Source organism: Orcinus orca, chromosome 13, assembly GCF_937001465.1.
Source record: "Orcinus orca chromosome 13, mOrcOrc1.1, whole genome shotgun sequence".
NCBI lineage: Eukaryota > Metazoa > Chordata > Mammalia > Artiodactyla > Delphinidae > Orcinus > Orcinus orca.
This window is the reverse complement of record NC_064571.1, coordinates 33826189-33952463: the sequence shown is the minus strand read 5'-3', so window position 1 is coordinate 33952463 and position 126275 is coordinate 33826189. Positions and strand designations below refer to the sequence as shown.

Genomic DNA, 126275 nt, shown 5'->3' with positions numbered 1-126275 from the left:
AAACTCAACTGGTGCATAATAATCTGACCCACTTTGCTACACTGAATTCAGTCTCCAAAAATAGAAATCATCATATGAAGTATAATTGTGAAACCAAGAACTAAATTTCAAAAAGTTCTCTGATTTAAAACTTTATGAAAATGAGCTAAAACTGTTATTTTTACCATCTAACTGAATATTGATAGTGTGGAAAATTGCTACAAAGGGAAGTTACTAAATTGCAGTTAAACAAAATCATAAAGAAGAAATAAGGGGATTTCAGAAGAACAGAATTTTACAAATCTCTTGAGTGGTTAGTCTAGATATGAAAACCATGGGGCAAAAATTATATCCATATTTGGAAATACCTATTTTTGTGGTCGGCAGATTTCATTATGAATAAAAATGAGTATCTCCCTTACTTAAAGGATTTAAGGCTAAATTCTGCATTGCAAACTGTAACAAGAAATACAAACCTGACAGTGATGTCTTAGTGAGGAAGGAAATGTGTGAGATTTTAGTTCTAAATTAAAGGAGTAACGTATTTTTTTAAAAATGTAATTTAACAGAGGTGACATTTAGAGAAAAGTATTATTGTGCCTTTTCTAGTATATGATCGTTTCCCTGGTTAACCTTGATCTGTTACAGAAGCAATGTGAGCGTAAGAATAAGGTAATATTCCTTTCATGACATTCTTTGACACTTACTGCCAGACAGTAGGCTTAAAATCCAGTTAAAGGTGAGAGAGAAAGGGTTTAAGATTTTTTAAGGTCTGAACACTGAGATCATTACTGTAAAGAAGACACTGCTGGGATGGTGAGGTGGTGAAGCTGGAGCACAGAAAGCACTGGTGGTCATGGAAACCCACCCATTCTAGCTCTGGGATTGTGCGGAAAGGCCGAGAGAAAGAATCAGGAGGGATAGAGGGAGAGTGTTGTGATTGCCCATCTTTGGGTCTTGGTGTGGACAGTGGCAAGACTCAGATAAATTGAAGGGAGAGTGGCTTTTCCTGCTCCCAGTTTGAGATGCTGGAGGAGACTCCTGTGTAGAGACTCCATGCCAATATGGGTGAACCAAAACGTCCAAGAGAGCTGCTGGGCATGGCCAAGACAACAGTAGCTCTAGTTTAGACACCAAGTCTCTCTTGGTTCCATGCTGAGAGCTAGGGGGTTTGTCATCACGCCTGCCATTGGTAGGAGCAGGTTGCCCCACAGCAGATATTGAGGGTGGGAGACCAACTGGCTATGAGACTGTGTGGAAGACCCAGAGGAGACTTTCAGGTCTACAGCCAAGCGATGGCCAAAGGTAGACCTGAGCAGCATGAGACTGCAGAGAAAAGACCATGTATGCAGTAGATGTATGTCAGTAGCAGATGCCAGTAGAAAGCCCTTGGACAGTCCCAGTCAACTATGCATGCTTCAGCAGCCATGAGACCGGACGACAGGAGAACAGATGTCACATGACTTCTTCTGGTGCAAAATCACGTGAATCCCTCTGTCCCCAAGAATCCTTTACCATTTTGAATGACAGTAGGGTAGAAAGCGATGGAAATACAAGGTAATGAGCATTTTTCTCAAAAGTCTGAAATTTAATAATACTTTCTGTTATTGGATTGGTCTAAGGTTTAAACAATGGATTGGATAGTAAATCTTTCCCCTTCTGAAACTCAGAGGTAGGGGTTTGCAAGGAACACAGTTATATCAGCCAAATCAGGGGTCCCCAACCCCTGGGCCACAGATCGGTACTGGTCCGCAGACTGTTAGGACCCAGGCTGCACAGCAGGACGTGAGCGGCGGGTGAGTGAGCGAAGCTTCATCTGCCGCTCCCCATCGCTCCCCATCGCTCAGATTACCCCCTGAACCATCACTCGCATTACCACCTGAACCATTCCCCCCCTAGAAGAAGGTTGGGGACCACTGAGCTAAATAAAGGAAAAACACCATTCTAGGTGTATATAAGTTGTGTAAAACCTGTGGCAGTATTCAGGATAATTACATTTCTATGTTTCATTGTTTGGGTTGGATTTCCACTTCATTTTTCAAATAAAATTTCCAATATTTTACAAATGTGTATGAGATTGTGTGCTTAAGCCACAGCTGAATAAAAACAAAATATGTGTGAGTATGTGTTTCCTCAGTTGACTTTTCTTACGTTCAGTCTGCTTCATTCCTGTATATTGCCGGTTTGGCTCCTGAGGGCTTTTGGGGTTTATAATTTCTGTATATAAAGAAATCAAATGACTCTCCAGGAGCTACTTGACTCTGAAAGGAATTCAAAGGGCGGAGAGTGAAGAAAACCCACACACTAAATTCACACATTGAAAGGTTCTTTTAGTAATTCCCTAAAAAGTGGACACAAATCCAATTAAAATACACAGAAGTAGGCTTGTGAAGAATGGGTTTGCCTGGTTCCATAGGGCTTTGGGGGAAGGTTAAACATGATACGGTTCCTTACAAAAGTAAGCCTGATGTTAAGTTAAGGGGTCCGCCCTCTTCTTTCCTTTCATCCTTCCTTTTTCCATTCTTTCATTCAACACATGTGTGCCTGGCCAGTGCTGGGCACTGGAGATATTATGGGGAGTAAGACAGGCATGTTGGTACCCCATGATACTTAGACATTTGGGAATGAGACAAAGAGAAAGCAAATAGAGACATACATAAAGTAAGTGCAAAGTATACGTAGTATGTCCTCCTCGTGAAGGCAACAGTACGTTGAAATGAGAACTAATGGGCGTTTGGGTGGGAACCCGCTGAGGACATCATGGGCCTGGAAAGCTTTGCTAGGGAATGCTACTTGAGCGGAGACTTGAAAATAAGTGATCAATTTGACGGACACAGTTTGTTCAGGACTTTCTTGGTTTTAAAGCTAAAAGTCCTGCATCCCTGGAATCCCTTTAGACCTGGGCAAACCAGGATGGCTGCTCACCCTGCTTGAAGGATGAGAAAGAGCCCGCTTTACAAAGAGTAGGAAACAAGCACTCCGGGAAGAAGGAATCACAAGTACAAAGGCTCTGCTGTGGGAAAGAGCTTGGCATAGTCAGGGAAGAGTCAGTGCAGGGAGGAAGCTCAAGGAACAAGCTGAGGGGGAAGAGACAGCCAGGGACCAGGTCACCAAGTGGAGGCTCTCGTAAAGAGTACTGATTTATTTGAGGTACAATGGGAAAATAGATACTGACAGGTTTTACTCAGGGAGTGATATGATTTGATACATTAATAAATCACTTTGGCTGCTCTATGAATAGAAGGGGTCAAATTTAGAAGCAAAGTTGGGATGATATGACAGTAGCCCAGGTGAGCAGTGAAGTTGAAGAGAAGGGGACAAATGTGCGATGTATGGAGGCAGAATGGATAGAATTTGCTGTGGGATGTCTCACGGGGTTCTGGCTTGAGCATCTGGTACCTGATTTACTGCTCAAGGGAAAATTGGAGGAAGAAGAGGTATTTTCGGCCTAAATCTCTACCCCATATATTGACTAGCTATATATGTCATAGACCATAGATTTTAGAACATGTAGTTCCTTATAAAGGGCTCTCATTCCAGCATTTCAAATATGCTTTTTACATAAGTAGGAAGTTTAGAGGCACGTGAAGGAGTTCTCGTTCCTGAGTTTCTGGTGTAACCCAGTTAACATTTGTTTTTGGAGAAAAACACTGACTAAGACAGATGATCTGCCGAGCAGAGCCAGAGAGGTAAGCGTAGAGACAGCTAAAAGGAAAAGAGTATTCAACATTTCTGTTTGCGGTGTGGACCTCGCCACAGCTATGTTATTCCTAGACCCATAAATCCTTCCCACCATTATAGCTTGAGAGTTAAAAAAAAGAATAAAAGATTTAAAAATTACTGTGGACACAAGAGAAAACATTTAAAAAGAAAAACATGTGAGCAGAAATTTAAGTTAAAAGAATTTAAAAAAAAAGAACTATAAATAAGAGGTCTGAGCCCAGAATGAATCAGAAAATTAAAGTAATATATTTGGCTGAAATTTTTAAAAAATAAAAAGGAAAGATGAAATTGGACATAACTAAAAGTGAAGCACAAATTAAGGATAAAAATTAGGGCTAAATAAAAAAGAATATAAACAGGATAAAATATACACTATAAAGTCAAAAATACACACGGTAAAAGGTAAAAATTCTAGATCCCAAGATTTAAAAGGGTAAAATCATGACAAAGCTAAAATAAGCTAAATGATAAATACAGAGAACGAAAATAAAAAGGTGACAAAAGACCAAAGGAAGACGTATACAGTATAAAATCGAAATGTTAAAACCTGTTAAAATCTAACTCCAAGTCCCCAAGTATTTGTGGAATGAAGGTCTGGAAAAGTAAGTTCCCGTTACTTAAAAAAAACAACAACAAAGTTGACAAGTGACATGAGTTACTCAGAGTGACTGACTTCTGGGCTGAAGTTACTCCCGTGGGCTGGGGTCTCCAGCAGAGCATCTAGAAGGTCAAGATGGCCTGAATTGTCAGGGTCTGTGATTCCTCAGGTGCCTCTAGTGCCAGCAGCTATTGGTCAACAGCAAGTAATCAGCCGGAAGTGTCACTACGAACTAGTGTTAGTAATATTTGTATTGCCCTAACTCTGCTCCTATTTATTACTGCACAGAAGTGTGCAATATAGAATATACCAGAAGGACAATATTCCTTGAGTATCAGTGAATTGTTAATGACTTTGCAACTCCAGCTACAAAAGAGATATACTGGAGGTTGAGATTGGCGGGAAAGACAGCTCAATCACTTGGAAGTTTTTTTTGTTTTGTTTTTCGGGGGACAGTTTTTCTCTCTCCTCTTTGTGAAACACTCAGCCAACTAAGGTGAAGTTAAAAAAACAAAAAACAAAAACAAAGTATCCTCCTGGGACACAGAATAGTCAAAACAATCTTTAAAAAGAACAAAGTTGGAGGACTCACACTTCCTGGTTTCAATGCTTAGTACAAAGTTACAGTAATCAAGATAAAGCATAAGGATAGATAGATCAGTGGAGAAGAATTGAAAGTCCAGAAATGAACCCATTCTTTTATGGTCATCTGATTTTCAACAAGGATGCCAAGACCACTCAATGGGGAAGAAACAATTTTTTTAACAAATGGCGCCCAGACAACCAGAGAGTGAGGTGCAAAAGAATGAAGTCCCCTAATTCACACTATACAGTTGCCTTGAACAACGAAAGTGTTAGGGGTGCCCCCTCTCCGCACAGCCCAAAATCCACACAAAACTTTATAGTCTGTCCTCTGTATTCCACATCCATGGAGTTGACCAACTTGGATCATGCATTTCTATAGTGCATATTTAGTAAAAAAATTTGAGTGTAAGTGGAGCCTTGCCGTTCAAGCCCATGTTGTTCAAGGGTCAACTGTATCAAGAAATTAACTCGAAATGAAATGTCCAGAATAGGCAAAGCTATAGAGACAGAAAGTAGATTCGTAGTGGTTGAGGCAGAGCAGGAAGTTTGGGGAGATGGGACATGCCTGCTAACCCTCATAGCAGTCCATGAGGTGGACACTTTTGTAATTTTCATTTTATAGATGAAAATCAGAAGTATACACAAATTGCCCACATAGTTAATAGGGGACAGTTGCAGGAATGAAATACCTTCAAGGGTTGTTGGGAGGATACCTTCTCCATAGTAAGCACACACCTTAGGGTAGCTCTAAATATCTATGCATTAAACTTGAGTGGTGACTTTTGTATCACAAATACACTGTGCTTTAAGCAAGGTCAGGAAAGTAGTCATATTGAGTCAAAACTAAGTCATATTGAGACGAAATTCTACATCATACTTGGGCACATTTGCTTTCCCTTTTGAGATGTGGATATTGTATACATAATAAAGTGTGTAATTCAGGAGATGAATTTCAGAACTTACATATGATAGGTGTGTTTTCAAATGGACTCTTGCATGTGAATTTTGATCGCCTTGCTCAGCCCCTCAAGGTCCCTGGCTCGCTCTATCTGCCCGAGTAAGTTTCAAAGGGAAAGAATCAAACATGATTCTAGAAGTGCTTTGACCTCTGGGTGAATTCCTTTTATAGTCTTTTCATATATGGGAGCGGAATTTATTCACAATGTTAGTAAAATGGTGAGAAATTTCTTTACACCTAAAGGCTGTTAAACCATGAATGTTTAATTTTGAGCTCTTAGAGCCAACAACCTCAGAGCTTGCATTCATTACTTCAGTATAATATACTCACTACTACAGCTCAACCTCAAAGAGCTACAGAATCAGTGGAGGCACTGAACTGGAGATTTGGAGAACAAACCCATGGTAAATGAAATAATACCCCTATGGAAAAACATCTACACGGAATAATGGCTTGGACATTTTTTTTTTGACCAAAAAAAAAAGTTGGATTCAAATGTTCTTAATTGTGCCTTTCTAGATTAAGGTAGAAACCCTTTGGATGGTCAGGCCAGGAGTGGAGGATGGTCTAGGATGAGGATTCTCTTCATTGGAGTGTTATGTTTCCTGACATCTTAACTTTCTAGCTGTAGAATCTGTTTGTCATTTTTGGATCGACAAATGTTCTCTTCCAGGAAAGACTCCACTCCACTCTCAGTCCATCCCTGTCACCTGGGATGGGCAGGACTAGTTTTAATTCTGTCATTTGCAACTAAAAGCGTTTGCACAAATTCTGATGTCTGAAATTTTCCAATCAGCAAACAGGGTTGAAATGAGCTCTTTGCTCTCTGACTCAAGTTCTTTGTCTGTCTAGGTTTCAATAGAAACATTGCTCCCTCTGCTGGCAGCCGGTTAGCATTGACCAGCTCTCAAGGATTGTGCGGCAGAAACAGTTTGAGTCAGACCTAGGGTCAGGGTGTCTCTCCTCCATGTAAAAGCTGTTTGATACTATTCAAGTTACTTTGCTTTTATGAGCCTTGATTCTTGCATCTTTAAAATAGTAATGTTAAAAAGACTACCTTTCAAGACTGTTTTATGGGTAAATGGCCACATAAAAGGTACTTAATAAATGAAAGGTATAAGACACTTTTGGAGAAGAAAGCCAGCTTGTTCAGCAAGTTTTTCAAAGTTGTAACATATGATCTTCAATACTGTTGGTTTTCTGGATCTGAGAAAACATACACGTGTTATGTCAACCTAAGAAGCTATCCTGATAGTGTATAGAATATTAACATAACATGTGTAAAGTTCTTAAAAATTCTCAAGTGAGAAATGCATAACTTAAATTATAGATGCCCCAAAGTCCTTTAATAAAATACAGTATGCATTCCTAATGAGAGTATTAGATGAAATAGAAATTAATGGATATTCCCCCAACATGATTATACATATTATATATGTATGACATATATATATATATATATATATATATATATGATAAGAGAGAGAATGTTATGATGGAGAAATACTGGAAGCATTCCTACTGAGGTAAGGAACAATGCAGAGATGTTCACTGTTTAACAACATACTGGATGCATTAGTCAGTGTACTCATTAAAGGGAAAAAATATATATAAATATCAGAAAAAAAGGAAAATTCCATTTGCAAGTGATATAATAATACATCTGGAAAACCCAATACTGATATGAACAAAAGAATTCAGTAAGTTAGCAGGCTACAAAACTAACGTACAAAAATTAATAGTGTGTGTGCGTTTGTGTGTGTGTGTTTGTAATGGTAACCAATTAGAAGATAAAATAAGAGAAAATCCCATTTACAATAACAGCATAAAAGATAAAAATACTTGAAAAATAAACTTAAAAAGAAATGTCTAGGAAAAATGTAAAACATTCCTGAAAGACAAATTCCTTGGTTTTGGATAAGATAACTTGACATCAAAAAGATGTAACTTACCCTTAATTTAACACTACTTCCATAAAATTCCAACAAGTATTTTTCTAGAAACTAGACAAATTGATTCTAAATTTGCATGGAAAAATGAACACACATATATAGGAAAATCTGTGGGAAAAAAGGGTCAGTGAGGAGAGATAACCCTGTTAAATACAAATACACTATAAATCCTCTATAACTAAAACAATATGGCATGAATAGATGGATAGATCAGGAACATAACTGAAAATTCAGAAATAGAACCAAGTAAACTTTATTAATGAGTAGAGTGGCATCTCAAATCACTGGGTTAAAGACAGATTTTATAAAAATGCTGTTAGGACAACTGCACAGCTATTTGAAAAAAAATTTGGGATCCACAAGATACTTCATATTTCATACTTCAAATGACAAAATGAGCCAAAAATGCACTAGGAAAAAACCCCAAGTTAATTTATTCATAGTCTTGCTGTGGGGGGAAACTTTTAAAATACACACATCATCCAGATGCAATAGCAGAAAGAATCAACAAAATTGACTATGTTAATAGAAAGAAGTTTTCTGGAAAAAGCACTATAAGCAAAATCAAAAGACAAGTGACAAACTGGGAGAAATATAGCCGCAGCATATACCACAGATAAAGAGCTAACTTTCCCTATTTACAAAGCACTCAGAAGTCGAGAAAAGCAAAGATTCAGACACACCAAAAATATAAGCACCTTTAAACATATGAACTTTGTTTTGACAAGAGAAATGCAAATCGAATCTACAGTGAGAAAGTTCTTTCAGCTTTACTGTATGTTTGAAAAAGTTCATAATAAATCATTGCAAAAAGCTACATGAAGATATCATTTCTTACTAACAGATTGACGAACGTTCAAAAGCTTGAAATCATACTTCTGTGATCAACGGAGTGAAATTTGGATCTGAGCTGGGGGTATTAGATGATATATTATTGTATGAAAGTTAAATTTCTTGGGTGTGATTATGGGGCTGTGATTTTGTAGGAGTGCGTATGTGTGTGTCCTGAGGAAAAACGTACTGTAGTATTTATGGGTAAAACATGAGGCCTGAAAACCTACTTTCAAATACTTCAGCTCAGCGGAAGTGGTATGTATTTTTATCATAGACCAGTTCTATATCAGGGACATTTGGCAATGTGTGGAGACAGTTTTGTGTCACTACTTGGGAAGGGGTACTCCAGGCATCTAATGAGTAGAGGCCAGAGATGCTGTTAAACATCCTACAAAGTACAGGACAGCCCCCTAAAGAACCCATAATGTCAATAGTGCCAAGGTTTTGAAACCTGGTATAGATAAAGCAGATGTGGCTAAAGTTAACGCCTGGATAATCTAGGTGATTGTACCATTATCTTATTCTTTCAACTCTCTGTATGTTTGAATTTTTTCAACAAAACATTTAGGGAAAAGGTAAATTTCATAAATATATAATAAAAGAAGTCTAGGAGAGAAAAAAGAAGCTGAACTGATTAAAACAATAGGCCACACGTGGAAAAACAATGGTAAAAATTCTTTTATTATTATTATTCTTATGAGAATAAAGAAAAGACAGAAAATTCTGCCTAATCTACTTATTGGCAACAAAACCCACGAGACATCACATTAAGTTGAGAAAATTTCAAATGTGATTTTTAGAAAACTTCTTTTATGAGTTTATGTAAAGATTTTCTCCCAGGCTTTCACTGATGATCAAATAGATAATTTTGTCCTATTAAAACTAAATCAAAACAAGCAGATCGGGAAACCAGCAGTCGGTTTCTTCTCTACATGGCTCAGAAGACCCATAGCTGAAAAACAGGCCTTAGAAAATGGATATTAAAAAAATTTCCCTTGACAAGTTAATGTTTATGGTAACACAGCATAATTGGTGTGGTTTGCAAACCTCTAGTTTTATCTTATTTTACCATCCATTCTGCCTGACTGTCAGGGACTAGGGAGGTGTTGGAAAAATGCGAAATGGGTTTATTAAAAAAGTGGGTTTATTTATAGTAGGGCTGAATACAAAAATGCTGAGCTTTAATCAGACCTGACTTGCATCCTTCATTTGTACTATGACTTTCTTTGGTCTCGTTTCAGTCTCTGTTGTTCTTAATGTTTCTTCCTTTTCCCGGATTGTTTTATTGTGTAGAGTAATAATAGAAGGAGTTGATTTTTTGGTAGCACTTTGCACTGTACTTTCCACTCCCAGTGAGTCTTATTTCTCTGCTGCTCTCCACCTGTGAAGGCAGGCCTCCAGAGCTTTGTGGGGAGAGTGGATTTGGCTAAGAACAAAGGAGTCAGAGCTGCCTTGAATTTCAAAAGACTAAAAGAAAAAAAAAAAAGCACAGAGGAAACAAAGGTTTTCTTAGTCAGGCTTTCAATGCAAAGACCCAGGCACTTGAGAAGGGTGTTCTGAATTCCGAAAGATTCACTTTAAATAAATCTAGAACAGTGTTTACTAAGTGAACTACCATAAAATAGGAAGGATGCAAGATACAACTAAAGTTCAGCATTCCCACTCAAAAAGCAGTTGAGATGTTTGCCAGTTGGTGGAAAGAAGAAAATCAGAGAAGACTAAAGGATGTCTATATGGGGCGCCTCTGAGAGTCCTGCTCATACATTCCCTGAGAGTGGAACCCCCAATCCCAGACATGTTTGAGGGATTTCACGGCAGAACATTCTATATTTCTCCAAAAACCTGGGAGAACTCCTGTGTCCTATAACAGCATGAGGCAGCAGCAGGGGAGTGGAAAGGGGCATGCTGTGGGTGCTTAGGGAGAGTGGGCCTGAGAAGAGGCTGGGTTACCTTACAGGGTCATGGCTTCATCAGCAACCATTTTGTGTTCATTGAGGGGTATGGAGTTGGGAGGGGGGACAGGACATGCTGTGAGACCTAACCTTGCCTATTAAACATTCTCCAGTCATTTCCAGGTTAACTCAGGCTCAGCACCTCACTCAGTCCTTCAGGGTTAGGGTTGCCAGGGAAAAAACAGATGCCTAGTTAAATTTGGATTTCAGATAAAAAAATGAACAATTTATGTTCTAGTGTAAGTATATCCTATTCAGTAGAGTAAAATGATTTGTTGTTTATCTAAAATAAAAATTTAACTGGGCACCTTGTGTTTTTATTTGCTAAATCTGGCAATCCTATTTGGAGTTCCTCTTTCCTTTTTCCTTTCTCCTTCCCCTTTCCTGGCATCCAGGCAGAGCAGGAAGCTTGAGTAACAGCGTCAAGGGCAAAGCCTGTGGTTGCCCTGCGAGCCAAGTGAGGCCTTCACTTCTAACAGCCTCCTGAAAGGCCTCTTTCCTTGTGGGCAGTAGCTTTTCCTCACACTGTATCCTTTGTCCCTGTAATTTGCAGCCTCTTCTCTGGGAGTGATCAGGGCTCAGGGCATGGGTGTCCTCCCACTGCTGCCTTTGGCCCACTGCAAATCTTACTGCACTGATGGTGCTGTAAGAACTCTGTGGCATTCTCTATTTGGCTCCTGGTTTCGGTTGTCAATCCCAGGGTTCTACTTTGGGGTCCTTTTGCCTTATTTTTCAGCTACTTCTATAGCCCTCTCATAGAGCATGGGATCCTTTTCAATGGTCTCCTGCATGTCCCACTGAGCTGAGGAAACTTGAGGGTTACTTCTCTCTCTCCATTGCTTCTGGAAGTCCAATTATAAATATACTAAAGTTTTGTATTCTGACTCATAATCTCTAAATCCTTTTTTTAAAAAATAATTTTTCTCTCTGTGCTTTGGCTCAAAACATTCTTCTATTGTTCTATTTCTCAGTTCACAAATGTCTTTTTTCTGCAGTGTTCTAATCTGCCATTAAACCAACATACTGAGTTTTCCTGTCTGCTGTTATACTTTTTAGTTCTAGAACTTCCATTTAGTTCTTTTTTATTCTAGAATTTTCTGGTAAAATTCTTCATTGTTATCTCTTTTCTTCCATTTACTTGGACTTATTAAATATAGTTATTGTGAAGTCCTTGTTGGCAAACTCCACTAATTCCCTTTGACTTGGGTCCTTTCTCTTGACTTTCCATCATTTAATTCTGTCTTTTAGTATGCCTGGTAACTTTTTATTGTATGTAGACATTGTATATTATAACCTATAGAGGCTCCAAGTGATATTATCTTCCTCTAAAGAGGAAGTGTCTTCTGCTAGGCCCAGGGGTTTGCTCATCTTAATCAAATTAGATTTAGCTGAATTGAGGCTGCAGACTTTTTTGTGGAGCCCTCCAGGGGTTTAAACTGAGAACCTGGATGCTCACCTGGGCCCCTCTGTCGGGTGGACCCCAACTCTAATTAGTTTCCTTGGCAGTGTGAGACCGTGTGAAAACTCTGCTCTGTTTCTCAGAGGCTCTCTGCTTAGCTTCTTAACCTCCAATTCTGCAGAGCTTCAGAGTTTGGCAAATGTCTTAAGACTTAGCTCTCCGCCTCTCCCTTCTGGTTGAGCCTTCAAGTCTCCAATTTTGTCTCTTCAGTCCTCTTGAGACCACCCACAGCTCTGCTAGATTCCCTGCCTCCTCTGCCAAGGTCCTCTATCTTAACAAAGGCCAGATTCTCAGTTTTTTTGCATCACACCTGGAATTGCCAAATGTTTTCAGGGAAAAGAAAACTGCAGAATATCAACTTACCTCTCCAGGTCCATCCTTCTCCAGAATCTTGGTCCCTCTAGCTCTGGTTGCTTTGGCAACTCTCCATTACCTTTCTGTTGATGTTTTCTGTCTTTTCTACTTATTTGAGGCAGTAGCATTGCTCTTATATATCATTATTATATTTTTTGTGTTTTTTCTATCAATTGCTGACAGAGGTGTGATAAAATGTCCTACTGTGATTATGGATTCTTCTACTTGTTCTTGTAGTTAATTTTTATTTCTATATTTTCATGCTGTATTATTAAATTCATACAAATAGAAAAGACAATCTTCATGGTGAATTGTGTTTTTTATAATTGTATAGTTTTGTAAAAAATACTCCAGTTATATACTTTTCCTTAAAGTTTAATTTGTCTGATATTAGATACATCAACTTTTTTCTTTTGTCAGTGTTTGCATAGCATATAGTTTTCCATCCTTCTACTTAACACTTTTTTATATCCTTAAGTTTTGATGTGTCTCTTATAAAATGAATGTAGTTGAAAACAAGTCCCCCTAAAACTGAGTTCCTCTGCTGAGTTTATGATTAACCTCTCTATACAAAACTTTACTCCCTTTCTTGTCCCACACCTGTTCCCCTCAAGATTGAGGAGTACCAAAGAAACGGGGAATGAAACTGAGCAGGACCCTTTGGGGCCCTCCTGGGTACAAAAGCCCTTCTGTGTCCCCTGTTTCTTGTTTGTAGAAAAAAACTTTAGTCTCCTAGGTCTTCCCTGAGTTCTAAAGAGCAGGCACAGGCAGTTACTAATTAGGGAAGTGAGGGAATGCAGAAACAAAGGAAAAGCAGTTAAACAAGAAAAGCAATGACAATAATTCAGCAATAAAACAGAGTCCTAGTTCCTTCTCAAAGGATATGATAGATATCATAATCTATCAGATATTATAGATATCTAGATACCTACAAAATCTGATAGATATGGATATTTTTAAGTTGTTCTTCAGGAACTAAGGCTCCCCTCCCTCACTCAGGTGGAGGATGGTACTCCAGACTGCTTGGAACCAGAAAGTTGATGATTAAGATTTCTGAAAACCACCCTGTTACCCCACCACAAACGAATCAGAAGAAATTCATGCACCCTGAAATCCTCAACCCCAAATGTTGCCTTTAAAAGTGCTTCTCAGAAAGCCATCAGGGAGTTTGGGTCTTTTGAGCATGAGCTGCCTGTACTCCTTGCTTGGCACCTGAAATAAATGCTGTATTTTCTTTCACCACAACCTGGTGTCAGTAAATTGGCTTTGCTGTGCATCAGGCAAGCAGACCCAAGTTCAGTTTGGTAACACAGTTAAAAAAAAAGTCCAGTCTAATATCTTTGTCTTTGCATTGCAGATTTTATTATTGCCTTATACTTGGCATTCATTGAGATTTGTCCACATATTTACCACTTTTCTTGCTTTCTATTCGTTCCTGTATTCCAACCAGATTAAATCTGGGAACATATTCTTTTTACCTTTTCAATATATACTTTAGTTCAAGTCCATTCATGAAGAACTCTCCCAGTTTTTGTTTTCCTGAGCATGTCTTTGCTTCACTTTTCTTCTTGAAAAGTATTTCCTCTGGGTACGGAATTCTCAGTTGGTACTTTTCTTCTTTGGAAAGCTTTTTGAAGATAACAACCTTTTGTTCTTGTTAAGAAGAAATCATTCAATTATTGTTCATCCAATGGTAGTTTGTCCTTTTTCTTTGACTGCTTTCATTTTTCCCTTTGTCCTTACTTTTCAGCATATTTAGCTTAAGAGGGGGTATATATTTTATTTAGCATGTTTGCAGACTGTATGGCTTCTTGAATCTGTGACTTAAGGTCTTTCAAAAATCTGGGGAAGTTCTTAGCTGTCATTGCTTCAAAATTGCTTCTACCTCATTCTATCTCTCCTTGTCTTTTTGAACTCTAATTACACATGTATAGAGCTTCTCACTTCATCATAAATGTTTTTCCACTATTCTCTTTTCTGTATTTTTCATCCTTTCTTTCTTTTTGCCTCATTCTGGATATTTTCTTTGTATTTATCTTCAGATTCATTAACACTTTCTCCTCTCTTAGCTGTGCTTAATCTGCTGTTAAATCCATCTATTGCTTTCTTAGCATGTCATTTTACTTTTTACTTGTATAATTCCCATTTGGCTCTTTTTATTATTTTTATTTCTCTGATGAAATTCTCAACTTGCTTTTTATGTCATTGGTTACCTCAAGCTTTGTTATTTTGGAGACTGCATCTGATAATTCCAACTGTGGGTCTTTTCCATTGTGTTTTTCTCTTTGATTTTTTTCATTGTAATGTCTCCTCGTGTGTGTGTGTGTGTGTGTGTGTGTGTGTGTGTGTGTGTATGCACATCAGACATTGATTTTTTAAAATGCTTATAGAGATAATATAAAGCCTAAAATGTTGATATGTTTCTCCAGGGAGGACTTTTTGTTTTTTTTGCTTCTGCCAGGTGTCTAGGGCATTATTCTTCTGGGATCCTCTCATTGCAGTTTCAGAGGTTGAGATGTTTTGAAGGTGCATGGTTTTCCTGTGAGGTACTATGTACTTCCAGGTCACTTCCATTCCTAGGATGCTGTCCTTCTGGGTCCCAAACCACAAGAAGGTAGATTACAAAGGAGAGGGGTTACTGGTTCCCTTTCTCTTAGTGAATCCTAGATTCTGCTCATTGTCCTCGTGGCCTTGCAGGCTTTCAAAATCTACTTAATCTCTCAGCTGCTCCTGCAGAAACTGGCAAATGCTTCATGGCAAGATTAACCTCAATTATTGACTTACCTCTTTGGTTCTCTTTCTTTCCCCAGAAACTGGTCCAATATTTCTTTTCTATCTTATTAGCTCTGGGATGCCTTCAAATAGATTAATTTCTCCCCCAGGTTTTCGAGTTGTCCTGAGTAGGATATCTTGTCAGAATTATCTGTTCTGCCATTAGTAGAAATGTGAGTTCTATATATTTAATATTAATTTCCCATAGATTCTCTTTATACTTGTAATGGGAGATGCTTCATGTTAGTCTTAGTCTGTCATGTTGTCTCAACATAAGAACAAAGTGCTGAATTTATAAAAGACACTTTAGTGGTTAAAAGCTTGTTCTCTGAAATCAGAGATTTGTGTTTAAATAGTAGGTTTTCATTTTCTTTTTATACTTATGTTTTAGATTACCTGGCAAAGAACTTGGTGATGATTTCCTACGCTGTTTAAAAATCTAATTAATTGTGAAGATGAAATTATAAAGTATTTAGCATAGGGCAGCCATGGCGGAATAATCTAGAAACACGTTGTTGAAAAAAGAAATCTTAGCTCCAGGGAAAAAATAACACTTTAAATAGAGAGATTTGGTGATTATCATCTCAAGCAAATGATCAGATTACCCTCTCACATTGTAAAGTGATCGGACATTATGTGCTTCTTATCGTAGTACAATAAGAAGTATATTACATCACCTATGTAGTCTAATTGCTGAATGTGTTTTACCTGAATCAGATCATAAAGGGAGAATAAGACAAATCAATTACAGAACATTCTATAAGATAACCAGTCTGAATTCTTAAAAAAAATCAAAAACAAAAAACAAGTCAATATCCTGAAAAAAAAAATCTAAGGGCAGGGAGATGCTTCTGGTTAAAAGAGATTAAAGGAACATAAAAAATGATACGCATATGTAAACCTTGTCTGGATCTTGAATTGGGGAAAAAAAATCTATAAAAGATATTTTTGGAACCATTGGGTAAATTTAAATAGGGATTGTAAATTAGATGATATTATTGAATTAATATAAAAAAATAGATGTGCTGGGCTTCCCTGGTGCCACAGTGGTTGAGAGTCCGCCTGCCGATGCAGGGGACATGGGTTCGTGCCCCGGTCTGGGAGGATCCCACATGCCACGGAGCAGCTGGTCCCAGGAGCCATGGCCGCTGAGCCTGAGCGTCTGGAGCCTGTGCTTCGCAACAGGAGAGGCCACAGCAGTGAGAGGCCCGCGTACTGCAAAAAAAAAAAAAAAAAAAAAAAAAAATGTGCTAATGAAATTGTACTTAGGAGACTATACTTATTCTTAGGAGATGCATGCTGAAGTATTTAGGAGTGAAGTATCATGTCTGCAACTTATTTTCAAATGTTTCAGCAAAAATAAATAATAAATGTGGAAACGTTAACAACTGGTATATCTAGGTGAAGATACACATGTAAGAGTTTTTTGATGTATCTGTGGGGAGGAAGGTGATCTCCGCGTCTTACTCTTCCACTATCTTGAAGCTCCTCCCATGTAAGAGTTTTTTTTGTCATGTATTATTACTTTTCTGGGGGTTTGAAATTTTTCAAAATAAAAAGTTGAAGGAACATTCTTGGCTCTTTCATTTGAGTTACTTGTTCTCAGATTAGTTTTTATTTGTTCAAAATAAAAATTTAATGAGCACCTACTATGTACTATTCTTACAGGTGCTGAGGAGTGGGGTTGAACTAGACAGATAAGATCATTCTCTAATTTTCAGTTCCTTCATGCATAAAATGGATATAGAGTTAGAGTACCCCCCACATAAGCACAATGCTTGGGGCAGAGTAGGCATTCAATAAATGTAGGCTATTGTAATTAATCAACTGTGTCCATTGTTGACCTAATTTCATCCATTTGATGGTTTTGTTCTTTCAACTCTACTTTAAATAAAAATGTGTGATCTTCCGTCTTATATATTCTTCCCAAGCCATTTCCTAGTGTTAATACTCATCTTATTTTTGTTAATATTATTAGGGCACTGGAAGTTTTGGAAAGAAGATATCATGTAAAGTCAAAGCAAAGATGAAATTAAACTGGTTAGGGGTATATTTTTCAAATTAGCTTCTATACATGACTATTCTAAGGTCTAAAGTTTATATTCCCATAGATTTTATTAATGATTATCCTGGTTTAAGATTGGGTTATAAACTAGAAGCAACTAAGGAAAGGTTTCTAAAAACAAACAAACAAACAAAGAAACTAGGTCTTGAGCTGATCAAACATACAACATTGGAAATTCTTTAATCCTCTATCCCCAATAACCTTAAATCTTTTTACAAACTGTGCATATGTAACATGTTATTTATCTCTGAGTGAAAGCACTCCTTCCTTTCATTCTACTCCACACACACATGTCCTCAGATGCCAATGGCTTGGTCTGATAAATGTACAATTCATTCTAAGCCCATTCTGTAAATCTGTCATTAAGTTCCAAAACTTTCCTTTCAGTGTAGACTGTGATCATAGTTTATAACTTATTATACATAGAATTATTTTAGTGGTATAATAGTAAAACAAAAACCAAACTAAAGAGTATTCATATAACAAAATAATACTTAAGACTGATTGGGGTGACCCAATAATTAAAAATAAGTGAAACTTTTGGGTGAAGTTTATTTGCAAGTGTTTATTCAAAGAATTTAAAAAAATATTTCAACTTTTCCTATTTTTCTCTTACAGCTTTTGAGAAAACAAGAATAATTCTTCATATATTAGCATTAATATTAAGCATCCCATATATCTTATAGGTTGTACATTGCATTTCAATACAATCTTATCCACTAACAATATGTTAAATTATTTTTATTTTACATTCTGGGTAGGATTAAAATAAATAATATAGAAATAATTTAACAAATCTTTATGGAACTATGTTCCAGGTTTGGGAACACAAAAATAAATAAATGGACCCTGCTATTAAGAAGCTCACAGCCTTGGGCTTCCCTGGTGGCACAGTGGTTGAGAGTCCGCCTGCCGATGCAGGGGACACGGGTTCGTGCCCCGGTCTGGGAAGATCCCACATGCCACGGAGCGGCTGGGCCCGGGAGCCATGGCTGCTGAGCCTGTGCGTCCGGAGCCTGTGCTCCACAACGGGAGAGGCCACAACAGTGAGAGGCCCGCGTACCGCAAAAAAAAAAAAAAAAAAAGAAGCTCACAGCCTAAAAGGGGAGATAGACAGATAAAACAGACAATTTAATGTAGTATGCAGCTTTGAGAACGGTATGTGCAAAGAACTAGGGGAACCTTAAGAGGGTCACTTAATCCAGAATGGTAGAAGTTTGAGATGGTTTCCAGGTTGGGATGACATATTTTACAAAAGAATTTGCCAAGAAAAGAAGTAATGGTGGGTGAGAAGAAGAACATTCCTATAGCAGGGATGACTGAATAGTCCTAGGGACTGGACTGCCTGATCTTCAAGGCCCCTTCCAACCCCAAGAAGACAGTAGGAGACAATCAATCATCATCTACTTGATCCAACAAAGGGAATTTGTATAGAGTGGGGCACCTTCCTGATATTTGCCTATTCGTGGAATAACGATTTCCTGGACTCATTTTTTCATGCTATAGAGCAACATTTAAGAAGAAAATCCCATGCTAACTAAAGGTTTTGTAGACACTTTACCTATGGTGCTGATCACAGATTCAGAATGAAGAATCTGGAATAGTGAATATTATATCATCTACTTTTAAGAAAAAGAGAATAAAAGTTAAAGACTCCTATAAAGCTCTAAACTTCAACAAAGTATACAGGTTTCTCGAAAATAATATTTTTCTTTCTCTTCAGTGTGGAGAAAACAGAAAGGAGCCGGTCCTTTGTCTTGGTTATCTACAAGGAGTACACTAGATGGTGCTATAAGGCTGTCAAAAAGAAGGTAAGTTTCACCAAGAAAAATAGTGTGGAGGTTCTGATGGCCTTTATGTGTGCTGAAAACTTTCCATATATTTTCAGTCCCTGAGAGCAATTCTAGGTTTGTAGGCAAGTAACGGGAGTCTTAATCTCACAAGCTTTAGCCCTCTGGTCAGGTTCATTTTAAATTAAACCACAAGTTTAACACAAAATGGTTTCAGTGTTTGACAATTCAATCTGATTCCACTGAAATGGAAATTTTAAAGTTATTGAAATACAAATTTATTATATATTTAAACATATTGCTATTAATTTCATTTAGGGAGTCTCCCCATGAGTCTAGTTATGTCTACTAATTAATAAATCTCTAGGGCTTCCCTGGTGGCACAGTGGTTGAGAGTCTACCTGCCGTTGCAGAGGACACGGGTTCGTGCCCTGGTCCGGGAAGATCCCACATGCCGCGGAGTGGCTGGGCCCGTGAGCCATGGCCGCTGAGCCTGCGCAACGCTCTCCCGCAACGGGAGAGGCCACAACAGTGAGAGGCCCGCGTATCGCAAAAAAAAAAAAAAAATCTCTAAGTCAATTTCTTCAAATGGTTTCCTGAATTTTCAAATTATCATTAAGCAGAAAATACCAATCAAACTCTCTTATCATTAAAGTACTGCAACAGAGTAACACAAATACATGAAACAATACATTTTGAAATCACTCTATCAGTATAGTTTTTTTACATAAATAGCATTTCATGATTTTTCCACATTACAATAAAACCAGAAACGTATTTTTAACTGAAGTGCAAAATAAAATCAAAGCTATATTTTTATAATATGTTCTACTTAGTTTTCTTTTAAATGTTAAATAGTAAAAAGGCAAACAAAAAAATGGACGGCTAAAGATATACCTTTTATAAACTAAGAGTCACTTTAGTTTTAAACTCTCAAAGTTAGGAGATCTGTGTGTGATTTTTCTGCTTATCTTTCCAGTTCTGCTTCTAGAATTTCCCCCCATGTGTCTGCATCCATTGGGTACATGATTTTTTCTGGTAGGCTGATAGGAGAACATATGTTGCTATATCTGCCACTTAGCCATTCATGTTTCACTTTACTCTTCTGGTAATTCCTCAGTAGTATTACCTGAAAGAGGTAAACCACCATTGTTAAAGAAGGTAGTCAGTGGTTGGTGAGTGAGTTTGTTTGAAACTAGAGAAGCTGATTGAGAGAGCTGAAAAGATTATTTACATCGATATATACATATACTAATAAGTGTGTGTGTGTGTGTACAGAACAGAGTGACTCACAGAGTCTCCCGGGGGTTTTGGATAAGGTAGAGTGAAATGAAGTAGCTATTGTGGTTAACAGAGGTAAATGCCCCCAAAATGTAAAAAGATGGATGGGAGATAGCGTGGTTTGCAGGAAAAGAATAATAAAATTCAACTTTAACTCCCAAAGCCAACAAACTCTGTATGTCATTCTGGATATGAAATCCTCCCTCTTCCAAGCAGAAGGTAGGCTTGGGCTCAAACTGACCACCATATTGTCAAGAACACTGCAGACTCCATAGGTTAAACTTACCCTCCAGGGATAACCACTCTCTAGATCATCATCTATCTCTCTTTGGCATACAGCTCTCACAGTCAGGCAATGAGGTTTCCACAAGGCATCGCTGTGTCTTATTGTGTGATTCCAGCTCCTGCACGTCACTGAAGCCCTGCACAAACTCCAGATGTCCAGCTGACTGAAAATTTTAAAAGTAACTTCTGGAGGCAGCAGTTCAACAAAGTTATTCTGACGCTCTTTTATTTCCTTCTCAGCATCCGCAGAGCTCAATTCTAGGTCAGAAACCCTTGAACTGTGGTTCCTCTTGGAGTTTTTCTTCATAGCTTGATGTTTTAGTGAATTATCCTCATAAGTAAGCTAAAAGGCAAAAGTTAAAAAGACTCACTCCCTTTAGATCAGACTATAGATCCTACTCTGAGCCAGATACTTTCTGGGTGTGATTTAATGAACTTTAACTTTCTTGACTTGAGCTTCTCAGTCTGTAAAATGGGGCCAATGATGCTTCTCTGGGGTGTGTTCTTGCAAGCATAAACAGGGATAATGTGTAAAACATCTAGCCCCACATCTGAATTGCATGTGGGAGGCACCCAACACATGTTACTTCCTTTCTTCTTTTTAGACATTTTTGGTAAATGGGTTTGTTTCTAAATATTTGGTTTTTTTTTTACTCCCAACGAACATTATCTTAAAAAAGAGAAGTGATTCTTCACAGTCAGACTATAATTTATTTTTAGCAGTAGAAACGAATATTGTGAGAACACATTCGATTCCAAGTACTGATTGAAAATACTTTTGAAAAGTATTCGATTCTATTTAACTCATTAATATTTGTCTGTGGGAACCAATGCCTTGTCATTAAATTCTTCATCTACAGTTTGTGACTTAATCATAAACTTGATCAACGTTTAGTAGTTTATATAAGAATTGTTTATCTACTTACATCTAATGGGTAGGTGCTCACATTTGACACAAATACTAACTGAAATAGACAAGAAGTTGAGGTCTGGGTTATACTGACAAAATTTCAAATATTCAATAAGAGTAGTGTTTTAGAAATGGTTTTTATTTATTTATTCTTGGCTGTGTTGGGTCTTCGTTTCTGTGCGAGGGCTTTCTCTAGTTGCAGCGAGCGGGGGCCACTCTTCATCGCGGTGCGCGGGCCTCTCACTGTCGTGGCCTCTCTTGTTGCGGAGCACAGGCTCCAGACGCGCAGGCTCAGTAGTTGTGACTCACAGGCCCAGTTGCTCCGCGGCATGTGGGATCTTCCCAGGCCAGGGCTCGAACCCGTGTCCCCTGCATTGGCAGGCAGATTCGCAACCACTGCGCCACCAGGGAAGCCCCTAGAAATGGCTTTTTGAAGCTACACTACCTGCATAGTCAATTATGAATTAAGATAACAGTCACTGAGGCCATCAAGCAACAGTGACTAACAACTATAAACAATGTTTATAACTCATCGGGGTATAGCACGTGACTAAAAATTTAAAGTCCAGTTTCAGCTAATTTACCTAAGGTGCATGGTGCAGGCTTCTGAAATCAGTTGAAAGCATGGAGCTATTCTGGCATATAAAGACAGTTCATATTTACTTAAAATCAGTTTATTCCATTTTGCACTTCCTTTTATAATGAGGGGTGGCATCACAGGAGAGGTTTCAGATACAGCTAAATACTTCTTCTAGCTCAGCTAATGACAAATTCCCCTTTCCAGATGTGCTACTCACCTATATGTTTCTATACTTGCCAAGACCACAGACGCTCCCATTCATTTGGTGGTTTATGATCCAAATTAGCTCTGGTGGTTAGGATTTTAATGTCTGAGTTCAGCAGAGGACTTCCTCTTGAGAGTCTGGGTAAGTAAGAAAGCAAACTGGTAAAAACAAGTTCATGAGTCAAGTTTTTGTCACCCCATCCTCCTGCCCCATTAATATAAACCAAAGCCAAACTACTCTATCTCATATTAGGAAAAAGTTACTGTGCATTTAAATGCACATTTGTTACTTCTCCCAAGATCTCACTGGGGATAAAATGCGTCCTGCCTTTACAGTTATACCACAGGAGGCAGATGAAAGCTTTTGAATTTAACAGATGGGGGTGCCTTGGTGAGGTTCCTAAAATCCCACTAGGCATTTTTCTTCTTTTAAGTCCAGTTTTGCCTGGATGCCTAGAAACCTATCCTCTTCTGCCCCTTCTTCTTTCTGAACCAAACTTTGCTGAATTACCTCTCTAGTTAGGTGACAGATCGCCCCTCTTTCGGGTGTCACACGGAGGGAGGGATCGGAAGGCAGCGCAGACGCCCGGCTCTCGGGGAGCCCTCACCCCCTGCGGACCCCGCAGGTCGGAAGGAATGACCCCACGTCCTTTCTGAGCCACCCTCCTGTTGTGTCCCGCCCAGACTGCATTTGCCGGAGTCCAAACCATACGGGGCACTGACAAGTAAACAATAACAACCGTCAGCACCAAATGTCACCGCAGCTCCGGCCGGCTAAGCGGACGCTTGCGCTAGCGCCAGGGCCGCGCCCCCAAGCACGCCCGCCCAAAGTCAGCCGGAAGAGAAGACCCTCCTACCTACTGGGCCTTCGCGACCTCTCCTTCAACGATTTAAACCTTCCGGACTTCGAACCCTGCCCCTTCAAGTCCCTCACGTCCAGCCCACTCTAGCCCCGCCTTGCTGACTAGTATTTCGCACAGGCGCAGAGAGGAGCGCGCATTGCCTCTTGGGATCGGTAGTTTTCCCAGGGCGTCTCAGCTCGGCAAGCGAGGAGAAGTGGAGGCGCCACGGACTACAAGGACCGGTGTCCTCCGAGACAGGTGGGCGGTGAGAAGGGCTGGGGGGGTTTAACCGGGGCTTTTAAACAATAGTTTGGAGGCGGTGTGAAGGGGGAAATCCCTGAGCTAGTCACTGGTCTGAGTGGAGGGGCGGGACTCCGTACCCGCGCTGGGGCCCCAGCTCCGCGCGGCCTGGTCACACTCAGGGGCAGTCTTTGCTCCACCTCCCCCTGTGTTTTCCGGGGGCCTGCGTAGGCCCGGCGCCCGTCCATGGAAGGCGGAAACGGCTGCGGGGTCCGGCTCCTCGCGAAGGGGTCTAATCCTCGCGGCCATGTCCCGGGTCTTCGAGCTGCAGCCGCAGGACGGCGGCCCCCGGGTGGCCCTGGCGCCGGGGGAGACGGTGGTCGGCCGCGGGCCGCTGCTGGGAGTAAGTGTGGCGGAGGCTCGTTGGCCCCGGAGAGCCGCGAGATCCTGGCCCGCTTTTGAGGCCCTACTCGGGGTCCTGCGCCTATTCCCCACCGCGCCGGCCAGGCCTGTCTGGATTTTAGAAGTTTGGGGGCAGCACGTTTTTCAGTCAACTTGACTTGGGTTATCATCATTATAATCTTACCCGGGGGTCGGCAAACTGTGGCTCTGGCTCCAAATCCAGCCTGCTTTTGTTTGGACCCACCTACTAAGAATGATTCTCAAATTTTAAACTGTAAAACGTAAACAAAAAATCCATGTTAAGCGTTTCAGGGAGAACAATTGCTCTAAGGGTTGGGGCTGTTGCCTCTTGGCTTGGTAAGCCACAGTGTTTACAGTAGTTTCTGGCCCTTTACAGAAAAAGCTTGCCAACCTCTGATCTTAGCTTTTCTAGAATAATTTCTTTTAAGCTTTGGCTCCTTTGGTGGTACTGTGTCGGCTTTACTTTTATTGTAGTAGCCTTTTTCAGCAACAGTGGCTCACCCTTCTGTAGCGTGTAGTATTCCAGGCATTGATCTAAGGACTTTACCTATACCAACTTCTTAATCCTTTCCAAACCCTATGAATTAGGTGCTCTTATTATCTTCATTGTTCAGATGAGAAAATTGAGCTATGGATTGGTTATTTAAAGGGCACACACAGCTTTTGGACGCAGAGTGCCATTGGGCTACGTAGTCTTCCTCTGGGATGTTTAGGAGTTAGAAAACTTGCCTGTACCGTTCTGGAATTTTGTAGATCTCTCCCTAAATACATATATATTGTTTTCTCAACATTCAGCATGTCTTGTTTAGTGCCTGCTTTGCGCAGCATGTCGTGCAGACCCTAGCACTGCGGGTCACACAGGGATGAATGGGTCCTTGCCCTCCAGTTTTCTCTTGGACTGTCCCAACACAGCTGTGTCAGTGAGCCAATACCAGGGAGTAAGGAGTGTTGTCTGTTAACTTGGTTAACCTCCAGTGTCTAAATAGAACCATAGGTATTAGCCTTAGGACTCCTCTCCAAGCAGGAAAAGGAGTGGTGGTTCAAGGTGGTGATGGGGAAGTCAGTTCTAAAGGGGTGTGAGTGTATGTGTGCGTACATATATGTGTATGTGGTAAGATTTTTGAGAAAGTTCCAAGTTCACTTGCTGGTTTGTTTGTAGGGTTTTTTGTTTGTTTTGTTTTTACTTAAATGTTTGTTATTTTTCTTCAAAGTTTATTAACCTATACAAACGTTTGGTGGAACTGTCTGGAGGTTTCCTCCCTCCCTTCCTCCCTTCTTTCCGTCCTTCCTTTCTTCCTTCCTTCCCCTTTTCATCCCTCCTCCCCTCCCTCCCCCTATTTTTCTCTCTCTCTCACTTTATCTCAGTTAGAAACAGAGTATGTGCTTCATCTAGAAATGTTATGTCTGATTACTAATGAGTTTTAATTTCCTTAACATACTGTATCACTAACACCGAATGCTGAGGATCCGGTTAAATGATGGATGAATTTTAGGCCTCTGTTTTATAAACGTGACATCGGGTCACAGACCGATTCATTATTTGTAGCTTGATCTTTGTGTTATAGGCTTGCTAATGCGAGAGGAGCCTATTTGGTTTCTCTCTTTTTTTTCTTTTTTTTGCTGTACGCGGGCCTTTCACTGTTGCGGCCTCTCCCGTTGCGGAGCACAGGCTCCGGACGAGCAGGCCCAGCGGCCATGGCTCACGGGCCCAGCCGCGGACCAGGGCACGAACCCGTGTCCCCTGTGTCGGCAGGCGGACTCTCAACCACTGCGCCACCAGGGAAGCCCGGTTTCTCTTTTTTAAAATGGTAAGGAATAGAAAGTCAATTATCTGGTCAGGATTTAGCTTTTCCTTTTTGAATAGTCATTCAGTGATGAGATTTAAGTTGCCAAGGCAGGTTATTAGAAGTGGTTACGAACGATACTAGATGTGTGGAAGGAAAACCTTGAAAAACAAATTACCTTGTGGTTCTCAAGATTTTGGAGCTGACAGACAGGTGTTTCTTCTCTGCAGTGGTTTAAACTCTACCTGAGGGCTGCTGTTTCAAACAACAGCAATTCCAGTGAGTTTGTTGGTTGGTTTGTTTGTAGTGTGTGAGAGAGCAGACTTAGTAAACTCAGGGAGTTTATTGTAAATTCATATCTATCTGAAGTGATTAGTAATAATCAGGATGATTTTTGAACTCTCTTAACTAGCCATGTTTTTTGGAGACAAGTTTCACGAACCTTCATGGCCACAACCTTTAGGTTTATAATTCCAATGTGTAAAGCATTCTTTGTGGTAAAACAATTTGACCGTGGGAATGCCTTCGTATCTTTACAGTGGCAGGAAAACCCTTATAGAGAACACTTGTAGACAACAGAGCACAGTGAAATTTCATTTTCTTGTTCCCTTTGCTTTAGTGTAAGTCATCAGGGAACCCAAGGTCTTTATTTAACTAAGTTGTAATTCTGTTTCCTGATCACCATTTAAAAGGTTTTACAGCAGGATGAATCTCCAGGGAGTTTTCCTAGGTGAAAACAAACAATTCCAAAGGTCACATATTGTATGATTTAATTTACATACTGTTATTGAAATGACAAAATTATAAAGATGGGGACCAACTTAGTGGTTCACAGGGCTTAAGGAAGAGGTGAGGGGAGCAGGAGGGAATTGGGTATGCCTGTAAAACAACAATGAGGGATTTGTTTTGTGTCTTGACTGTGTCAATATCAATATCTGGTTGTGATACTGTACTGTAGTTTTGCAAGATGTTACTGCTGGGGGAAACAGTAAACAGTACAAGAGATCTTTCTGTAATGTATCTTTTAACCATGAATCTACAACTATCTTAAGTAAAAAAATTAGTTAAAAAAAAGATTTTACAGCATCTCAAACAACAGAATACCATCAGGCCCAATTATTTGCTTTATGGTTTTTCTTGAATTAAATCCGATTTTGCTCTTAAATGAAAACTGCTCTGTCTGATTTCAAAGTTTCCTTATTCTGTTTTGATAGTAGGGATTATAGGACCCATTTCTTTATGATCTATTTTCCTCCAAGGAAATAGGACAGCACCTGGTATCTAGTGCGAGTTCCTAAAGGCAGATGTGACTGAAGCTACTGCTCTAATTAAAAAGAGAAAGGGCCCCCAGGTGGGGATGGAGTTAGTCCTGGGCTCTAGTGCAGACTCTTCACCAGGCATCAGTTCACCACTTCTAAGACTGTTGTAAGTGTCCCACAAAGTTTATACAAAGTAAGCACTCCCAGGCCTGGCAACTCTGCACTGTTCCTACTTGTTGCCAGACTTCACCTGCTGCAGCTGTCTGGTCTGACAAGGTTTGTCCCTAGGGACGTGCCAAGCACTCCTAGCTTTGCCCTGCCCTCAGTTATTAAGCCTAGTACAATTCCTGACGTATGGTAGGCCTTCAACACATGATCTCTTCCTTTTCTGCATCTCAGCCTCACTCTTCCAACCTTCATAAAGAGCCTACTTGCAACTTAGGTGTAAAAAGGAGAGCGTAGAGTTTTAAAGTGAATATAAATATAGTAACGAGGCAGTGCTACCAACTGCTAAAGCTTAAGGAGCAACATTCATGGTGGATTGTGTTAGCATTTTTTCTATTTTATTGACTAATTAGTAAATTCAGAAAATAGCTAATGAATATATACTATAGTTAGATGGGAGGAATGAAGGAGAAATAAGTCCTTGCTCTCAGGAAACTTATAGTTAGTAGGTATGAGAGACATAGAAGCAAGTAACTAGAAAGGGGAGCTAGGCAGGCACCTCTAGTGAGTGAAGTGGGAGAGAGTAAGAAAAAGTAACACAGGGACACACTGATAGATGACAGTGGTGTCGAAAAGGCCAACTGCCTCAGTGTTGAGGCCACAAGGAGAGGACTGTGTAATGCAGTTTCTGCTACTCACCCCCATTCCTACCTAGTAAGTGTCATATCATTTTTCTCAAAAGTAGTAAGAAATCTAGATTTTTAGATATAACCTCTGATTTTTAAAAGGTCACATTAAAAGTTTTGTTTCAGTACCTTGAGCCAAACAGAAGGATGTAACGTGATACAGAGAGGTGTAGGAATGAACCCACAATTAAGATGAGGGCTCAGAGAAGGCTTCGTGAACTCACTGACATATTGAGCTGACTTTAAAGTGTTAGAACAGTTAGAATTTTGATAGGTCGACAGTAGATAGGAAGGGAAGGGCCCTTAAGGCTAAATGAATGATTTAAGGCTCTAGGTTGGAAAGCGTAAGGCACATTGGATAATTGGATAAGCGTTGAGTAGACTTGTGGGATGATCACATTACATCAGTGATTCTGTTTAACTTTTACAGACATTGCTTTTACAACATGTACTAGTTTTCTTTCTTTTTTAAAAATAGGCTTTTTATTTTTCTTAAAAGTAAAACCTCCCCTATCAACATCCCCGACCACAGTGGTATATTTGATGAACCTGTATTGGCATGTCATTGTCACCCAAAGCCCACAGTTTACACTAGGGTTCACTCTTGGTGTACATTCTATAGGTTTTGACAACTGTGTAATGACATGTATCCACCATTGCAGTGTTACAGAGTACTGCCCTAAAAATCTCACTGTTCTGTCTGTTCATCTTCCCTCTCCCCTGCAAGCCCTAGCAACTACTGAACTTTTTAACCATCTGCATAGTTTTACCTTTTCCAGAGTATCGTATAGTTGGAATCATACAGTATGTATATGTAGACTTTTTTTCAGATTGGCTTCTTTTCATTCAGTAGTATGTATTTAAGGTTCTTCCATGTCTTTTCCTGTTTTTTTAGTGATGAGTAATATTCCACAGTCTGGATGTTCCACAGTTTATCCATTTGTCTACTGAAGGATATCTAGGTTACTTGCACATTTTGGCAATTATGAATAAAGTTGTTATAAACATCCATGTGCAGGATTTTGTTTGAACATAAGTTTTCAGTTCTTTTGGGTAAATAATAAGGAGTACAATTGCTGGATAGTATGGCGAGAGTGTGTTCAGTGTTGTAAGAAACTGCCAACTGTCTTCCAAAGTGGCTGTACCATTTTTCATTCCCACTGTCAGTGGATGAGAGTTCCTGTTCTTCCACATCCTTGTCGGCATTTGGTGTTGTCAGTGTTTTAGATTTTGGCCATTCTAATAGGTGTGTAGTAAATTGCTTTTCATATGTATTTTCCAATTTAATTCTTTAAATTGTCATCTCCCGGGTACCACTCAATGTGAATACGAGAAACCAGATTTGAAAACCACTTTTAGACACACTAAGTGGAATGCTTGGCACAGAATAGGTCTTTAAGAAATGTCTGCTGACCTGAACTAAATGTATTTAGAAAGCTTCATTTACCAAAGTCCCAAGTGGGGATTTAGACCCAGTTTTATCTTACTAAGCTGTGCTTATATTTTTACTCACTATATTGCCTCTGTCATAATATATTAAAGTTGAGGATGATGTTCTCACATTTGTATAGCATTCACTGTGCAAGCAGAATTGCAAGCCAGACTGATTGAGTGAGTTGAAATTTCAGTGGCAGTGAGTCAGCACAGTTTCATCATATTGGCTAACAATTCGGCAACCTTGAAGTAGGAGCTCAGAAAGTATTGGATTTTACTTTTAAAAGTCTAAATGATCCATATTTCATTAGTATTGTGGATTACATGGGTGTTTGTGAGGTAGTCTGATAACCTACCTCTTATTTACATCATTATTCATGTGAGAAAGTATATTCACAAGTTTCAAAGACCACATCCAGTATATTAATAACCTTATAAAGAGAGATCATGCATAAATTGGAGTCTGCCTAGAGAGCCTCTGGTCAAAATCAAGTCCATTTCCTCAAACTTGTCTTTTCTTAGTATCAGAAATTGCACTTTGATACATTCCACGTGGGATGATATTAAACAGCTTGTGTCAACTAGCTTTTGCTCTGTTCAGAAATAAGGTCTACTTATCATCTAATATCATGGCAGCCTTAGTGTTGATGTCTGACCTCTGGAGTGTGGGCTGGACCCAATACTGGGGATCACTCTAGGTAAGAAAAGTTTATGGTTTGTCAACTGGTTTACAGTAACCAGTCTTTCTTCAATTCAGGTCTTAATTTTATTTTTATCCTTTTTATTTTTTATTTTTTTAAACATCTTTATTAGAGTATAATTGCTTTACAATGCTGTGTCAGTTTCTGCTTTATAACAGAGTGAATCAGTTATACATATACATATGTCCCCATATCTCTTACCTCTTGCATCTCCCTCTCTCCCACCCTCCCTATCCCACCCCTCTAGGTGGTCACAAAGCACCGAGCTGATCTCCCTGTGCTATGCGGCTGCTTCCCACTAGCTATCTGTTTTACATTTGGTAGTGTATATATGTCCATGCCACTCTCTCACTTTGTCACAGCTTACCTTTCCCCCTCCCCGTATCCTCAAGTCCATTCTCTAGTAGGTCTGCATCTTTATTCCCGTCTTGCCCCTAGGTTCTTCTGTCCATTTTCTTTCTTTTTTTTTTTTTTTAGATTCCATATATATGTGTTAGCATATGGTATTTGTTTTTCTCTTTCTGACTTACTTCACTCTGTATGACAGACTCTAGGTCCATCCACCTCACTACAAATAACTCAGTTTCGTTCCTTTTTATGGCTGAGTAATATTCCATTGTATATATGTGCCACATCTTCTTTATCCATTCATGTGTTGATGGACACTTAGGTTGCTTCCATGTCCTGGCTATTGTAAATAGAGCTGCAATGAACATTGTGGTACATGACTCATTTTGAATTATGGTTTTCTCAGGGTATATGCCCAGTAATGGGATTGCTGGGTCATATGGTAGTTCTATTTTTAGTTTTTTAAGGAACCTCCATACTGTTCTCCATAGTGGCTGTATCAATTTACATTCCCACCAACAGTGCAAGAGGGTTCCCTTTTCTCCACACCCTCTCCAGCATTTATTGTTTGTGGATTTTTTGATGATGGCCATTCTGACTGGTGTGAGATGATATTTCATTGTAGTTTTGATTTGCATTTCTCTAATGATTAGTGATGTTGAGCATTCTTTCATGTGTTTGTTGGCAATCTGTATATCTTCTTCGAAGAAATGTCTGTTTAGGTGTTCTGCCCATTTTTGGATTGGGTTGTTTGTTTTTTTGATATTGAGCTGCGTTGAGTTGCTTGTATGTTTTGGAGATTAATCCTTTGTCAGTTGCTTCATTTGCAAATATTTTCTCCCATTCTGAGGGTTGTCTTTTGGTCTTGTTTATGGTTTCCTTTGCTGTGCAAAAGCTTTTAAGTTTCATTAGGTCCCATTTGTTTATTTTTGCTTTTATTTCCATTCCTCTAGGAGGTGGGTCAGAAAGCATCTTGCTGTGATTTTCAGGTCTTAATTTTAGATTTTGCTTACTTGCCCCACAATATAAGTTTGGGGAAAGAATTTTATGGAAATTATGCCTAAAATAGATCCCATGCTTCTTTAGGTTTAGGCATTTTCTCATAATACAGGCTTAAATCCCATAGCAGATGATTTTCTGTTTTTCTCTTCTATGAAAGTTTGAATTTGTCTGTTGTTGATAGAGCAAACCAGATAATCTTATGTGATAGCACTGTAAATTATAAAGTATTGTACAAGAAAATTGTTATTATCTTAGCCTGTGGTTTGTTATGTAGCTTATTCTGAAAAAAACAAATTTTCCTCTTCTCTGTTTCTCCATTTATAGGAACCAGGCTAAATGGGAACACTGAATTCATGAGATATATTATTCCTGTCTGTGATATTCAGAAATTTCTCTAGAAAGACATTGTGAGAAAAATTAACTGATGTTGGTTTTTCAGTAAATATTATATATGGACAAAAATGAAATGAAAGGTCCAGTAGCTTTTCTACTTTTACTTTATTCAGGTTTGTTTTTTACTTTTAGGATTTTGGACATAATAAACAAATAGGTCAGAGACCTTGGTTCAAAATATCTAAACATTTCTGCTGATAGTGTAAGAAAATCTTCATTTTGTCTGACTTCAGTAAATGCCAAAAATAAATATTTGGCAAACAAATCACAAACAGTTCTTTTATATTTTCATGTCTTTTCTTCTACCACAAACTCCATGTCTTAAAAATGGAGAAAACTTGTACATGTGTCATAATACATGAAATATCCAATTCAAAACCAGAAAATCAAAGATAAGGGATCCACATTGTATTAATACAAAAGTCATATAAAAACAGAGATCCCGGGCTTCCCTGGTGGCGCAGTGGTTGAGAGTCCGCCTGCTGATGCAGGGGACGCAGGTTCGTGCCCCGGTCCGGGAAGATCCCACGTGCCGTGTAGCGGCTGGGCCAGTGAGCCATGGCCGCTGGGCCTGCGCGTCCGGAGCCTGTGCTCCGCAATGGGAGAGGCCACAGCAGTGAGAGGCCCGCATACCACACACACACAAAAAAACAGAGATCCCTGTCCCCATTCAAGACACAGTCTGAAGAATTCAAGTAAAAAGGGTTTTTTCCATAGTGTCTGAAGAAAAATTACTGTCATTTTAGCTGTTGCTAACAAGAGATAGGAGTGATTTCAGTGTAATTCTTCAGTCTGTGTATCCTTCAGAATTTCTTTTCTAAGCTCCTGCTGTATGCTGTGCAGTTCTTTTAATATTAAATGTTCTTGTATTTGAATGCTTAATTTAGTTAGCTTCTCTGTTTTCTAATACTTCTTCTCTCACTGGCTGAGCATAAACGAATTTGCTATTAGTGTCCAGTATCAATAATAACAGTTGTTAGAGTAGTGTGTGTTAATCGTAATTGCTTCAGCTGCAAGTAACAGAAATGTGACAAACGGCAGCTTAATCAAATTAATTTTTCTTCTGTAACAGAATCTTGGGCAGTAGGTGCAGGGCTGGTGCAGCTGCTCAAGGAACAGGCTTTTCTGTGCTTCTCCTTGGTCATCCTTTGCATATGGCTTTCACATCTGTACTCATAAGACGGCTGCTGTACCTTGAGGTGTTACACATAAGCTGGAAGAAAAAGAGAAAGGCAGAGGGAAAAAGGTGCAGGCCAGTTGAGCCTGTTCCTTTTTATCAGGAAGACACTAATCTTCCCAGAAGCTCCACTATATTTTGAAATGTAGTCTTATTGTTTTGTTAGGTATGGTGAGGCCAACGGACCAGGAGATGATTATTGTTGAAAAACTAATTACTCATAGCTCTGGAGAGCAGTAAGGACACACCATGCCACACAGGGCCACACAAGGTTGGTGGAAGGCAGAGAGAGCTAGGGGAACTGCAGGAAAGCCTTTATTGTGGTTCTCTTTGGAGTGAATGGGCAAGGCAGTGTAAACAGAGGATGATCTAGTTTGAATAATCTTATGGGGCTCTGGGCTTTAGGGCCCACCCCTAGTTGTCTGATGCCTAGTCCTAGGGTGGTTAGGGCGGTGTAAGAACTAGGTAAAGGCATCATTGGGGGTGTGGCTGTGGATGGGTTTGTTTGCATATGAAAGGTGCACTTGCAGGTGAGTCATTTACTGTTTCTTAGAATCAGTAACCCTGGGAGGGGTAGCCTTTCCCTAGTCAGCAAAGTCTTAGCTATCAAAGCATCAGATACAGAAACTATAAAACATGGTTAATACACACTCTTCCTTATGTGCTTGGCTAGAATTGTGTCTCGGCCATCCATAGCTATGAGGAATTCTGGGCATTTGGATGTTTTTAACTGGGTACATTGTTACCCTAAACAAAATTGAAGTAATAGTAGTATGAAAGAAGAAATGAATAGATATTGATTAAGCAACTAGTAGCATCTGGTACACAGTGTCATGTGTGAAGAATTAGCATCTAAAAAGTATAGGTGTAGTTTAAATCATGACTTACAAATTCACGTGCCTGCAGAGGCCAGGTATGCAATAAAGAGTGAAGCCGGCTAAGTGGAAGATTATAGGGAGTGCTGGGCACTCTGGGGAGGTGGAGGGTACATACACTCTTCAGAGTAAAAATTAAAAAAGATACTGAGTGATTTGTGGTGTGTTGGCTACCAGTTTGTGGTGCTTAGTCTAAATCAAAGGACTATTTTAAAACAGCATATAGAAATGTAGAAAATAGAAAGAGCATGTAGAAAATAGAGGGTTATTAATTTCACTGGAACAGGTAAATTAAATCACACTTCAGTTATGTTATTTAGCAGTTGTGTACACTACATTTTCCATTACCTGATGATAACCCTTTTAGTACCAACCAAAAATGTACCAACATTTTTGAAATTTTAACTATTTTTGCCTCAACTTTTCATTTCGAAAGATTGCAGACCTGCAGAAAAGTTGAAAGACTAGTACAACTAACACCTATGTATCCTTAACTTAGGTTAGTTAATGGTTAACATTTTGTCCCATTTACTTTTTCTTTATCTCTCATATGTATAAATATATATATATATGTATATATATATACACATTTTTTTTTCCTCTTTCTCCTGAACTCATTTGAAAGTACATTGCATGGCACTTCATCCCCAAATATGCCAACATGTATCACCTAAAAACAAGGACATTTCTATATACATTATATATGTAAGTTATATAAATTATACTCGAGAAATTTGTAATGGTGCAGTAAATTTTAATATTCCATATTCAGTTTTACCCAACTTTCAAATAATGCCCTTTTCAGCATTAAAAAAATTTAGGATCCAATCAAATATATATTATCTTCTTTAATCTAGAGCTGTCTTTCATGGCATTAATGCTTTTAGCAGTCCAGGCCAGTTGTTTCATAGAATGCCCAGAATTTTGATTTGTCTGATTGTTTCCACATAATTAGATTCAGGTTAAACACTTTGGGCAAGAACATTCCATCGGTGATATGAACTTAGAGCAGCACGTCAGGAGGCCCAGGTCTCTCTCTCTCTGTCCTGTTGTTGGTGGTTATAAATGTGATCACTTGCGGAAGGTGGTGTCTATCAGACTTCTCCAGAGACGATGCTATTCTTTTTGTGAGTAATCTGAGTGTTGCTTTGAGACTTCAGGAGTATTCTGCTTCCCATCAAGCTTTCACCTGAAAATTAACATCCATTGTTACTTTACTGAGTCAGTTAATGTTAGTAGTTACAAAATTGTGATTTCCTCATTCCATCATTTCTTCTATGTTAGCTGTCATTCTTTTATAAAGAAAGACTTTTTCTCCCAGCCCTGACCCCAGCCCCTTTCTTGAGTTCAGTATGAACTCATGGATTATTTTGTATTGAGTGTGTTATATTCCATTATTGTTATTATTCATATTGATGCCCAAATTATTTTCAATTTTGCTGGATCTCTGAACTCTTGGATGTGGGATGCATTTTCAGCCTTTCCCACTCAAGGGGTGACGTTTTTGTGGTTCTCGCTCCCATCTTCTCTCTTCCTCCGAACTGCCACTTAAATTCTGTTCCAGCATCGATCCTGAAGCTTCGTCCGCATTTGGCATTTCTTTCCCCTCTTACATGTAAACTAAAGTTAGTGGTAACCTGTCTCCTAGTTGTGCTTTAGATGTGGAAAATAGGTGGTTTTATTTGCTGTATTTGTTGATCTCTGATTTTTTGGAGAATGTGTGGTGTGATTAGAAGTTAGGTGGCTACAGTTATTTGGTAGGACACTGGAATTCCTCTGTTTTAACTACTTCTATGGTTTTCTAAGATGCGAAATGTCTGACTTTCAAATGAAGTTTTTGTTTAAACCTGATGACTCTTGGTAATCAGTAAGTTAACTCAGATAAGCCTTTAGTACCTTGAGAAGGATGTTATGCCATTCGTCCTACTCCCAGGAGTCTCTAGCCAGTGTACTCCTTTGAGTCTTTATGTTTCTTTGTTTTTCTACAGCCTTTTCCTTTCCACCTGCAGACCAACATCATTGTTAATGCACTGACTACTAAACCCTATGCACTATATTATCTGCTGTGAATAGACAGCTGGGAATTCAGATAACTCATCTCATTAGACTTGGGTGTGATCTTAGAATAAACAGGACCACGTGAAAGCCTGAAGGCCTCTTGGAGCTTTATCTAGGGCTTGAGTTTTCTTAGAATGTCTATTTGCTTAATAAATAGCCATTCTTCCTTATTTCCAGTTTTTTAGTATGTTTTAGTTTACAGTCAAGCTGATGTTAAATCATCTAAAAATGATATTTTACATAATGATAATGAGGGAAGCAGTACAGTACCAAGAGCAAAGATGTCTTTAGAATCACAAATCCTGGTCCTGCTGCTTATTGGCTGTGTAACTTTAAGTAGTTGCTTAACTTATCTGCACTTCCATTTCTCACCTGAAAAACAAAGATAGTAGTATCTTCCACAGGTTTTGTGAAGATGAAAAAAGATATATGTGATAAATATGGAACAGTGCCTTGGTCTTGGTAAATAATTGCCATTACAGTTAGTATGTTAATAAGAATGTATGAATATTTACTCTGCACAAGGAGCAGTGATTGCTGTTACATAAAGCAGGCCATCAGATCTTTAGGATCTGTTTGTGACCTTACCCGCTTCTCACCATCCACATCCTGAAATTCAAATAAGCTTTAATGATAATTTGTTAAATCTCTAAACTTTCCATTGAAAAAGCATAAATTATTATTTTGTAACTTACTCATTATTTAGAGGTGTGGTTTAAAAGGGACAGGTATAGCTAAATGCCTGAATGATGTTAATTTCAAAGACTCTTTAAAACACTTTTGTGGGTACTATAGAAATGCACAGCTTGTGATGAAATTACATTGTTGTAGAAACATGTGTCCACTAGAGGTCACATTATACTTTTATATTATAGCTTCCTGCAAAAATATGGTTTGAAAAAGAAAGAAACCCAAGCTGGACTATTACAGGAACCATCCTTATATGTCATGGTTTTATATTGGGCAGTTTCTTACTCTGTTGGTTAGAAAATCAAATTGTATTATTGAAGTTAACAATAAGATATTACTCTCCAAGTTATAAATAGAAACTTCTTACTCCTCACCACACAGTAATTTGCAGTTCTTGAAACTACTTCTGAATGATTACATGTAGGCATAGAGTAATATATAACTGTTTTTCTCAGGTATTTATTTTTGTTAATAAGTATGGATTTGGAGTCCTACCTGCTTGAAGAGTGACCTACACAAGCAACTTAAATTCTCTGGACTTTCAGCTTCCAAATATGTAAAATGTGAATAATAGCTGTGACAGTATTAGGGTGAAGCTCAATATTTAAGTGAAAGTTCTATGCAAATGATAAAGTTTGTGCAAATGGTAAAGTGGATTATTAGATAACTGCTGTTTTGGGCCCACTAAGGCATATTATGGGAAGAATATAGGAACCTTCAAATTTCTGTCCTCTCTTTTCTGATTGAATAGGCTACTAGTTTATATTTAATTGTCTGAAATAGCCATTGTGGCTAATAGTGGATATATTTTAAATAGGCTACCTTTAAGATATTTTATTTTAGAAAATGTTCTAAAAATCAACTGTAGCTGTGTGGAATATTCACTATGTGGAATTTATTCCACTGCGATGCTTCTGTTTTTATATAGTCACAGCCTTAAGTGTGGAATTAGTCGTTGGCTAAAATAATGAGTACTGATTCCTGGAAGTTTCATATTTTTGCAAGTTTTTGTAGAACCAATGGGTTTACTTGAATTTAGGCTTTGCTACAGTCTGCTTTCACTGATAATTTTGGTCCTGATGTGGATAAGGTCAGAGATGAAGTGATAGATACTAAGGTAATGAAGAGGTAGGCCGGATAATTATGGTGCTAAGTAAAATTGGTGATTAAAATGTTTTCATTACATAAAGTCACAAATTACAAAGGTAATCTTAACTGTTCTGTTAATAGCCATGCAGGGAAGGCTTGATTGGCAATTTCAACATTGAAAGTGCAAGCAATTTTTTTTTTTTTAATTGTGGAGAGGGGAAATAGAAAGTGCAGAAGTGAAGGTTGCAATTTATTTTATTATTATTATTATTTAAATATTTATTTATTTATTTGGTTGCACTAGGTCTTAGTTGTGGCAGGCGGGCTCCTTAGTTGTGGTATGTGAATTCTTAGTTGCGGCATGTATATGGGATCTAGTTCCCTGACCAGGGATCGAACCCAGGCCCCCTGCATTGGGAGCGTGGAGTCTTATCCACTGCACCACAGGGAAGTCCTCAATTTTTAAACTTTGGTGTGCAGAAGTGATTGTGAGAGTAAGTAGAACAGTGCTGGCTCAAAACAGGAAGCAAATATATAATTAAAATTTTTTTCTTCACTGTAAATACTTGGTTTTCACTGCTCCCTCTCCTACCTTCCTGTTCTCTTAACTACTGCTAATGGCCCTGAGCTCAAATGCAGGTCTGCCTGACCTGGGTCTGCTTGACACCAAAGCTTGTAGTCTTACCTTTTACATTTACCAGACTGCTGCTTTTTGAGACCTTCTGTCATTATAACATAATTTATCTTATCTGTATTTGGAATGCTTCCTGATAAGTACATATTATATAGATTTTTTTCTCATTTTATGAATTTTATTGATAAGAATCCCTACTAAATGTCTGTCTTGAATGGAAACCATCATGAAAGGTTTTGGGATCTGTTAGTTTCCAACCTTGAGTCTCTGCTTCACTGTTTATTTTTCTGTGATTAAGGTCCCTTAATCTCTGAGTTGTTTCGTTATTTGTTCAGTGAGGACAGTCATTTCAATATACAGTTGTTGAATGAATAATAGATTTCATATCTAGCCTACTGATTTCAGAAACGTTGCTGTGGGGTTTGTTGTTATTGTTTTTTAGGCAGGTGGCTGTGTTTGAAATTTTAATTTTTTTTCTCCTGTAGATAACAGATAAGAGAGTGTCCAGAAGACATGCCATTCTTGAAGTGGTGGGTGGTCAGCTTCGAATCAAACCGGTAAATATGTTATTAATGATTTATTTTAACATTTTCTCTCTCACGTGTTTCCAGCTCCTGATTGGAGGGGCTTATTTTTAAGGTTATGAAAATAGGGAATTAATGTCGGAATATGTTTTTCTTATTGCCAGAAGATAATTGGGAGATAAAGATCTAAACTGTTTAAGCTACTTTTTTTTCCCATGGGGCAGTGCTACATTTATGTAGTTAGAATCTTAATGAAAGGTGACTACCAGTTCATGTGTACATTATGATTTTGTTCATGAGTAGGTATTACAAATAAGATTCTATAAGAAAGTCCATAACTGTGTAATGGTTGGCTTTTGGGGGATGGGTTAGCAACCAAAGTCACTTAAGTGTTATAGACTTGTTTCAATAGATTTCTGTACCTAGAGTATTTTCCAAATTGGCTTAATAGAGATGCTTAATTGGAGTCATGTCTATACTTGGATGAAAAGTATTCAGGTGTATTTTGAACTTCTGTGACTATTTAAAAGAGTATCGATAATATAAGATAAATATACTTAAAGGTGATTTTATTAATGGAAAATTCTTTCTTCAGGTTAAACTTTATCCCTTATGAAGTGGGTCAGATTTCTGTATGGGTGTTTAACAATGTTCAAACAAAGAAGACACCTTTTAGAAAACATTCTGTACCTTGCTTGGTCTTTAATTAGATTGTGTTGATATAAGTCAACAAGTGTCTTTTGAGCACCAAACTGTGGTAGATACAAAATTAGAAGTTAGAGCAAAAATTCCACATTAGATTATAGACTTTTAAAACTAAAATTTGGGATGGTAACATTTTATTTAAACTATACCTTTGTTTATATTTATCTTTTAAATATTGTTTAGTATAATTTTATGAACTTTTATTAAGTGACCTTATACACATGGGAAAAAGGTAAGTGTTTTTACCCTTTTCTTGGTACTATTATTTTTGACAACTTAGAATGTCTAATTCTACATAGTCAGTAAGTTGTTAAATGAGAATTAGAACTCAGGTTCTTTGAACCCTCTGCAGTTTTTTTTTTTCATCACATTTTCCAAGTCAGGATTCTTTTGCCATGTTCTCTTCTTTAAAAAAAATTCTTGAAGTTGAAACTAATTGTTTCAACTTATCTTCACAAGACGTTTTAGTGCCTTCAGTTGAGTAGAACTTTAGAACTGAAAGCAATCTTAGATTCAGGCTTTTGTATGTGGGAATTTGATTTGGGCCAGAGCTGGCATTGCATATAAATGGAGAAGAGAACTTTTTATCAGTAAATGGTACTGGGACAGTTTGTTGTTTGTTTGGGCAAAAAAATAAAAAAAATAATTAGACCCCTACCTCAAACCATACACAAAAATCAATTCCAGATAGATTAATGTGAAAGTCAAAACTGTAAAACTGTTAGAAGGTAACGTAGGATAAAACCTTTATGACCTTAGAGTAGGGAACGGTTTTAAAATAAGATATAAAAAGCAGAAACTGTAAAAGAAAGATTGAAAAAAAGCCAATTACATTAAAATTAAGAACCGTTGCTGATCAAAAGACACTATAATGAAAACGAAAAATACAACGGGGAGAAGATACTTAAAACACATATAATTGACAAAGGAATGATATCCAGAATTTATAGCAAATGCTTTCAGTCAATGAGAAGAAGATAATCCAATAGAAAAACGGGCTGAAGATTTGAGTGGCACATTGCAGAAATGGAAACCTGACTGGCTAGTAAACATGAAAAGCAGGTGCTCAGCCTTCTTATTAGATGGAGAAATAAATGAAACCACAATGAGATACGATTCCACACCCAACAGATTGGCAAAAATGAAAAGTCTAACAATTTCAAGTGTTGGAGGAGCAGTAGAACAAGTGGAATAGTTATGAGCTGTGGCTGGGAGCTTAGATGGTGCAGCCACTTTGGAAAATAGCTTGACGCTATTTCCTAAAGATGAAGGCTTGTATTCCCTGCAAGCAGACCTCACGCACACACAGGTACCAATAGATATGTACAAGAGCCTGAAGAGCAAAATTGTTTATGTGATAGCAAAACACTAGAAGCAACATAAATTTCCACCAACAGTAAAATCAATAAATATATTGTGATATATTAATTTAATGAAATGTAGTACAACAGTGAAGATACATTACTGTGAAAGCTGAAAAAGCATGGATTAAAATCAGGAACATAATACTGAATGATGAAAGCAAGCATTGGAAGAATATTTACAGTGTGGCTTCATTTATGTAAGATTAAAAATCCTACAAAGTAAACAATATATTCAGGGTCATAAACATAGGCGGTGAAACCATAAAGAAAATCAAGGAAGTGATAAACACAAAAATCAGGATAATTACATCTGAGGAAACTGAGAAGAGAGTGGTTAGGTAAAGACTCATTGGTAACATCAAAGGTAATGGTAATATTCTTAAACTGGGTGGTGGGTCCACACATAATATCTTACATGTATTATGTCTCTAAAAAATTATTATGGAATATTTATAACATCAAAAAAGGGTAAAGAATAGTACAGTATATTGCAGTTATTTCTGTAATGCCAAACTACCAAACATTGGAAGACATTAAAAATGATTTTTTAAGGAAATGTGCAGTTCTAGTACTAGAATTTGATTGCTCTTTTAGAAAAATATTTAATTGGGTTTTGAATTTTATTCCAAGAATTACGAAATTCACTTTATATTAGTTGAAGGAAAGCTGCTTCTTGGACTTAGTGATATACGTATGGGTTCTTTGCTTTATGTAATGCTTGATTTCTTGTTTATATTAATATAGTTTCAATAAAATACCTATCCCCTTGAAATAGATTTATTTATTTAATCAGCATCTTATTGTAGCTGCACCTTCAAGGTGCAATTTAGAGAAGTTTAGAGGAATTCTAACACTGACTTTGTTAATGGAAGTTTAAGATTAGAAATAATGAGTATGAGATGGACAGATGACTTCCAGTTTATTCATTTTATCATGTGTGCTAAATATCACTTATTCTCTGTTCTAGTCAATCACAAATTATTTGATCTGCTAAAGCAAATTATATATACAACTGTAATAAAGTGTTGAGAGAGAAGTTTTAGTTTAAAAAACTTTGTAAAATTATATAAATAAATATAGCAGATATTTTGTTTTGATGATCCCTTCTGTATGCTGTATATTCCACTTTATGTTTAAGTAATTAAATGTTTTTTTGCTTTCCCTCAAATTAGAAATCTAAGTAAATAAAAAAGTAGCTTTGACAATGATAGATGAATGCAATTAGGGGAGTAACTAATTTGGACTTTTGAATTGGATGAATTTGTCTTTTTTTCCTGCTCTAATATTTCCCTTTAGAAAAGCCTCTAGCTCTTAGCAGTTCTTGGAAATAGTGCATGAGGAGATAATATTAGCTCATGGGGAGATGATGCTAGCTTTTTTGTGTGTCGTTTAAATTTGATGTACAGTCTGGTATCAGCAGGGAGAAGATGCATTCTGAAGGCAAAATGATGATGTTCTTTGTAAATGACTGTATCACCAGTGGTTAGTTATGTCATCAGGGTGAATTTATAGCTGTCAGTGCTTTTTTTCTTTTTTTTTTGCGGTACTCGGGCCTCTCACTGTTGTGGCCTCTCCCGTTGCAGAGCACAGGCTCCGTACGTGCAGGCTCAGTGGCCGTGGCTCACGGGCCCAGCCGCTCCGCGGCATGTGGGATCTTCCCGGACCGGGGCATGAACCCATGTCCCCTGCATCGGCAGGCGGACTCTCAACCACTGTGCCACCAGGGAAGCCCTGTCAATGCTTTTATTTCATTTTAATAAAAACTTACTCTTAGGTTCTTGGATGATTGAGAGAGTAGTTCTAAACTGTGTATAAATTGCAAAAGATATGTATTTTTTGCCATTTGGTATTGATTCTCAAAATATGCAGCTTTGGGTGATTTTACCTTTTCTATTGCACAATGAAATTTCTGAGTTGTGATTGTTTTGCTTCCCATGAAATTATGGGTGCACTTGTAAAATAGCTATAAAATACTAAAATAGCTTTTCCACAACTCATTTTGTTTTTAAAAAAAATGCTTTCCAAATTAAAAAAACACAAAATAAGAGGAGCGCTTTTTTTCGGTATACATCAATCTTTGTTTAATATTTAATGATAATTCCAATAGAAAGCTATAGAAAATTGATTTGTATTTTAGTTCTAGTCCTTCAGGGATAATGCATCCTTTGCACCATTTCTTTTTTTTTTTTTTTAACGTCTTTATTGGAGTATAATTGCTTTACAATGGTGTGTTAATTTCTGCTATATAAAAAACTGAATCAGTTATACATATACATATGTCCTCATATCTCTTCCCTCTTGCATCTCCCTCCCTCCCACCCTCCCTGTCCCGCCCCTCTAGGTGGTCACAAAGCAACGAGCTGATCTCCCTGTACTATGCGGCTGCTTCCCACTAGCTATCTATTTTACGTTTGGTAGTATATATATGTCCATGCCACACTCTCACTTTGTCCTAGCTTACCCTTCCCCCTCCCTGTATCCTCAAGTCCATTCTCTAGTAGTTCTGCATCTTTATTCCCGTCTTGCCCTTAGGTTCTTCTGACCACTTTTTTTCTTTTTTTTTTGATTCCTTATATATGTATTAGCGTATGGTATTTGTTTTTCTCTTTCTGACTTACTTCACTCTGTATGACAGATTCTAGATCCATCCACCTCACTACAGATAACTCAGTTTCGTTCCTTTTTATGGCTGAGTAATATTCCATTGTATATATGTGCCACATCTTCTTTATCCATTCATCTGTTGATGGAGACTTAAGTTGCTTCCATGTCCTGGCTATTGTAAATAGAGCTGCAGTGAACATTGTGGTACATGACTCTTTTTGAATAGAGGCAGAAAATGTTGTGTCTGTCTTCTCCTTTTTTATAAATATTGATAAATTTTTGTCATTTTATAACTTTTAAGAAACAACCTTTTGGACTTCTTGTATGTGTGGCTTTTTAGTTGGAGTGTATATTGTTTGATATAGATTTTTTTAAAAAGCTTACTCAATGAGTAATAGTTATTTAGATGTGAGTTTTAGGAGCGAACATCAGATTTCTTGGTATGTCATTTTTGCTCTTAGTTCTGGGATCTCCTGTATGAACATTTTTAGGAAAAGAAAAAGATGATCACGGACCACACGGATTGGTCCACTTTTTTTGTGGATGATTTGCTAAATGCCTAATATTTAACCACCTATCATTTAAATATTAAGTGCTTTCAGCTGAGGAAAAAATACTCAAACTGACTGTTTTCTTGACTTTGGGTTTGTGATGTGTTTTTAAAGAAACATAATCATTTTCCTTTCTTAAGTATTTTACCTTTTCTTCTCTTACAATTTTATGCCTTTGTATTGAACATCTTAGCTTTTATAAACTTAGGACTATATCATTATTTAATATTGTTTAGAGATTCATTTGAATCTTTAAAATACTCATGAATAAGAACATGGTCTTCTCTTAGCTTATAAGCAGGAAACCTCATTTAGAGAATATTCAGGGTTCAGGCAGAAGATATGTATATTCCTGTTTTGACTCTTGTCCTTCCTGCTACCCACCATTCCTCATGGGTGACCATGGCATATACCCGAGGAAGGGGAGGCTTCACTTTAAAGGCTGAGGAGTAACAGGGAACATTTCCAAGCCCAGCAACATGCAAAAACACTCAAAAGCTCTAGCCATATGCCAGAGAACCACATTGAGAGATAAATTAGGGGTGGCTGATAACATAATGAAAGGTTTCTAAACATTACATTTCAGTTATAACTTAAAAAAAAATCAAACATTCACAGCTCTTTTTAGGAATATGATGTTGCATAAATTGCACTGCATCTCCAATGTTATGCCATCTTGTTTATAAAATTTTATATTAGTTTATAAAATGACTGATAAATGAAATAATTGCCTACCAAATTTATATAGCCTCTGTTTTTAACTTCTACTTCTACCCTTTCTCTCCAAATTTTATTTTACTGCTTTCTTTTAACACAGACTTAAAGGAAATAGAAATGTTTCCAATGGCAGAAACACCTAGGAAGGACTTAACCAGATCCTCATGAATTTTAATTGCCAGAACTGGATAGACTATATTCATTGCAGCTTTCAGAATTGTCTTTTTTTTCTTTTTCTTTAATTTGAGCATGTAGGTAACAGTGCTAATTTTCCTGGCAGCTTTTGCTTTAACATTCCCTATTCTGTATTAGTCTCACCGGCCTGCCCCAGGCCTTGGTTAAATGTACTGTTTAGATGGTTTAGCGTCTAAAATGTAGTCATTTTCTTTCCTAATTTAGCTAAGTAGTTTTTGGTTCCTTTCCCCAAATTCCATGATTCTGTGGTTAATTTAAAAGTATATTATCGTATGCTCTTGGATTAGAAGAATCAGTATTGTGAAAATGACTATACTACCCAAAGCAATCTACAGATTCAATGCAATCCCTACCAAGTTACCAATGGCATTTTTTACGGAACTAGAACAAAAAATCTTAAAATTTGTATGGAGACCCAAAAGACCCTGAATAGCCAAAGCGGTCTTGAGGGAAAAAAACGGAGCTGGAGGAATCAGACTCCCTGACTTCAGACTATACTATAAAACTACAGTAATCAAGACAATATGGTACTGGCACAAAAACAGAAACATAGATCAATGGAACAAGATAGAAAGCCCAGAGATAAACCCATGCACCTATGGTCAATTAATCTATGACAAAGGAGGCAAGGACATACAATGGAGAAGACAGTCTCTTCAGTAAGTGGTGCTGGGAAAACTGGACAGCTACATGTAAAAGAATGAAATTAGAACACTCCCTAACACCATACACAAAAATAAACTCAAAATGGATTAGAGACCTAAATGTAAGACCAGACACTATAAAACTCTTAGAGGAAAACATAGGAAGAACACTCTTTGACATAAATCACAGCAAGATCTTTTTTCATCCACCTCCTAGAGTAATGGAAATAAAAACAAAAATAAACAAATGGGACCTAATGAAACTTAAAAGCTTTTGCACAGCAAAGGAAATCATAAGACGAAAAGACAACCCTCCGAATGGGAGAAAATATTTGCAAATGAATCAACGGACAAAGGATTAATCTCCAAAATATATAAACAGCTCATGGAGCTCAATATTAAAAAAACAAACAACCCAATCCAAAAATGGGCAGAAGACCTAAATAGACATTTCTCCAAAGAAGACATACAGATGGCCAAGAAGCACATGAAAAGCTGCTCAACATCACTAATTATTAGAGAAATGCAAACCAAAACTACAATGAGGTATCACCTCACACCAGTTAGAATAGGCATCATCAGAAAAATCTACAAACAACAAATGCTGGAGAGGATGTGGAGAAAAGGGAACCCTCCTGCACGGTTGGTGGGAATGTAAATTGATACAGCCACTATGGAGAACAGTATAGAGGTTCCTTAAAAAACTAAAAATAGAATTACCACATGACCCAGCAATCCCACTACTGGGCATATACCCAGAGAAAACCATAATTCAAAAAGACACATGCAGGGCTTCCCTGGTGGCGCAGTGGTTGAGAGTCCGCCTGCCGATGCAGGGGACACGGGTTCGTGCCCTGGTCTGGGACAATCCCACGTGCCGCGGAGCGGCTGGGCCCGTGAGCCATGGCCACTAAGCCTGCACGTCTGGAGCCTGTGCTCCGCAATGGGAGAGGCCACAACAGTGAGAGGCCTGCATACCACACACACACAAAAAAAGACACATGCACCCCAATGTTCATTGCAGCACTATTTACAATAGCCAGGTCGTGGAAGCAACCTAACTGCCCATCAACAGATGAATGGATAATGAAGATGTGGTACATATATACAACGGCATATTACTCAGCCGTAAAAAGGAACAAATTGGGTCATTTGTTGAGACGTGGATGGATCTAGAGACTGTCATACAGAGTGAAGTAAGTCAGAAAGAGAAAAACGAATATCGTATATTAACGAACATATGTGGAACCTAGAAAAATGGTACAGATGAAGTGGTTTGCAGGACAGAAATTGAGACACAGATGTAGAGAACAAACGTACGGACACCAAGGGGGGAAAGCGGCGGGTGGTGGGGGTGGTGGTGTGATGAATTGGGTGATTGGGATTGACATGTATACACCAATGTGCATAAAATGGATGACTAATAAGAACCTTCTGTATAAAAAAATATATATTATTCAAGTCATCAAATGAAAATAAATAAATAATTTTTTTAAAAAAGTATATTATGGTATTTGATCAGAAGAAGTCATGGGAAGTGACAACTAAAGTTACTTTTGTGATTTTCTTGGGATTTTGAAAGCCAGTAAGCTCAGGTGCCGAGTTGCGTGCTTCCAGTAGCTTTTTAGCAGATGAAAGTGGATTCTGTTTGAAATTTAGTTTACCTAATTGTACCAATTATAATTTTAAAAAATCATTTAATATGACATCTTATAGAGAATGCAGTCAAACAGTTTTAGGGGTGACTCTATTTAAGTGATTCAACAGGTAGCATTTATATTAAGTACATTAGACTTCAAGCCTCACTTCTTATGGTACACTATTTGGAACCGTTCCTGAGATTATTCACTAATGATTGACAGTTGAACTATCATTGATTCTTCCTGCTGCTAGAGGCTTCTGTAGTCATTTTAATCATAGACTGTTAGAACTGTGTTAGGTAGTTATCTGCACCCATGGACCTTGGAGTCTAGTGGTGATTTATCAGATGACTATCTTTGAACTGATAGGGACTGGTTCCAATAGTTCAAGCAGAAAGGTGGGGTGGGATAAGACATTACTGAGGCTGTAGTAAACAAAAGAGCATTTTTGAGTAGGTCTCAATGATTGGATCAAAGATTGTGTGTATAGGGTGAAGATTTTGGTGTGTGAAGGTGAGAGATGAGGTTGCAAACCACTGTAGCTTTATGAAGAGCCTTCACTGCTATGCTTTGCTTATATTGGAGAAGCATCAGAGGCCTTATGTAGGGAAATGTAAAAAAAAAACTTAGGAAGCAGTGAAGTAAAGGAAATCAGGGAGACTTGATATGATGTTAGCACAAGCAAGAAACGCAAGCAGTGGGTAAGAGCTTGAACTAGGGCAGTGACTGCAAATGCTAAAGAGAGATGGACTTCAGAGGTAAATGATCTGGGGCTTGACATTTGAATGGAATGAAAGAATGTTGTAGATGTTCAGTAAAAGTTTGTGGATATTTTGGTGTGTTTTAATATATAATTGAAACTAAATCAGAATATCTTGTATTTACACTTGAAATACCCTATTCTTTTCCCATAGAAATAGGCATTTTAAGAAATAAAAACAAATGAAAAATAAATTATAATGCAAAGTAATCTACCTAACTTAACAACATTATTTGCTTCATGTTTTATAGCAATATTCTAGACTTGTTTATATCTTACTTAGTTTATATTCCATAAATGATTAAGATTTTTAAAAAATGAAAGTAACTATATTTAATAAAAAATTTTAACCAAGTTTCCCAATGAAAAGAAAATTTTTGAGGGGTAAAAAGAAAAAAAAATACTGATGCATTTCTAGAATTTCAAAATACATTAAAAAGAGGACTATTATAAGCTTCCTTAATTTTTCCATAATGAATATTTTTTACAGTAGGAACAGAAGTTTTTACCTACTGAATTTATACTCATTTCTAGTCTGTTCAAACTCAGGGTGAATAAAACGTATCTTAACACCTATAGATATATTAAATGGTTGGGATCAGAAAAGGTTTTGATGTGTGAAAATTTAGTTGCATCTCAAGATACTTTAATGAAGTATAAATAGAAAAACTGAGAATGTTTGGCATATGTCCAATCTCAGGGTGACATTTACCTTGCTATAAATGGAGAGATGGTTGATGTCTCTAGAAAAAAATGTCATTTATACTGATGAAGTAGACAGATGAATGGGTGGTAGGGGGAGTTGCTCTATGTAAAATTCTTTTAAAAAACTGAAGATCTGCATTAATGTGGATTGCTTTGGTATATGCTAAAGCTTATTAAAAGACCCAGTGGTTTAGATGACAAGAAGGCTATTCTGGAGATGGTTAAATTCAGCTTGATTTTAGTTAGAATTTTTAAGATGCCTTTCAATAGGTGTTAATTATGGAGGCAGCTCTCATTATCTTTGCTAATGTGAGGTAATCAGTGGAAACATAATTCAAAATAGGGGATATTGTAATAGTTTTGACATTGAGATATATTTACCTCTTGCAATTTGAATATGGATGATGATCTTCAGAGGGGAATTTCATTTAAACAAAATAAGATTCCTCTGTGAGGAGTAAAGAAAAAAGGTATGTTGTTTGCTTGAGAAATTTGATCAAGAATTTCCTTCCCATAGTTTCTCATTTTTTAATCATAGTAAGAAATTATTAGGGGAAAATAAGCAGAAGAGAATTTTCAATAGATTAGTGAATTTTGGATATCAAAATTGGGGGACTCAGTTTCCATACTGATAATTATTTTTCATGTTTCTCTTTCCAATGTCCAGTCATCTCTCAAACAAAATAGAAGTATCTTTTAACCAGTTAATTGATAAATTTGCTTTTTTCTTTGATTCCTAGAGAAATGGGAGGTATGTTACAACTATTTTTTTATGTTTAGATAATAATTATGATACTTAGAAGTGCCAGATTTATTAGACTTTTAAGTGTAAGTTTATACTTAGAATTGTTTTGACACAAATTTTGAATCAGTTCGTAATTAGTTGTAGTTTTAACTAGTCATGATTTTAAGTTACTACATCACTGTATTCTTTTTCTTTAATTTGTTAGATACATACAAATCCGTGCTTTTATCAGTCTTCTGAGAAGAGCCAGCTCTTACCATTGAAGACAAATCTATGGCACTGGTTGAATCCTGGAGATAGTTTCTCTTTATTAGTTGACAAATACATTTTTCGTGTTTTGTCTACACATTCTGAAACGGAAGTGGAATGTACTTTAAGGTAAGATTGCCTGATGAAATGCAATTAAGTAATGGTATTTGTAATCTAATTCCTCAGTCATCCACAAAAGCTTCAGTAGACACCACTCTAGAATTCAACTAAATTGGCGATAGGTCTTACATGGTGAGTGTGTGTGTGTGTGTGTGTGTGTGTGTGTTTCTAGAAAACATTAGATTTTGGAAACTTATGCTTCAATAGTGATTGCTTCCATATGTTGTATCTTTTACCATTGTGTTTAGAATATATTTCGCATCTAACAATAACCAGGATAGTTAATTTGAAACTGACTACATTTTCTTAATCTTTTTTTTTAGTTTTTAAAATTTTCTTAAGGTATTAGCCTCTGTTTTAGATTATGCTTGTATAACTCTTATTTCTTATAAAAATAACAGAAAATATAGAATAGGGAAATGGATGAAATGAGGTTACAATAAATAGCTGATGTAAAATTGAAATTAATACACTAGTTTTGTTGAGGCAGTCATTAGCAGATTATTCCCCTTTGTTTTAGTTTTTAAATTATAGAATACTTAAACTGGACCTATAGAAGTAGATGGACAAAATTATATAGAGTGTGTTCTTTGACGGCACTGGTATTAAATTTAAAAATCAATAAAAATACAATATCTAGGAAAATCTTCAAGTGTTTTGAAATTAAACAGCACATACCTAGGTAACCTCTGGAACCCAGAGAAAAGGGCAATTAGAAAACATTTTGAACAGAATAATACTGAAAACATAACAAAAACATTTGTGAAATATATCTAAAGTAGTCCTTTGAGGGAAATTTATATTAAATGCCTATATTAGAAGAGAAGAAAGAGGTAAAACTGATGCCCTTTGCTTCTATTTTAAGAAGATAGACAAACAGGAGTAAATTAATCCCAAAATAGACAGAAAAAAGGAAACAATAAGAAGAATAGGACTAGAAATCAATGAAATAGAACATAGACAAATAACAAAGAAGATCAACAAAGCCTAAAGTTAGTTTTCTGAAAAGACTAATAAAATTGATAAAATTGACAAGGCTTACCAAGAAAAAGAAGCTGGAAAACACAAATTATCAGTATCAGGAATGGGAGAGGCAATATCACTACTGATCCTGCAGACCTTAAAAGAATAATGAAGAAATAATTACGTATAACTTTATGCCAGTAAAACTGATAGCCTAAATGAATGGATGCATCCCTTGAAAAACACAATTTACCAAAACTGATACAGGAAGAAATAGAAAATCTGATGAATCCTATGTCCATTAAAGAAATTGAGTTCCCGATTTAAGAATTTCCTGCAAGGAACTTCACTAGTGATTTCTCTTAAACTTACAAGGTACAAATAATACCAATATTATACTTTTTTCTCCAAAATAGAAGAGAGTACACTTCCCCACTCATTTTATGAAGCTTCCATAATCCTGATACCAAAATCAGACAAGAACATTACAAGAAAAGTAAATACAAACCCACATTCCTTATAACAAAATATTTAGAAGTCAAACCCAGCAATGTGTGAAATAGATTTTAATACACTATGACCAAGTGAAATTTGTCTGAGAAATGCAAGGTGAATTTATCATATATATATAAAAAAAAAACCAATCAGTGAAATTCACTATAACAGATTAAAGAACTGTCATTCCAGTAGATGCCTAAAAACAATTGTGACAAAAATTTAATACCTGTTAAAAAAACCTTAGAGAAAACTAGGAAAAGAAGGAAATTTCCTTCCTATAAAAAAATACTTAGTAGCGAGGTATTGAAAAGTTCTCTCCCTACAGTTGGGAACAAAACAAAGATATCCATTTGCACAACTTCTATTCCATGTTGACTGGAGGTCCTAACCAGTCCAGTAAAGCAAGAAAAAGAAATAAAGTGCATCATACTGGAAAGAAAGAAGCAAAACTGTCTTTATTTGCAGATGACATGATTGTCTATTTAGAAAATCCTGAGGAAGCAAGGCACAAAACAATACCTACTGTATAGTTACATTTATATTACGTTCTATTATAAGAAAACTAATCCATCAATGTTTATTTCTGGAGGATTGACTAGGAAGGGGGGCCACAAGGGAGCTTTTTGGGGGTGCTGGATATATTCTCTGTCGTTTTAAAAATTATAGTTGATTTATAATATTATATTAGTTTCAGGTGTACAGCATAGTGATTCAGTATTTTTATAGATTATACTCCGTTTAAAGTTATTACTGAGAGATGGCTGTAATTCCCTGTGCTGTACAATATATCCTTCGCTTATCCATTTTATTCACAGTAGTTTTTATCTCTTAATCCCATAACACTATCTTGCTCATCCTCCCTTCCCTCTCCCTAGTGGTATACACTAGTTTGTTTTCTATATCTGTGAGTCTCTTTCTGTTTTGCTATATACGTTCATTTGTTGTATGTTTTAGATTCCACATATAAGTGATAACGTACAGTATTTGTCTTTCCCTGTCTGACTTATTTCACTAATGTAAAACTCTCTAGGTCCCTGCATATTGTTGCAAATGGCAGAATTTTATTCTTTTTTATGGATGAGTAATATTCCATTGTGTGTGTGTGTGTGTGTGTGTATGTGTGTGTATGTGTGTGTGTGTGTGTGTGTGTATATATATATATATATATATATGTATGTATGTATGTATCTTTGTATAACAACAGGCCATTCATCTGTTGATGGGCACTTGGGCTTCCATATCTTGGCTGTTGTAAATAGTGCTGCTATGAACATCAGGGTGCATGTATCTTTTCGAATTAGTGTTTTTGTTTTTCTAGGATACGTAGCCAGGAGTGGGATTGCTGGATCATATGGTAGTTCTATTTTTAGTTGTTTGAGGAACCTCTGTAGTGTTTTCCATAGTGGCTGTACCAATTTATAGTCTTAAACAGTGCACAAGGGTTCCCTTTTCTCCACATCCTCACCAACACTTGTTATTTGTACACGTTTTGATGATAGCCATTCTGACAGGTGTGAAGTGATATCTCATGGTGTTTTGATTTGCATTTCTCTAATAATTAGTGATGTTAAGCAACTTTTCATGTTCCTGTTAGTAATCTGTATGTTTTCTTTGGAAAAATGCCTATTTAAGTCTTCTGCCCACGTTTTGATCGGGTTGTTTGGCACATGGCTACATGGAGTTGCAAGGAAAGCTGGGCAATGTAATCTCCAGCTAGGTGGATAGCCATTGTTAAAGGTGCTTATAGATCAGTGCCATTACAGCTTTGCTGACTGTTATGCAAATAATGTCCACTTAGCCTCTGATAGTTAAATGCTAACCACCTGGCCTCTGCAATTCTAGAATGCTGTCATCTCCATTGATGCTAAAGAGCCTTGTTCTTGGCAGCCTCTCCTACCATCAACATTGACCTATAGAGGCAGTTACCATTGAGCTCTTCAACACTGCCTCACTAGTATATAGCTTAGTGTTCTGGGCCCTTCTGGGGAACATGGTCAGGTGGGGGATTCTCTAGTCTCATGTAATAAGTCCATTTTAGCATACCCACCTCTTAGAGCCTATTGACCCCCTTTTCAGTATCATGCCAGGGCATTCTCTATTTCTACCCTATTTACTGTAAACATATTCTTTTTCCAAGCATGAACAAGCCATTTCAGCTGTATATTACGACTGGCTTCAGGTGTCCTTGCCAGTACCTTAAATCCCAGGTTGCAGGACAGGTTGCAGTGTTTTTTTTTTCTAGTTTTATTCTGCATCCCCTGTTTTAGCATCTTCAAGATCTATTCTTGGGCATGGTCTTCTGGTTTCTGTCAGTACATATTAGCCAGGTCCTGTAGCTCTTTAGTAAATATTTGCTTTCCTGTTGAAGTAGGGACAGTACTTTTCTAGTCAGGTAATGATGAGTTGACCTTGGTTATTGGAATAGAAGCCACGAGGGGTGGGAGGGCAGGTCTTGAGGAAGGCAAGTATCATCATGACAGGTATACCATTAGGAGGCAGCTGCCTGGTCTCCAGACAAAGAAAAGCTGCTATCTTCTAGCAAGGGGGAGTGAACCATGTCTTAGACTGTGGAAGTATTGAAATATACTTTAGACATTTTTTGATACCATTGGGATTCTCATATATTTTAGAACTAGCTCCATTTTGTAGTGTCTACCTCATAAAAACACCGTTGTACTGTTGTGTAAGATTTACACGTATGAACTTTTTAATCTTCACAACCATCTTTATAAGGAATAGGTACTGTTAAAATCCCTATATTACAGATTAGGAAACTGAGACGCAGAAGGTTTGAGACTTGCCCAAGGTCTCATAGCTAATATGTGACAGAGAATTCAAATACAAGCTGACTAGGACTATAGCTCTTACTGACTTCCCTGACTGTATAAGAAAGCTTACTATAGCAGTCATTCTAATAGTGAAGACACTTGGAGAGTGGCTAAATAAATTTGGTGTAGTTTTAAAATGGAGTGAAAGTGAATGAACTAGAGAGAGCTCCAGGTTAAAATGTGGATAAATCTCCACAATGTAATGTTGAGGAAAAAAAAACCAAAAAGATTACATATATATAAAGCATACACCGTTTGTATATAGATATATATTACATATTATACCTGTGTATTATGGATTATTTGGATTACTTCATGAATAATATATACATTATGTGTATATATATATATACACAAGTAATGGATATATACATATAGTAGTAAAAGTATAAGGACATGCATGTGAATAATAAAATCAGAATAATTTTCCTTCAAAGAAGGGATGAGAGGGAGAGGAACAAGATTGAGACTGGACACAGAGGAAGCTTTGATTGTATTTATAATTAATCTGGAGCAAATGTGACAAAATGTTTCTATTTGGGTGGTGGATACAGAAGTATTTATATTAATAGATAGGTAGATAGAATACATACATTATATTTTCTCTATATTTCTACATGTTGAAATATTTTTAAATTTGAATAAGAACAGAAAAGAAAACCTATGTGCTTTGTGTCAGTTGTAAGGACCCCTGATATCATTGTAAATTTTTTCTTCCAACCAGTTATGAATTTAAGAAAGAGATTTGAACAACAAAACAACCGTACAAAAGCTTGTCATTTCTTTAGGTTCTCACTTCACTCATGTCAACATGCTTTTCATGTAGTGTTTACATTCTGTATAATAAATCCCATTCATAATGAACTCAATGAGAGCATATGGGTCCATATATATCAGCTCTAGTGTGTTCATTTTTCACTCTTTTCTGTATATGTTTCTATGAAATTATTCTGTGAGAAGTACTAAAATCCATACTTTTTTGAGAAGTCAAAGTAAGAAAGCCAAAAAAAAGTTTTAGATTTTAGCTAATTAAATTTTGACGTATTTCATATAGAAGGACCAACATTAATTTTGCATTCCTATTGCTTCCCCAGTAGTGGGTGCTTAGCAGGCATTGGCTTCAATACATGAATGAAATATTGTATAACATTTTCTTTATCTGAATTTCATTGCTGATAAGGAAGTATAACATTCTCTCTCTAGAGGGATTATTTTCTTTAAAACACTGTTGAGGAAAGGAAAGTAAATCTTTTGTACCAAATTACATTTTTCTTTCAAATTGTTAAAGTTCTTAATACTTAGATTCCATATAAATAGCTAATTTTAATCACTTTAATTTTGGACAGGACAAAACAATAAAATGTTGATGAAAATGCCATTGTAATATGAAAGTGTGCATGTTTACAATTCATTTATAATTATTTTAAAACTTACTTTTAGATCCAGCTCATACATATTAGCAGTACATTTTGTATTAAAGACAAAATATATAACTTATATTTAAATATAACTTGGAATATATCTTTAAGAGTTAAGAGTAACTTAATTGCCAAAACAGTCTTTAAAAAGAAGAAAAGAGTTGGAAGATTCACACTTCATAATTTCAAAACCTGCTACAAAGCTACAGTAATCAAGACAGTGTAGTACTGGTGTGAAGAAAGACATACAGGTCAGTGGAATACAGTTGAGGGTCCAGATATAAACCCTTACACTATGGCCAATTAATTTTCTACAAGAGTGCCAAAACATTTAAATGGAGAAAAGAGTAGCCTTCTCAATAAGTGGTGCTGGGACAAATGCAAAAGAATGAAGTTAGACTCCTACCTCACAACATAGAAAAACTAAACTTAAAATGCACCAGAGACCTAATATAAGAGCTAAAACTATGAAATGCTTAGAAAAAAACACAAGTATAAATTTTTGTGACCTTGGATTAGGCAATGATTTCTTAGATAGAAGAACAAAAGCACAAGCAAACAAAATAGATAAATTGGACTTCATCACAGTTAAAAACTTCTGTGCTTCTAAGGATACCATCGAGGAAGTGAAAAGACAACCCACAGAAGGAGAGGAAACATTTGCAAGTCATATATCTGATAGGGGACTTCTATCTAGAATATGTAAACAACTTTTACAGCACAGTAATAAAAAGACAACCCAATTTCAAAATGCATACTAAATTTGAGTAGACATTTCTTCAGGGAAAATACCTGACTGGCCAACAAGCACATGAAAAGATGCTCAATGTGAAATGCTAATCAGAGCCACAATGAGATACCATTTCACGTTCAGTAGGGTAGCTATGGTAAAAAAGACATAATAACAAGTGTTGATGAGGTTGTGGAGAGATTGGAACTCTTATGCTTTGGTAGTGGGTTGTAAAGTGTCACTGCCTCTTTGGAACACATTCTGGCAGTTTCTCAAAATTTTAAACGCAGAATTACATGTGACACAGCAATTGCACTCCTAGGAATGTACCCCAAAGAATTGAAAACATCTGTATACAAACAACTTGTATGATTCCATCTATATGAAGTTTCAGAAAATGTAAATCTCTAGAGACAGAAAGTAGATTAGCAGTTGCTGGGGCTGGAGAAGAGAATGGGAAGTGACTGCTGATGCATATGGGATTTCTTTTTGAGGTGATGAATATGTTCCAAAATTAGATATTGGTGATCATTGTACAACTTTGGAATATACTAAAACTACTGAATTTTATACTTTAACAGCATGAATTTCATGATTATATGAATTATATCTTGATAGCTATTACCAAAGAAAAGGGTAACTCATTTACCTTTGTTATATTGTATTTAGATTAAATTCCAAGTTTTTATTTTTTAACAATTCTGATTACACTGTATTATAAATCTGTGATAGTTGATTACTTGAGGAAGTATTTGAAGATAATATAAGAATATGTCCATATCACAGTGACAATATTTATATTTAAATAAAAGTATAAGAGAATAATTTGCACTTTGACCTATTTGAAACTAAATGTTAGAATTTTGTTCTGGGATAGGATTTTTTTTGTTGTTATATTTATTCTTGGTAAATATTAATAAAAATTCCCTATGGCTATAGGATGTATGTGTATTAGTCTTGAATTTATGCCAGAATAGAAAAACTAGAAATGGAATGGATGATGTTGCTTAATTTGTAACACTGTAAGTTGTAAAAAGCCATTGCATTTCTCTGGAGTGTTTCTTAATATTTTTCAAATTAAATATTAAGAAAATTTGAGGAAAAAAATCAGAATTTGGAAGCACACCTGTGTGTTGTGAGTAAAATGGATTTGAATATTGTGATGGGAGTGCAATTTCATGCAATCATACATTTTCAACTCTGAGTCCCCAGTGCCTGACACACCCTAAGTATTTAAAAAATATTTATTGAATGAACTAAAACAGTGGTGTTGCAGGGAAATTTAGTCTAAGTAAGTTGTTCTCTTTTGACTGATTCCTGCCATGAATTCGAGTCTGCCTTTGAAGGAGGTTATTCCTATAAGATTCACTAAAACAAATAAAACAAGCCATTAATTATTCTTTTCTCAGCTAGACAAAGTTTTTTAATGTTAGTGTTTACTGAGGAACATTTTACCAATAGTAAAATTCACCCCTCTTAAATGTATAATTCAATGCACTTTGACAAATTTGTGTAGTCATGTAAGTACCACCACAGTGAGATATAGAACATTTTCATTTCCCCAGAAAATTCCCTCTTGCCTCTTTGTGGTCATTCCCCTCCGCCACCCACTGTTTCTGGCGACTTCTGATCTGATTTCTGTCCTTGTAGCTTTACCTCTTCAGAATGACATATGCATGGATTCATACGATATGTACTTTTTGTGTCTGGCTTCTTTCACTTAGCAAACTGCCTTTGAGATTCATCCAGGTTAATGTATATATCATACTTTTTTCCTTTTTATTTCTGAGTGGTATTTCCATCTATATTTTCAAATTTTCAAAAAGATAAGTCTGGGGCTTCCCTGGTGGCGCAGTGGTTGAGAGTCCACCTGCTGACGCAGGGGATGCAGGTTCATGCCCCAGTCTGGGGGGATCCCGTGTGCCGCAGAGCGGCTGGGCCTGTGAGCCATGGCCGCTGAGCCTGCACGTCCGGAGCCTGTGCTCCGCGGCGGGGGAGGCCACAGCAGTGAGAGACCTGCGTACCGCAAAAAAAAACAAAAAAACGAAAAAACAAAAAAAAGATAAGTCTGTTGGATCATCTCTGTGCATACATAAAGAATAATGATCCAGAACTTTGGATGATCTTACCACACTTTGCAGCAAGTAGGAGGTAATTGGTTCTGCTAGTATGTTCCACATGTGACTGTGGATGCTCCTGTGTCGGACTACAAGTTTGGGGAGATTTCACAAGTGGCTGCACTGGCCAGGACCCCAGTAGCAGCTGTGTGTGAACCTGACCTCAGGATTTTATTTCTTTTTTCTTCAAGAGCCTAACTAGCTTAGCTGATGTTCTTACAGTTTGCATTTTCTTTTTGGATACTTGGAGGAGATCTTAACTTTTATGGACAATCTGAACAAATACTATATAGTAAGTAAATAACTCTTAAGCCTTCATAGAGATGGCCATTGCCCATCTTATAAATAGCTGTGGTTTCTAGGCCCATGTTTTGGAAAGATTAATGTATTTTATGGTGATAGAGTGGGCAGAAGATGAGGAACATATTCTAGTCTATATATTTTATTCTAGCATACTGTAATCTGCTTTTTTGTCTTCCTAAGTCTGAGAAAAGTAGCATAACCCATTAGTTAGATGTACTTGGGCGAATCACATAATGGCATGGTAGGCAATAGAAATGTTTTAAATTTAAGTGATTAATAAATGAATTTCAATTGTATTTCATAGAAACAGTCAAATACATGATGAAGATGATATATTGAGTGAAACGCCAAAATCTTCCTCGATTGATTTGCCTGATGAGACACCTGATGCCCCACAGCTGGAAAGAAGCACAGAAATAGGAAAGACCCAGACCGCTGCAAATAGTGTGGTAAGAATTTAAGATCTCATCCATTTATAACATGTTCCTTAAGGAAAGACAAGACAACTGGTATTAGACTTATCATGACAAAATTTCTAGCATCGATCTGCTTTTGCTGTTTTTAAGTTAAGCTCTAGAGAATATCACACTAGACCAACACTTCAACTAACAGAGATATTGAATTTCTTTCTTTGAGAACTTTGAGCAACTCAGTCCACAGTTGCAGATGGATTTTTTTTTTTTGTGGTACGCGGGCCTCTCACTGTTGTGGCCTCTCCCGTTGCGGAGCATAGGCTCCGGACGCGCAGGCTCAGCGGCCATGGCTCACGGGCCCAGCCGCTCTGCGGCACGTGGGATCTTCCTGGACCGGGGCACGAACCCGTGTCTCCTGCATCGGCAGGCGGACTCTCAACCACTGTGCCACCAGGGAAGCCCAGATGGATTTTTTTAATGGTAGTTTTCTGCAAAGTAAATACTTTTTATGGTTTTATTAAGGATGCAGGATTATTTTTAGCAATTCGTATATAAGTGCCTTTTTAGTCTTTCCTAGATGAGAGTAGAGACTTGAGTAAGCAACAGCCAAACCCTTCCCAGAGGAAAAGAATCCTTCCAGCGTGGATGTTAACAGAAAATCTAAGTGATCAGAACCTTTCAGTACCAGTCATCAGTGGAGGTAGGTTTTGTTTCAGGAAAATATTTAACAGAATTTGAAAGTTTTTCTGAACAAATGAAGACACAATAGCAGTTATGTAAGTGTATAACTTAGCCTAACATTTCTTTAGATGTGTTCATGAAGTCTAATTTTAAACATAAACTATTATTTTATGCCATTTATCAAACACCATTCTGCTAATTATTATGATTATGATTATTTTTTAGTGGCTTAAAACAGTACCCATTTATTAGCTCGCAGGGTTTTTTTAAATGAATTTGTTTGTTTGTTTGTTTATTTATTTATTTATGGCTGCATTGGGTCTTCGTTGTGGTGCGCGGGCTTCTCATTGCGATGACTTCTCTTGTTGCAGAGTATGGGCTCTAGGCATGCGGGCTTCAGTAGTTGTGGCTTGTGGGCTCTAGAGCTCAGGCTCAGTAGTTGTGGCACACTGGCTTAGGTGCTCGGTAGCATGTGGGATCTTCCCGGACCAAGGCTCGAACCCGTGTCCCCTGCATTGGCAGGCGGATTCTTAACCACTGCACCACCAGGGAAGCCCTAGCTCACAGTTTGTTTTGTTTTGTTTTGTTTTGTTTTGCGGTACGTGGGCCTCTCCCTGTTGTGGCCTCTCCCGTTGCGGAGCACAGGCTCCGGACGCGCAGGCTTGGCGGCCATGGCTCACAGGCCCAGCCGCTCTGCGGCATGTGGGATCTTCCTGGACTGGGGCACGAACCCGTGTCCCCTGCATCGGCAGGCGGACTCTCAACCACTGCGCCACCAGGGAAGCCCTAGCTCACAGTTTTAAAGATGAGGAGTCCGGCAGATTCAACTGAGTTGTTTGTTGAGATTTTCACAAGAGAAATCCAAGTGTCTGTCAGGCTGGGTTCTGACCTGGGTGTCATGGGAGAATCCCCTTAGAAGATTATTCCAGTTGTGGAGAATTTGCTTCCTTGCAGTTGGAGGACTAAAGGACTTGTTTTCCTGCTGACTGTTGGCTGGAGCTCACTCTCTCCTAGAGGGCATTTTTCTGTTCTTGCATTTCATTTTCAAGGCCAGCATAACACAACAGACCTTTCTCCAGCTTTGCGTCTCTCTAATTTCCCCTTGTTGGCTAGCTGAGAAAACTCTCTGCTCATGTACATAATCTCCCATTTAGTTAACCCAAGATAAACTGATTTGTAACCTTAAAAATAGGTGCAACATTTATTTTGCCATATAACCTAACATAATCATGGGCATGATATCTCATCTAATTCACAGTCCTGGGGATTAGGGCAGGAAATCTTGGGGAGGGTTCATTTTAGAATTCTGCCAACCACAGTAATACATGGTCTTAATACATCATCATTTAAGAATTATCTTATTATTGAATATTTATTCACTGTCCCAAATTGCAGCTTCATTAATAAGTACAATTAAAAACTGTGAATATCTTAGAAGTCTACTCTTATTATTACTATGGTATAAATTGTAGAAAGGAAATTAGTTTATCAAAAAGTGTAAATGTTAAAGGATCATGATATATGTTGCTAAAGCACTCCCTTTATACTACAGTGGAAAAAAAAATTTCGAAAAATTGTTTCCTGGTCAACTCTAGGTTTCACCCATTACAATATGTGCTATTTACATATGTAGAAAAATACTATTCATTTTAATACTGAAAGCAATACAGACGACTTATTAAAGTAGGTTTTCAAAGAGACCTGTTGGGGTCATGTCTAAGGTAAAAGACAAGCACAGTAAGAGTGTTTAAAATTAATTTAATTATTTAATTAAACAAAAAACTACAGGCACCCAATGGTATGTGCTGAAGGAGTCAAAGATGAGACCAGTGTCCTAGCATAGTTCACTGTTATAGCAGATACCACAATGATTTGTGTCATCTGCTGGGTATTCCCATTGATTCAAGATTATTAAAATGTTTGCTACATTGTATTATTCAGTCTGCATTTTATTTGCAGCTTTTCATCATCTCAGGTTTAGTTTCAATTGGCGGCTTATTTTCCTTTATATGGGTCACATTTTCTTGTTTATGCTATTGGATGTTATGAATGATATAGTACAGAGACTTTGATTTTATATCCCTCTGAATAAATATTTTTATTCTAATAGGCAATTAACTGGGCCTAATAGGAAATTTACTTCCTGTTTTCTTAATGGGCATTTAATTCAGACCCTAAACTCTGTTTCCTCCGTGTGGACAGCAGCTGCAGTCTCTGCGCCTGTAGTTTAGCAACCAGCCAGGGATTTGGGTCAGTTTTAAATGTAGATTTTGGTTCTTGGCTCTCTAAGCCTTTCTTCCTTCTGGAATTTTGTCTTTAACTTTCTGCCTACTCTGTTAGCCTCAAACTCAGCCAGCACTTAAGCCAGTAAGGCTGCAGCTTTCTGTCACCTGCGAATTGGGGGATGCCCTCAGGGAAAAAGCCATAAATTGATAAACCTCGCAGACTAGTTAATTTTTCAAGGTCAGACTCGTCATTTCTGCCTTTTTGGTTACTCTCTAGTGCCTTCAAATAGTTGTTTTTTAAAAAAAATACTTTGTCTAAAATTTGTAATGGTCTTGTTTGGGATGATCAGTTCAGTCAATCTGCCTTTTTACCTTGAACATTGTCTTTTATAAATTAACAGCACAATTGACAGTACAATTAACAGCACAATATATGTTAGTTGAATGTTCCGACTCTTACTATTTCTCATGTTCAGCATAGTGGTCATAGAAGTCTTCTAAAGTTTTTGATCAAATATGTTGTATACAGAATATTCCTTATTTAATGCTAATTTAGATTGTAGTAGGATAGGAGTGGTCTTGTGGCAAAAATAGCTTATATATCATGTGGTAAGGGAGATGTGATTTAATCTAGAGAATTTTCATATTTAAATCATAAGATTTCCTGCTAAGTGTTTTATTCCAGGACAGTGGTTTTCAATCCCCTACCCCCCATCATTACATGTATAATATATTTTTATCAGTAACATTTCTCATTAAGTGTGGTTCTTCTCAGTTTGCAGGACGGGAATGGGGGATAGTGGAGAGGGGGCAGCACTTTCCCTCAGTAGAACCTTTTCTCTAATATAGAAAGAATATTATTTGACCAAAAATTGGACCAGTGTGAACTGCCTCCTTGCAAACAAGTTCTTTTCTTTCAGAGTTATTTTGTACTCTATCTGCTTCTGTACTACCATTATTACATGACTTATAATCATCTAAAATATATTTGCTTCAAATTATAAATTTGAAGCAAATATCCATTAATTTTCACTTGATAAATGCACCATATAAAATAAGAAGCACTTTTTTTGGCACCTCACCTTGAAAATACAAATGAGAGTAATTTGACATTGATTTGGACAGGAATATTATATAGTACATAATATACTTAAAATGCTAAAGCTTCAAAATAAGATAAAAAAGTCTTTGCATTCAGGCATGTCTTAAAAATTCAGACTTTGGGGGAATACTTAAAAAAGCGAAGTTAGGTTACTTAACTCCTTTAAAGACAGAAAGATTTAGAAGTAAAGGACAGTTTCGTACTTGAATCCAGCTAATTAAAGGTTGGAATAATTTGACTTTTTCTGCTGTGTAGTTTTTATTATTGTTATTCTTCTGTTTGTTTAAGTAATATATCATCCAGGTCAATAGACCGATGCTAATGATTTTGAAAAATCAATTTCCAAGATGCATTTTAGGCTCATTTAGATGTAGGATACTTTCTTACGTCTTTTGCAGCTTTAGTACTCTATTGTGTTCATTGATCTTTATTTAGACTATCTGAAACCGTCTTGATATTTTGGAACCATCTGTGACATTAATTACAGGACAAATAATAATGTTAACTGATGTTAACTAACTTATTTAAGATCATAATAAATGCCAGAGCTATAATTGAGACCTAGTTCTGTCTGGCTCTGAAGCCCATGCTCTGAACCATACCACTATACCTGGATGGCCACCTGAATTTACCCTCTGTATGCTTTGGGGGTTTGGTTTGGTTTGGTTTTTGCTTTTTATTTTATTAATATGCCCTTGCATTCTCTCCTAGATCTTTTCTCAGTTTAACTGTTAGTTTAATTCTTACATGTACGTGAATGTTTGCTGTGATCAGGCTATCCTTTCTGTCTTTCAACCAGTATACTTCTAATTTATTTACTTTTCTGGGTCCCCAGCTACTAGCCCTTAGATGTTATCATGAGCTTCTCAGGCCTGGGCTAAAATTTTTCCATGTCCCTTAGTGATTGGTAAGTGAATATAAATATTTGGGCAAAGGGTATTAGAGCCTCCCCTCTCTTTGCTTCCATTTGCTTCCTCAACCTTCTAGACCCCAGGACAAGTTAGAACTCCTAGGGTATGACACTCTTGCTAGATTGAAAAGGCAGCTTTTATATTTTCACTGGTTACCATGCAACCCTTTAGTATTCTTCTTTCCCCATCTTCTAATCCTCCAACATGGAGTTATGAAAAATGGCACATGCTGATAAATGTTGAAGTAGTAAGTAGTCCCCAAACCATTTAGTTTACACTTAATTTTGTACTCTGAATATTTTCTGTATGACAACTCAATACAGATTATAAATATTTAACTGACATTGTTTAATTTGATTATGGTTCAGTTTACTTAAAGCTCTTCTTATTCTTTATAAACATTTACTTCATCCTTGTTAAATGATCTAATTAATTCTAATCATTTTTTAGCCTCTTGGATTTTCTAGCTGTATAGTCATATCTACAGAATTATGATAATTTTGGCTCTTCTGATCTATTTACTGCTTTTAAAAACATTTCTTATTTCATAAGTTAGATCCTATAAATTTTAAATAAAAATGGATAAAATTGGCATCTGTATTCCTGATTTTAACAGTAATTCTGTCAGTGTTTCAGCACTTAATATGATTGGTATTTGATTCTGATACTCATCATGTTTAGGGTGATTGACTGATTCCTTCAGGAATAACTGTTGAATTCTTTGAAAAGAAATTTTGTTATAGAAACAGTCCTGCATTTTCATATGATAATGTAATTAATGATGTTGGTAGATTTCCTAATGTTGTACCATGCTTGTGTTCCTGGAATAAGTTAATTTTATTGTGGTGACTTATTATTTTCATGCTGTGCTAGATTTGCTGATATTTAGTTTAGGACGTTTGTATCTATATTCATAAGTGTGGTTAGTATTTTTCTCCATTTGTGCCATCCATGTCAGATTTTGACATTAGAGCTATGTCAGCATTGTATAACGTGCATTAGGAGATTTTTTATATATGCTCAAGGACAGTTTGAATGACAGAAATATTCATTTCTTTATAGAACTTTCCTTTTTCACAATCTAGGCTGGTGCCTACTTTTAGTAGTTGATAGTTCTGGCATAGGAATAGGTAAGTTAGACCAGTAAAAAAGAGTGAAACACCCCAAAGCAGATTAGAATAACACACATTTAATATATAAGAAATTATCAGTTAAATTGATGGGGAAAGGATGCATCATTATTAAATATGATGTTGGGAGAATTAGCTTTCCATTTGGAAGAAATAATAATAGAGCACTCACTGCTCATGCCATATTCATAAATAAACTTCTATTGAATTAATAACCAATGTAAAAATTGAAACTATTAAGGCATTTGAAGAAAATATGGGGAAATATTTTTTATTACTTCTGGGAGACTTTCTTAAGATGATGGGGAGCCTAGAACCATAAGGGAAAATTTGGCAGATCTATTTAGATTAAAGGTAAAAAAAATTTTAATGCAAAAGACACTGTAAACAAAGTCAGAGGCAAATAGCAGACTGACAAACAATCTACTGGGAGATATTATCTGCCACAGTTATATAATAGATAGAAGGTTTTTAATGATTGTCTACTTAGTAACACAAAAGAAAGAACTTGGTAGAAATTTGGGGCATTTTATATGCTGTACTACAGAAGAATAAATACAAACAGCCAATAAATATATGACTACTATCAGATAGGGAAATGTAAATTAAAACAACCAGATACCAGTTTCTGTTTATTAAACTCATCAAAATCTAAGCAATTGATAATATTCAGTACTGACCAAAATGGGTATCAGCAAACATGGTTGGTGGAAGTATAAGTTGGTATAGCCTTTTAAAGTTATTTAGAGACATTAAATAGAGATATTTGCCAATATCTCTTAGATCTTTAAATGTATAACTCATTTTGGTCCAGAAATTCCAATTCTAGATATTTATCCCAGAGAAATAATAGCATGTATAATTTTAGCCCTGTATATATTTATGTATTTGTAAATATATTTGCTTATACTTAGGAAAAAGTTGAGAAGGATATGCATCAAATTGTTACTATAACTGTTAGGAGTGGTTTCTTTGGAGGATAAAATTCGATGGTTGTGATTTTAATGACATATATGCATATAGTTGAGCTAGTATTCATATAGTATTAGTGTAACTGATCATGTAAGTAAATGCAGTTAGTAATTGTTTAAAATAAACTGATTTGCTCTAATAGCTAATTTCTTTTATATTTCTATCATTTAAGTATACCTATCCTGGATTTAGAAAAATATTTTATATGCCAGATATAAAGATTGTTACGAGCCAATTAGCTTACATATTTTATATACACTTTGTGAAGAACATTTTAACAGTATCAAAATGACTTCTTCCTATGCAAAAAAAAAAAAAAAAAAATGAGCTCTGGTCCCTAGAAGGGATATTTGTAGTATATCATTTGGAATTTTAAAGAATTGGATATTTTAAATATATATATATTTAATTTTAGAATTTTATATACATCTGTGACACTTAGAATGTGGTGAACTGTCATTTGTGGAAAAGCTGTGCCTTATTTAATATACAGTTTTTTAGTTCCTAACATAGTAAACAGTATCATAGTTGATTATTTCCCTTGGTTTCACTAATTCATAACTGTTGTAATATTTGGTCATTTGCTTACCAAACTGTATAGTCAGTTTTATTTAGTCCTATTTCTGCCAGTTTCTAAAATGATGTGAAATGTTCCCTAATTTAGATTCAAAACAAAGATTTAAACAATTGAGGCTGAGTTTAGTTATTAGATAGTTTTTTCATAAGTTTCCTTTGATAAATACATTACTTTTATATTGGTTCAGTGATTTTCCTGTTCAATAATATGGACAGTATTCTATTAGTATTTCTTTTCTGAGTTTAATGAGGGTGTGTCATTTCAGGGCATTTGAATATCCTTTAGAACAGCTCTGAGCAAACTACAGCCCATGAGCCAAATTCAGCCCACTGCCTGTTTCTGTAAAGAAAGTTTTATTGGAACATAGCCATACTCATCCATGTATGTATTGTCTATGGCTGGTTTCACACTACAAGGCAGAGTTGGGTAGTTGTGACAAATATTATATGGCTCACAGTGCTTAAAATATTTATTCTCTGGCTTTTTGCAGAAGTTTGCTAACCTTTGCTTTAGAACATTAAAATAGTGACTACAGATTGCCTTACATACCTGTATCCAGTCTCTCAAAGGATCTTTGGACAATTTCTGTGTATGCTAACAATTCAATTACTCAAACATATTCATTGAGTATCAGTTTTGTGTTAGGCATAGGTCTAGATACTAGAGACACAAAATGGGGGACAATGAACAAGGCACAGAAAGTCTCTGCCCTCATGAAGTAGAGGAGAAAGACAACTAACCATGAAGATTTTCCTCTTAAAATAAGCAGATCTTTTTTCTTTTCTGATTAGACAATTCATGAATTTGTTAACAAAATATGATGCTGATTTAAGTTTCCCCACTACATTGAACCTCGAATAAGTATTATGGCAATGCAGTGTCCATTGTTGTTGAGACTTGTTTTCTTTATCAGTGAAGTTTGTAGAGGTTGCTCTTCCTTTTCAGTTATTTTAGGTACTTAATCTGTATTTAAGGTAACTTAAGTTGTATTCCTCACTGTGGATGATAGAGGCTCAGTAAGTGTATGTAAAATTCATTGGATAGTTATATGTCAGATTTTCTGTTAGAGAAATTCAATGCCAAAATTTTAAAAAATGTATATGATAACTAACATACATGTGGTACTCTGAGAGTTTATATATCTTACCTCATTTACTCCTCCTAATAACTCCATCAGTTATTATTATAACTCCCTTTTTCCAGATGATGAAACCAAAGTTGAGAAAGGTGAGGTGAAACAGTTAGAGGATGGAGCCTGCCCACATTAGCATCTTGGCCAGGATGACTTCAGGGCTGGAGCTCTTGGCCATGGTGCTGCTTAATACTTTTTGAGATTTGCAAATATGCATTTTCAGATTGGAGATTGGCCTTAATATAAATAGAACTTTAAATTTACTTGCTCTTTTATCCTTTTTCTTTCCTTTTTTTTTTTTTTTTTGGTATGGATTATTGACATTTGAAGGTACAGGAGATAATTTTCTTCTTCTTTTTCTTTGTGTTTATGTACTTGTGTGTGATTAAGATAATAATATAATCCAAGAAAGTGGAAAAGAAGGAATCTGCAAAGACAAAACCCAAGTAAACATCGCACAGCAAGGAAGAAAGCGATTAATTTCATCAGGAAGTACAGAAAGTATATCAGCAGAGCAAGACACAGGAAAAAAGTGCAAAAATGCTGACCAGGAAGAGTCTATCATTTCATCCAAGGTGATTTTTTAAAAATTCATAATTTGATTATTTTCTTCATCAGGTGTTCTAGTTAGGAATAGTTATATGCTGTATATATCAAGGAAAAACCAAAAATGCTTTTTATATTGAGTTTATCAAGATAAAAACTAGCCCCAGTTTTTCTTTTGTTTGTTTTTGGCTTACTGAAACTAATCTTTAATATAGCACTTGCAATGTAGAAAACAAAGCTTTTAATTTAGACATTTTCAGACTGAAAAAAAGGTGGAGACCACTTGACTTTGGTCATAATTTGGTACCTCCATTTTGAAAATCTGGTTTCTTCTATTCTATTGGTCATTCTCAGACTGCCTGTAACTACCTTCTTGATAAGTGTGAAGAGAGGAACAACAAATGGGTAGTTCTTTTTTTTTTTAATTTATTTATTTATTTATTTTTGGCTGTGTTGGGTCTTCGTTTCTGTGCAAGGGCTTTCTCTAGTTGCGGCAAGCGGGGGCCACTCTTCATCGCGGTGCGTGGGCCTCTCACTATTGCGGCCTCTCTTGTTGGGAGCACAGGCTCCAGACGCACAGGCTCAGTAGTTGTGGCTCACGGGCCTAGCTGCTCCGTGGCATGTGGGATCTTCCCAGACCAGGGCTCGAACCTGTGTCCACTGCATTGGCAGGCAGATTCTCAACCACTGCGCCACCAGGGAAGCCCCAAATGGGTAGTTCTTAACAGCCTGTTGCAGGATTACTTCTGGACTAACTTGCAGTATTTATAAATCTTTTCTTTCCTCTTTCAGTTTTTGCTAAGTCACTAGAATTGTTTGGCTGACTGAAGCATTCTTTGGTACTGGATACTCTAAGAAAATGAGGCCTATTTATTGGATGAATTTAAGAAGAGAGAGAGAAGGGGGAAAAAAAGAGAGAGAGAGATGGCCCTAGGACAAAAAGATCAGGTATTCTTCCTTTCAGGAGTAGGGTGGCTTTAGATGACAGTTTTCATGATCCTTGTAGACCGATGGCTAAGCTTTGTGGGTCCCCATCTATTTAGTCTCATTGAGAGCCATAGGAGTAGGATTGGTTTTAGAATAGCATGCACTGGATTGATGGAAATTCCAGCAGTTATCTCAGAGAGTCAGACCTTTTATAGTTCTCCCCTCACTCTTGCCTCCTCTCCCATTAGAGGAGATCCTGCTTCTCACTGGATCCTTTCCTCAAGCTAGAGAAGTGGGGTATAATCACTATAGGCTCAACTCCTTTGCTTACTTATGGAGTCAAGTTTAATAAATGAAAACAAAATGTGTTCTGACTCATATATTGGCTATAAAGACTTAATAAGGTCAGCAGTGCAGTTTGGGGTCTGCAGCCATGGATGAGCCACGTGCAAGTTCCTGCACAGCAAGGGAAGGAGAATGCTTTTAGAGAGGGGAAAAGGAAGTTGGGAGGGCTATAGTAAACAGAGTCCATGGTTTTTCATTGGCTGAGTCCTTGCCAGGAAGGAAGAGGAGTCTTTCTTTTTAATGTTGTGCTCTGCTATCATCACAGGGCATGAGAGCTCTGCCTTCTAGTCTCCCAACTCTATTTAATTGAAGTTTCTGTTTGTTAATATTTTACATTTTACCCCTTTTGATCAAGGTCTTTCTCTGAAAGCACTGCTGATCAAGAATCAGGTTTTCTGGTTTCAGTGGCTTTTTGTCCCTTAATGCCAGGAGGGGCCTTTGCTGGGTGTGGTGTCTCACATTGGAGAGAAAGTACAGATTGGAAACCTATTGAAGTCACATTCAAGTATCAAGGAGAGGTAGGAGGAAGAACTTTCAGGCACTTTTAATCTAAAGTCTCTATGTTATAAAGATCATAGAGATTGGAGAGCATCTGAAGTGTTATGTCATCAGAGGTTTGGCAGACAAGGTTCCAACAGGCCTGGTCTGGATATCTTGGGAAAGCTGTCTCATCAGATGTGGCTTCAATTATGGGAAATCTTTACCTTCAGGTCATCAGATGATGTGCAGGGCCAGTCAGGGTTCAGTGCAGTTTTTAGTGTGTCACATTAATCCAAGAGTCCACTCCTTGGAGTTTGGCAGCACAAGGGGTGGTTTGCAGTACCTGATAGGGGCCTTTCCAGTGAGGTTGAAGAGAGTTCTTCTGGAGGTGTTTCTTTCCAATAGACGAAATATCCAGGTTGCCAGGTGATGTTTAAGGTCATCATCTCCCACAAGTACACTATGAAAAGATTGCTCTACCAAAACATGGTTATTTTTAATAGAAGCAATTAGGCCTTTGCAATATTGGAGTATCTCTCCTCTTATCAGTTGTGAGTCAAAAGAAGCAAGAGCCAAGTGCATTGAGCATCCTGTGGCTGTCTTAAAGGGTGAGAGCTTTATGAGTTCCAAAAGGGGTGGATCTGAGATTTAGAAGGACCAATGGCGAGGTATCTGGAGGGCCTTTACAAATTTTGCCAATTGAGTGATAATAATGCCATTAGTGCATTCACCTAAACGAGAATTGAGAGTGGAAAGCACAGTGAAAGTGTTGTAAAACTGGCTAAATAGCAGACTTGTTGAAGTGCCTGATCAGTAAAATGTGTTCCTTGATCACCATGAAATTTGAGAGGAATTCCCCAGGTAGGGATACTTTTTTCTAAAAGGACCTTAACCACAGAAGAAGCAGTAGCCTGTCTGCAAGGGAGGCCTGTCTATATGTGAAAACACATAGACCATTGCTGAAACATATTTATATCCATGAGCCAGAGCAAGTTGTCAGACTTGAGTGGTTCATTGGACAGTTTAAATTGTTTAGGAGCAGTACAAACAGACTTCTTTGGGTTGTATTTCAGACAAGTGGGACAAGTGAGGTAGATACTTTTGGTGGATTTGTCAGTGTTTCCCCATCAATACTGATTCATGAATGCTGTCATTTTGTCAGTAGACCAGTGGTTTAATGCATGTACAGGGGTGATGAATGGGGATTTTAGAGTTTCCAGTAGGACTGGGTTGTTAGTTAGTCTAAACCAGAGCTTTCTGGTTTAATTTTTGAATTTCTGATCTTGTTTTTCCTTTTCTGAGGCCAGTTGTTGGGTTTCTTTAGCCAGTTTTTCTAAGTTATCATCTGGGGAAATGTTCCTTTGGACCAACAGAATGATGTTATCCCCTTTCAGGGCAGAAATTCCCTGCAGAAATGTCAGCAAAGTGATTTCCCTTAGCTTCCATAGAGTAAAGTTTAGAATGCCATGCAATATTAGTAATAGCTAAAGTGGCAGATAAAAATATTGCATTCCTGAACATAAGAGCCATTTAAAATTTTATTTCCGCTGGAAGTAAGGAAGCCACGTTGCTTCCACAGTATTCCAAAATCATGAGCTACTCTTAAAGTGCGTACCATCAGTATAAATATTGGCAGTTTTGCCCTTAGCTAAAGTACAAGCCCATTTGAGAGTGTATAATTCAGCCTGTTGGGCCAAAGATGCTGCCTCAGCAACATCAAAAGGAGTTGCAAAGCATACCCAACATAATATTTGCCATTGTTACCTTTTAAATAAGAACATCAGTGAACCATGAGAAGTCAGTGTTACTGAGAGATCTTTCCTGTAAATCATCATGAGGAGTCAGGATGTGATCAGTCAGTGTTAAGCAGTCAAGAGGGACTTCTTTCGTGACAGAGGGGGCAAGAGTAGCAGGGTTAAGGTTATTATAGCATAAAAGAGTTATGCGAGGAGCAGTTAACAAAAGGACTTCCTTCATAGGAGGTGAGGCAGCTGGCTGAGAAATATTGAGGGTGATGAGAATTCAGGAGGGCTTCTACTGCATGAAGTACAAAAATAGTTAGAGGGGATCCCACAGTTTTCTTGGTGGCTTTAACCCAAAGGGCAGTGGCCATAATGGCTTTAAGGCAAGCAGGATATCCCTGTGCCACAGGGTCCAGTTATTGGCAATAATGCAGTGTGGGTTGATGGTGGACCTCGTGGTTTTGGGTGAGTACGCCAAGGACATTCTCTTCCTTTTCATATACAAAAAGGAAAAGAGGGAATTTGATAATTGGGATTCTCAAGGGCAGGCGGGTTCATCAGACTCAACTTTAAGGCCTTAAAGGCTATATTGTTCGGTTCTTCCCATAAGTTTGAGTCATGGTTGTTATTGTTTAATAAAGCATACAGAGGTTTGGCCATAAGAGAGAAATTTGGAATTCAATTTTGGCCGTAACCAACTATCCTGAGAAAACTTTGCAGTTGGCGGTTAGTTTGGAGTTTGGGAAAACTTAGGACATCATGAAGTGTATCTGGATCTACATGTAGCTTTCGTTCTGATATCAGATGCCCTAAATATTGAACCTGGGTTTGGGCAAACTGCAATTTTTCTTTGACAACCTTATGTCCCTTTCAGGCTAAAAACTTTGGCAAGTGAATACTGTCTTCCTGTGAGGATGATTGAGAAGGAGAGCAAAGAAGCAAATCATCCACATATTGCAACAAAGTAGAACTTCTAGGGAACTTTATATAATCCAGATCAGCCTTTGGGATTTGTGAGAAATAAGAAGGACCCTCAGCAAAACCCTGGGACATTACTGTCCAGGGGAATTGTTTTTCTTCCCAAGTGAGAGCAAAAAGGTATTGGCCAGCTTCATCAACTGGAATATTAAAGAATGAACTACATAAATCAGTAACAGTAAAGAATTTACTTCCAGTAAGAATGGATGTTAGTAATGTACGGGGATTAGGAACAATGGGGTGTCAAGGGATAACAATGTTGTTTACTGCTCAGAGATTCTGGATGAACCTCCACCCTCAGCCGTTAGGTTTTCTTACCAGGCTAGTGTAAGGGATAATGAGACCTTGAGCCTTGTAATGTTCTATTATGGCTTTATGCCTTTAAGGCCTTCTTTTCTTATGGAATATTAATTCTGGAAGTGGTTTTGAGGGCTCTATTTGAATCTTGATGGGAGGTGCGCTGTGAATTTTGCCAGTATCAATTGGAGTTTTTGCCCATAAGGAGGGTGGCAGCTGATTCACTAGGGACAAATGATCAGTGTTTTCAGAATTAGCTCTAGTGCCATCAGAGGCAAAACAAATAAAAGATGTCAAAGGATCATTTAATTCACCTGATTGGTTACTTTGATGACTATTGTTAAATTCTAGAATTATTTCCCCCTTTTGGGAGAAAGAAATTCCAGCATGATACTTCTTTAAGAAGTCTCAGCCTAATAAATGAATAGGGTCAGAGGAACTAAGGAGAAAAGGGTGTGCATCTCTCAAAGGGCCTAAACAAGGGAATAGGCTCAGGGAGAGGAAACTCTTGAGGCTCTTTAGAAATCCCACTATTTGAGCTGTTTTAGGGACTGCTTTATAGTAGCGGGGTTGAGCATTGAGAGTATGGCTCCAGGGTCAGTTAAGACTAGAAGAGATTCATCCCCAATCTGGAGAAATGTTTCTCCAAGTCGATTGAGAGGGAGGATTGGGAAGAGCCCCTGTAGTTTATCAGAGTCCTGTCATTGAGAATTGGGCAGATGTTGGAAAGGCTGGTTAGAGGGCTGAAGGCCTGAAGTACTTACACTTGTTAACAGTCTCTTTCCTATGTCCTGGCTCTTCACAATAATAGCAGAAACTAGGAGGGTTTTGGTTTTGTTTAGGAGTCTTTTAGTTGCTGTATTTGAAGATTAAGAATTTTAGTAGTCTTTTTTTGGGGGGGGGCAGGGTTACCCACCTAGAGTTGGAGTGAGCTGGTTTGCCAGGTTAGCTAAATCTGGAGTAGACATCGTTTTCCATTCTATCCTGCTCCTTTTTACTAGAAAGGAAAGGACCCAGTTCAGCCCAGTAATAAACATAGAGTTAACAGATACCCCAGTGGAATCCACATCTGAAAGAAGAGCAGAATTTTCTTTTAAAACAATCTGAAGTTGATTGTAATAGTCATAAACAGGATTATCAGATTTTTGTGTGCAAGCCTGAATTTTGTTCCAATCAACAGGCTTTGGAAAAGCCGTAGGAATTACCTGATGAAGTCGCCTCATGATTGCTTAAGTGTGATCATATAATAAGTTACTGGGCTGGTCTCCCACTTGTAATGCTAGAGACCTTTCAAGATTTTCCCAATTAGTAGTTTTTATCCAATGCTGGGCCTGGCCTTCAGTGACAAATATATGAACTAGGTGATGTAAGTCAGAGAAACCAGGTTGTCAAGTTTGAATGACTATATTAAATTCCTCAGCAAATCTATGAAGGTCTTCTGTTACTTTGGGAAAACCTTTGACTATTGCTCACAGTTCAGCTTTAGTCCAGGGAATATAAGAAATTAAGGGTTTAGCCTCTGGCTCCTCAGAAGGCTTAATTTTAAAGCAACAGGTTCTGGCAATTTCAAAGGAAGAGGGAGTAGGGAGAGTTTCAGACAAAAGGGGAAGTTTAGCAAGAAAATTAGTATGGGGGCACTGAGGGTACAGAGGAGATATAGACAGTATAAAAGGAAGGAGGAAGTTTGTGCCAGAGGCAGAGTCTGACTATAGGAGCTAAGGGAGAAAGACAAGATGGCACCTGAGGTGGAACCTGAGATGAAGAAGCTAAGGGAGAAGAGCCTGAAGCTTCAGAAGCTATTTTGTTTTTCTTTAATCATTTGCCTCAGTTAATCTTAAAATCTTATTTTGCAGAGAGGCAATTTTAGATTTCTGATAACATTGGGAAGCCTCAAAATTTCAAATCAAAATAGTCATTCCATTCAGTTCTGGAAGTTTTCGAGCTATTGTAATCCAGCTTGGTTTTAAGAAAATTAATTTGGGGATTTCAAAAGTTTCCCATAATGGCCATTGATATTCTAAATTGCCTTTGACCAGGTTGGTCCATTTAGTTGGAAATGCCCATGAGGAAGGACTGTGGTTTTTAAACACAAAATCAGCTGAAGTACCTGTTGTGGGGGTGGGTTGCCCTCAAAATATTTAGATAACTGGGTGCCAGTTCTCAGAGGTTTTTCTCTATAATAAAAGAACAATTTTCAAACAGCTTAAGCAGCTCAATTCAAACAGCTCGCAACTCAAACAGCTCGCAGGTCTAATACCAGACAGTTCTAAGGAAACAGTTTGGTCCTGGAGAAGCCAGGCTAGAGGCTTCTCAGCCAGCTTCAGTTAATCTGATCTCAAAGTCGGACCAAAGTGCCAAATGAGTACCCTCATGCAGAACAAGGCCTTAACCTGGAAGACAGAACTTTAAAATAGATTCCAGATAAAGCCTGGAGAGCTTCAAATGCAAAGAGGATATGAGCTCGGATCCTGGAGAAACATGGGTCTGCGAACTCCAGGGTCTGCAAGAAAAATCAGTGAGCACAGTGGACTCAATTGTGGGGACTGCACCTGTTTGTTCACCAGCCCTGGAGCTATTGGGGGTCTTCTCTGATCCCCATACAGGCCACCAAAATGTTGACCTAAAACAAATGGTTTTATTTGTGATCAGCAATTCGAGGTCTATAACCATGGCAAGCCATGTGCTGCAAGTTCTCGCTTTACAAGGGAAGGAGAACTCTTTTATAGAGAGGAAAAGGAGGTTGGCAGACTATAGTAAACTAAGAGTCCATGGCTTTTTATTGGCTGAATCATTGCCAGGAAAGAAGAGGAGTCTTCCTTCTGTTGGGCTTTGCTCTCATCACAGGGCATGAGAGCTCCATCTTCTGGTATCCTGACTCTATTTAATTGAGGTTTCTTTTTATTGATTTTTTACAATATCAATATAACTGCCCTTTTTTTTTCCAAGAAGAGAAATTTTTTTCAGAGGAAAATCTGTAGTATACACGTTTTCCTATGTTTATTACCAACCCATAAAGTTTGATAATCACAAGTGAACCTTTAAGAAAGGTCAGACCTTTTCTGCCAACTGTAAGGACTGCAATCAAGGTTATTCAGAAAGAAATCATTTTAAGTTATCAGGAATATCAAAAGATCTAGATGTTGAATAAACTCTTTGAAACATTACCAAAAATAGGTTGTTTATTCCTGAAAGCTGGTAGGGAGGTGATATTTTAAGAATATCTTCATTTGTCTTGAGTACACTAGATTCTTGGCTTGGCTGACCAAAATAACAGGAGAGGTGAAGAGTGTAACTCTTATGTACATAGCTATCTCTTAAGTAAGACTGTGTCCCCCAGAGCTTCTTAGTGTTTGTTTACTGCATCAAAGAATCCTATATCTTTTGCTCCTGATCGGCCATTTAGGTTGTACCATTTATAGCATGTCTCTGATCAGTCCCACAGAAACACCTTTTCATTCATTTAATCATTCATTTAACAAGCGCTCACTAAGCAAATAGTAGTAATATGGTGGCATTAATAATGCTATTAACAACAACAACTGAAAAAACACCCACAGTCATTTATTGAGCCTTTTTTATCGGCTATACCCAGTACTAAGATATACTTATTTCATTTAATTTTTAGAAAATCCTGTAAAGTTGGTTGATAATATCCCTGGTTTACAGACCAGGGGAGTCTGAAAGTTTAAATCAACTTGTTCAAGGTCAAAGGTTAGGAAATAGCAAAGCTGATATTCAAAATCTGATTCTTTTATTTCAAAGACCATTCTAATAATCATTACACTAAAGCAGTCTTTCTGTTATATGCAAGGCAGTATGCTAGAATATGGAATTCAATGAATAAAGATGAATAAGATATAGTTGATAAGAAGCAAATAGTCTTATGGGGGACATGATTCAAATCCTAAAATAAAGTGACAACACATTGATCTTTATGGGAGCCTTGAGGAGGACTACATAAGCCAGCTCTTCAGAGGAGAGATTGGAAGAAAATAAGATAAAAATGGGGGATAAGGGCATTGACAATGTCATGAAATGAAGAGAATCTGACCCAAGGCACTGACATGAAGAATGATGCAAAGGCATTGGATTAGAGAAATATTTAAGAAACAAACTGCAGCACTTGTTGCTTAGATCTGGGTAAAGTGAAGGAAAGAAGAAATGAAAGATAGACTTCCAAGGTTCTGGCTAGAATGAATAGATAAATTATGTTGGCCAAAACTATGGCCAGAATACAGAGGGAGGATTTCAATTTTGACATTTTGAGTTTGAGTTGCATAGAATATTGAGGAAGGAATGTCTAGCTAGTGGTTGAATATATGAGTTTGAAGCTCAAGAGTGAGGCTGGGGCTGGAGTTTAGGATTTTTTAGTCCTTAGCGTGTGGGTGCTAATGGGATTGATGCAGGACTTTTAAGGCAATTTATTAGCACAGACATTCTTTCCAAGGGCAGCTTGGAAACAACAACAAATTACTTCATTGAACTTGTATCGGGGAAAGTTCTTTATCCTGTCCCTTGTAGTGTATTAAAACTTCAGATGGGGAATTCCCTGGCAGTCCAGTGGTTAAGAGTCTGTGCTTTCATTGCCATGGGCACTGGTTAAGTCCCTGGTTGGGGAGCTAGGATCCTACAGGCTGCATGGCGGGGCCAAAAAAAAAAAAAAACAACTTCAGATGGTTGAGGGACGAGGGAGGGCTTATTGGGCAAGTTAACAGGCTACTTTAATAGTCTTAATATGGTACATTTTAGCCACCTTCAAGCACCAGGGCCACCTTCCATTAGCTCCATGCTCCCTGATCCCTGAGGTCTCTAGCATGTATTTTTACAAAGTGTAGATCTGCCTCTTCTGTCATGAATCTCTAGCCTGCCACACTTCATTCTTCACATTTTCATCTCATCTAGGACATAAGCCATGTGGGTGCCATAAAATGTGGAGCTCTGCCTTCCCCTACTTCTTCCAGCACAGAGCACCCGCCATCTTTCCTCTTCTCTCATTTGCCAGTTCAGTGACTTGCTCTGGCTCATGAGTTTTATAATTGGCACAGTACGAATTTATGTCTCAGCAAACTTACAAAATACTGCATGTAATAGATTTTTGAGACCGTTTATGAATAATTGAAACCACGAATGTTAAATGCCAGGGGCCTACTGAATATCAATATTTCATGGAGTTCCTTAAAGAACATTATGAATTCCAGTTTTTATGCCTCTTAAAATATTTGAGAACCCCTGATCCATAGTATTGATATCTGTGACTATTACTCCTTTCTCTTTTGGAATAAATTAACATGTTCAACATATTCCTTGTGAAGATATTAAAAAAACAAATCCTTCTTTACATTTCATGGAAGTAGAGGGAGTTGAAATATGATGCTTTACACTTCATATCTTTTACTTCATTTCTTTGGTTTACTTTTCATTTTTTAAGTGGTAATATAGTAGATGCTTATTGTCAAAAATTAGACTATTCAGACGCATGTGAAGTAAAATGAAAATCTTGATTTGCCTCATCCTTCAGTCTTATTGCCTACTGGTATTTCAGTTTGCATCCTTCTAAATCTTTTCATGTGGATTTACACAAGTAAGTACTCACATAGATATATAGGGAATTTTTTTTACAAGCTAGATGGAATCATAGTATATATATATTGTTTAATTTAAAAAAATCCTTAGATATATATATATAGATCTACCTCATTCTTCTCAACCTCTGCACAGTGTTTCATGGTAAGAATGTATTCTACTTTATTTAACCATTTTCCTAGTTGTGTTGTATTTTTTCCCCTATACTAAATGTGACAGGACGTTGAATGGGATATTTTTCCCTATTGTCAACAAAACTGTTGTTGAGGCCCAACACTGAGGACAGAAGTACTGTTAAGTATCTCATGTTTGAAAGGAGCACCCCAGCAGTGAGAGCTAGACTTTCCCTGTGGGGCTTATTGAAAGGGGTGAGAAGTATTCACTGTTCCACCCTCAGGCTTTATACAAAGAGAACTGAGAGACAAGGAGGTTTTACGATCTGGGAGAGGGCTGTGTTTGGGGGAAGAAGTTATTTTCTCCCTTTCTAAAATCAAGAGAAGAGATGTGCTCTAAGAGAATTTATTGTGGCATTTCGAGATGCCAACAGGAAGAAGAGACTGACATTTTATTGGACCTGCTTAGCCAGTGGATTTGCTGACTTACCCCATTACTGTCTGAACAGAAAAAAAGAAAATTGGTGAGAGTTGACCCAGTGTGGGGACTGCCAAGTGGGGAGGTGGATCAGAATTGCTCTGTTACCCCACCCACCCCCAGGTCCAGATCCTATAGCAGAGGGAGATGAGATTGGGGTGTACTTGAGCAGCTTCAGAGGAAATAGTGTATATGTTAGCGGGACGTGGCATGAATGCCACCACCTGAGGGCCAGCTCCAAGAGGTAGTCACATGATTGGTTATCTATTACCTACTATACGAGAGCCATGATTAGATCTAGGTTCTTTTTGCAAGGTCTTTAGTCAGTTTGGATAACATTTTAAAGTTGGCATACTGTGTTAGAAAAGAAAAAACTATCAAAACACCTAAGTAATTAGTCTAAAAAAAAGTCATGCTGACACCTTCTCAAGAAATTTGAGCTGTTGGATATCACATAACATTAAAACCAGCTTTTCCCAGAAGACAGCCAGCATACATGAGTTCTTAGTTATACATGGGAGTGAACATTCACGTGTATCTAGTACGTGGTCATCACATCCTTACCAGGAGGACTGGGGTTTATCTGAGCAATGTTTTCACTCCACAGGAAGTATAAGTAATTAATAGGTCATTTTTAATAGGATAAGACTAGGCTTACTCATTGTACTTACTGGTGGTAAGTACACATTAAAAAAGGTTCTGTAGTGCTAATGAGAATATTTACTTGATTCAAGATGCCTTTAATTGGTTAAACTGAAACTGTTATTCCTACCACTTCAAAGGAATCATTTATTTTCTAAGTTGCTCATAACTTAATGCAAATTTTTCTGTGAAGGAGGAGCAATTTCATCATGCAGCTGTAGGAAAAAAAATCATGATTATATTTAGAGGGTAGAAATAAAGTATTACAGTAACTTATAAGAAATTATAAGAACAGGGCATAAGAGTGTGGCACATTCTTGAACAGGAAATTTAAGAGCCTAGTAGGTTTTTTGGGAAAGATTATATTCAAATGAAAGCAACTGTTGTGTTCTCTTATGTTTCGTTTGTATTTTTCTGGTTATTTGTCACTGAATGTTTGACACGATTGTAAAGGTTTGATACAGCTATAAGTTCCTTTTCTGATAACAGTAGACCATTTCAAAGTTATTAAATTAGAGACAGAGATAATGGTATTTTTAATAACTTTAAAATGTGAATCTTAAAGTTTTAAAATATACATATTGCATGAATCTTGTAGTTTCACGCTTTTATTCTTAAATTTACATATTTCTTTTGAAACATGCTTTATTATTTACTTTCTGATTTGTGTTATAGGAAATGTCACAGTCATTTTCTGCAATCACGTTAGATAACACAGAGGTAAATAACATGAAGACTAATGCACAGAGAAATGAAATCCCAGTAGAGGAACTTGGTAAGGTTCCTGAACATAAAATCACCACTAAGGGAACACCAAATAAAGACAGCAAGGCGAGGAGTTGTTCTGAGAGTTGTTTGAGTGCCCAAGGCAAGTCCTTCCATGACGAGCCTGAAAGATCTCATCCTGAGTCTGGCTCTGATCCCTCCAGTCCTGAAACTTTGCATGCAAAGGCAGCTGATTCAGTTCCACAGGGTTCTGAAGAAAACAAGGTCAAGAGGACATCCTGCATGTATGGGGCAAACTGCTACAGGTATGAAGTGAAATTACAGCTATCACATAATTCCATTGTTTCAACAGCATAATAGCTATGTAGATACATGCTATAGTGTGTTAAAAGCCTAATAAAACCCATTGGCCTAAAGGTTAGGAGCTTTATCATGTTTCTCCTGGTTTGCACTTTCTCAGTATGCATTCTAGCAAATCCTGCTAGAGGCTTTTAAAATATTGTGGGGAATTAAATGTTTCATTGTAGATATGCTGATTAATACAGGGATCTGAACTGGGGAATCCAGACTTGAAAACAGAATCACTCAAATCAAAATACCTGCTTATGTAATGTCTTATTTAGCTGTTGGAAAGATGCCTTCATAAATAGTTGCTGTATACAGTATAACTCTCAAGAGAATTCTAAGTTGTGCTTAAGCATCTTATATTTGTGCATTTTCCTTTATATTTTTCTAATGGTGCTTCTGAGTCACCATGATGCCTTCTGAAACAACTAAATATATATTTTCTGGATTGATTGGTTACTCCTGTACTTACTTCATTTGATAACACTGTACCATATTTTCTAATTTCATGCTTTGTGAATTAGTTTTAGGCTATAGTTTCTCTCTGTTTATTCTAGCATGTTTATAATTACCTAGCCCTATTTCAGAAGTATTTCTTTGCCATTCCAACTTATCAAACCAAGTATCTTATCAGTACATTCTAGTGCAGTTTGTCTTCTATTCGATAGCATATTTATATCACATATTCTGTTAATTTCTCATTCATTGTATCTCTCTTTAAAATGCAGTGCCATTATAACACCTGAATAATTATATTTTTCAATTTCAACCATTATAATTTATGCGTTTATTCACAATTTTGTCTATTTGCAATGGCCTTAGTCCTGCATATGGAACATAATTTATAAACTTGTGAAATGGAAGTATATAAACCTTCTATTATTTTGGATTTTTGAAAAATCCTGTTTGGTATCTGTATCAGTTCACTAGAGCTGCTATAACAAAATGCCACAGATTGGGTGGTTTAAACAGCAGAAATTTATTATCTCACAGTTCTGGAGGCTGAAAGCCTATGATCAAGTGTTGGCAGGTTGGGTTTCTCCTGCAGGCTCTCTCCTTGGCTTGCAGACAGTGCCTTCTCATGGCGTCCTCACATGGCCTTTTCTCTGTACATGCACATCTTTGGAGTCTCTTCCTCATCTTATAAGGACATCAGTCATTTTGGATTAAAGCCCTACCCTCATGACCTTATTTAATCTGAATTATCTCTTTAAAGGCTCTGTCTCCAAATATAGTCACATTAGGGGTTAGGGCTTGAACATATAAATTTGGGGGTAGGGAACACAATTCAGTCCATAACGGTGTTTGGCTGGTACTTGTCTTTGTTAAATGTGATTGAATGTTTTATCAAGATCATAATGAATTCATACATATTTGATGATGATACACGTTAGTTTTAACCAATCATAGCTTATGAATAGTTTTTTTTACTTCTTCACTAATTTTGATATACATAATTAATACCTAAGAAATATTTGCCACTGAAATCTTGAAAACAAAATGTTTATATTTGTAACAAAGGGGGAAAAATAACCTATATTGAGTTCTTGTTATATACATGCATCTTAACAATTAGTTAAATGTATCTTTTCTCCAGCCTCAATGCTACTGCTTTAGCTCATGCAATGATCTCTCTGGGACAAGTGAATAATCTCCTAAGTCTCCAAACTTTCCGTCAGGTTCACATTCCTTCCTCATTGTTGCCTGAATGATCTGGCTAAGAAAATAAAAACAAAGGTAAAAAAGAAGAGAGAGAAAAAAATCTGACAATATTACTCTCCTTTACAGAATCCTTCAGTGGCTAAAGGCCAGATTTCTTAGCATAGTCTAGAAGACCCTGAACTCCCAGTAATTCTTTGGATGCACCATGCTGTCATGCTGTTGTTAGGTCCTTTGGATGTGTTGTTCCCTTTCCTGTCTCCTGTCCTGCTTACAGACACATTCAGTTCCTTTCTTAGCCCTTTTCTAACATGTTCATTCTTCCCTAAATTGCTCATCTTCTATTCTACACAACATTTCCTCGTACACTTTCTAATATTTGATATTAGATCTGATATTTACTATCTAATCATTGATTTCTAATTATTTATTTACATGTTCTGTCTTAATAGAAAATTATTGCTCAGGGGTAGTCTTATTCACTCCCTTGATGTTATGGTATTAACTCCCCAGTCTGTATCTCCAACACAGATTTCTGTACTAAATTTTAGATCCAGATAATCACCACTTAAATCACAGGCACTTCAAATTCAACCTGTCTAAAGCAGTCACATCTTATTTCAATCCTTTGTGAAGCAAAAAAACAACAAAATAGCATTTACCTTTATAGAAACTGTTGCTTCCAAAAAATTCTTTTTGAAAATTTTGTTCTTTTGGGGCCATGTAGTTTTTCTGTTTAATAGCATCTGATTCCATTAGTAAACTGCTTTTAAAAATTGGATAGAAATTGAAATGTCTCTTATTAACTTGTAAGAAATTTATACCTTAATTAAAACTTGTAGATTTTATCTCCATAAGGTCATATAAATTATGAGTTAATAGTCTATAAAGTAAGCGTTTTATCTCTAGTAAAGGTGATGTGTCTTATTGAGGACCAAAGCTCCCACTGAAAACAACTAGCAAAGCGGAACACTCACGCTTGAGAACATTAGAGGCAGTCAGGACCTTGAGGCTTCTTTTTCTCTTGTGACATTTGCCAATTTTTTAGTGTTTCAGACTGAGGGCTAAGAGGACAGGCAGAGTTTGGGGCAGTCTCATGGAACTTAGGCAACTTTTACATTTCTTGCCTTTGCATTTGGCAAGAAATCTTTGACAAATCCAATGTCATGAAGCTTTCCCCCTGTTTTCTTCTAGAAGTTTTATATTTTAGGTCTTACTTTTATGTCTTGGATACATTTTGAGTTAATTTTGTATATGGTGTAAGGGAAGGGTCCAACTTCATTCTTTTGCATGTGAATATCCTCTTTTTCCAGCACCATTTGTTGAAAAGAGTATTCTTTCCTTTTGGAATGGTCTTGGCAACTTTGTTGAAAAATCATTTGACCATATAAGCAAGAGTTTATTTTGGGCTGTCTGTTCTCTTCCATGTGTCTATATTATATGCCTGTCTTTATGTTAGTACAACACTGTTTTGATAACTGTAGTTTTGTAATAAGTTTTGAAATCAGGAAGTGTGAAACCTTCAACTTTTTCAGGATTGTTTTGTCCATTTGAGGTCCCTTGAGATTTCACATGAATTTTAGGATGGATTTTTCTATTTCTGCAAAAAAATGTCATTGGGATTTTAATAGGGATTGCTTTAAATCTGTAGATTGCCTGGGGTAGTATTTACATCTTAACAGTATTAAGTCTTCTATTCCATGAACATGGGATGTCTTTCCATTATTTGTGTCTTCTTTAATAGAAATTAAACCTGTGTATGTCTTTCACCTCCTTAAGTTTATTTCCTAACTATTTTATTTTTAAATGTTATTGTAAATTGAATTGTTTTCTTAATTTCCTTTCGGATTGTTCATTGCAAGTATATAGGAACACAACTGGTTTTTGGGTGTTGATTTTTGTATCCTCCAACTTTGCTGAATTAGTTTATTACTTCTAACAGTACGCCAAAAGTAGAATGTTCACAGCAGTATTATTTATAAAAGCCAATAACTAGAATGAATCCAAAAGTCTATTAATAGTAGAATGGACAAATAAATTATAGCACTTTCATACAGTGGAATATTACACAGTAATAAAAGTATACTGCTGTTACATGCAGTAATGTGGAGTAATCATACAAACATAAAAAGTCATTCTCAAAGAAGTACATACTACATATTTCCATTTTAATTCAAATACAGGAAAAACTAATATGTTGTTTGTAACATTGCTTCTGAAAGTATGATCCAGAGGCCCTTGCAGGTCCTGGTCCCCGAGATGCTTTTAGGAAACCTGTTGGGCCAAAACCATTTTCATAATAATACTTTGTGTGTGTGTGCCTTTTTCACTCTGATTCTCTCACTCACAAGTGTACAGTATTCCCAGAGGCTACATGATTGGTGTTAATGATTGAATGCAGAAGCAGATAGGAGAATTCAGATGCCCTCTTTTAAGCCAGACATTAAAGAAATTTCCAAAGTATAAAACAATGTCTCCACGAATTTGTTTGGAAAATAGGTATTTACATTAAGATGTGCTATTTATCATAATATGTAAAGGGTTTATTACTATTATAAAGTAAATTAATTTTAAAAATTTCTCATTTTTAATTTCTAATAGGTTAAATAACCCACATAAATAAAAGTTCTCTGGAGTTTTAATAGTTCTTTTCCTGAGACTGAAAAGTTTGAGAAACACTGTTGCAGATGACAGGATAGTGGTTAGCTTTGGGTAGTAAAATGGGTTTAATGATTCGAAGGGGACATGCAGGGCTTCTAGAATGTTGGTAATATTGTTTTTTATCTTAGCAGAGGGAGTGTAGATGTGTTCACTTTATTAAAAGTCTTTAAAAGCTCTGTATGCTTATACTATTTATATTATCCTGTATATTCTGTTGTATATAGCCTATATAAAATACTGTTTTCAGATTGTCCGTTGACATTCATGGTCTTCCCCTTGTCACCAGAAATTTAATTTGCTACCATGAGAGTTCCACACTGACTAAATGTCATGTAGCATGTTGGTTCACGTTCTAGAATAATCAAATGTGTATTGTTTGGTTTCCTGCTATATCCTATTAATTATTTTTTTCTAGTTTATCTAGAAGTCTACTATATCCTATTAATTCTTCTTTTCTGACAGTATGTTTATCACTCTCATAGGAAGAATCCTGTCCATTTTCAACACTTCAGTCACCCTGGTGATAGTGATTATGGAGGTGTACACATCACGTGTCAAGGTGAGGCTGATGACCGGCCCGAATGTCCCTATGGAGCATCTTGTTATAGGTACGTAAACCTGAAGTGTTTGGTTATACTCCTTTTCTGCTTAATCTCTGTTACTTATTCAGGAGAAACTGCAGGCAAGCTTCTCATCTCAAGCCTTTAACTTTTAGTTTTTAAACTTCCATAGATAATAGGTTTTCATTTTGTTGATAGGTAGGATTGTAATGTTTCTTTTAGATAATTCTAAATTGTTGAAGTTATTAACATTATAAATGCCTAAAATTTTTCCTCATTTCTAACTTTCTAAAGTGTAAATCAGATAATTTAAAAGCTGTCAGTGCTACCCCATTATACCTTCTATCCAGACTCCTTAGTTTGGCATAAATCAATTCAGGATGTTATCTCTGCCTCCCTCAACGCCTACCAGGCCACCATTCTTGCCAGCACATGAAACTCAATCCTAAAAGGAAACAGTACCTCCCCTCTCTCCTTCCATAGCATCTTGTACTCGTCTGTATCATGCACAGTAGAATTTATCTCATGAGATTGTGTTTAGTTCTTTCCTGGATTGGCTTCTCCTCCAGACAGTAAGTTCCTTGACAGTAAGGACTTTTTTTTTTAAGCATCTTTATTTCTTTTTTAATTTATTTCCTTTTTATTTATTTATTTTGTTTATTTTTTTGGCTGCATTGGGTTTTAGTTGCAGCATTGGGGTATTTGTTGAGGCGTACGGGATCTTTTGTTGCGGTGTGGGCTCTTCGTTGTGGCACGTGGGCTTCTCTAGTTGTAGAGTACGGGTTTTCTCTCTCTAGTTGTGGCGCTCAGGCTCCAGGGTGTGTGGGCTCTGTAGTTGTGGCACGCAGGGTACAGAGCGTGTGGGCTGTGTAGTTTGCAGTACGTGGGCTCTCATTGAGGAGCACAAGCTCAGTGGTTATGGCGTGTGGGCTTAGTTGCCCCGCGGCATGTAGGACCTTAGTTCCCTGACCAGGGATTGAAGCCTGCATTGGAAGGCAGATTCTTTACCACTGGACCACCAGGGAAGTCCCTCCAGTAAGGACTTTTTTATCTGCAACTTTGTTGAATGAATGAATGAACTTGAAATAAATCAAACTACCAAAGAAAGAAGTAGGATTCCATTCTCAGAGAGCTTTAATTCTAGACAACTGTCTTTCTTAGATAATTTTGGAATACAGGTTACTGAACCTACTGCCGTTTTTGAAATTGTTGCTATTTCTATGATTTGGTTTTCAATAAGAAGGCAGGATATATGCCCAGTATATGCCCAGTGGGATTGCTGGGTCATATGGTAGCTCTATTTTTAGTTTTTTAAGGAACCTCCATACTCCATACTGTTCTCCATAGTGGCTGAATTTACATTCCCACCAACAGTGCAGAAGGGTTCCCTTTTCTCCACACCCTCTCCAGCATTTATTGTTTGTAGATGTTTTGGTGACGGCTATTCTGACTGGTGTGAGGTGATAGATACCTGATTGTAGTTTTGCTTTGCATTTCTCTAATAATTAGTGATGTTGAACATCTTTTCATGTGCCTCTTGGCTATCTGTATGTTTTCTTTGCTGAAATGCCTATTTAGATCTTCTGCCCATTTTTTGATTGGGTAGGTTTTTTTTTGATATTGAGCTCCATTGTATATTCTTGCCTCCTTTATCAAAGATAAGGTGACCATATGTCACCTTATTCGGGTTCCACGTAAGTTAAGCGAAAAAATCCTCCTTGACCATATTTCCGCGTGCAATTCTCTACTTAAACGTAACAAAAACGTTTCGTTTTTAAAACAAATTGCGACGGGCAATGAAAAGTGTACACTGTACACTTTTTTTTTTGTACAGTGGATACTGTACAATAATGTGGGACGGAAGAGATCGTGGGTCAAGTGAAATGAACCACCACCAACCACACCAAAGGCTGGTCTTCATCCAAAGAAGGTGATGTTGTATATATGGTGAGAGTCCTCTATTATGAGCAACTTCCGGAAAACCAAATGATTAATTCAAACAAGTACTGCTCCCAATTAGACCAACTGAAAACAGCACTCGACAAAAAGCATCCGGAATTAGTCAACAGAAAACACATAATCTTCCTTCAGGATAATACATGACTGCACGTTTCTTTGATGACCAGGCAAGAACTGTTAGAGCTTGGCTGGGAAGTTAGAGCTTGGCTGGGAAGATTCCATCTACCATATTCACCAGACATTGCACCTTCAGATTTCCATTTATTTCGGTCTTTACAAAATTCTCTTAATGGAAAAAATTTCAGTTCCCTGGAAGACTGTAAAAGGCACCTGGAACAGTTCTTTGCTCAAAAAGATAAAAGGTTTTGAGAAGGTAGAATTATGAAGTTGCCTGGAAACTGGCAGATGGTAGTGGAACAAAACGGTGAATATGTTGTTCAGTAAGGTTCTTGGTGAAAATGAAAAATCCGTCTTTTAGTATTACTTTAAACACCGAAGGAGCTTTTTGACCAACCCAATACTATGATACCATTATTAAATAAATCTTTAATATCTCAATATTCTGTCAGGTATCCCAGTTCCCTTACAGTCTCATAATATTTTTTTTTCCTTTTGTATCTTTGCATCCAGATCCAGTTAAGGTCCATGTATGACAAAAAGTGGCCATGTTTCTTAAGTTATTTAATCAATAGGTTCCTCTTTGTTTTTTCCCTTGCAATATATTTGTGTAAGAAAGCTGACCATTTGTACTGAGGAGTATCCCTTAGTCTGTATTTTGCTGATTGCATTACCAAATTGTCATTCATTATGTTCCCTTGTATTTCCTCATAATTGATTGTTAGAAGCTAGTTATGTGTTTGTTACAGATCTCTTACTTCTAGTAGTACTTTGTCTCTGAAACACTACCTGAGTTAGACATTTCACTCTGCCTTTTTGAAGATTCAGATTCAGAACTTAAGCCTCTCAGACCTCCCAGGAACTCAGCAAATATTTCTTGGGAAAAATCAGCCTTGTGTTTGGGGTTCCTTTAGTTTCTAGACTGTTGTGACAACACCATGAGATCATGATAAGCTGTACTAATTTCTCTTTCCTAAGATAGTGTGCCTCCACTCGGTCCAAATCTTATCCTTAGCCCACACTAAGAATTGTCAAAGGCTTCTACGGAAGAAAGGAGCCAGTTATTGTCAGCTCACCTAGGAAGGACTTTTTCCTCTTTGGAATTTTAGATAATATAAAATTCTCGTTGCTCCCACAATTCTCTCATAAATATATTTTTAACCATTTATCAAGGGTTTTTTTTCTAGTTGTTAAAACAAGAGTATCGGTCTGCCATGATGTCCTGCACCCTTTTCAGAAGCAAAATACAAATATGCCTATTCTCGAGGAGAATAAAAACAAAATGCAAAGCCTTGCTAAGAATAATGATGTCAAAAATTGCTGCCTTTATTTCGTCAGTCTCTTTAAATGGGGGCAGAGTAGGGAGTAGTCAGGAGAAATTACTCAAAGGCCAGTGACTCACATGTACTGGTAGAAACTTTCATATCTGTATCTAAATATATTTATATGTATGTATATTGTATTTTTCTTTTTCATCTGTTGAGCTGCTTGGTGTCATTGTTTCCACTTGAAGATAAAATCGTAAGATTTTTTTCTCCCTCATTAATTTTAATTACAGTTTAGAGAGACTCTTGGAGAATGTTAGATATGATTGCTTACTCTGACTACTGTTTTACAAATAAGGGAATGGAAACAAAGAAAGATTGAGTTGCCTAAGACTCCAAAGCTAGTGAGCTCAAAACCAAGTCTCCTCTCTCCTCCGGTCCAGCATTTCTCTGTGTTGTGGCCTGATTCCACCATTGTTAGCGCTTCTAAAGTATTGATAGTGCTTGCCTTTCTAGCCACATAGCAAAATAATAAATCGTGAATTTTTCAAATCAACAAGATACTAGAAACTAGATTGTAGAAGCATGATATATAGTTATATATCCTTTCTTGTCACATTATCATTTTTAGTTAGGCAAAAAACACATCTAGTAAATTTATGTTGTATCATTTCTATAACTAAATTGATATAATGTTATGAGCTATTTTTTCTTTAACAATATTGATTTGCAAGAATAAATTATTTTTTTAGCCATATACTGTTTAGTGCTGTTAAAAAATGATTTAAAGAAGACAGTTTGGGTGATACAAATTAACTTTAACACTTTATGAAACAGACAGTCTCCATTTGGAGAAGTGCAACATGGGGCAGAAGACAGGAAGATTTTATAGGATGAAGAATAAAGAACAAGGAAGAGAAAAATAGAAAATGTCTGATTGGCTGGGGCCCCATAGTCAACCTTGTTTGGGGTGAGAAGGAACAAAGAAATAAGTATAGAGCCGAGAATTGGTTTGGCCTGTGGGGATTGGCTGACTGGATACACGGTGTCTCTGGTCAAGCAGAGCATTTACAGGGACCTGAAAGTTATCTTAAGTTTCAGTTTGCTGACATGGCACCCTAGGCAGGAGTGGCTCCATCTTGGTCCTAGATGTTTGTTTCAATAGCGCTAGAATATAAGCCTACTGTATCAGAATAAAATGTTCTAAATTAGCTTGCTTAAAAGCAAGTTTTTAGGTAAATGCATGTCAGGTTTTTCCTGTAGCCATAGAAGAAAAATATTGAAGCCTCACGGATCATAAAATAACCCACGAAATCAGCCAGAAATTAATATACTTAGAAAAGTAAAGATATATATGTTTTAAAAGTAAAGTTGTGATAAGCCTGTATTCCATGATGGTTGACACATTTGGAAGAGAGATGAAATTCATGGGCTAAAACATCTTTGTTAGCTTTTTATCTTTAAAAATTTGCCTTCACAAAACAGGATAAGAATTATTCTCAAGTAAAAACAAGTATTCTCTCAAGTGAAATACTAGGTTGGCTTTTAATTTGTTTGCTTCCCAATCTTACCTTCTAATCCCTTGAACATGTCCAAGTCAATTTCTCATTTTGATAAATCTAGGTGATCTCAAATGTTGTATAATACATTAAATAATCTTAATCTTATACTGTATCAGCTAGTACAGCTTATCATGATCTCATGGTGTTGTCACAACAGTCTAGAAACTAAAGGAACCCCAAACACAAGGCTGATTTTTCCCAAGAAATATTTGCTGAGTTCCTGGGAGGTCTGAGAGACTTAAGTTCTGAATCTGAATCTATAGTAAAACAAAGATTCCCATAGCCCATATAATATAGGAGGTTGATGTTGAAAAAAGGATCTTTAATTATTAAATTTTATTTCTTCTAAAACTACAGGCATTATTAATATTTTCTCTGACATTATACTTTTAAAACTCTAACAAAGTTAAATCAACTTGAAAAATGATAATTTGAAAAAACTAGTTGTTATCATTTTCAGTATCTCACTCATTTAACCAGTTTTCTTCCCTTTGCGCTATACACTGCAGCCTGTCAGAAGACTCGTTCTGTTTAATGCATTTGATTAGCTTAAGGTACTTGTCTAAATTAGAACATTAGATACTTAATGTCCAGGATAATCCAGTGATTGCTGTGCTTGCCTCTGACCCACCTCCTCTGGTGCATAATAGGATTTTATTCAGTGCATTACTCCTGTTCTTATTTGTTAAATTAAGCACTAAACTTAAAATATATATACACTAAAATGAACAGAATCCATCTTCAACCAGCTTAGTGTAAAAATGTCAAGTCAAACACGTATATTGTCTTAGATTTACAAAACCTTAGGCAGGCATGTATTATACAAATGAAAGTGTTGTTGCCTTCATGTTTTCCAGAAGCCAATGCCCCATTTTTTAAAAATATTAATTATAATACCTTCTATGAGGGATGACATAAGGAAGTGTATCAGTCATCAACTGTAAGTGCTCTCATTGTAGTGAATCTGCAATATGATCTGTATAGTGTGAAAAAACATAAGTGTTTTTGCCACAAGCATAATTCGTTGATATTAAAATTACTATCTTTTTTTATTTGTTGATCCAGATTTATAGCTATGATCTAGTCCTTTCCTATTTTCTCTTTTATTTTCAAAGTGTTCCAAGTTATTGCAGTATTATCTTAATAGATCCTGTATGCAAATGTACACCTTAAACTACAAGATACTGATCTTTAGAAGCTGCTTAATTAAAAAAATAGGAATGTGTGTGTTTAGTGTAAATTCATATTATATTATTTGAGGCAAAATAAATAGGTTTTAATAGGGAAACTCTAATTGCCTCGTAGTTGAGATTCCCAGAATCAGTCATGTGAGGCTGTCGATTATTTTATTTGTAGTTAAGAATAATCAAAGTTGATCGCATTTTTATAGGATCTGCATATATAGGAAGTAACCTGTCATCACTTGCCACGCTTACGGTTCTTTAATCATATGTAAGAATACAATCTTAGAAGAAAGTATCTTAAAGTAAATGTTAATCACTGGCTGCACAGTTTTACCTGAGACTTGGCTATAAATTTTTGTTTAACTTCATTTAGAAATAGCAGTAACAGCAACAAAAAAGAAGTAGCAGTAACAACATTGCTAGTTGACATGTAATGTGTCATATAGCCTTGACAAAATGTGCTGGAGTGTCTTCTGTGGTTTTGTTTTTCTTTCTCCTTTATTTGAATATACATTCCCTTTCATATTAATGTTTGTTTTTCTTTGTTATATTTAGTGTTAATTGCACATGTATACAAATTTTCAGAGCTCTCTTGGCAGAGATAGTAAATTGTAATGATTTTCAATTAGCAGATTGACTACTTTCTCTTATTTTATGCTGGCTTACTCTTTCAGTATTTGATAAAGACCATATTTGTTAATTTTCCTTTTTCTCCTAAATTTGAGACTTAGATATTTGAAAACATAGGATTCATGTTTTTGCTTTAGGTTTTAAAATAAGTGTTGAATTTCAGAAGTGCAAGATAAATTATTTTGGAATGAAAAGCATATAGTATGATCATTTATTCATTGAGTGAATGTTGAGCATCTGATATACTAGTCAGTTTTATAGAAGTTGTTGTAAAACAGTACTTTAGGTTCATTTTAAAATTTTGAGTGGTAGGTTTGGTATTAAGTTATCAAATTTTTGGAAGTAAACAAAAATAAAAATTATTCTGTTCTTGTTACTGCCTAGTTAATCTTTAGGTAGCTCTTTATGATGGAGAGAGAATGGGTTTTGAAATCAGCAGACTTAGGTTCTAGTTATGGTTATGCCAGTTCTGTAGCAAAACTTTCAATGTCGTTTGATTTTCCTAGGCTTCAGTTCCTCATGAAAACAAGAAGGTTGGATCATTTGTGCTCTGGGGGCCTCCATTCAATAGTGGGGAAATCTAGAACAGAGAGAAATATAGTCATATTCATAAAGTCAGATCAGTTACATTCATGGCTACTCTTCCTTAGCCGCCTTTGCTGTCTCCTTTTTCCCACCTGTAATTATTGCTGAGCCTCAGGGTTCAGTTCTTTGATCCTTTCCCTTCTCTGTTCTGTTTATTCCCTAGGTGAGCTAATTCAGGGTAATGGCTTCAGACTCAAATGTTTAAATGCCTGCACTTGGTTGTAAAATAGGTCAAACTTATATCAGAAACAGACCTCTTGATTTTGGTCATGAAAACAACTCTTTCCCAAGTGTTCTCCACCTTTGTAAATGACTTCACCATTCACATAGTGTTTAGGCCCCAAACCAAGACATGCCCTTGATTCTTCTCTTTTCTTCACATCACGCATTCAATCCATCAGCAGTTCTTGCCATTCCAACCTTTAAATACATTAAGAACCTGACCATTTCCTACTTCCTCTACTTCAGTCGTCTTAGTCATAACCACCGTCATCTCTGACCTGGTGTACCGCAGTAGCTTCTTAACTGATATCCTTGTTTCTTTTCTTGCCCCTTAATAGTTCATTTTCCACACAGCAGCCAGAGCAGTTCTCTAAAAATAAGTCATATCATGTTGATTTCTTACTCAGAATCATCCGATAGCCTCCCACAAAACTCTTTTCCATGGCTTACAAGTTCTTCTCTGAATTCATTCAGGACTTCTTTTCCTTCTCCCTCATTCTCCTTGAGCTATACAAATCTTTGTTTTTCCAAATACCCTACGGCCATGGCAAATTTGAAGACATTTTTTATTTTCTCTTACTGAGTGTTCTTCCTTCAGATATGTATTTGTTATTCATGTGTCTATATCATTAACACCAGAAATGCTTTCGAAAATGTATATTTTAAAATATAACAGCTCATAAAAACCTGGTGTAGTTATGGGTGTATACGTCTATCTTTAGAACCCAAAGATTTAAAAAAAGTCCAAAAACAGGATTTTGAGGCCTGCTGAGTTACAGAAAATGCTATTTGTGGAAAAGGTTGATGTAAATCTTTTATGAATGAATTCTAAGTATTTCCATTCATTATTAGGAAAAAGTCCTGGGTGGAATTTTGCATTGTCCTTGAAAGTTATTTCAGATGTTCATATGTCCCCAAAGAGCTGTACAGTATTGCCACTTAGCCTTAACCCAGGGTTATATGAAAAACACTTTCTGCTTTATTATTAATAACTTATTTTTAAAAATAGGATATGCATGGGCAAATGTTATAAAATATTCTATAAATATGTGAAATGCAATTGGGGAAATATTCAACAATAATAATTATATGTATTATTGAAGGAAAGATTCAGCTTTCTAGTATTAGTTGGCAATTACTTTTACTGGCATATAGAATTTTTAGACATTGTTGGCTATCTTTTTTTTTTTTTTAAATTTATTTATGGCTGTGTTGGGTCTTCGTTTCTACACGCGGGCTTTCTCTAGTTGCAGCGAGCGGGGACCGCTCTCCATTGCGGTGCGCAGGCCTCTCACTGTCGCGGCCTCTGTTGTTGCAGAGCACAAGTTCCAGACGTGCAGGCTCAGTAGTTGTGGCTCACGGGCCTAGTTGCTCCGCAGCATGTGGGATCTTCCCAGACCAGGGCTCGAACCCGTGTCCCCTGCATCAGCAGGCAGATTCTCAACCACTGCGCCACCAGGGAAGCCCTGTTGGCTATCTTAAAGTAAAATTGATTTATGTTTCTATAAAAATAGTTGACACCTGTAAAATGCTTAATGGCCTACAAATGTTTATGCACGTCACTTCATTTAATGCTTCAAACAACCCTGTGTGAGGTAGGCAGTATTTTCCCTGCTTTACAGATGAGGAAGTGGAGACTTGGTCACAGGACTTGCCCTGAATCACATAACCAGTAAACTGTAGTTTGAATTCAGACTCGGTTCTTCTGATCTCGAAACCTGAACCCCTTCCACAACATAATGCTGGTGATCTAAAGTTTAACAAGCCAGATGAGAACTGGTCCAAGTCACAGTGGCATCTGCCTCTTAAGCGCTTGTGAAGGACACACTCTGTGTTCCTGTTAACTGGAGTGATTGATTGACTAGAGCTAAGTGTCCTATGATGCTGAGCAGTCAGTATCTCAGGAACCTGATTGCAGTGGTGTCTGCTTAATATGGTTGTCGGATTTTCATTGTTTCCTGGGGAAGTAATATGAATTGTTAATGGCAGGAAATTCTAACATATTTCAGTCCTAGGTTTGTGTAAAAAGCTTCCGTGAGCACTTTGATTATTAACTTTGTAGGTGTGAATGCAGAGCAATTTCAGCACATAGACATTCTTTTCAGCCTAATGAGAATAGGCATTCTTTGGCTTATATCCAACAGAAAAACTGCCTTTCAAAGGATAGATTTCTGAAAACATCACGATCCATGGATTACAATTTCCAAAAAAAAAAAAAAAAAGAACATTAATGTAAGAAAACTCATCAGTCTAGAAGTTATTAGAAATCGTGTTTTGTACCAGCCAATGAAAATTTTATTGCAAATGTCTTTTTTTTTTTAAAGATTGGCATTTTTATTTAATTTAATTTAATTTTATTTATTTGGCTCCGTTGGGTCTTCTTTGCTGTGCACGGGCTTTCTCTAGTTGTGGGGAACGGGGCCTACTACTCTTCATTGTGGTGCGCGGGCTTCTCATTGTGGCAGCTTCTCTTGTTGTGGAGCACGGGCTCTAGAGCGAAGGCTCAATAGTTGTGGCATGTGGGCTCTAGAGCGCTGGCTCGGTAGTTGTAGTACACGGGTCTAGTTGCTCTGCGGCATGTGGGATCTTCCCGGACCAGGGATCGAACCCGTGTCCCTTGCATTGGCAGGTGGATTCTTAACCACTGCGCCACCAAGGAAGTCCCACAAATGATTCTTTCAAGCTCTTTTCAACAATCATTTTCTTAAGAAATAATAGTATAGGTAGCAAAAACAAGGGTCTTTTTTCCTCTTAAATAGGAAAATAGAAAATATTTCATCATTTTGGAAACTCATGTAAAGCTCAATTTAAAAAAACCCTCTTTTTGAAGGAAAAGAGTTGATTATATTGTAGTAGGTAGATAATTTATGAAAAATATAGTTGAATGCCACCTTGTAAAAGGTACTCTTGTAAGTGCTATAAAAGATATTTAAAAATGTAAGAAAAACCCATGACCTCCAGCAGCTCATTTGACAGATGATGAGATAATACACACACACACACACACACACACACACACACACACACACACACAAACATTTGTGTTGAAAATTTAGATGACAGTATAAGAAATTACGTGATAAGTACCAAATGGTGGATATGGACAAGATGTTCTGGAGATATTTCCCAGTAATTATCAGAGTTGTTTTCCTGCGCAAGGTACTTAGACAAGCAGTGTAGAGTTAGAAGAATATTCTTGGCAAAAAGGCTGTGAGCAGTATGGAGATTCCTTAAAAAACTAAAAATAGAACTACTATACGACCCAGCAGTCCCACTACTGGGCATATACCCTGAGAAAACCATAATTCAAAAAGAGTCATGCACCACAATGTTCATTGCAGCTCTATTTACAATAGCCAGGACATGGAAGCAACCTAAGTGTCCATCAACAGATGAATGGATAAAGAAGATGTGGCACATATATACAATGGAATATTACTCAGCCATAAAAAGAAACGGAATTGAGTTATTTGTAGAGAGGTGGATGGACCTAGAGTCTGTCATGCAGAGTGAAGTAAGTCAGAAAGAGAAAAACAAATACCGTATGTTAACACATATATATGGAATCTAAAAAAAAAAGGCCATGAAGAACCTAGGGGCAAGATGGGAATAAAGACACAGACCTACTAGAGAATGGACTTGAGGACACGGGGAGGGGGAAGGGTAACCTGGCTGGGACAAAGTGAGAGAGTGGCATGGACATATATACACTACCAAATGTAAAAGATAGCTAGTGGGAAGCAGCCGCATAGCACAGGGAGATCAGCTCGGTGCTTTGTGACCACCTAGAGGGGTGGGATAGGGAGAGTGAGAGGGAGGGAGAAGCGAGAGGGAAGAGATATGGGGATATTTGTATATGTATAACTGATTCACTTTGTTATAAAGCAGAAACTAACACACCATTGTAAAGCAATTATACTCCAATAAAGATGTTAAAAAAAAAAAAGGCTGTGAGCAAGTGCCTATCAATGGCAAAAAATCAAAAACTTTTTTCCCAATGTAGAAATGAAGGATTGGGCTGCAAATAAAGGTGGAGGGACCTTGAAGGAGAGGATAATTTAACATTCAGAATACTTAACTTCTTTACATTTAAATTGCTATGTAAAGAAAACATGCCTAAAATTTGTTTTTGAGTATGTGCTTTTGCACATAAATGTGATGATACATTTTTGTTTCTGCTTTGGCTCATTTTCATATTGAAGTCTATCTATTCTGTGAGTTATAGCATCAAGAAAGAATAAAGTATTTTTGAAAATACCCCAAAACAGGAAACTTTTGAACCTGTCCCAGAGGATATTTTTTCTTCATTTTCAATGAATTAACTAGCAGAATCTCTATTGATATTAATTAATTAATACTTTTGTTTTAAATGGGAAGTTTGATCTCTAAGTTAAATGTGGAAAAGTACCAACTCAGCTAGTTTCTTCTGGTCTACATTGCAGTCTTAACACCTGCCTTTTAATGAAAATAGCAAGTTCTCCTAGGAAAGGATGGAAACTATTAGCAGAACCTCAGAGAAACAGCTTTTTCCCCTCTAAGGCAGATGAGAATCTGCACATGGAGCTGAAATTTTCTGAGCACAGAATTTCATAACACATATTTCTGCTCTTTTTGCAATATACCAGGGTAAACTTTTTTCCGTATTCGTTTATTCTTAAATGGCTTGCCTTTTCCTAGGTAGTGTGTGAGGTTAGATAATGTAAATGGAGTATGTGAGTGCAACTGTGTATGTGTTCCAAGATGATGGGGAACCTTACCTTCTGCAACTTTGGGGTTGAACCATTACCTCCATCCCCACCGTGGTTTCTTTTTTTTTTAAATTGGGGTATAGTTGTTTTACAATGTTGTGTTAGTTTCTACTGTACAGTGAAGTAGAGTTCCCTGTGCTATACAGCATGTTCTCAATGGTTATCTATTTTATACATATTAATATATATATATGTCAATCCTGATACTGTGTCTTCATTTGGCCTTTTAAAAAAGTTACTCTTCCTTTCAGTCTTGCTAGCCTGACAGTGGATGTCCACAGTCTTTTAACTGGTATTTGGTACACAAACTGTACTTGTCTCCATTAACTCACTTGGTTTCATTTCTATACTTGTTTTTAAAGTCTGACATTTAGTTACTTGAGAGTTTCTAAAGCAGCTTTTGAAGGAGGCTCCAGTAGCAAACAATTAAGACCATAATGAACTTTTCAATAATCCTGCTCTGTTAAGGGCAAAACAGGAAAAGGTTAGGACTTCTAGGGACCTGAAGCAAACATGTATTAAAAGGAAGGAGAAAAAAGCCTTTAAATCTCAAATGACTGTAGATAGATAATAATAATAATGAGGCATCTGTGTAGAATGTTAACACTTGAAGAATCTTGATGAAGATATATGGAATTTCTGTGTACTAATCTTGCCACTTTTCAGTAGTTTGACATTTTTTCAAAATAAAAAGTTACTAGTATATTTTACCACAATAAAAAAAAAAAGATTTTAAAAAGGTTACCAAAAACAATCTCAAAGGATCAGCAATTTTATCCAGATTATTGATGAAAATACCTTTGGTATTAATGTCCCCCATTTTTCTGTTCTACCTCCCCTGATGTCCAACATTAATTGTACTTTAATAAAGACTGAATTAAACAAGTTAATGACCTGTGCCAGCATGTTCAGTAAGGAAAGATCTTCCCACGAAGCATTATGGCAGCTTTGTTCATTTGCAGCTCCCTTCATCACGTTTAAGTTATCCAGTTTATTTCTTTCAACTTTGAAGTTTCTTTTCCATCAAAAGGTCAGATTTGGGTTAATTACCCCAAACACACAATCTTTTGGTGAATCTTTTTTCCACTTTTCAAAACTATTGAGTTATGACCCCAGTTAATTGTGTGGTTGCACTCTCGTACTGTGTTTAATGCTCATATCGTAGGAGAAGTTACCCCAAAAGAAGAGATATTAGCAATAAGAAACGTTGCTGACACCTGACACAGAGCCTGGCATGTAATAAGTGGCCCATGCCTATTACTTGGACCACTGATGAATGAATCAATGGCTAAGATTAATTACTTACCGCCTACTACGCCCTTAAACTGAGGACTTATTGTGTATTACTCCTGAATCCTCACAACAGCTTCATGTGAACTGTATACCTCAGCACATGTCTACTGTCAGCGCTCCCCGGCTCTCCTTTGTCAGTCCCCTAAGAGAAAGGTACCCACCAAGTGGATCATGATAAACCAGTTGCCGCTTTGGGGTTCTGCTGCCTGGGTAGTTTTGTACTTTGTGGAGAATGTGTTGTATACACAGTGTACCCAAACATTTGTTTAATGAAATGATAGAAGCGATCATCAATGTATATAATCAAAAGTAGATATTCAAACAGTAGTTTCTGTTTGACTTTGGGATATGTTATAAATTTCTCGATGCAAACTGACTTTCTTGTTTTCTCATAACAGTTGATTGGTATTCTTTGGAGAGACATGACTTACATGCTTTTGTCTTTGGATTCTAGAAGAGCCTTAGAAGTATCCTTTTAGATATTACACACACACACACACAATTTGATATTTTGTGTTATATACTTTATATACTAATTTACCTCATATCTTTATATATGTGATATATGGCATTGACAGTTTAGAGATACAGTATATTGTATTATATTTTATTTGTCTCATACTGCTTTTCTGTAGAATGTCAGTCATGAGGGCAGCACTTTATCTGGTTCATCACTCTGTCTTTGCATCTAGAAGTATGCCTGGCATGGAGTAGGCACTCAGTAAATGTAATTAAAAAGCAAATGCTTTGTACAGCATGGTGACTCTAGTTAACAGCAACAACAATAACAAGGCAAATGCTTTTCAGTAAGAGGTTTACTGATAATTTTATTCATAGGTTAGTGAGTGCTCTAGTTTAATTTGAACAGTCCTATTCCTTTTCAGTGATTGTCAAACTAGACCTTATATTTGCTTTCTTTCTTTTTTTTCCCTTTTTTTTTTTTTTTTTAAAGGAAGAATCCCCAGCACAAGATAGAATATAGACATAGTACATTTCCAGGTAAGTAATTTTCCTTCAGGAAACTCCAAATGAAACCTTCAAATGGATTCTCCTGTTAAACCTAGATACAGTTTCCAGTTATTGTGAATTTTTAAAATCTCTGCTCCTGTGAATTTGTTGAATTGCTGATTTTAATAATTTTCTTAGATTTAATAACTGATGAGTTTTTATATAGCAGATGTTTTCTACAATCATTGTCCAACAGTATATAGTTGCCTTGGTATCTGTTATGATTCTTTTGTTTGCAGGTACCTTAAAACAAAATCTCAAACTGGCCTGAATGATAAAGAGATCATATTGGCTTCTATAACTGAAAAGTCCAGAAGCAAGGCTAGATTGGACAAGATTTGTTGCTTTGGCTCATTAATAATGTCAATAATTCACCAACACCCAATTTCCTTCCATCATCCTGTCTTTAGAGGGGTGATTTTTATCCTAAGACTGGCTCCTCTCCCCACCAAGGAACTATATGCATCCTTATTCAACTGGCTAAACTCCATTTAACATGGTAAACTCCCCATGTTTATATGTAAGGAGAGAGAGAGAACAACTTTGACTCTTGCTATTCCTAGGAAAAATCATAAAATTAACTTTTTTTAAACTGGCTTAGGTTACATTCTTATTCTTGAATTAATCACTGTGACCACTGATTAGTTTGTTCCACCCTTGGAACCAAGGCAGAGTCCCTTTCTTCAGAGTCCCTTTCTTCAGAACCACAGAGATCCCCAGTAGAAGCTAGTTTTGGGGAAGAAGGGGAGATAGACACCAGAGATGCAACTATCGAATGACCGTCATTCCTGTTTACATCAGTCTGTTTTACCTTCTGTTTCCCCTGCTTCTGAACTCTAATATTTTTTCCCGTTAACAAATTCTGGCTTCTTCATATCATTTATATAATGCAGAGGCCAATTCATCATCCAGTATTTCTGCCCACAGAGTGAGAGGATAAAATGTACTATCCGGGCTATGCTCACTTGCCTTTGTATATGTATAAACACAGCCAACTTGTAACCAAGTGATAAAAATAATTAATTTCACCACAAGGGAATTCTATTTGCTGTTTCTTATTGAAACACACTTCAGTGCTTTAATACTGCGGATACAGATTTAATCACTTTATCTGAGCTAATGTGGTATGGAGTTTATATGTTATCCTTTTCTTTATTGGGGCTGTATCTCAAGCTATAGCTTTTATGGTTGTTAAATTAACTTTCCTTTGAACAATAATATAATAATATTTGATTAAAACTCTATTTTATTGACAGATTTCAGCACTGCCCCATGAAAGAGCATTTGACACATTTGTATATCTTTACAGAACTAGGAACCATTTTCCTAAAACCGACAATATGCATCATATGGCATAGTTAAAAGTATCTGAATTTTCTTTGAAAAATCTCTTTGAATTATCATTGAAGTGTCTTCTGAATGAAGAACGTATTTTTAGAACAATTAACTTTTCTTAAAAAAAAACTGTTTATTTTGTTGGAAAGACAGTTGTGGTTTTTTTTTTAAGTATGATATTTTAATGTAACAGTTTAGCCTTGTATATTTAATGTACTTTCAAGAGTTGTTATGTGGCAATATAGTCAGAATATCTCTTCCTACTCTAAAATCCTATAAATTAAGGTGTCTGGGGTATTTAAAATATTAAATGTTGAGGTCTCATATTTCTTAATTTAGAGATATCTAAAATAAAATGCTAACATACTTGTTTTTCTTATTTCCCAAATCTTTAAAGTTTAACATTACCCAAGATCTTAATCTAATTTATGTAACACTCATTCACTCATTTATTCATTTATTATGTGTCTTCCAAGTGAGCAGAGTTACAGAGATACATGAGAACCAGCTCTGGCTCTACATGCTTGGGGTGAAATGCTCTAAAATCTTGGAGGAAAGGGGTGGAGCACTTTTTGCCAGGGTTTATCAGGGTGGACTTGATAAGGGAATTTTAAGTTGGTCTTTACGATGGTAGGATTTCAATTATCTTTGTTTCTTAACTTTGCGTGGGTGGGTATAGGACATCCCAGACAAAGTGAATAATAGATGAGTCAAGGACATTGAGTAGAAAATGGAAAGTTGTGTTTGGAGTTAGAAGGTAGATCAGTTTAATTGACAGGGAGAGTCTCTCTAGTTACTGTGAATGATACTAAAGGGGTGTATTGAAGTCAGATTATAGAAGCTCTTGAAAGCTAGACCAAAGAGGTATTGTGCACTGACAAACAATGGTGAGCCAGTATTTTACCCCTGATGATGAGCAGTCTGAATTAGAGCAGGGGAAGCCTTCTGGAGATTAGTTAGGTAGTTGAATAAAGGACCAGAACTAGGCTACCATGAGAGTAGGAAGATAGGATTGGATACAAGTGAGATTTTGAACTAAGAGTCAATAGGATTTGCCAACTGATTGGTTGTGGTGTGGGGGGTGGGGTGAGGTAAAGGAAATAGGAACGACTGAAAATTAAAGTACAGATTATCAGGAGGCTGGAGATGATAATAGAGATCAGGAGGAAGAACTAGGTAGTTTGTGGGTTGTTTTTTTTTAACACATGTTAAATTTGAGGTGGGGGTATCATAAATACATAATAAAACAGTAAAAGTTAATATAGACCCATATACTATATACCAAATACTATAGAATTTTATAATACAGAATAACTACATGAAATCCTTATTTAATTTCTGATTTGTAGCACTCCTAAAACACTTCAGTTTGTAAAGTTCTTCCATACATGTAACAGTTTATGCAGTGTATTCCAATTTTTGTAGGTTTGACTGCTATCATCTGTTAAGCTTCTTGTATAACTAATTGGTTTAAAATTTCACTAACTTTCCACACTTTTTCATAGTGCTGCAGTTTTAGCACAACATATTGAATACAAGAGTGATCAATGCCAGGAAAATTTTATTTTAAACTTTCTTAGCTACCTTGCTTGTTGACAGCATTTGAAAGAAATTGTTGTTAGCATTTTATTACCTGATTATTGGAGTCATTCTTTCTGGCTTTGATTATTATGTGATAGTCATGATTCTAGGTGATCAGTACCATTCATGACTCAAAATTTAGAATGTCCTACTGATAGCTATTTTCCTATTTCTCTAGTTCTGCAGTTGTATGCACACATGTGCTTATGTAGACTTTTTTCTTTTCAGAAGTAGAAATTAAAAGATCTAGAAAGAAAGCTATTAAGGAAGGTTGGTGAAACTTAAATGAGATTCTGTAAACTGCTGCTTACTGTGAGGAAACCTGAGAGATTTTGGAACATATAAAAGGCTAATGCAATGGTGTTTTAAAAAAGAAATAAACTTAATGTATAATAAAGTGGATCAGACCTGCACAAACTGCTTTCCCAAAGTTAAAAATATGAATACCCAACTAGTAGCTTGGTCTTTAGTAGTAAAATGAGGCATTTAAAAATGTTTATTCTTATAGTATGTAGTAAGCTTTCATCTTTAGAGATGCTGGGCTAAAGTATTTTTCCACTTAAATGAAAATTAATATCCTAACTAATCCTAAGATATACTGGAAAAGAAAGGAAAATAAAACCTGAAGAATTATTGATGTTAAAGCTGTAATGAGACATCTGTCTTATTATTGCCTATTACCAGAAAACTATTTGGAGAAAATCAGCAATTTGGAAAGATTTTTTTCTCCATGTAAAAATCTTCCAGCATGTATGTGACACAGTATACTCTTCAGTAGCTCTGCAGACTTGGTTCTTGGGATAAGACTTTGATGGTGAAATTTTAAATTGTACAGGAAATATTGGATACAAACTTCAGAGTTGTCATTCTGTTATTATAAATTCCTCTGCATAAATAGAAAAGTCAGAAATTACCATATCCTAATACCAAATAGTTAATAGCATGTTGTTTCAAATACGTTAAAGAGTTTGTTACTTTTTCTAGAGGTTGTTATTTTTCATTATTATGGTAGAACAGTGTTACCCATCAGTTTTTTTAAAAAAGTGACAGCTTAGTTCTCTTGTGCTGCTTTCAAGTAGTCAAGCTGTCAGCCTGTCTCTGCATTTCATATTCCTGTAGAGAAAATGAAAATTCCTGTTTTGTCCTTAAAATTAGAACTTCGGAGTTGGAAAGGATCTTTGAGGTCATTTGAGGTCAAAGGATCTTTGAGACAGAAGAATTCTAGAATTGTAATTCTACTATTATAATGTTATTTAGAAATCTGTAAAGTCTAATGGCTGTTACCATAGTAATCCTAGTCTTATTGAAGCATGAGCTAAATTTTCCAAAGTTTGGAAGCTTATATTTCCTCATTTGGTCACAACCCTGGTGTGTCAATCAGATTGTGCTAGGTTTGCAGCGAAAACAAACGGTCCTCAAATTTTAGTGCCTTACAACGATAAATAGGTGTATTTCTCCTTCATGTTACATGCATGTAGCTGCATGTTGGCTGTGGCTCTGTCTCATGTGTGTTCTCATCCTAACTCCAGACTGAAGGATCAACCTCTATCTGGGACACACTGTTCTCCTAGCAGAGGGGAAATGGCAATAGCAGAACCACAGAAAGGCCCTTAAAGCTTCTCCATGGAAGCTGTTACTTCCACTCACTTTTCTTTGGCCAAGTCTGATGTCAGTGGGGGTGGGTAAATAGAATCACATCACAGGGAGCGACAGTGAATAACTGGGACAAAAATACATTCTACCACAGTGGAAGGTAGGGTAGCATGAATATGATTATGATATTATTAAGGAACCATTATGAATCTCAGAGGACATTTTAGTCTTGGGAGCCTCATGGTAGGAAAAGTTAGAATTAAGCAAATGTTAAAAAAAAGTTAGAATTATAACAAATGAGAGCTTTAGCCCCCTTTCTAGAAATTTGTAGTAGTTAGCTTTGTATTAAGTAAAATTAATTCTTCTTGGCAGAAAAGGATATTTTACAGTTAGATGTTTCTAATCCCAGGTTGAGTGGCAATTGTTGTGTCATGTACTAAACTGTTTTTCAGTGAGAAACATTTCAGATGAAGATGACAGTGTTGGCCAACCCAGTGAGTACAACCTGCATGACAGCGTTACAGATGATGAGGGAGAAGAATATGAGCCAACAGATGAAGATTCCGACTGGGAACCAGGACAGGAAGACCTAGAAAAGGAAGATGTGGAAGGGCTTTTGAAAGAAGCGAAAAAGTTCATGAAAAGAAAAAAGTAACTCTTCTCTGCAGTAATATATGGCTCATATTTACCATTTCTTTGTGGAAAAATAATTCAGGAACCACGGAAGCACTTAAGTGATAATTGTTTTCCTTCTTTTTATAGTTATGACTTTACTATTGACTCTTTAGAAGTGAAACACTGAAATGTCAACCTTCAGTGTAGTGGATGGAATTTGTTTTGTTGCTTTGCTTTTTCTATCCTATTTAAAGCATCTGGAAATAATAAGCAGACAGAGTTAAAAAGAAATAATTTGATATTTTTCATGTACTTCGTGTGTTTATAATAAAACTAAAAGCCATAGGTTGCACAAAACATTGGTCTCTTTTCTTTTTTCCAAAGATTCTGTCTTTATATAGAATACTTACGCCAGTATAACCAGGCAGATTGCATAATTAGTGGGAAAGCATGCTTCTTTCATTCCTGTTAAAGTGATTCTTCAAGCAGAACCAGGCTTTAAAAAATAACAGCCATCATCTAATGGCTGTTATTTTTTCTAGAACCCTAGATGTGAGCTTTGCAATCTCATTTACCACTTTTATTCTTTGAAACAGGGAAATCAATACCAAATGGATAGTGCAAATAGATTCAACTAGACTGTAGAAGAGAAATGTCCACCATGTCGGGGATGTTATTTTGCGTCCCAACTGTGTAATTTACTGTATGTCTGAGTTTAAAAGTATTTAGGAAAACTCAAAGAATTTGACCATTTCTTTTACAAACTGAAGTCCTGCCTGATTATTTTAGCTCTCAATGTGCTGTCCTTATATTAAGAATAAAGACAGTATTTTTAACCATAATTTTCTCAAACGATATTAGTTCTTTTATCCTCAGATGAAAGTAGCAAGTTGTCTGCCAGCATTCAAGATGCTGGCCTTTTATTTGAAGAAGAAACTCCTTCTTCTCCAATTTTATGTAGTGTATCTTTTTTTTAAAAATTAATTTATTTTGGCTGCGTTAGATGTGGCGAGCGGGGGCTACTCTGTTGCGGTGCACAGGCTTCTTATTGTGGTGGCTTCTCTTGTTGCAGAGCACAGGCTCTAGGTGTGCAGGCTTCAGTAGTTGTGGCATGCGGGCTCTAGAGAGCAGGCTCAGTAGTTGTGGCGCACGGGCCCAGTTGCTCGTGGCATGTGGGAACTTCCTGGACCAGGGATCAAACCCACGTCCCCCACACTGGCAGAAGGATTCCCAACCATTGTGCCACCAGGGAACTCCCTGTATCTCTGTTGTTAAACTACTTTAGGCTCTGTAATACTCTTCATTTTAGATGACTTAGAATCTTTGAAATATAGTTTAGAATCTTTAATTTGGGTATGTACACAACGCAGTAGATACAGTATTGAAATCATAAATCATAAACTAAAAGTTTTCTTGTTAAACACTAATATTTTCTATTCCAAAAGAACCTAAAAATGTATATCTAGAAAGAGCAAGACAGATTTATAATTGTTTTCTTAGTGTCTTTAAATTTGTTTTCAAGAAATTGTATAATACTAAAATTTACTTAAATTACAGCAAGGAAAAGGTAAGTATTTCTCTATTGTCTATTATTCTGATTTTCTCTCTGTTGTTATTTAGGAACTAATGTTCTTTCCTAATGTCCCTTTAGTCTTGGGGGCTTGAAAAACCTGTGAAAAAAATTCTTTGAACTTATTCTCATTTTGCACTAACTTAATCCTTAAAGTGTTTCTTGATCCACTTACAGATCTATCCCAAAGGAATTAAAAACGTGTCCACGTAAAAACTTGTACACAATGTCCATAGACGCATTATTCGTAATAGTCAAAAAGTGGAGACACCTAAATATCCATTAGCTGATGAATGGATAAACAAAATGTGGTCTTCCTCTACAACCAAATATTTTTTGGCCATAAAAAAGAACTGAAGGATTGAAACATGCTACAGCATGGATAAACCTTGGAAACCTTATGGTAAGTGAAAGAAGACAGACACAAAGGGCCACAGATTGTATAAACTCTTTTCTATGAAATATCCAAAATAGGCAAATCCATAGAGACAGAAAGTAGATCAGTGGTTGCCAGGGTCTAGAGGAGGGAGGGGGCTGGGGCGTGACTCCTAATGCGTAGAAGACTTTCTTTATGAATTGATAAAAATATCCTAAAATTAGTGGTGATGATGCAAAATTCTGTAAATTTACTAAAACCCACTGAATTATACACTTTCTAAGGGGGAATTTTATGGCATATGAATTATATATCTCAATAAGGGTATTATAAAAAAAAGAATGCAAAAGGTGACACTCGTCTTTTAGAAAGAAAAAAAAGCATTCAATATCAGAATATATTCTTCCTGGAAGTAGAGTAATATGATAACTCATGGTAGCTGTTTTTTAAGGATAGTTTGATGTGCCTTTCATAATCATCCTGAAGACACTTTTGAGTATAACAAATGTATAAATATGTAACTCAATTGACTAAAGTGTAAGAAAAATTTGCCACTTGTAATTGGACTATATTTAAGTCTGTGATTCTCGAAATAGAGGGAAAACTGATGACATTTGTGGGCTCAAAAGCAATATTAACAAAAACTTGATTCTTTAATTAATTGCTGTCCTGAACGTGGAAAAGAGCCAACTCCCTATCGTGGTGTTCATGGAATTTAAACTATATCCCAGCCTCCTCCTTCAAGCTAAAAATGATCATATATACATTTCTCACCTACATGTTTAATTCTAAAAGCAGATATTTTTTGTTGACTTCTTGAAGGGAGGTGGGTTTTCTGGGACCTTGGGAAGCTGGAGAGATGAAGATTTTTCAGTGACACATGGGCGCTGATTCTGCTTTTCTCCCAGGTTGAGGATGGCTTTGTTGATACTGTTGGTTTCTAGAACTAGACGATCCTAGTGGTTGTAAACATTCATTGTAATGAAAGCAAATAGATTGTGAGCATAATTTTTCCAGAATGGTGATATAAAGCTGACAATAAATGGATAGTGACTTTCTTCTGATTTATCTATGCAGAGTTCAGTGTCACCAACACACCCCGTGGAGGCGGAAACCACACACCAACATGCTATATCCAACCCTGCTCTGTGTGACCACCTTGTTCCAATTAATTTCTCTTTCATGTGTGTGTATATGTGTTTGGTTTCTTCCTGCCAATCTGCAAACCTAACTTATGAAGCTGCTTCTCTACAGTAGGTATTGAAAGAAAAATGATAAATAGTAATTATTGCTGAGATTGTTACCGGCCATCTTGATATAATATACATAATAAACTTGATTATCATAAACAACCACAGTTGTACTCTGTTGTGCCCAAGACCCTGTCTTAGGTGCTGGTGATTCAAAGAAGAATAACACAGAGTTTCTGTTTTCAATGTCCTTACAGTCTGTTTGGGAAGATAGGATATTTATTCATTCAGTAACGGTGACTACCGAACACTGTGGAGAATACAAGGAAGAAAAGGACATGGGGTCTACAGTCAGAGAGCTCACAAAGGCAGTGAGGCAAGTATGCAAATAGCATAATGGGTAGAAATGAAATAGTCCAAGAAAGGAATGCTGGAGTATAATTTAAATGTCCTGTCTTGCTGCATATTGAAATACAGTCTCATTCTTGAGGAAGAGCCCTTGTCTGATTTGAGTTACAATCTGAACTAGCAAATTTTTTTCATGGAACACAATTTTTATCTTCAATAGTGACTGGCAGACATACTGTGGTTATTCACATTTGAGTATGTGGCAGACAGTTCCTCAAAAATGAACTTAGCCTATTTTTTTCAAGGAAAGCAACCAACAGTATATGTTGTAATTGTAAAAATTGAGGTTTCAAAGAAAAAATTAGAATTTTAGAAAACTTGTGTATGTCGCTGTGAGCTTGATAGCTTCCCAGAACTTTTAAAACTCTTCTGATGATATTGATGGTGATATAATACAGTGAAATGTGTCCACATTTAGGAGATCTACAAAACTGAGCAAGCCATTATTTTACAAATGACCAGTGTATGTTATAAAATCAGGCATGGGTAAAAGATACATTCAAGGCATAAGATAGACCAATGAAACTTAGTGTAACAGAGTCTGTAAAGTTCATTAATATGATTTCAGGTTACACATTGCACCTAACATCTCAGAAGCTGCTATCTGTCTAATTTGGGTGACATTTTGAAAATAATATTCACAATTATCTGAAAAGCCTATTAAAATACTTCCTTTTCTAAGTATATATCTGTATAAGGCCTAATTTTCTCTATATACTTTGAGCAAAACAACATACAAGAGCAAACATGAGAATCTGTCTTTTATTAAGACAGGCATTAAAGAGATTTACAAAATGAGAGATTACAAAAATGTGAAACAATGCCACTCATTTCACTAAATTAAAATATTATTTTCCATAAAATATATTATTTGTGTTTATGTATAATGGATTTATTATTTTTAAAAGCATTAGCAAATAAATATTTTAAATTTCTCAATTATAATTTCAAAACAGGTAAGTATAGATATGACCCTCGTAAACAAAAGCTCTTTAGGGTCCTCAATAATTTTTACGAGTTAAAGGAGTCTTAAGCCTCAATGTTTTGAGAACCACTCAATCAGATCACTGTACCATTCAACTAGGCTAGTTATGGTGGGATAACCCCCAAATCACAGTGCCTGAACACAAGGAAAGTTTTCATAAGCCAAGATTTTTTGTGTTGGGTGACTCTCCAGGCCAGTGTCTTTCATGTGGCAACTCATCATTCCAGGCTTTCAGAACCTGTCATCTTGTAGTTGCACCACCGGAATATGAAAACTTACCAATCATGACTGCAAGGGGAACAAAGAAAGTGGAGGGTTGTACCCTGTTAATTAAATGCTTCATGCTGGAAGTGTCACTCATGCTCACAGCCCATTGGCCAGAAGTAGTCACATCGCCTTGCCCACTGAAAGGGCCCTGGAAAGTACAATTTGGGTGCCCAGAAAAGATGAGAACCAGATGGAGTGAACACTAGTAATGTCCACAATCACTGAAGGGGTGAGTGATAAATAGGGAGAAGAGAGTTGAAGACAAGATCTTGTGTGTCAGCATTTAAGGAGTAGGAAGATAAAGAAGACTTCAAAGGAATTGGAGAAGAGAGATGTCAGGAACTTGCTGTGTTGCAGAAGCTAAAAGTTGAGGAACTATTAGAAAGTAGCGAACAATGTCAGTTGCTACAGAATGGATACAAGCCTAAGTAGTGAGATTAGATTTGACTTCCTACTTCATGGAGATAATTGAAGCCATTAGATGAGAACTTACAGACTCTCACCTCTATCTACCTATCTCCCAGCTATTCCCATATTCTCTGTTGTCTTTCCTGATATTACAGTTGAATTGTCTGTGTTCCTATTTAAAGCCAATCCCCCATATTCAGTCACCTCTTTCATGCTCGTGGATATCACACTGGTAATTCCTCCCTTTTGCTCTCATCTCATCAGTCTTTGCCTATATACTGAACCATTCCCATCACCATATAAAGAATATTTCTTCCATCCTGAAAACAAATGAAAATCTTCCTCTGACTTCACTTTTCTCTACAGCTTTACTACTCCATTTCTCTTCTCCCCTTAACAGAAATATTCCCCAAGAGTGTTGTCTATACTTGTTGTCACTAATGCCTCTACTCCTTTGAAACTCAAGCTTTCCTTATCACCTCTCCATTGCAACTGCTTTGGTCAAGAGCATCAATGATCACTCTTCTAAATCCTATGATCAGTTCTCAGCCCTCATTCCTCTTGAACTTTCTGCAACATTTGAGACAATAAGTCACTCCTACCTCCTTGAGACACTTCCTTGATTTGACTTCTAGGAAATTAGAGTATCTTGAGATTTTTCTGCCTTACTCCCAGTGTCCATTGCTGGGTATTTAGTTTTTCCATGAGCTCTTAATGCTGAGTACCCTGCAGCAGAGTCCTTGGTCTTCATTTTCCTATTTACATTCATTTGCTTGGTGATTTCATGCAATCTTCTGTTTTGTTTTGTTTTTTCTATGTATGGATAACTCCTAAATTTGTATCTCAAGACCTGACCTCTTCCCTAACTAAATTCCAGACTTACATACCCAATTGTCTACTCAACATCTCCGCTTGAATGTATGATAGACATCTCAAACTTTACATGTTCAATACTGAATTTGAACTGCCCTCCTCGCTACCCCCCAAACCTTCCTCTCCTGATCAGACCTAAACAACTTGATATTATTCTTGACCTTCCATTTTCTCCCACACTCAGCAGAATCTTGATGGTTCTACTTTCAGAATATATCCAGAATCTGACTCTATCTCTGAACTTCCACTGCTATCAGCTTGGGCTCCCTGCTTCAATCTTTGGCCTCTACAGTTATATATAGCCTTAAATGTATATATTAGGAAAAAAGAATACAAATAAATGAACTAAGTTTTCTCAAGAAGCAAGATAAAAGCATCAAGATAAACCCGAGGAAAATAGGACAGAATTAGTAAAGTGAAAACTTGAAATAAAAGATTCGAAAAAGCAGTAGACTTGATCAGTAGTACACAAAAATAGATTCTTTGAAATGATTGATAAAATAGACACGTGGCAAAAAAAGACATTAGAAACAAAAATGGTTAGAACTATACATACGAATGTTGTAAAATTTTTGTAAGATAATATGTACAACTTTTTGTCAGTAAGTTTGTAAATCTAGATAAATGTATGACTTTCTATAAAAATATAATTTAATCAACATTTACTTTAAAATAGATTTAAAAATCTGAATAGATCAATAGCTATAGAGGAAATGGAAAGTATTCAAAGATCTGCCCCTACTGTGGTACTAAATGCTGGGGATTACAAGTGAAGTCTATTAAACCTTTATTCAACATACAGTCCTCCTGTTATAAGAACTATTACAGAGTATAGAAAAACATGGAAAACTCTCCAATTCTTCAAATCAGCCAAAGACAGCACTGAAAAACTTACAGACTTACCTCAGTTTGAACATAGACATAAATATCCTAAATAATGACTCACTTGTCTCCAACAGTGCATTAAGATATCATGATGCACCAGGATTTATGCTGAGCGTATAAGGGTAGTTCAGTGTCAGTAAATCTATTAATGTGATTCATCACACTAACAGGTTAAAGAAGGAACAGCTTCTCATGATCTCCTGAAAAGCCAAAAATGGTACTGGATAATTCAACATTGTTCTTCAAAAAACAAAATAACAAGAAGAAAACGCTTGGTAAGCTAGGAGTAGAATTAAACTGCTTTAAGTTGATGAAAGTGTTTATTTGAAATTTACAGCAAACATTGCAGTTCATAGGGAAACATTAGAAGTGTTCCCAGAGAAGGAGTTTGAAACAAGACGGTCTCCACGATCACCTTTACAGTTTCATGGTCTTCTGAGTCTTCCTCCCCAGGTAATAGAAATGAAGAGAAATAAGAGTTTTCCATATTGGATAGGAAAAAAACCCCAACAAAACCTGTTACTATCTGCAACATGTTTGGCTACTTAGGAAACACATGAACTGAAAAATTATTAAAACTAACAAGGATATTTTTTAAATTGGCTAGATACAAGATCACCAAAAATTAACAGCTTCCCTATACATCTGCAGGAACAAGTTAGAAAATGTAATGAATGAGTATCTTATTCAGAAGAGCAACAAAGTCAAAAATGCCTAGTAATAAACTTAACACAAATGTGTAAGACCTATAGAATTAGATATTAAAACTTTATAGGACATGAGAGACTGACATAGATGGAAATGCACACTATATTTCTAGATTAAAAATGCAATGTTGAAAGACACCTTAATTTGATGTGGTAATCATTTCACAATATATATTATGTCAAAACATCACGTTGTATACCTTATATACAATTTTTATTTATCATACCTCAATGAAGTGGAAAAATATATAAATCTCTCTAATCAGTAAATTCAACGAAATCTCAAGTAAAATTTTGATTTTTTTTTTTTTTTTTTTTTTTTGCGGTACGCGGGCCTCTCACTGTTATGGCCTCTCCCATTGCGGAGCACAGGCTCCGGACGCACAGGCTCAGCGGCCATGGCTCACGGGCCCAACCACTTCGCGGCATGTGGGATCTTCCCGGACCGGGGCACGAACCCGTGTCCCCTGCATCGGCAGGCGGACTCTCAACCACTGCGCCACCAGGGAAGCCCTGAATGTATTTTTTATAGAGTTTTACAACCTAAAGTTTTGACAGGTTTGCAATTTTAAAGTTCATTTTGAAGAAAAATATACTTCACAAAATCAATAATTTTTGAACAAGAACAATGAGAAGACTCAACCACCTAGTCAAATTGTCTATATCTAAACAATAGAGGTATACGTGCTTTTAAAAAATTGTTATCAATACAGGAAGAGACAAACATGAATGAAACAGCATAGAGATTCTAGAAACAGACCCATATGTATATAGGAATTTAACTTATGATAAAAGTGCAATTTTAAACCAATTGGGCCAAGTTGAAAAATAATGAAATTATACTCGCCTCAGATTCTGAAAAATAAAATTCAGATGGATTAAAGAAAAAACATGGGGGAAATAATATATTGGAAGGAAATGTAAAATAGTTCCCTAACCTAGTGTTAAGGAAAGCCCTTCTAAGCAAAACTCACGCTTCAGAATCTATAAAGAAAAAACACGACACATGTCACTCAAAAATAAAGAAATTTTGTTTTAATAGAGCAACAGACTGAGGGAAAATATTTGCAGTATATGCAGTATATACACATAAAAATCTATGAACAATGTAAAAGAAAAATGGACAAGAGACATGAACAGGTGATTCATAGAAGATAAGCAGTTTGCCAGTGTGTATGTGAAAATGCGTTCAGCCTCACTGTACATGGGTACAAATTAACATGATGGAAGAGTTCTTGACTGCCAAGTTTTAATCTCAAATATTGACAACTTTCAGTGATAACAAGGAAGTGTTCAATGGTCAAGCCTTTCTGGAAGACAATTTTGCCATAGTTACAAATATTTAAAGTGTAAGCCCTTTGACTCAGGTTCCTATTTGAGGAAACAGTCCTACAAAAAACTTTGTGTCCAAGTGTAAAGATGAATATTCCAAAAAGTCCATTGTAGCCTTGTCTCTAATAAGAAAGAAAAACAAAAAAGAAAAGGAAAGAACCTAAATTTCCATCTATCAATAGGGAAATAGTTGAATAAATTATGAAGCTGCCATATTGTGGAATATTATGCAGCCATTAAGAAGAATGTGTTTGACTTATGTACAAATATGAAGAGCTCTCCAAGAAATGCTGTTTGTAAAAAAAAAAAGAAGTCATTGAATAATTAGACCAGTATGACTGCATTTATGCAAAGAAGAAGTACCTGTGTATATTTATTTACATTTGAATAGAAAAAAAGCAGGGTATAGGTAACTGTTAATAATACTTACCTGTGAGAATGGGAATGGATGTGGGAGGGGGAGGGGAGTAAAGGTGGACTGTCAAATTCAGCCCATGTACTAATGTATTCCCAGAATACATTATTATATTATAACAAGAACATACTCAAGTACCACTTGTATCCAAAAAAAATCATTGCTAAGGATCCCAATCGAGGCTGGCAGTGATAGAGATAAGCAGTACAGTCTCAAGATAAAGCCCTCAGACACATGCATTATTTCTGCTGCTGTCAATAACATTTCTGTCAGTGAAAACTATTTTAGTGACCAGAACAAATCTCCCTATGCCCATGGCTTCTGGGGTTTTGCCAAAACATAAATTCAAACAAAAACAATTTAGTAGAAATGTAAGAGATTTTATGGATTCAAGGCATTCCCCCATGCCAAATCTGATAGATTTTAGAAAATCTGATAGATTTTAGAAAAAAAAATTAAGCTAAATTTCCCCACTTCCCTCCAAATTCCAAGCACTTATCAGTATAACTCCTGGGGGAGGAGTTCGGGGAAGCTGGAGAAGGAGCATCATAAGGTAAAACAGGATGAACCCGCTCAGTGCTGCATCCTCATCCTTTATTCTGGAAGGAGTCTTCACCCCTCCTCCTGGAAATCTCTTGACATTCCATGGTGTTTAACATCTGTCATAAATACTGACCGGGTTCTCCTAGATGTCTTGATGCTTGGACTCCTCCACTGTGTCAGCATCATTAGGTCAGCAAGCACCCACCCATGATTGTTGTTATTCTGTGTATTATAACAGGGCAAGGTGAAAAGCCAGGGGGGGTTTCACCTACTGGTACCACTGGATAAGAAAATGCAGGTTGAAGAATGTGAGCTAATTAAGACTCCAAACAACCCCCACCCCATCCCAGTGCTTACATGAGAAGTCCAGAATATCCCCTAATTGTGTTAATGCTAGCTTAATGACAGCATATAATTGGAATTCATCCCTTCTTTTTTGAAAGAGAAATTTGTTCTTCCAAAACTGAGATTAAGCAAACTGTGTTTCCAACACCCTTGATTACATGCTGGAGGGATTTACATTCTTTAGACAGTGCTATCTTAAGTGCTAACTGACAGGAGATAAAATCACGTTGCTTGGTGTGTCTAATTAATAGCCACAGATCAATCTGCCTCTTGTTTTCTTCTTAGATATAGCACTTGTTATTTCTGATTAATGGTTGCCATCTCAAGATGGCACAAATCATCTATGCCTAAATATTAACCATGCCACCTAATAAAGAAATGACACTTTTATGACTTAGCAGGTTTACTGGTCTGTGAAATAAACAAATGTCTGGAAGTAGCAGGCTGGATATTCAGGTAAAATTTTCCTAATCAAGGATACATGTTTGTTCCCCCAAACTTTGTTTTCCAAGCTGGCACCCTACCTATAGTCCCTCTAAACAGTAAAAATCACAATCACCTAAGTTGTTTTGTTTTAACAAAGCAGAGCTATCAACACAATCAGAATGGCAAAGTTAATGAAATTCCCACGTCTTCACTCAACACACCATCTCACCAATGACAGCCACTCTCAGTTCATTGTAAAGAACAACTGAAGTTTCCTTAGTAGAGGCTGCCCGCTGGTGATGATCTGCTGTCTCTGAGAACATGCCCAAGAGTGGCTCTGGGGACCACGTCCCAGCTTCAGGATCCTACCTCTCTGACCTCAGCCACTGATGCAGGGTGAGCCCAGACCCCACAGGCCCATCAGGTGTTCCTTCCGGAGAATTTGTCCTGGATAAGAACAGAAGGGAGGAGTTGGAGCTGGGGCAGTTGCACTGTGGCTGTCTAGAGAGCGTGTCCCCAGACCTTTGTCTGAAGTGCCACAGGGTCTTTTTTATTTTCCTTAAGCTAGCCAAAGTTGATGTCTGCTGCATCCGGCAAAAAGGAAAAAACAAAACCCCTTTTAGTTATTACACTAAAGTGTACACTATGATTAAGCTATATAATCAACACTATAGTTTTCAATTAAGGGAATTTTTTTTAATTAAGGGAATTTTAGCCATCAGTATTTGTTACGATCTTTCCTTTCCTGTTTTCTCCAAAAGTCAGTACTTAAGGAAGCAGACTGAGGTAGAAATGTTGAAAAGATACTGTTTGTCTTTTAAAACATCTGATATAACGCTTTAAGGTGAACTTCTTGGCATTTTGTCAAGTAATGAGTCTCAAAGTTTATTCTTTTATACAGGTACTATTTCAATGCTTCTTAAGCTCAAATATGTACAGGGTCTTCTTAAAGGAAAAAAAATCTTGCAAATCTTCAGATCCCAGTGCACCAGCATTTATTTAGCTGATTAGAGATTTAAGTATAGCTTTAAACTACCAAAGTTGGAAATGAAACAAAAAACTAGTGACTCTAATTCATAACAAAATATTAAATAAATACAAATTTGTGAGTATATAGAGATACTACTGTTACTACTATTATTAATATTTCTTACAAAGTAAAAGAAGGAAAAAACGCATTAACTTCTTACTCTGCAAATTTGAAGAAACATTTATCCTGCCTTTGGGGAAAAACTGTATTTCATCCCCTGTAGATGAGAGAAATCTCTTTTTCACAGTAGAATGCCAGCTAATAAAAGGAGGAGAAATGAGAGAACGAGGAAATCACCATTTTCTAACCCCCCCAATGTACCCATGAATTCAGACCAGGGCCATCAACACATCCTGAAAAGTGTCATCCTGCAGATAATTTACAGATGAGAAAATGTAGCTTTACAATGGAGAGAGAAGTTGTCACCCACCAATATGACCTTATGTGCTTCCTGAAGTGATGTTCTTGACCACAATATTTTGTTGAATCTAATTAAGCCTTTGAACTAACTCTCAGGGTACAGGAAATATAGTGGGCAGAGGAACATGGTAAATGACACCACAATAAAATAATCAGATAAACAAAATGTGGGATGTTCTACCTGATCTCTTAAAAAAAGACAATGTTCTAAAAAGATTGTAGGGGGACCAGTCTGGACTTAAAGAGAATAAAAAATTATAACCACCACACGCAATACGTAAATCTTGATTTGATCTTTCTTTGGAAAAAATAGCTATAAATGATACTTTTAGGACTGTCAAAGAAATTTGAATATGAACCGAATATTAGATGATATTAGGAAATTGTTGTTAATTCCTTTGGCTGCAATAATAGCATTTTGATGCTGAAGAAGAATGTTCTTAATTGTAGGAGATAACAAGCTGAGATATTTGTGGCTGAAGTGGCATAATATATTTAGCTTATTTTCAAATGGTTCCATTATACACATATACACACACGGATAATGTGGCAAAAATGTTAATTAATGTTGAATTTAGGTGGTGAGTATCCAGATGTTCATTATACTATTATTTTAACTTTTCTGTGTGTCTGAAAAAACTTTCTTTAAAAGTCTTAGAACAAAGAAAATAAAACAAGAAAATAAAACACGGGGGTGATTTCTTAAATACAAAAGAAAGTGATGCATAGCTCTATACTAGTTAATTTGAAGACAAAAGAATCCTGTTAAAAATATTATTTCAATTTGACCTCATCATTTAAAATTAAAATTTTTTTGTGTGTTTTGTAGTGCATATATTAATATGGTGGTGCATATAAATACTTTATGTCCAGTATTTATATGAATACTTGCTCAAAATTTATAAAAAAATATATACATGCTCAAAATTTCTTGTTCATGCAGTGTGCAATCAAAAACATTTGGAGACCACTTTCATGCTTAAAATTTCTCATATTTCCAGGTGAAATTTTAAACTGCTACCAAGGCAGATAGAATAACCTGGTTGTGGAGCAGAGAGAAAGTAAGAAGAGTAATCAATTAGGAAGAATTTGTTAGGGGGCTTCAATCAAGATTGGGAGGGTTTTTTGGGGGTGGGCTCTCACTTAAGCATCAGAAGTTAGAATTAAGTTGAAGAGAGCATTCTAGACTGTGTTTCTCTGTCTTCAGCCACTCGCTTTGCCCCCATGGAAATTTGGGGGCATGTAACATGATCCAGATATTTCCTATGGAAGGCTCCCGAAGGCTCTGACTGCAGTACTTCCTGGAACTAAGGCTCATGGGAAGACAATACAATGATCTTCTGGGGGAAAGTAGCAAGTTGCAATGGCAAGTAGATTTATCTTCATTCTCCTAACAATGTCACTCAACCCACACATTTTACCAACGAGGAGAGTGGTTCAGTGTTGGGAGGAAGCAGGAGTTGGGCAAGATTGGATGCTGCCGTACGGAAGGTTCCTGTGACCTGTGTGAGACAAGCTTGGGTGTCACACTGCCTGTCTCCATGTGGCTCTTTAGGTAACAAAATCTCCCAAGTGGCCACCAGCAGATAGACTCTTTGTTCTCTCATGTGAGTCCCAGATTGCAAGAGCCTGGACTACTGAGACGGAGGTTCTGTTCCTGGTCTAGGAAAGAAATTAGAAAATTGGAGCTGGAAGGAAGGGGATTACTTGAAGGTCAGACGATGTCATTCCCCTTCTAAAATATCCTCAATGGATTTCTATAGCCAACGACAGCCTTTCCCAAGTGGAGTTCTGATTCTATAGGGTGTTTATAGGTGAAGCTCAGAAAGGAATACAGTGATGAAGTAAGTTTGTGAAATGCTGGATTAAAAGGGTCTCTCACTCTGAGACATGTCATAGCCTTGCATAAGGAAATTTGTTCTGTGAATCTTCAAAATTGTGTTTATAGTATTTACTGTTTATGAAACCTATGTAACCATGACTTTTTTCCTGGAGCATTCTAGAAATTCTAGAATATTCATTCACTCCTTCATTCAGCAAATACTTATTGAGTAACTATAACTGAGGCAGACATTGTTCTTGGCACAATGTTCTTTCCCAAACGTAGCTTATTCTCTAGCAGGATAATGGCAAATAAGCCAGCAAAACAGAGACGATGATAGCAATGTAATAAGTGCTATAAAAATAAAAAAAGAGCTAGGGAGTGGTGAGGTGGGGACTTGTGGTGGGTGTGAGGGGTGGTGGCTAATTTAGATCAATGGTAGGAGAAGGTGTGCCCGAGGAGTGATATTTGAGTAGAGACACGAGTGAAGCAAGGCAGTGGCCACGTGTAGATCTAGGAGAAGAGTATTCCCAACAGAAGTAACAAGTACAAAGGCCATGAGGCAGGAAGGAGCTTAGAGAGTTCCAGCAACATCAAGAAAACCTGAGTGCTTAGGGTAGAATGAGAAAGGCTGAGAGGAGTCGGAGGTCAGGAGGGATAAGAGACTTCTCCCTTTCGTAGAGGGAGGCAGGAGCCAGACCACGGAGGGCCAGCTCATGGGGATGTTCAGAGAAGAGGTGAGCATCTAGCAGACTTGGGAGATGACAGAGTGTGAATTACAGAGGGTAAGTTTGGGGGTTGGGAAGGAGTAAGAAACCGAGTCAAGTTTGTATATGTATTGAACACATAGGTATAAGATACTAGGTGAGGAATGATCTTAGACTTGACTGAGGCAAACGGGTGCGAGGCATGGTGAGATGCATCTGATGGAAGACAATTGCAGCTAATTGCAGCCTCCAGTTACAGGGCATGGAGTATGGGCAGCTGAGGCTTGTGATGTCCTGAGGAAGGGGAGAGGAAGCGTTACCAGGGCGTTCAGAACCCTTTGGGGTTTCGTTATTTCTAACTGAAGCCCCTGGGCGGTCATCCTAGGAGGGTCATGTGGGTCCAGTTTCCTTGAGGGTGAGGCCTGTGTTCTCTTTTTCTCACGCAGTTCTTAGCCCTGTGCTGTATACGTAGCTGATTTTCAGGTTCTTTCCCAGTGAATTGAATCTAGATCTTGTGGCTTTGAGAAGATGAATGCTCTAGAAGAGAAACTGACTTACACTATAGCCAACAGAATCCAAATCCGTATCAGCTGAAAGAGAAATCCATAACACAAGAAACCTTATAGACATTTCTACTATAACCATCAATAACACCCGAAATATTAAAAGTTAAAAACTTCAAATGAAAATAATGAGGACCTTGTATGCATATTAATGAAATATGTGTTAATTATACATGTGTGTAAGAGATACTAAAATAAAAAAACCTTATTTGGTGTTAGGTGTGTATTTGAAACTTTTCCTTTTTAAGGTTATATCATTTTTATCTAATTCCATCTAACTCAGAAATGTCATTTCTTCTCTGTGGCCATCATTATGCTGAAAAAAATGAAAAACTATTGAAAATGTGACTAATCATGCCCTTTAAGTAGTTTCTCGAATTGATGACAGGTTAGCGAATATTCCTGAACTTTTCTATAGAACTCATTAACTCCTTGTCAGACATTAGCCTAGGAAAGCATTTCTGTCTCATCATAAGGACTGGAGAATATGTATTGGTTGAAAGTAGTAAAGGTATCATCATCATTTAATTTTACTGCTGGATGGAGCTTTAGAGTTTAGTGAGAAGCAAGGTCGACTGTGGAAGACTGTTCATTATCATTTGAGACAGTGATGGGATTGCTTCCTCTGTTATGACCCTGTGTATAAAGAACCATCAAAAAATACAGAGGGCTTCCCTGGTGGCGCAGTGGTTGAGAGTCCGCCTGCCGATGCAGGGGACTCGGGTTCGTGCCCCGGTCCGGGAAGATCCCACACGCCGCGAAGCGGCTAGGCCCGTGAGCCATGGCCGCTGAGTCTGCGCATCCGGAGCCTGTGCTCCACAATGGGAGAGGCCACAGCAGTGAGAGGCCCGCGTACCGCAAAAAAAAAAAAAAAAAAATACAGAAGAACATTTATCAGTAGCGAGGCAGTAACTTAAGCTTAAGGAAACAATCAAACAATATGTAAATTAAGAGATGTTAAGTGAATCCTCCAAAGTTACAGAGGAAAAATTAGTAGCAGGGTTGGTTCTAGGAGGGGAAGGCAGATGCTTTAGGCCTTTTTCTCATTCACTGTACATCAATAGTTCAAGTACTCCCAGCCTACCGGGTCCTTTCTACCTTCTGAAGCTGCCTCTAAAATAAATTTTAGAAAGCACTACCAAACCATATTGTAAAAATTTTAAACTTCATATTTTTCTGATTCCTGAACATCCCCATAAATAGGCTGTGAGCACGCTGCCCAGGTGACCAGGTGCACCAGTGTGATAAGGCTGGTCCCCACTGCAAGTTCCCCTTCTTGCCCTCCCTCTGACCTAGTGGCGTTCAATCACACCAATGAAATCCCCTCACACTTTTTGCTTATGTGCTTCACTCTGACCCCCAATACAGGCACTTGTCCACAGGTCCTCATTCTCTCTTGGCTGCCCACCTGCTTGGTTGAGTCTACTCCCTTGGCCCTCCTCCCATGCTGTCGTCTGCATGTAGTGCTGGGTTTACCTCTTCTGGGACCTGTGAGTATAGTAAATCTCTTTCACTTTCATGTGCCTTTCTATGGTGTTATTCTGTGTCTGTATGAGGCTGATCAACCAAAAAAACCATTGTAAGTAATAGAGGTATTCCTTACAACACACAAACACTAAAATAAATATATAGATCTAGATTTACACCATACCAAAAATGATGAAACTGCTGTAGCACAAGCACTGACTACTCTCTATAAACTCCAAGGCAGGACAACTCAGCCTCTGTTCCCACACACCTGTCCTATCATTTCCCATGTTTGCCAGGGACCCTTACAGCTGGTGGCAGGGAAGCTTGGAGCATCTTGCAGGCCACAGCACATGGGCCGTGGCACAGCTGGCTGGTTTCCCAAGGAGCCAGCAGGAACAGAATTGGTGAAGACCTGAAAGAGTTAGATGACCCTCAAACCTGGCTTTACCTGTCCCTAGAGGCTTCATCTACTTACATTGCCTTCTGAGCAGACGTTTGAGTTTGTAACCCCTGATTCTAAAATGTTTTTGCCATTCAGCCTTGTTAAGGTATATTTTTGTTTATAATCCTTGGATTTCTCTAGATGATTTTTTGTTTGCTTTCTTTTTTTGTGGCAATATGTTATCTAGTCTTATTTTTATTTCTTTAATTTAGTTTTTATTATTGAAATATACTTGACTTGGGTCACATGTTAATTGGATACATTTACACACTGTGATATGATTGCCATTGTAGTGAAAGTGAGCAACTTTATCACATTACATAATTATCCTTTCTTTTTTGGAGTTGGAATAGTTAAGTTATAGTCTCTTAGCAAGTTTGGTAATTATAATGCAATATGTTACACAATATTGTTCATTGTATCTCTAAGGCTTATTTATTATTTGTTGTATCTAGATGGTCTCAAATACCTCTACTATACATCTACTTACTTTCTCAAGGACTTCTGACAGAAGCAAACTGCTGCTCCCTTTCCTGCAGTCGAAGTAGAAAGTACAGGTGATAAATGGCAGCACAGGAACTTGGACCTCGATTTATCTGATATCAAGGCCCATGTTCTGTCCAAGACTCCATGCTGCCCCTCTTGTACCTAAGCACTGGTGAGAACACAGGAGATGGATGACCATAATAACCCCTGTTTGTTGAGAGCTGCCAGGTCTTGCAGTAAGCATTTCAGGTTCTGAAGCACTTCAAAGTGGTTGTTTTAAGCTGCTCGGTTTTGGTAATTTTTATGTAGCAATCGATAATTAATATAATTAATGTTTAATTTAATTTGATTCCTTTAACCAACTTCCTGAACTTATTCATCTTCCATTGCTGCCTAAGAAACTTACCCAGAGAGAAGAGATGATTCATGGAGAACAGTGTATTCAGGATCCCATGTGAGTTAGAATTTTCTTTTTAAATTTGTAAATGGAAATGATTTTATTCTTCAGTCTCACATGCTTGGCTAATACGAGTCCACTCTTAAGGGATGAATCAGACATTGTTTGGCCACAAAATCAGGTTGCTGAGCCCACAAGGTTGAGGACCATAGCTGAGTGGTTGTGAACATAGGAAGTTAAAGATTGTCCTGGGAGGGGAGAGATGTACCATGTTCTTGGACTGGAAGAATCAACATTGTGAAAATGACTATACTACCCAAAGCACTCTACAGATTCAATGCAATCCCTGTCAAACTACCACTGGCATTTTTCACAGAACTAGAACAAAAAATTTCACAATTTGTATGGAAACACAAAAGACCCTGAATAGCCAAAGCAATCTTGAGAAAGAAAAATGGAGCTGGAGGAATCAGGCTCCCAGACTTCAGACTATACTACAAAGCTACAGTAATCAAGACAGTATGGTACTGGCACAAAAACAGAAATATAGATCAATGGAACAGGACAGAAAGCCCAGAGATAAACCCACACATATATGGTCACCTTATCTTTGATAAAGGAGGCAAGAATATACAGTGGAGAAAAGACAGCCTCTTCAATAAGTGGTGCTGGGAAAACTGGACAGCTAAATGTAAAAGCATGAAATTAGAACACTCCCTAACACCATACACAAAAATAAACTCAAAATGGATTAAAGACCTAAATGTAAGACCAGACACTATAAAACTCTTAGAGGAAAACATAGGCAGAACACTCTATGACATAAATCACAGCAAGATCCTTTTGGACCCACCTCCTAGAGAAATGGAAATAAAAACAAAAATAAACAAATGGGACCTAATGAAACGTAAAAGCTTTTGCATAGCAAAGGAAACCATAAACAAGACCAAAAGACAACCCTCAGAATGGGAGGAAATATTTTCAAATGAAGCAACTGACAAAGGATTAATCTCCAAAATACACAAGCAGCTCATGCAGCTCAATATCAAAAAAACAAGCAACCCAGTCCAAAAATGGATAGAAGACCTAAATAGACATTTCTCCAAAGAAGATACACAGATTGCCAACAAACACATGAAAGAATGCTCAACATCATTAATCATCAGAGAAATGCAAATCAAAACTACAATGCGATATCATCTCACACCAGTCAGAATGGCCATCATTAAAAAATCTAGAAACAACAAATGCTGGAGAAGGTGTGGAGAAAAGGGAACCCTCTTGCACTGTTGGTGGGGTTGTAAATTGATACAGCCACTATGGAGAACAGTATGGAGGTTCTTTAAAAAGCTAAAAATAGAATTACCATACGACCCAGCAATCCCACTACTGGGCATATACCCTGAGAAAACCATAATTCAAAAAGAGTCATGCACCAAAATGTTCATTGCAGCTCTATTTACAATAGCCAGGACATGGAAGCAACCTAGGTGTCCATCGACAGATGAATGGATAAAGATGTGGCACATATATACAATGGAGTATTACTCAGCCATAAAAAAAAACGAAATTGAGTTATTTGTAGTGAGATGGATGGATCTAGAGTCTGTTATACAGAGTGAAGTAAGTCAGAAAGAGAAAAACAAATACTGTATGCTAACACATATATATGGAATCTAAAAAAGAAAAAAAATGGTTATGAAGAACCTAGGGGCAAGACAGGAATAAAGGTGCAGACCTACTAAAGAATGGACTTGAGGATACAGGGAGGGGGAAGGGTAAGCTGGGACAAAGTGAGAGAGTGGCATTGACATATATACACTACCAAATGTAAAATAGATAGCTAGTGGGAAGCAGCTGCATAGCACAGGGAGATCAGCTTGGTGCTTTGTGACCCCCTGGAGGGGTGGGATAGGGAGGGTGGGAGGGAGTGAGACGCAAGAGGGAAGAGATATGGGGATATAGTATATGTATAACTGATTCACTTTGATATAAAGCAGAACCTAACACACCATTGTAAAGCAATTATACTCCAATAAAGATGTTAAAAAAATAAATAAAAATAAATTAATTGCAGTTTTTAAAAAAAAGATTGCCCTGGGAAGGTATGACACCCTTCAGACCATTCCTTCGGTGAATGCACCTGCTTTTCCACACAAAACTCCTCAACATGGGAGTAAGAGTAAGAGTTCCAAGGAGCCTAACTCTCATGGGACCCTGAATCTGCAGAACTCCGTGACTCATCTGTTCTCTGTTTTAAGTTTTAATGGAAGCTGAATGAGATTGAGGCAGTTGTGGTTAAAGGAATTGAATATTTATGGGTGTGTTAATTATTGATTATTGTATAAAAATTACCCAAAACAACAAACGCTTACTATCTCTCCATGTCTAAGGGTCAGAAATCTGGGCGTGGCTTAGCTGTGAGCCTCCGGGTTAGGATCTTTCACAAGACTGCAATCAAAGTGGCATATGGGGCTGTGTTTATCCCAAAGCTCAACTGGGAGAATCCACTTCCAAACTCACTCATGTGGGGTGGCAGGCCTTAGGTCCTCACTGGCTTATTGGCCAGAGACATCAGTTCCTTGCCCCACGAGCCTCTACCCCAAAGGGCAGCTCACAACATGGCAGCTTCCTGGCTCTAGATCAAATGAGAGAGCAACAGAATGTGCCTAATATGGAATCACAGCCTTTTTTAACCTAATCTCAGAAGTGACATCATCACTTTTGCCATGTTATATTTATTAGACGTGAGACATTAGAACTAGCCCATGCTCAAGCAGAAGGGATTACATATGTCATGAATATTAGGAAGTAAGGGTCATTGA

The 126275-nt window shown here is 37.0% G+C and overlaps 2 protein-coding genes across 2 annotated transcripts; one reads left to right on the top strand and one right to left on the bottom strand.

Moving 5' to 3' along the window:
* Positions 1–18009: 18009 nt before the first annotated feature.
* On the bottom strand, positions 18010–23270 carry FBXO48 (F-box protein 48). The gene is made up of 3 exons (XM_049696427.1): positions 23143–23270; positions 20589–22419; positions 18010–20150 (listed from the first exon to the last, which is right to left on the bottom strand). Exons 2-3 carry the CDS (start codon positions 20892–20894, stop codon positions 19989–19991), a joined length of 468 nt encoding a protein of 155 aa, XP_049552384.1. The 5' UTR covers positions 20895–22419; positions 23143–23270; the 3' UTR covers positions 18010–19988.
* A 174-nt stretch (positions 23271–23444) lies between these two features.
* Positions 23445–105740, top strand: APLF (aprataxin and PNKP like factor). The gene is made up of 10 exons (XM_033400403.2): positions 23445–23766; positions 38567–38638; positions 49441–49613; positions 58766–58910; positions 59442–59574; positions 67995–68179; positions 80411–80766; positions 85609–85734; positions 100204–100250; positions 105221–105740. Exons 1-10 carry the CDS (start codon positions 23671–23673, stop codon positions 105421–105423), a joined length of 1536 nt encoding a protein of 511 aa, XP_033256294.2. The 5' UTR covers positions 23445–23670; the 3' UTR covers positions 105424–105740.
* The last annotated feature ends 20535 nt before the right edge of the window (positions 105741–126275 follow it).

Bases quoted from the DNA above. Each gene is read 5' to 3' on its own strand.
- FBXO48 (XM_049696427.1), bottom strand. From the start codon at position 20,894: ATGAAGAAAAACTCCAAGAGGAACCACAGTTCAAGGGTTTCTGACCTA. The intron at 20,151-20,588 runs GTAAGTTTAACC...TACCTCTTTCAG, and splicing joins AGAGTGGTTATCCCTGGAGG to GTAATACTACTGAGGAATTA.
- APLF (XM_033400403.2), top strand. From the start codon at position 23,671: ATGTCCCGGGTCTTCGAGCTGCAGCCGCAGGACGGCGGCCCCCGGGTG. The intron at 58,911-59,441 runs GTAAGAATTTAA...GTGCCTTTTTAG, and splicing joins AGACCGCTGCAAATAGTGTG to TCTTTCCTAGATGAGAGTAG. The intron at 85,735-100,203 runs GTACGTAAACCT...TTTTTTTTAAAG, and splicing joins TATGGAGCATCTTGTTATAG to GAAGAATCCCCAGCACAAGA.